The sequence below is a fragment of the Plectropomus leopardus genome, chromosome 13 (assembly GCF_008729295.1).
Source record: "Plectropomus leopardus isolate mb chromosome 13, YSFRI_Pleo_2.0, whole genome shotgun sequence".
Lineage (NCBI taxonomy): Eukaryota > Metazoa > Chordata > Actinopteri > Perciformes > Serranidae > Plectropomus > Plectropomus leopardus.
In genome coordinates this window covers 27597339-27741517 of record NC_056475.1, presented here as the reverse complement: position 1 = coordinate 27741517, position 144179 = coordinate 27597339, and the positions used below count along the sequence as shown (strand labels likewise).

At 39.5% G+C, this 144179-nt stretch overlaps 3 protein-coding genes across 3 annotated transcripts in view; 1 reads left to right on the top strand and 2 right to left on the bottom strand.

Moving 5' to 3' along the window:
• LOC121952575 (lysine-specific demethylase 6B-like) overlaps window positions 1–26617 on the bottom strand; it is a 33098-nt gene extending 6481 nt beyond the window's left edge. The window contains exons 1-17 of the mRNA XM_042499338.1: window positions 26589–26617; window positions 24399–24528; window positions 18072–18110; window positions 16414–16537; window positions 13050–13106; window positions 12569–12788; window positions 11186–11419; window positions 10898–11053; window positions 10516–10800; window positions 6485–9051; window positions 5578–5704; window positions 4230–4335; window positions 2826–3031; window positions 782–957; window positions 634–702; window positions 400–548; window positions 197–311 (exon numbers count right to left, since the gene is read on the bottom strand). Of these exons, the coding sequence (XP_042355272.1) occupies window positions 197–311; window positions 400–548; window positions 634–702; window positions 782–957; window positions 2826–3031; window positions 4230–4335; window positions 5578–5704; window positions 6485–9051; window positions 10516–10800; window positions 10898–11053; window positions 11186–11419; window positions 12569–12788; window positions 13050–13106; window positions 16414–16532 (4586 nt within the window). The 5' untranslated portion in view covers window positions 16533–16537; window positions 18072–18110; window positions 24399–24528; window positions 26589–26617. The remainder of the gene's footprint in view (window positions 1–196; window positions 312–399; window positions 549–633; window positions 703–781; window positions 958–2825; window positions 3032–4229; window positions 4336–5577; window positions 5705–6484; window positions 9052–10515; window positions 10801–10897; window positions 11054–11185; window positions 11420–12568; window positions 12789–13049; window positions 13107–16413; window positions 16538–18071; window positions 18111–24398; window positions 24529–26588) is intronic.
• A 5454-nt stretch (window positions 26618–32071) lies between these two features.
• Window positions 32072–33954, top strand: LOC121953055 (endonuclease domain-containing 1 protein). Its single transcript, XM_042499985.1, has 2 exons — window positions 32072–32391; window positions 32615–33954. The coding sequence occupies exons 1-2, from the start codon at window positions 32095–32097 to the stop codon at window positions 33221–33223; spliced, it is 906 nt and encodes a 301-aa protein (XP_042355919.1). The 5' UTR covers window positions 32072–32094; the 3' UTR covers window positions 33224–33954.
• Window positions 33955–41914: 7960 nt separating this feature from the next.
• nlgn2b (neuroligin 2b) lies at window positions 41915–125092 on the bottom strand. The gene is made up of 9 exons (XM_042499594.1): window positions 124543–125092; window positions 82938–83685; window positions 74408–74461; window positions 68277–68426; window positions 50968–51153; window positions 46498–46763; window positions 46196–46349; window positions 44574–44940; window positions 41915–43207 (listed from the first exon to the last, which is right to left on the bottom strand). The coding sequence occupies exons 2-9, from the start codon at window positions 83452–83454 to the stop codon at window positions 42277–42279; spliced, it is 2625 nt and encodes an 874-aa protein (XP_042355528.1). The 5' UTR covers window positions 83455–83685; window positions 124543–125092; the 3' UTR covers window positions 41915–42276.
• Window positions 125093–144179: the final 19087 nt, after the last annotated feature.

The window sequence follows — 144179 nt, the reverse complement described above, 5'->3', positions numbered from 1 at the left end:
TGTAATGTTAGTAACGCAACATACACAAACACTGCGTGCTGCACAAATAATGTGTCTTTAGTTGAAGACTTGCTTGATAATCTTGATCATTTTTTATGCTTTTTAATATGCATGTAAGACCCTAAATTACATATTAAGAAAGTTTTGGGGGCTTTGGGTTCCCAAAGGCTTTAAATCAAACAGGTACTTTACTCACTTCTCACAGAACCTGTTGATAGCCTCCCAATAGTGCTCGTGGACAGCGAACCACTCACAGTCACCAGGCCCGATGTTAATGTTGACTGAGCAGAAGTTGTTGTTCTCTTGATGACCTGATGAGACAGTTCATTCTGTCTTTTTAAACATAAGTCAGAGATTTACAAGTGTTGTCTGTACCTGTGTTATCAGACACACACTGACCTGGTGTGCGGCTGCCTGGCACCTTCATGTAGAGCTGGACGGTGTTCATGCCCAGGATGGTGTGACCGACGTGGCTGAGCATGTTGTTGCTGGACTCCACGCGCATGAAGGCTGGCAGCTTGAGCAGTTCCTGCAGCTGGGGCTTCCACCTTAGAAAAAAACACGGGTAATGAGAAACGACAAAGACCCTCTGTGGGTGCAGTTTAATGGGCAAATGAAACCACATACTCTCACCTTTTAGGGTCAGAGAGATCAATATTGGTCCCAAACTTTATGATCTTTCCAACTGTTTTCTGCTCTGAACTGTGGGAGAGAACAAAGTCTGAGTTAAGTAGTGTTGACAAAGGGACATATAAGATTTTGGGTTTTTTTTTTTGCTCACCCAGATGTGCTGTTAGCATGAACAGTTTGAGCTTTGCTGAGGATGCTTGCAGAACTGGATTTCATCCAGGCAGCACTGCCTTTGTTGGTTAATGTCAGAGCAGCTTTGGTGGCGGCTGATGTTTCTGAAGACTTTGTCCTCTCTCCTTCCTCTTCATTCTCGCTCTCTTTCTCCTCCTGCAACACATCTACATGAGCTTAGCTGAGAAGTTGGCCAAAAGTTAAAGATAAATACATCATAACATAGTTTCTGTCAAGTTTAATCCTGGACTAAGATTATGTGAAATGGATCATTATTTGCCTACCACAGGTGGATTTCATTAGTCGGTACAATTATAGCCTTTGGGAACCTAAATTACCAAAAATGTTCTTAATATGTAATTTAGGGTCTTACATGCATAATAAAAAAAACACCAAAAATGATCAGACATCAGCCTCAATACAAATTTTAAATATTGTCATTTTAATTGTTTCACAGTTTACTGAAGCTGGTTTGATTTGAATGTGTTGATCCCCAATCCATATCATGAAATATGGATAAAGCCAATCAAAAGCTCAAAGTCACGTGTCGGTTGATACTTATCTAGAATGCCAAATTAAAAGTCCTTAACACTCCTTTCAATAGGGTCTGTTTGGAAACACTGAGTGCTTTAACGTACTCTGGCACAAATTGGACTGTTGGTAAATTCAGAGCACTTTTGGAATGTACCATTCGGTTATCCAGAACGCTGCACTCTGGGAGGGTCATAGTGCCAGACAGAATGAATGTGTGATAAACTTAACCGTTTATTAATTTATGGAAAGATAGAACTCTCCGTGGCTTCAAACAACATTTTAGTGTAGAGCGTCAGACTGGATTAACGACCGCAGCCAGAGAGCTAGAACAGATAGGGCTGTACCACGTCGACTCTACTTTGCTCCATGGTTGTCATGGAGATAAGAGACAGTTGACAAAGATGGAATCCAAGGAGGTGTCAATCAAAACGTGATCTGCCATGCCTACACAGTCGAGACAAATGCTGTTATCCCCAAAACGAGCTCTTTGGAACTCAGTTTTCAAATAGTTGGAAACATTTATTTTCACTCTGATTTTTGCAGATAATTAATGAGACACTCAACTTTGATATAATATGTGCATTCTTACTAATTCAAGCCTTGTTTCCAGAAGCTTTAAAGGAATACTTTAACCACAAAATGACCATTTTAATGACTATTTCAGTTACTCGCATGTCAGCTTGATTCTTTCAAGATAACCTTGTTTTTCTCTCATACCTCTATAGTCTGTGGTGCAGTGTAACTAAGAACATTTTTCATTTTGAGGCACTATTACTTCACTTGAGCACTTTAATGTCAAACCACTTTATAATTCTACTCCATGTTAGAAGGAAATATGCACTTTTTAATCCTTAAGTATTATTTAATAACTTTTGCAAACAAACAATATAAAAATACACGAATGCAACTGAAACTATTAGTTGATAGATTAGACAATGAACCAGCAACTATTTTAATAATCATTTTTCATGCAAAAACATTTCACTCTTTCAACTTCTGAAATATGCAGACTTGCTGCTTTTTTCTCTAAACTGTTCTGATTGTTTAAATTTATTAAAATTATTTTAAATTTTCTGCATTGAATATTTTTACTTTTAATACTTAAATGCAATTTCCTAATTGTACTTACAGACTTTTACTTAAGTAACATTTTCAATACAGAAAAAATCCAAAAAATGGCAATATTTTTTTAAGAACTGAAGCAATCAAGTGCTGGAACTGACAATGGTTAAACTATAATAAAAACATCCATTTACAAACTCTAACGCAACCTGTGCAGTATAATCCAGATCTCATGTATCCAGTCATATGCTCAGTGCTTTCCAAACACATGGATTTTCAGCAAAACTTGACTACCTGGTTATGCAAAAATCAAATGCACACACCTGCCCTACGCTCGTGCCATTCTCTTCTCTTCTTCTCATCCACTTAACATGGAACAATCTGTGTGCACGTGTGTACATGTGTTTGCCATGCAGGAAAATGTCTACCTGCAGGCTCTCCTGGAAGCTGGAGGCCTGGTACTGGGCGTATTTGGCAATGGTGGTGTGCGAGCGGCTGCTCTCGCAGGGCCACGTCTGCGCCGAACCATTGTGGTCCCAGTTCTCATCTGCGGGCTGCTGAACCTGAGTCCTCACTTCCACCGCATGCTCTGCATTGGCCTCCACCAGAGATTTGGTGGAGAACAGACCAAGGTCTCACATGAGGAATGAAGAGCAGAGAGAAGATAAATAAATTTCACCAAAAAAATGAATGTCCAAACATGTCATTTTTATGTTTTTACAATTTTCATCCTATGCTGTATTAATTAATTTAATCCATGACTCTTAGCTCAAAACATTTCATAGGTATGACAGAAAAAAACATTTAGGAATACAAATTAAAGTAGTTCCTTTAGATCGGATAATTGTAAAAACACAGCTGAGCTAAGGCCGAACCGTCACATCATGGTGGAGCACATCAGGTCTGTACTCAAACATGGATCACAGACACTGCTGTAATGTGACTGTGAGAATGCAACACTGTAATTGCAGATTGTTCTCACAATGATTGTGAGATGCAGCATCCATAAAGAAAGTCCATTTTAAAAATTATTCAACATGTGAAAACATACATAAACATATAAAATAAACCCCACAGATTTATCATATATACATTTACATGTGAAAAATAATTGCCTCCTTCCTTTTTTATCTCTCGTTACCATCTCCTTGCATGACAATTTTTTCAAAACAATTAACAAAAGGTCCTAAATAATATGAAACAAATATGATCAGTTCTGTTGGCCCAAATAGAGTGATTAAAGTGGGGTCAGTGTTGCCTGATATGCGATAATTATCATATTTGTACGATAATTTTGCCCTCTGTACAATGTACGATCAATTATTCAAAAATTGCCGTAATGTACGATAATTTGACCACTGTGACACTTACAATAAGCACTTAGTTTAGGTTACACGTCTCATTTTAAGTAATTTCCTGGCTCCTACATCTGTGTATATGCATCACTTCTCACATGATCTCCTTACAGCCAATCATGTTCGTTGTAGGCCATGTTCGGGTCACATTTGCCGAGCACTGACCACCGTCGTTTGTTTTCATAAACACTTGGGCGCCAGCACCAGAATGAGAAGGCTGAGAATGTAGACTGAGAAATAGCTTGTCTCTGAGGCAGTGGGTATGGGAAGATTTGTAGATGTGTCAAAAAGTCGTTTAAATACGTGTTTACTAAAGTTCTAAACTTAACCTATTTGTTCACCAGATTGTGAATGGTGTACAATAATTTTTCTCAACATACGATAATTTTGAGCTTCTGGCACGATAGTTTGACACTATCAATCTGACAACACTGAGTGGGGTAAATGAACGGTACTTAGTGCGGTGTATAGACTTACTTAGGCGGAGGGAGCCAGCAAGGCCTCTGATGACAGTAACTGCATTTTTGGGATCAGTGCAGAACTGAAGCAGAACAGGAGAGAAGGCGTCTCTTTTGCTCTCCAACTGCAGGAGTAACGCAGAATTGTTGTGAATATTTGAACACAGTGAGGGAATTAATTAGTCTTGAAAACAAATGAAAAATACTGAAAGTAGGTTGGCAACATGATGCCTTGAAACAAGGTATAAAAGGACAGCTCACGCTGCTGCTATCCAGAAAACAATCCAAAGTATAATTCAAGAGATTTTAAATGATTTTAAAGACTTAAGGTACAATATACAGATGATTTGTTAATACGAGTCTAAGAGTCAATAGCCATACTAAGCTCATAAGCTGTACTAAGGCAAAACTAATGCTTACATCAGCATGCTAACATGTTCACAATGACAGTGCTAGCATGCTGACGATATATGTTTTTTTTAATGTTCACCATCTTAGTGTAGTGCATCAGTATGCTAACATTTGCTAATTGGCCTTAAAGGGACTATTCACCCCCAAATCAAAAATACAGAATTTTCCTCTTACCTGTTGTGCTATTTATCCATCTAGATAGTTTTTGCTTGAATTGCCAAATGTTGGAGATTTTGGCTACAGAGATGTCTGACTTCTCTCAAACATAACGAAATTAAATGACATTCAGCTTATGGTGGTCAAAGGGGGCAAAAAATATTAGGAAAAACTCAACAGCAATGCCTCTTTCCAGAAATCATGACCCACTTCATCAGTATAATCCACAGACCTTGTTGTAAGCGGTTTCATGTGTAAACTATTTTCTTTTTACCAAATTGTATAATCGTGCAAAAGGAAGAGTGAATCTACTGCTAGCTCACCTACAGACATTACTGTTTGACACTTGAGTTTTTCAAAAAAAAAAAAAAAAAAAAAATTGGTGTGCTTTTTGTAGCTTTTGAGCACCACAGACCGCTATAGGTAAGAGGAAAAAGGTGTGTTTTTGATTTGGGGATGAACTGTAACTTAAAACATTAAGTACAACAAAGGTTGATTAGGATGTCATAACTTTTGTGCATATTTGTGCATAAAAGACCACTGGACATTTTCGCAGGAGATGAAAAGTTAAAGGATCCCTGAGATTATTACAATTCATCCTAAAGAAAACATGACTGTCTGTTACGCCGATCTTTCAGACAGCTAATAAGATATTTGTTTGGAGGAAAGTGGTGGACTGACTCACCAGCTGACCGACAGGCCGAAATCGCCTTCCCTAGAACCATGCTGCTAGCATGGCTAAAAACATGTTTTAGGATTCTGTACTTCGTTGCTAGGCTGGATCATGTGTGTGGACTCACATAGATGCTTGGTGTAGGAGGGTTGAGCTTTTCTCGAGGAATGGGGATCTCTGTTGCAATGTTTGGTTTCACAGAGAGGGTGGAAAGCAGGAACGACTCCTTGAATTTTCCCTTCACCCTTGTCCCCCTGGAAAAGATTACACGGAAATAGGAAATCATCAACACGAACACTTTAGATATTAAACCAATACACACCAATCAGACCAAAACATAAAAACTAATGACAAGTGTGAATGACACAGATTAAATTATCAGTGTCATTCACAACACTGTTAAAATGCAAGGTTTTGCTGGGAAACCTTGGGTCCCGGAATAGACATGGATGCCCGTGGACAACTCCACCCCTCCAAACACTGTTGTTGACCAATTACACCCCCCCGTGGCAATGGCATGTCCCAATGTACCATGCAACACCATAAAAACTACTCAGAAATGGCTCGAAGAATGTGACCTCGATGCATTGACCTTGCCTCTAAAATCCCCTGATCCTGAACTGATCAACTGCTGCAGGACGTGTTGGCACCAGACACTAAAGGAAACTCCCCAGAGGTCTTGTAAGGTCAGCAATGGGGGTACGTGAGTGTGGAGGCCAGGTTGAGCTCTTTGTCACGTTTCTCGGGCCATTTCTGAACAGTTTTTGCTGTGTGACAGGGTGCATTTTATTGGGGGGGTCACTGCCACAGGGGAGTGCCATTGCAATGACGGTGGGTACTTTGTCTGCAACAGCGTTTGGACGGACATTGCATTTCAAGTGGCATCCAGGACCCAAGGTTTCCCATCAGAACATGGCATTATAACTTAATGATCAATGCTGTTCACTTCAAAAGCCAGTGGTTACAATATTTTGTCTTATCAGCGTAGACTAATGACATGCTTTGATTGGGAGCATATTTATCTGAGTACTCACTTGCAGGATCTGACCACTTGAGCCCCCGAGTTTTCGATGCTGATCTTGGACAGAGGGATTCTTTGCTCCTCCACCTCAGATATGTGGAATGTTTGTCTTCCAGCATTCTCCACTTTAATCAAGATGATCTTTAGCTCCTTAGATAAACCCATGGACAATGCTTTCAGCTTCAGCGGGTCAACTGGCGCTGATGAGCTGGGAGGTTTACTTGCTGGTGTGGACACACATGATTTGGGTGTGCTGATTGTTACAGTTGACGCTGAGACTGAGGTCTTGGTATTTGTGTTTCCCGCAGCAGAGGATATCTTATTTTCTGATTCATTGACATCTTCCTTCTTCTTTGTTACGGTCTTTACCTCAGCATTCCCTGGGTCTGCTTTGTCTGTATGGATTTGTTTGCCATGTGGGGTTTGATTTTCCTGAGGAATCTGGCTCTTCGCACTATCCTTGCGAGGTTTGGGTGACTTTCTGGAGATGACGAGCACTGAGGATGCCCTTTCTTCCAAATCCTCTTTATTTTTCGAACAGATGACACTGCTTTTTTCTGCCTTGATCTGAATTTTGATCTCTCCCTCTCGCCCTCCATCATCAGCCTTTCGTTTCCTCTTTCTGTCTGTCCCTATGCATGCTGTCTCTTCACTGTGTCCTCTCCCCTCCTTGGTGGAGACAGTAATGAGGCCAGTGAAAGAGCCTGTGTGTGTCGTGGTCACACTCAGCTTTGCGCTCAGTGACCCTTCCAAAAGAGACGACTCCGTTCTCTCAGAACAGTTCTCCATATCTTTATCCAGTTCTTTCTCTTTCATGTCGTTCTCAGAGTCTTCGTGCTTCTTCTGCACTGGGGTGTCCATGACAGACTGTGTGGGATTGTGGGATTTCAAAAGTGTGTCTGAGGTGGTGTGAGTTGATGACTGATTACCAAGTTTGGAATATGCTGTGGGATCTGATTTGGGTGAAAAATCCTGATGCTCATGAATCTCTGGCCCCAATTCGAGAGATGACGAGTACTTCACTCCTCTGGTGGTGCCAGCAGGAGGCCCCCCAAATGGACCGCCTCGACATGTGACCCTTTGGCCTCCGAGAAAGGTGGCCAAGCTCTTGAAGACATCGTCCAAACCTGTTTTATGGTGGCAAAGCTCACGGAGAAGAGAGCCAGAGGCTTCCACTCTGCCTTCCATCTCTTCTTCCTTTTCTTTCTCAGCAACTTGTTCTGTTTCACACGGCAGACTGCAGAGTTCAGACGCACCATCTTGGGAATAATCAGCCGGTGTATCTATACAAGGCTCCTTATTTATATCATCAATGCTCTCACCTTCAACAGGAGGAGGAGAAAAGCACTGGGTGGGGCTGGGCTGGAGGACAGGTCTACTCATCACTCCCTTTTCTAGCTCCTCTTCGTCATCTCCCAGAGTTGATACTGGAGAGCCCTGCCAGCTGAGAACAGGAGGAGTATTTGCAAGGTTTTCTCCCATTTCCCTCAAATTTCCAATCACTGCCACAGGCTGTAGGTCTGGAGCGTTGAGGACCCCTACTTGCCCTCCTTCTTTGCCATGGATGGACTGCTGTAAGCTTATGGAACCTGCTGTACTGAGAGGTGTTAAGGCTTTAAATAAAAGGGAGGGGAGTGTGTCGTCGGGCTTTGCCTTGGATTGTTCCTCTGACTGGAATGAGACGATGGCGGGCCTCTTGGTTGTCTGGTCGGCGCTGGTGGCCCTGGGGGGAGACTGTACTAGCTGTTCCCTGACAGGGAGTTTTGGGGATATGCTGTTCTTGGGCATTTTGCGACTTTCAGATTTTGAGGATGGCTGAGGTGAAGTGCAGCTGGGATTAGGAGTGTTTGTGGATGGCCAGTGTGTCCTCTCTGGTCGTTCGCTCCTCTCTCTGTGCTTGTGTTTGGGTGGTGACTGGCCTTGATTCTTGGGGGACAGACTCGCACTCATTCTGGCCTCGTCGGAAGAGTTAAAAGTAGAGATGGAAGTTTCATTTTCTGTGACTTTACTTTTCAAACTTAACTTCCTCTCCCTCTTAGCTGCCTTATCCCTCTTCTTTTTTCTCTCAGCCAACCTCTTTTCCTCTTTTTTCTTTCGCCTCTTTCTCTCTTCGCCCTTTCTGTTTGTCTTCTGAGTTTCTCCCTTTCTCACTCTCTCTTTTTTCATCACTTTATCAGGCTTTTTGTGTTCCTCCAACTCCTTCTCAGGCTTGTTTGCTCTTGACCTGCTGTGTGGGGACTGTCGAGAGCAGAGGGATTGTGAGGTCTTTCTATATTTGACATCCAAAAACCTGGATTTTAAACCAGTGTGAGATGTGAGTCTCAGGGTGTTATTAGGGCTTCCCTGGTGTTTCTGCTGTCCAATGAGGCCAGGGCTGCACTGATGAATGATTAATGGATCCTTTCTGCCACTGGCCGCTGTGTATGAAGAGGGACTGGATGGAGCACGTGGACTGCTGGCAGTAGAACCTCCATCTTTAGGACTGCAGAGATGGGACGGATAGGGAGGAGAGTCTGCACCAGATGACCTGGAGAGGATTCGATCTCTTGAAGTGCCTCTTTGATGAGTTCGCTGAGGTTCCTGCAGAGTTAGCATTACAACTGTTAGGCTGTTGTTCAGGGATAGGACACTTAATTACATGTACTGTTATAATGAAATTAATAATTATAGCAGCAACTTAGGCTTGGTGAAATGTTTGAAAAAAACTTCTGTAAAGAGCTTTCTAATTACATATATGCTGTAGGCAAATGCAATTTCCTCTGTTTTTGCTCCAATTTTCCAGGTTTAGTGTAAAGATCAAAGAATTTTTTATGCATTCAATGGAAATATTTCTCTCAAATTTTGTTCACAAATTTGTTCAAGTCAATGTTAGTGAACACTTCTCCTTTTCCAGGATAGTCCATCCACCTGACAGGTGTGCTGTAGCATATCAGAATGCTAACAAATAACAGGTGTGTTTTGGGTGTGCAGTTTGATCACAACACAATGCTACAGATGTCACAAGTTTTGAGGGGGCGTGCCATTGGCATGCTGACTGCAAGGATGCCCACCAAAGCTGTTGCTGGTGAATTTAAAGAGCTGGGAGGGGGTTACGACATGCCCAGTCATGCAACCGTGTTGCCTCTCAAACCACAGCCCCTTCCTGCCCCCCCACCTCGACAGCTGATCCAAGTGGTTTGCGGAAACAAAGGATTTCTTAACAAACTGTAAAAAATTCCTGGGCTGGTGTGGTTACATGTGTTTTGCCGTTGTGTGGCTGGTTGGATGTACTGCCAAATTCTCAGGGATGCCAACGAGATCTGTTGCCCATGAACACTACTACAAGCTGTCTCCAAGTGGCTTTTTAGAATTTGGCAGCACAGCCAACCAGCCACACAACGGCAAAACACATGTAACCACACCAGCCCAGGAATTCTAAATCTAGTGTTTTCACATGCAATATTGTCTGAGACTAGCCCCTGAGATGAGCTTCTCTGAGATTATTTCTGACAGTTTGTGCAGAAATTCTTCTGTTGTGCCAACCAATTGCTGTATCAGCTGTTTGGATGGCTGGTCTCACACAATCTCACAGGTGAAGACACTGGATGTGGAGGTCACAGGCTGGTTCACAAGACAGATTAGATGGACTGACAAATTTGCAGAAATGGCGTGAAGACAGATAATGGCACTGAAATGAACATTAAATTAACCTGAAAAAAACTCTGGTAGACACTTCTGCAGTCAGCATGCCAATGGCACATTCATTTAAAAATTGTGACATCTGTGGAATTGTGTTGTTTGATCAGACTTTGCATTTTAGAGTGGCCTCTTATTGTGACCATCCCAAGGTACATGATACCGTTTAATCTGCATCTCAATATGCCACGCTTGTCAGGTGGATGGATTATTTTATAGAGTGCTCACTAACAGATTTTAACACAGTTCTGACCAAAATGTGAGAGAGATTTATCTATTGAGTGCATGATAAAAGTCTTGGCTTTTTAACTTAAACCAGTGAAAAATGAGGGCAAAAACCCAAGTGTTATTTAAATGTATGATTCTCACTGTGCTTTGTTTGTGGTGGTGGCTCCGTGAGTCCTTTCCGTCCATAGTGTGTAGCGGTGGGTTGTGCTGTAGGGCCCTGGGGTGGCCTGTGTGCCGTTGATGGTGGTGATGATGGTTTTGGTGGCTGTAAGGCACACGGGTGTGGTCTGCTGGTGAAGACGAGATTTTCCGGTCGACCTTCCCCCTGCTTCCGTGATGTGGTGGTCTGCTGCCACAACTCTGGTTTGGAGCCGCTAGGTGACTATTACTGAAGCCATGCCCTCCAGCTCGCTGTTTAGAGGTCTCCTACAAAGTTTGGAAGCAATGGTAGAAATCAACGATGATCAAAATGTTGTTGTTTTTTTTTCTGTTTAATTTTTAAATACTGATTATAGAAGCTTACCTGTTGCTGTGTTGTTGAGGTCCTGTGGTCAGAGTGGTGGATATGACCCGCCCTGTCATTAAGAGGCTTCCAGTCGTCTTGGCTACAGCGATGGTGGCGAGGTGGGGATGGGGCGTGGGCAACTAAAGGTAAATGCCTTGATCCAGGATGAGATGACTGAACAGAGAAGTATAAATATCATGGCACAATTGATGGGGGTTTTACCAACGGGTGGTGCTATTGCACAGAAATGAACAGGCCAGATAAGCGACTGTATGTAACAAAGGAACAAAAGTCAACAAAGTTTACCTGTTCAGGGCCAGAGTCTCTTCTTCTCTTGGCTGGACACTCTTCCCTAGAGAGTGGAGGTGGACTTTGCTGGTGCAGTTGCTCTCGCCGCTGGTGGAGGACCGGCCTTTTCCATGCTCCTGCTTTGTTGTTCATCATTCTATCGGGGAAGCTCCTGCGGCAGTCTGAGGGGGCCCAGCGTTCCATTGGGGATTGGAGGTCTCTGCTGTTGCGATGCAGACGAGGACCCCCTCGCTTACAGTCAAAAAAGAAAAAAAGGACATAAAAGAGTCACACTTCTAGTTCCATCGACAATTTTATTTTCAAAAGCAAACATTTTAGTCTGTTTTACTAAATGGTATATCATTTTACTATTTTGTATTTTTTAAATCTATTATCATACTTTGTGCTGTTATCCTTTCATTTACCTTTTATCAACTATTTAGAGAGTTAAAATTATTGTTTTGTATCTATAATAGTAATAACAACTTTATCTATATAGCACCTTTAAAAACTGTTTGACAGACAAAACAAAGGCAGGAACTCAGGGACTAATACAATAAAATCAACAAACATACAAAACAGATAAAGGTCTAGAAAAGTCAAACAAAAAGGCAAAAACAAGATGCGTATACAAAAGGTCAACAAGAATAAAGCAAATAAAAGGAATAAAAGTAATTAAAACAGGCAGATATCAAAAAAGGCAGTTAAAGTACTAAATGAAAAAAGGTTTGGAAAATATAATAATAAATGAATAAAGGATGATAAAAATAATATAAGAAGTAATATAAAAAGACAACATCACATTGGTGGGGTTAAAACTGATATGAAAAACAGATGAATGAGAGATATGTAGATGAACAAGTAAATCAATTAAAACGTAAAAAGGTGGAAAGAACAGGACATAAGGAGGACAGGGTACAGATAAATAGAGTGAGAGCAGCAAAATGAATAAAGGCAAAGATAAAAAAAATTTAATTAAATTAAATAAGATTTAAAAATAGGTTTTAGCCTCTGGTGTTTCCTCACTTATGGTAGCGTTTCCTCAGTTCCCAGTAGTACTCTAGTACTCTTATTTTAGTGCTTTCATCAATTAGAAAGTCTTGCTTTTTTTTTTTTATCTGTATGTGTGTGTGTGTGTGTGTGTGTGTGTGTGTGTGTGTGTGTGCATGCACACACACACGTACGCACGCACGCAAGCACGTGCGTGCGTGCGTGCGTGCGTGCGTGCGTGCGTGCATGCGTGTGTGAGTGTGTAGGGGGGACTTCTGGTTTTCTTGTATGAAGCACTTTGTCTTGTAGTTTTGTTTGTATGAAAAGTGCTATACAAATACAGTCTGACTGATTGGTTGATGAATACAAACTCTTTTGAAAGTAAAACTAATCCAGATCTGCAGGGCTCACCACAGAGTTGCTGACATTGTTGTCCCAGTTTGTGTAGCGCTCCCCTGGTCCTGTCAGGTAGCCACTGTTGGTGTCAGCTCGGCTGTGGAATGAGCGTGTGGAGTTGTGGTGCCAGTTCTGGGCCTCAAACGGCTGCTCTTTGCTATCCCAGAGACGTAGAGGCTGTCTGTGCCCCTTAGAAATCCCCTTGTCCTGGACATGGCTGAGTGTCCTCTCCCCCCTGAGAAAAACAACTGAACTTACCAACATGTATCAAGATGTGGAAACTTATTCAAAATTAGGATATTTCAGCATGACGGGCACAAATATGACTTGATGCACGAGGTAAATATTCATATTCATGGTGGACTGTTAAGCTGCTTTAGTTGTGTAGCTCTATTAAACCGTTTTAAAAATCCATACTCTATTCATCCAAGTGGTTCAGTAGAATACACTGAATTTTTTTGCAAAATTGCTCATATATTCATTCTGTTTTACTCACCTATTATAAAGACGATTTGATGGTGGATGATGTGATTGATTGCGCCCTCCTTGGCATCTGTGGGAACAAATAACAGAAATATAGAGAAAATGTGCAGCGTCTCAAGGCAATAATTCAGCTGAGTTAAAAAAAAAAAAAATACAGAGCATAAATAAAAGTCAGGTTGAACCAGGTTAACCGGCCATCACTCTCTCTTTGCCAGTATTTGCTTTGTATATATGCTCGCTCTTTGAATGTCAAGTTGTTCCATCGATGACTGATAATTTTGCAACATGGTGCGCTTCTTTTTAAGTGACTTTTAGTGACGTCTTTTTAATATCACATGAGGAAAATATTTAAATATATCCACTTTTGTGACAAAAGACTTTTTTGACCTCACTTGTTAACTTGCTAATAAAGATCTTTTTTAACCTTTTAAGCCTGAGAAAATTGGCTTGATTTCTTACAAAAACATGTAAAGAGCAGCTTAAAAAGAAATGGCCTAAAATTGAAAAATAAAGAAAAGAAGGAGTAAAAAGCAAAAAAACAAAATAATGCAAAAAATTACCATCTGTATATCGATTACTCAAAACATATTAACTGGAATTCATGAAGGAAACTTTCTTTTTCTGGCGTGCTTCCACGATGAAAGAAGAATCCCAAAAATGCAAAAACTCTTTATGAATGGAAAAATGAAATGGGGTCCAAATAAAAACAACAACAAAAAAAACTACATCAAAAAATCTGTCTATAAACTTTCACACAACTTGTGCAGTATATTCTAAGCCTTCTTTATCGAGTAAAATGCTCAAACATGTGTGTTTAAAAAACAAAATATGAAACACTTCCAACTACGAGTAGAGTGCCCTGAGTTGCCCTGTTAGACGTGTATATTGTAATGTTTAAGCAAAGATGTATGTGTTATACTGAATACTGAACATACAACTGGATAAATGAAACCTGGGTTATTCTGCTTCAAAACGTTTTGAAAGTGTTTCTAAACGGATGGTTTGATACAGTTCCTTGTTGTTAAATTTGGACCCTGATTACTTCAATTCACGAAGAATGTTTACTTTTTTTGGATGCTTTGTTCACTGTGGAGGCATGCGAGAAAAACAATGTTTTACAAACAAATTCAAGGTAACGCGGTGAGTATGTGATATACAAATGGTCATTTTTTTCAGGTGAAGTATTCCTTTAAATCAAAACCATGCATAACTAAGTCTTTAGTTTGGCCTTGAAACGAAAATTGTGGTGCTGTTTCTCAACTGGATTTGATCCCATTTTTTTCTTTTAAAAACCAACCAACAGCACTGTATGTTGCTCAGTGGAAAACCTGTCTATGGTGGCTATACCTGGCTATGCTAAGAGCTGCTTTTTTTTCAAATATAATTTACTGTTTATATTTTACTGATATATTGTACATCCTCATCAGAGTCACAATTATCACTATTACAGTCACCACAACCACATGTCTACAAACACAATCATGTTAATCAGAGTGACGCTCAGCTGCTGCCGTTCAATAGTCAGACTGAGGCTTCTCTCGGCTGAACAACTTGTAGTTTCATTCAGCAGAGTCCGACTTGTTTCGACTGCAGATGGGCTCCAGCTCACAGCTGCAGCCAGAGTAAGAGCTGTTCATGAATATGCTCATCACAGCTTCAGTTAATCAGTCAGTCTCTTAAAGTGGTGCTTAGCTTGAATCAACCCAGACAACAAAGGCTGAAGTCCCACCTGCTGGAGTGACCCTTGCTGGGGGAAGGTCAAGCCTCGAGTAGTGCCACTATCCACTCCCACTGAGCTTAAATCATTGTCAGGGAGGCTCCGGACATTTTTTCCCCCAACACTGTAGGTGTTGAAGGCATTTCTATTGTATCTGCTTTCTAAACAGCCAACAATGTCCCCTTTGACTTCTGTGAAGCTTATACTGACTTCCAAACAACCCAGAAGTCACAATATTTCGACCTCCTACTAGAAAAAGTTAAATGGAACGCCACTGACAGTTGGAGTTCCTACTTGTGAACTTGGGGCAAATTATGAACCCTGACTAACACTGGGCGGTGTTGCCTTGAAATAATATCACGCTATTTGTGGGCCATATCACAGTACACGGTATATATCGCTATATTTTAAATCTCCTCAAAAGCTTCATTAATGCTGGACTGGGCAACAAAATCAAATGTCATGAGATGACGAAATATGTAGATACTGATACTGTGACAATATTTTAGGGATGACTATTTTTGCTTAAACAAAATATTTAGACAAAGAGATTTTTGATTATCATCAGTAATGTGGATTTAATGACTTAAGTGGGTGAAGGCAAGTATTAGAACAAGTAGAACAGTCTGATAAGTTTAGAAAATTACATCACTTTACTCTACTGCAGCCTTTAAAAATCAGGAAAAGACAACACATATCATGACGATATCCAAAATCTCAGACGGTATGTGGTCTCATATCACGGTAACGGTATGTATCGTGTACATTGCCAGACCCTACCCCGACTTCAGCGCTCTGACGTCAAACGACAATGGTAGCGTCAATGGAGGCCACGGAGGCACACATTGTAAATGGTAAGAAATCAACTAAAAGGCAATGTCAAGTATATTTGCACGTATTTTATTTATATGATACTGTACATCTACTATCATATAGTAAATCCTGTTCTGCATGTAAACTGATGTCAAAATATGTCACCAATGTTATTAGGTAGCTGGTTATGGTAAACAATCTCCAAGCCCGATTTTCTCTGTACAAAAGTTAATCTGGAAAGTGGTGACAAATTTAAAAATGCCAAAAACTAAAAGGAAAATGTGATAAAATTAGGAAATCTACATTTACTGACTTTTGCTGATTACCTACCCGTGTAGCTAGACTGGAGCACAGTTAACAAGTAGGCTAACGTAGGCTATATTTATGTCGCTGGATCGGTGAAGAGTGTGCGATTTGGAATATCAGTAATGACAGCCATTCAGTGTTATCATCACACAAACATTAGAGTCTTCACGTTTTACAAATAGACACGGGAACACCAGTTCATCACTGTCTGTCATGTTTTTTCTTTACGTTTGGTGTTGTGCACCTGGTTGTGCGCTTGGAAGTCAGAAGCCGAAAATTTCAAGTGGGAAATTCTATCCTCCGACTTTGAATGGCAAGCAGCATTACTGTGGTTTTATTGGAAGTCTTGGTTGACGTTGACATCTAAAGGTCATAAAGCATGACCAGTTAAAAAATAAAAAAGTACACAGTACAATTAATACATTAGATGCTATATCCACTGCACTAAGCACAATCCAGTGTATTGCACTACTATTCTTTTAGAATTTAAAGATAACACTACAGAAAGAATATGTGTGAGTGTTGTGATGGTGCTGTTGACCTTTCTGTGTGGCTCCAGGGGTGACCGTTTACAGGAGCCCATTGTCCTCTGTTAGGTCCTCCAGCCGGATAGGAGTCCCATGTGTTACGGCCAGAGTACAGCTCTGCTGGGTGATACATGCAGCCTGGAAACACAGATGATAATTAATAAATAAATAAGTTAAAAACTAAATCAATATGAAATCTCATTAAAAAAAAAAACCATCTGAATACATAAAACGCAGTATGGAAGTGCTACCAGTTTCAACCAAAAGAATCTAAGCAATGGCAACCAGCAGTCTGCACTGAAGCTTCAGTTCCTTGATGCTTTATCAGGAGACTGCTCTACTTCCTTGTTCATTTTTTGAAAAAGGCCTACAGAAAGACCCAGCTGGCAATTTTGGTTCTAAAAACATTCTGAGAATGCAACCGATGCAATGTTTTAGTAATGTTTTCAGCGGGCAATGATGGACATTCATTTCAGCATTTTCTTTTAGTTCCCAAAATGTTCTTAAAATTAAGCTACCAATCTGTATAAACATCCTTTTTTCTTTTTTGTGTTTGTTAACATATCACATTACATTAGTTTTTTTAAAAAGGGTCTTTAACCTCAGGCCTCTAACATCTTCTGAACGTTGCTTTGAAAATGTTTTTCCTTTGTTCTCATGTAACATTGTGGGAATGTTTTATCAAAGAACATCTACGATCTGTCACCTCTCAACATCACCAGAACATCCTCCGAAAGTTGCAGTTTTAACATTGTGTCTCAGTCAGCATTTAACCTTAAAGGGACATAATTTGAAATGATAAACATCCTTCTTTGAGCTTTAAATTAAAGTGTTTTTTTCAAAACATTATTGTAAATTGTAGGTAATGCTAGCCAATGTTGTGGGAACGTTCTCTGCTAGCTGGGGAGTCCTGTACTAACAGCCTCATCCCCAGAATAAAAAAGCAGCACTGTTCATTTCTGCAAACCACAGATTCATTACATTTCTATGTTTCATATGAATCATATCAACTTTTCTAAAGTGGTGTATATATAGGTGTATGTATAGTACATGAGCTGACTTTTTTCAGACTCATCAGTTTTTTCAACCAGGGATACAGCCGTGAAATGCAGTTGTTTTTTAACCAAGACATCGCAGTGTTTCCTACTGGGACAGCGTCATAGAAGCAGTTGTATTTTAGCGAGTCATTGCTGCATTTCAAGCAGCTTTTTGGCCACCAAATGCAGGTGTTTTTTTTTTTTAGACCTGTCGTTATGTTTACATTCGGGAGAGTGACATGGAAAGTGGTTGTTTTCTCTAGGCCATTGCTGCGTTTCCTAAAAGGATAGTATCGTAAAATTTATTTGTGCGAAAATTATAATAATAATTAATATTTTATGTTGGTATGAAGTTAAGAAATCTCAAACTATAGTAGCCGGTGAACACTACAAAACACTACACTCAGCAACTCACACATGGATATATTTAGGGGGTTTGATGACACATTCTGAACATCTGCAATAACTGCTGAGCTTTGTTTTCACACATAATACAGCTGATAACAATCTACATCTTCAAATGACTGCTTTAATGTACGACTGTGATACTAGAAAGTGCTACAGTGGTTATACATGTCTGCATTTAAACAGCCATTCACACACACACAAAGTACAGAGACAGAAATTGTAGTTACCAGTCTTGGTCTGTGTTTGGGAGGCCCTCCACTTCACACCTGAGATCACAGAAACATAAATGTGAATCATTGCTTTTGTTCTGGCTGACCCCTTTTGGTGTGTGATTTACATCCTCAATATAAATGTCATTATGTGTATCTTTAATACATTTTTTTTCAATTCATGCTGTGTTTTCTGCAAAACTGTATCTGTTCAGCGGTCCTATCATGAGTTAGCCAGAGCTGCATTGTGCATTCAGCTTCTCTCTAATCACCGCTGCACAGCAGACACCACAGCCAGTGGCTATCCAAGAAAAAAAAGCATGGCATTAAGACAAAAGGCCATGGCAACATCACTTTACGAACAAAGGAAAGCAGAAGAAAAAAACAAAACAGGCTGGGCTGCTGTAGTGTTTTTATCAGTTTACAGTAAAAGCTTGTGATTATTTTCTTCTCTGACAGAACTCAGATCACCAGCACCCATCTTCCACCCAGACTCACAGTTCATCCTCAGCTGCTGGTTCAGTGCGCTTCATTTGCATCAACTTCCAGAGGTGCTGCGAGCTCGATGGGTTAGGTGTTTGGCTGCTTGTGTCTCACCAGAATTTCAAGTTCTTCACTTACTGTCTAATCACAATCCCTAATCCTTAGCCTCCTCTGCCTACTCTGCATATTTTTCTACTAGAGCTGTTGAATATAGTCATTTTTTTACCATGGGGCAGAAAAGAAGTCTTCATGTTTCTGCAAACACTTCAACAATCAGTACTCTGTGTTGAAATGACCTTGTAAAAGATCAACTATGCATGCTGGACAGAGCATCACTGCACCTCTGACAGGCTGCACCTCTGTGTGCATTTCCCACAGCTATTTATAAATACGATGACGAACTGCTACTTTTTACTATTTCCTTTGCGGCACCTTTTACATGTATGTGCCATACAGGTTTGTTCGTGGTGTGTAATAACCTCTCAGTGAGCGCTGGGTGAGCAGCCTCTTCAAGGGTCCATTTCCTCCCAGTTGCTAGAGCAACTGGAGCCAGACTGCTGTGGCTCTAGGCTTTTTAGAGTCAATTTATTTTCAGAGTTGAAAGAGGACACAAAAGACCTTTATGTACACAAAACGCTCACTGCTAAGATAAATCAAGACTACATGCTTTTATCCTAACATGCGCTGTTTGTATACCACCAGTTGCTAAATAAAGCTGTACAATGGACACAGCACGTCTGGTTATCCACACTAATCCTCACATCACCTCCTGCTCTGCTAAAATCTGCTTTTTGGGAGACCAGCTTTGGGAGCTTCTCCACTGATGCTGAAATAACATCTTTATCATTTGCTTTACAGCTTAAGATCTTGGGTGTATGACTTTATTTTTTATTTTGTTTTTTATTGGCAGCCAGAAGATTTACAAAAAATACAGTTACAAAAGCTTTACTTCAAGCCTGTTCTGGCAATAATAAATCACAGCAAAATCAAGTGCTTCAAAGTAATAAGTAAAAGTATGAGCCAAAAGACTAGTTAGTAAGTAAACAAGCGAAAGCACACAAGGATAGATAAAATTTAAAGGTTATATTATTAAAATAAACAAATTAAATGAAAGATATTAACAAGAAGAAGCAGAGGAAGAAGAGAAGAAAAAAGAACAGAAAATGAAAATTTCCATTAGATTCCTAATCAAGACAGCCATCTCTATTATGTGAAGGACTTTGATCAGTTAGGTCTCACATAAAGAGAGAATAAATTAGTTAAATTAAAAGAAATAAAAATAGGAAAAGTGAACAAAAATAAATAAATAAATAGATGTACATTTACTTGAGGCTTATTTTGTTTGTACAGGAAGACATTAGAATTTCAAAATGAAAATTATCGAGTGCCCTCCCCAATGCCATTTTCATAGGCATTAACTGCTGGTACAAAAAAGAAAAAACAACCTATATACATTACAGAACAACTGGGAAGAATGTTAATATTCACATAATGTCCAGGTTTCTCATCTAAAGTCTTGTCTTTGGGGTTTTATAAAGTCAGTCCATCTTGACCATATATATGCTGAGTTTATCTTGCTGTAATCTGAGGGAATATGTGAGTTTCTGCATAATATATGACTTTAATCTAAGACTATTCATACCAACTACTGCTTTCATTGTTTGTGTCTCAATTTTTCATTCCTTAGACAGTTAAAAAAACCTTATTGTGCTTTTAACCCTGAGTTGCTGATATTTGAGCAACATTACAGAGATAGCGGACAGACCATCTGTTGTGGACCCTCCCTGTTGCACACTGCTGGGACACACTGTTGGTACAGTACAATGTTGTAGGGGGAGCTTTCAGTCAGCAGCAGCAGCGTAAATTTGACTCTACACAACAATAGTTCTGTGCTTCCTATATTAAACCCATCTGCGTAGGGTTAATTCAAGACATCTGGATTTCAGCTCTGAGGCCAAATGATGTCATGTGCAAAAGGGGTTAAGTTGCTGTTGGGTTTACTGCAGCCTCGGCTACACGGTGAGATAAGTTTAACAAAAGAACATGCAGTGCAAACAATACAGTGCAATTAAGTGTTGTGTTAAATATCACAATGTTTAAGCTCTGTCCCTGACTTTATATTTATGCATGATGCTTTACAAACGCATGATGCTTTACAAATAAAATCTTACAGACGACCTATTATGCTCATTTTCAGGTTCATAATTGTAGGCTATAAGGTTTCAACCAGAACATGCTTTAATGGCCAAAAAATACTTTATTTTCTCTCACTTACTGTCTGTGTTGAAACACCTGTATTTACCCTGTCTCTGAAACGCTCTGTTTCAGCATCTGTCTCCTTAACTCTTTGAAACCGGGATCTACATCAGTTTTCTTGTGTATGCCTCAGATGCCTTCATGCATTTTGGAAAGAAATTACAATTTATGTTGTAATTTCTTGCAAAGTTGCTCATTGCCTTCTTCTCATCGTCTTAAAATAAATCAGGCCAAATTGCTTAGGTCATAAAGGGTTAAGCCCTTGTCCCAAAAAAAGTCCATTCTGATTGGTCAGTGTTTGCAGGTCTTCCATATAGATAGTCCTGATGAATGACATTTTTTCCATACGCTCATGCAGAAGTTAGCATCGCCCTGGTTCCCTTGACAAAAAGCTAGTGGGATTTTCCTTTGAGTTTTGGATTATTTCAGAAAATAAGCCCTGTGGTAAATAGATCCTTACACATTTTGTTCAGCAAGAGAATTTTCACAAATGAACACCACTTTTATGAGTTTTGAGGCCTAAAGGCAATCACCCAAGAGTAAAAAGCTACAGCAAGGCTATGAGAAATTACACCATGGTTGCTAGACTTAACATTACTACCACAACGAGACTGTAAAGCCATATTCTGTACAATGATGATGTTCTGTGGTCTCATTTAGCCACTTGTTAGCAACCACCTGCAGCTGGGGAATGGTTGTCACAAAGAATAGCTGCACTTTCTACCACAAAAAATCATCAATAAAAACTTCTAAGTACAAACTGACATGCTCCAGCATGAATATGATCTGAAATCAATAAGAAATTTACAACATCAGAAACAAAGATTATTTTTCCCTGAAATTAGCGTGCAGCTAAATGCACTATAGCAGTGTCTTACAGCTGGGAAACTATGCAGAGATATGACTGTAATGGAGAATAGTACCACTTTCTAACATGGAAAATCACCAATAAACACACAACCACACATGTTCTTTGTAAAATCTGATTGGAAATCAGGGACAAATTTACAACACTGACAACCAAAATAACATGTTTCCCTAACTTTAGCATGTTGCTAAATGAATTAAACAGTGTACTTGCAGTTGGGGAATGACTGTAACAGAAAATAGCTGCACTTTTGACGGTGAAAAATTATTGGTAAAAGCTTCTAAACACAACCAGACATATTCCAGCAAGAATATGATCCGAAATCAAGGAGAAACTAACAACCTTAGCAACTAAAATTAGGCTACATGTTTCCTTGAGCTCAGCATGTAGCTAAATGTACATTAGCAGAGTACTTGCAGCCAGGGAAAAATCACCTATTAAAGCTTCTACACAAAACTGGACATATTCCACTGTGAATAAGGTGTGAAATTAACAACATCAACCAAAGTTAGGCACTGCATGATTCCCTGACATTAGCATTTAGCCTAGCTAAATGTATGTTAGTAGAGTATTTGCAACCAGGAAATAATTGTAACAGGAATAGCATCACTTTCTTATGTGAAAAATCACAAATAAACGCTTCTCAACACAATGATATATGTTCCAAATCTTCAAGAAACTTACAACATCGGAAACCAAAGATTTCCATGTGTCCCTGACGTCAGAATATAGTGAAATGTATTTGCAGGGGAGGCTAATTACAGCTGGAGACTGGCTGTTATGGAGAATAGCTGTACTTTCTTCTGTGACAAATCAACAATAATATCTTCTAAACTCAACCAGACATATTACAGCAGGAATGTTATCTAAAACATCTCCAACCAAGATTACACGTTTTCATGACCTTAGCATGTAGCTACATATAGCAGTGTAGGTAATAAGCAGTTGGTTTTGTCAACTATGGTCTTGTGTCCTGACTGCAAGCTGTAATAGCCGTCTATCTATTTAGTTCAGGAGCTAGTAGCTGTGGTTAGCTCGCAAGCTGCTAGCTAGCACCCCCTTTTTGGAAAAAGGGGGTGCTAGCTTGATGTTTACGTGAAGAAAATGGTTCCTGTTGTTGTTTTCCTGCTGCTAGCACAACTGCTGCTTCTCAGACACAGACAGAGGCGAAGACAAACTTGCCCTCGGCATCTCATGTTGATTTACCGCCGTGAACTGTTAAACAGACCAACTAACGTAGTAAACGTAGTAAACATGCTAGCTGATAACCGGCCAAACTTCTTCTTCGTCTCCAGAAATGCACGTTGCATTGTGGTAAAGGTGGGTAAAATGTAAATAGGTGCGTAGAAACGTTCTTACTTCGCACACGAAATAAGTGCGCCCGCAAAATTACCGTCGGTTTCGTGACACGTGAGTACCAGCTGATTTTATTCTTACCTCAGTGCGTACGTTGCTGAATTAGAATCATTCTTAACTGGCAGGCTCGTGCCCGCAGCCTGAAATTGGCATACTGCCACGCCCCGTTTTCTCCATATAAGGATATCTGTTAGTCCTAAGGTGTTTCACGGAGAAGCGACAAGTACAAGCGTACATATTAAGGCCACACACACCAGTGCCGGACTGTCAGTGAGGGTGTGCGAATGTAAGGACAGTCAGAGACAGCTGAACAGCTGTTCGTCTCTCTCAAACACATTATAATAATAATAGTAATAATAATAATCATAATAATAATTAATATATTATTATTTCATGGCACTAATATTGGTGGGAGTAGCCATCATTACAGGCAGATATGGGACACTTGGTTTTTGTTGTGGAATATGTTAATTATGACAATATTTGGATGAAAAGCTGAGAATAAATTATGTAAAATAAAAAGTGTTTTTACTGGTAAATTTCTAAATTAATGGTTTTAGATCTTGTTGTCTATTAAAGCCCTTTTTTAAATGAATGTGGCTTTAATATGCTCCACATTTAGTTGTGAGGTGTTCGTTTACATTGTCTAAGACAGCCAGATGTTCATCGTTTGTGCATATGCATGGTCTGAGGAAGTTCTAAATTTGTTTGCAGACTACAAACAAATTCAGGTAAGAAAATATTAATGAATCACAGATTTGCACGTAAAACGTGAGTACACACAGTTTAAGCACAGATTTGTGTGTACCCACTGTTTGTGAATGAGGCCCATTATATGTACACTCAAATTTGCTGTGTATTGTGGATATTTTATAGTACACAAAATAATGAATCGTCACTATTTCCGTGACAGGGAACGGTTTCGAACACAGCTAGAATGTTCGGCACAGTAAGAAACCTGTGGTTTTTGCTGATAGGAATTATTTTAAAATAAGTTTTCCTCATTATTTGAAACTTTTGGCACTTTTAATATGAGCATCCATCACTGTAACACTATATATATTCTAAATCAAAAATGCAGAAAAGCATAACAGGCCCCCTTTAAATGTATTTTGCTGGTGGGTGATCAGTTGACACCTGCTGGTGGGATGAACTTGCTGTCTGCACCCCTCAGTCTACTTCCTCCCTCCCCCTTGTTGTCACCAAGGAAACCCCGGTCATCTCTCTGTCACCACAGATGGATTGCCATGCATCCATTCACGTCTCTGCTGAAACCCCCCCATTAGGCTGTCTAACCTTTATAGAATCCCACCAATCCTCTCTGCTAAGTGTAGATTGGAGACATGTATTTGTGTGTCTTGCATCTCTGTCACCAGTCTTACCTTGCAACAAGAACCGAAAGAAAAGGGGGAGGCAGAGTGTGGTCCAAATTCAATGATGCTGTCAGTCAGGAATAGCAGAGCAGCAGACCCATGCGGTCTCCGTTCCGTTTAAATAGACATCCTCCGCTCGCTGGCAAACACAGACACACATAGTAGAGGCAGTGAGGAAATGCCACAATCAGTTGGTGCACAGATGTACAAGACAGGAAAGGTTTTCTTGTCTGAAATCGAGGGCAGCATCTCTCCTCCATTAGTGCCATTCTCTTTCTCTCCTATCTATTGTCTCTCATATCCTACAACACATGCTTTCACACACATTTGCACTGTTGCAAGGCTGACCCTCTCGAGACAAAGGAGGAGAATGAAATGAGATGGGAGGCAGAAAGGAGAGGAAGGATGGGCCAGTAACCTCTGACAGGCTGTCTTTTCTCCTGTCTTTCTTCTTCACGGCCCTTTTGCTACCTTCACTAGTTGTTTCAACAAGGCCTCTTTTCTTTCTTGATACCCAATATCCCAACCTCCTTCTTTCTCTTTCAGGGTATGTGTATGGCTCTGCCCATGCCTCACCCTCCCTTTTCTCTGCACGCTGTGTCCCTTGTATCCCTGGCAACCGATGATATCATTTAGTCCAGAGCTGAGAGCAAGGCCTCCAGCAAGGAGGAGGGTTTGCGTGTGAGTGTGATTTTGACATGGTGAGAGCAAGGAGTGGGTTGGGGGGTGGTGGGGGTGAAATGGAGAAGGTCTACAGGATTTAATGTATGCTTTCACATTTCTGTTCAGCTGCTGCAGCCTTCAGCTGCTCTGTCAGCTGACTGAAAAAAATATTTTCTGCAAATATGCTCCAAATTGTGTCCTCATTTGGACAAATTAACTGTGTCAAATTCCTGTAAACCTCACAATCTCTGGATCTGCTTTCTAGCTGCAGTGAACCACTGCAGATGTGCATCTCTTGACTTTCCGTGTGCACATATGTGTGTGTGTGTGTGTGTGTGTGTGTGTTAACAGTAAGGATCCTATACCATAAAAGGAAGGATGGGCTGCAGCAGACCAGGCCTGTCTCTGGTGGTTCCTAGCTAACACGAGGAGCAGAGACATGGAGAGAGGACAGATGGAGACAGCGTGCAGACAGACAGACTCCCACAGTGTACGCACATGTATGATTTTATCGGATTCCAGCCTGAAATAGCGTCACCATCACAGCGAACGTACAGTATGAGGCGAATATCAATCCCATTTCTAAAAATAACCCCGCAGCCCTGCTTCCTCTCGCCTCTATCCCCCTTCTCCCTCTCAGCTTCTCCTGGTGTATGCTCCATAAAGCACAGCCCCTCAGAGGGGTACTGGAATGTACCAAGGCAAGGTCAAGAACAAGAAAGAGGGGTGTCTTTTGCAAACACTGGAAAAAAATGTGCAGGTTTTTGGTGAACAAAGACAATGAGGCAGGTTAACAGGTTTGGGAAAAAAGGATGCACGTGCGCGAGTGTGTGTCACACAGCCGGCTGGTGCTAGGAACGGTAACCTAGAATTTGCACATCCGGGTGCTTACCTAAAGTGGCAATCACATCAAGTGGAAATTGGGTGCATGATGTACCCTAAACAGTAACCCTAGATATCTTGTGTTTATTCTGTTTTAAACACACACTAAAATGAGTCAAATATTTGAAGTAACTCTTTTTTTTAAACCCCAACAAAGCAAAAAGGTCTCAGCAGGTCTGAGGTGAACTTTCAGTGCAGCTGAGTTTATCTGTGACACAGTTTAGACTCTAAATAAAGAATAATCATCTCACTCGGTCACACTGTAGCCTATTTACTACTGTACACACACACACACACACACACATATTCAACAGTTAAACCTCCCAGAGAGCACAAGTGACCGCAACAGTTCCCCTTCACCACATTCATTTCACATTTCTCCCCCTGCACTCTCTGTCTGCACGTGAGCACTGTGCATGTGTGTGTGCTTCATGCATGAATGTGCAGCCCGGTCTGCAGACACACACACACACACACACACTGCAGTATGTTCTGCCAAGACAGATTGTCCAGAACAATGACACACACACAAATGCAAACACACACACAGAACAGCAACACTTCTCCACTCTTCACAATGCATGTATTGTATTTACATTCAGCGACAAGCAAACAGCACCCTGCTCCTCTTTTGGTTCTTTTTTTTTTTTTTACCTCTTTTCTTTTTTTTGTCTTCGCTCTCTTTGGTCCACACTCCCCCTCTCTGCTCCCCTTTTCCTCCCTTTCACTCCTCGCCACCTCGATCCTCTCTCCTCTGTCTTCTTTCTTCCCCTCTCCTCTTCCTGTTTCCACTCCTCTCTCTGATGCTCGGGCTCTCGTGCACACCGATCCATGGGCAAAGAGCGACGGGGCGGGACGAGAGCTGTCAATCATGAGGCGAGAGCCAATGAGAGAGGGGATCTTATCTCTCACATTTTGCAGCGAGCTGGGAGGAGGGGAGAAACAGCAGACAGAGGCATGGAGGGGCTCTTTATTTCCCTTTTCCTCTGTGTGTGTGTGTGTACCTTTACAATATGTGTGTGTGAGAGAGTTGGAACGCGGCCAGTACAGTAGAGGAGGTGTTTTAAATTTCTCCACAGCTGTAAAAATAATCTCTTGGAGCTCATGCAGACATGTTTTTCATATCTCTGCAAGTGCTCTTTGCAATGTTGGAAAAAATAGGATATTAAAGGGCTATATTAAAGGATCCATAGTGTCAAAAAAGATACCATTTTATATGTTAATATGGATAGTGCATATGCCATTTCTGTAGTGTGTAACACCAAGGTGTGTCTCTGGATAAATTTGAAAAGTGAAATGATGATAGAGGGGTTGCAGCGTTGACTGAGCTCAAATGTCAAGTGACAGGATGAGCAGGGGGAGGAGGGGCTACAGTTCCAGGTTCATGAGTGAGGGAGGGTCTATACTTTGTGCAAAAACCCCACTCACCCCTTATGTTTTTTTCCACCAGTCAGCGACCAATAAAAAGCCGGCAGAGCTGCCGGTGCCCGGGTGCACGCTGAGAGCTAGAGACGGAGGCAGAGCGGATGAGGAGCCAGACACAGAGTGTGAGAGTGAAATGGTGGAAGCAGCCGGCTGACAGGTTTTTTTTTTTACCTCTCAAGTACCTTAGCAACAGCCCCCCGATCAGCGCAAACTCTATTGGTCAATGCAAGAGACATGTGGGTATTTGGGCCAATCAGAAGGCTTTGGTGCAGAACTATGAGAGTCCAGATTCAGAGGATGGAGTATGTGCTAAATTGAGCCCCCTGGTGGTTCGGTGCAGGCCTGGAGACTGTCTTCTGGAGCTGACATGAAGCAGCATCTGGTCTGTCTCATCAGTTGCTATGAGAAACCCAAAAAAGCTGTCATGGAATGATGCAGCAAATGTTTTACAATATCACCCAGTACCACTTAAGACACTGTTCTTGATCTAATGTTCATGTGGATTTTAGCAAAAGTTACATTTTTTCATGTGTTTTGAAATTTGAAGTGACATCACTTTTCTTGTGCTGCTTTCAGACACCTTTATAATGATAATAATAACAATAATAATTACTTAATTTATATAGCACCTTTAAAAACAGATATTTAGAAAGTGCTTTAACAGACAAAGCAAAGGCAGGAACTAAGGGAATAATAAAATAAACATCGGCAAGCATGCAAAATAGAGAAAGGTCAAGAAAAGTCAAACAAAGAGGCAAAAACAGAATGCGCACAGAAATAAGTCAACAAAAAAAAAAGCAAATTAAGGAAAAAAGTAATATAACAGGCAGATCTCAAAAGGCAGTTAAACTACTAAATAAGTAAAGTTTTTTTTAAAAGAAAGAAAAAAAGCCAGAAAAGACGAAAACATATCCATCTTTATTAACTTAAAATCCTTCATTCATTAAAATGAAACAAAAACAACCAACCTCTAAAAACTGTATTGTAGAAATGGCTTTAAACTGGTTATAAAGTCATTTTATGACAGCTATTTTTATGCAGACAACCTCAACCCTGACACATGTGCATAGGGGGTATGATGCCACTGACAGCCAGCAAACAAATTACGTGGAACGTATCCTTGACTAAACTTACAGATTTCTCTGGGTTTGAACATCACTGGAAATGTTTTGGACAATGTAAGAACACAACTCAACAAAATAAGTAACACTGTGTAGTTGCTTTTAGATATTTTGATGTGAAAAAGTCCCTAATTATATCTTTATATAAAAATATAATAAAAAACACTGAATCATGCTGATTACTGAGAAACATACACCTACACATGAGTTTTCAAAACTGAAATACATTAATTTACAAATCTAAAACAACACAATATTTTTTTTTTCTCAACAGGCTACATTTATCACAGGAAGTGAGAACAAGCAACAAACAAGTCTACACTGCCTCCCAGTGGGCAACATGTATTATTGCATGATGGCATACTGGATTTTATGAACATGCAGAACATGTAGCACTCATGAGGCAGCTGGCAGCCACGTGGGTACTAAAATAAGTATATTTTTTAGAATTTTTATATTAGATTGTCATATTATCTATTTTATACTTATATTTTTTACACCCAATATATTAGTAAAATATTAATTTTAATTAATTTCTAATTAAATCTCCCAGCTTTCTTCACTAATGGGTTTATTCCAGGTCAGTCAGGTGTGTCTTTCCACTAACATATAATAAGATTTAATCACATTTCCAGTCTGAGAAACACAGAGCTATGGGATTTACTATAATGTCTGTTAAAGATTTTGCATGAGAATTACAGAGATAAGCCACCACAACAAACAAACAAATAAAAGAAAGACATCGGCTCAAATCTGTAACAACTGTTTGGAAAAAAACTAAAATCATGACCAGTACTTGCATTTAGTATGAAAGAACTGATCGGCCTCAGCTACATAAGTTATGATTGTCATAAGTCAGGATTAGATCAGAGAGGCAAGCTGGTCCCTAGATGAATAACCACACTCAGTCACTCAAATTGACTTATTAGGACAGTGAGGGATTGTTGCTCCAGCTAATCTGACAAACAGTCACTATTTGCATGAGAGCGACTTGAAAAGAGGGCAGTATACTGTGGAGCAGCACCAGACACTCAGTCCATTGATGCACGGCAAGTTTTATTTCCCTCACATTTCACACATTCACATCAGTGGTCCTCAGTCTGTTCTGACAGAGTCTACAGCTCTACTGCATGGGCTGCAGTGCCCCTTCATCACTACCATCGGTCCAAATGTATTCATTTACACTGGATGTTATTTAACACTATCGATTATATAAAAGTGGATGTTGTTATGATCTTTTGAATATATCGATTGTTTTTAGCAAATTATTTCCAACTCAATCGTCACAAATAAAATGCTGGCACAGTACATTTCTACAGACCATGGCTATATTATGTTTGCACATTATTTTGTAGCTAATGGGTCCTCAACAGGAGGGTCTGTGACCCCTTGGGGGTCTTACTGCAGGGGGCGCACCAAATTACCTTTTGAAAATTTGAATTCAGTTTAATTAATTTATCCATCTCCCAGTGACTAAGTAAATTCATATAGGCTACTTTTGAAAAATTGCTATGATACATGATACATATGAAATGTAATGTATCTATGGTGTGTAAACACATCCAATACCAACATTTCTTCGGATGTCTAAGGTTTTTGTTTCAACTATTTGATGAATTAATTTCAGTTGACTTTAAGTGAACACTCCAGGTACTCAATATGACTCAATATATAGCAACATTTTTTTCCTTCTTATTTTTAAGCTACTCCACAGTTTTACCTCATACCCAACAGCTAGTTAACAAGTGCCCCCTATAGGGCTTGAGAAACCCTGGTTGGGCATCACTGATTGAAATGATTATCCCCTTTCAGAGCATATAATAAGATCCAGGACAGAGGCAGGACACGGAGGGCCAATCAATCAGTGACCCTTTTTGTTAAAGGACAGTCAATGCAACCATTGAGCCACATGGCCTGTTGTCATCCACAGATACTTGCAAAGCCAAGAAAACATGCACATGTCCCCTGCATTGCTGGAAAGAGAATTTGTGAAATGTGTCCAAGCTGTCATGAAGGACTAAAGACAAGACAAACTTTGGAAACAGGAAGAGAGTTTCAGATGGATTAATTGCTCTGTACACAGTGAGCTGCCAGAATAAGTCAAGCACCCATTTTGGCAGAACATTGAGCCATTTGCTAGAAAATAACTCTACTAATTCATTCTACTTCATGGCAGATTAAGTATCTTCAGTTTCTATGGAGCATTGGGTCATTTTGTTATTTTGCGTCCTTATATACATTCTCTTCACAGTTAGTGTATATACAATTTTTGGTTTGGATCTTTGATTATATAATTGTAAACGTGTGTGTGCACTTGTGCATGGACGCTGTGTCTGTACGTCGTAGTTAAACTTTATTTCTTTATCTTAATTCATGCTGAGTAGCATAGTACCTCTGAAGCACACTGGTGACTGTAGGCCTTTTGTTCATCACTGGGACAGATTAGACAGTTTTGCATTTTACTATTACATTGATAGCACGTCTCTGAATGTCCCATTTCAATGCCCCTGTGTTACATCATCACACTCTTTGAGAGTGAATTGCTCTCATGTCTTCCTCCACAGAGGGAAGAAAAGGTATCTTTCAAAGCCAATGTGTTTTTGCAAGTTATTCGGGGCAGGTAGACTTTATGTTAGATTTTATATTTTGCACCAAATAGAGCCTTAACAGGTTGTTCAGGTTAGGTATATTGGTTTTGAATTCCTTGAGGTTCTATGTTTAAGATGCGATGCAATGACATGGTAAACATAGTGATTATATTCCTCCTCGAACCAGGCAACTTGCACTTACAGTTTACATTATGATGCCACAGATGAATTTACCTTTGACCTTTTAGATATAAAATGTCATTGTTGAATTATTCTGTTCTTTCAGACATCTGTGTGAAATTTGTCATAGTAAGTGAATGAATTTAGTTAAGACCAAAAACATGTTTTGTGAGGTCACAGTGACCTTAACCTTTGAAACTTCGACCACCAAATTCTAATCAGTTCATTCTTGAGTCTTAGAAGAACTTTAGTGCCAAATTTAAAGAAATCCCCACTAGGTGAGATATCCTGTTTGTGAGACTGTGACGGACATGGTCACAGTGACCTTTCAACACCAAAATCTAATCAGTTCATTACTGGGTCCAAGTGGACATTTGCTGAAAATTTGAATAAATTCCCTAAAGGTATCCTTGAGATATCGTACTCGCAAGAATGGGATAGACGCAAAACTTGAAAACATAACTTTTAAAACGTTGACATTTGACAGTACTGTCAGCACCGTTTGAGAAGTCAGTGGCCCAGTATCTTGTTGCTTCATCATTTAATGGCACCATTAATACAATATAATGATCCCTATCCAAAAGGCCAAACAATAACCTCATTAAGATCTGATGCGTACAAAGCAGTCAATGAAGGCCAGTGTGTTACAATTCTTAACAATTCTTAACAAGATTGTATTCACTAGTATTTTAGACTTCTTCCACAACCACGTGTCAGGAGGCCTCTCTTTTAGCCACACATTTATGCTTTGCATATCTGATTTCTCATAACCATAACTGCAAACAGTTCATGCCATTGCTTTCCAGAAGCTTCATCATAGCACACAGTGAAGAGACAGTTCTGAACATGTTACCACCTCCAGTTTTTGCTCTTTTGCTGGCCTGCTTTTTGCCTCTAATGTCAGCAACAGTTGTTCAAGATTTCAATCACATAGAGCGATGCAAGGACTCTCTGTACATGGGGACACCACCGCGCGGGTTCACCGACATCAGACTTAAGAAGATCTGCCAGCGATACGCGGACAGACCTCGCTATGTGACGCTGTACGACCCCCAGAAGCGGATTCCAGTTTATTCAGCTTATACCTTCAAGAAAACAGAAGGAGACAGACGTGTGGACTACCCTTGGATGTATGAGCCACAGGTAGGAGATTTGTCTTTGAGGTTTGTTTTTAAAATGCTTTCATTCATAAAGGGTTTAACCAGCTAGCTCACACTGAAACTCTCTTTCAAAGAGGATGCCAGCAGCTGAATTAGTCAATAGGTCTCCTCCAGAGACAAAGAGGCTTCACAGACATGACTGGCTTTTTATTATTTCCCAGCATATGAAAAAAAAACCAACTCTGAGTGCTCTTGTGTCTCCCCAGCTGGCAGAAATCGATGGGAACGGAAACATGCAGCCCTTCCCAACTGGCTACCTCCACATGAAGTTTGAGGACAGCCAGGCGGTCCTGGATGACTACTCTGATGTGGTCCTGTACGAGAGAGGTCACCTGAACCCGGACCAACACCAGTCTACGCCACACGACCGGGCTGCAACCTACACCCTAACCAACGTGGTCCCAGAGATACGCGAGTTCAATATTGGGCCTTGGCGTGAGTATGAGGAGCGAATCAGGGTCCGTCTCAACAATTTCTGCCGTGGCACAGCCTACATCGTGACTGGAGTGACAACCAGAGGTAACATGATCCGCCGGAACAACCAGGACCGTGTGGCCATCCCCGAAGATGTGTGGTCCGCTTACTGCTGCACCGACTATGACCGCAACGCACCACACGATGTTCGCATCCGCTTCCCGTCCTACGGAGTCTTGGCCAAAAATGCCAGAGAGGGCAACAGCGTGCATGAGATGCCGGTTCAGGAGCTTGAAATCTTTTTGAAAAATAATCTGGATGTTGACCAGAACCTTCAGATCTTCTATGACAACTGCATCTCTCCCTCACCCCTCCCTCTGTACCTCCAACATACCATCTGATAGCTTCTACCTACTCAAAGTGGTAGATGGTAATGGTAGAAACACATTTGTGCTTTTTTTGTGCTAAAGAGTAATGCAAATACCCAATTGCCAGGATAAATGTTGGTATTGTACATATCTGCAAACCATATAAAACTTGTACATTATTATGTAGCGGATTTGGTAAAACTTGACCTAAAATACCCACTCTTGGTGGCACAATCATGGCTGGACATGCTTCCAGTGTCTCGCCTAGGTGCTGTGACCACGCACTGAGGACAAATTTTTGTTGGAAGGAAAATCGGGTTGATGGCGATTTAAATGTCTGACAATGTAAGAAGTTCGCATAGTGCAGACTTTAACATGATGTTAAATGACGTTTTGCAGATGTTTGTTTTAGTTCTCCATACCTTATCATTAAATGTCATTATTTTACATCAAAATGACATTGACATGAGTGAGGATGTATGATTTTGGTTAGCCTACTTAACAGCACAACTTAAAACCAACAAAATATCAGCATCATCTGTGGTGGATTTTCTATGTGAAACTAACATTGGCATTAGGCGTTGTCTTGACATTGAAAGCCAAAACGTATATTCAACATAATGACTTCGGTGGCCAGCTGGGCTAGGTATGAAACATAAAAATGTAAGGTTTCTGTGGTTTTCAAGAACATACGATGCCAACACTTTCTTCTGCTGCCCGAGCTGAATAATCTGATAATAATTTTCTCTAATGTTTATTTAACATTTCACTTGTAGCTTAGTAAGTCTTTGGGGGAGGAAGGTGGAGTTGGTTGTACTCTTTTTGGTGATTTTTTTCTTTTATAATCTTTCCTTTTCACAAAAATAAAAGTATGATCTTCTCTCTTTTACAGGAGAGCTGTTCTGTAGATAGAGGGACAAGGGTGTAATATTGCTATGTTGAAGATTAAACAAAAATGTAATTCTATAAAATACCTGAATTTAACTAGTCTGTGTTGTGATTGTGTTATTCACTTGTTCTTGTACTTTAAATTCTTGCAGAAATTCAATATAGAGCTGTGGTAAGCTTAGAAAATGCTTCCTTTTATCATATTTTTAAGTGAGTTTGAATGCCGTGTCAGTTATGAAAATTGAATTTGACTTTTATGGCTGTCTGATGGGTTTTACAGTCTTTAATCATTTAGTAAATCGACTAGTTATAAAAGTCTTTTGAATATAATAAAAAATCCATGGACAGCTGCATCACTCGTTGCAGAGTTCTTTAAGTTTTTAGAAAACCAGCAAGATTTTAGAATTCACAAACTTTTAGCATTTTAAAGACAGTGAGAATAATATTTGGGTATCCAATAAAAAATTGAAAATGTTCAGATATTACCTCTGTGAATATCACATCATAAAGGCGCATTCAACTTTTCATCATTTAAAAAGTGTTTTTTTTTATTTCATGTGATGCTGAACATATCTTCTTTAAAGATTTTCAGAGTGATGTTTCTATTTGTAATTCTGAAGATGAAGATGCTTTTTGAACTGTTAACGCATCATCAGCCATCATCCCAAAAATGATGGGATTTTTTTTTAAACTAGAGCCTGGTTCATTCTCTGATGCAGCAGGCCTTTCTGATTTACTATCGTTGCATACTGCCATCTAGTGATGGAGGAAGAGCAGGCTGCCTTCTGTGTTCACTGCTCATGGGGAACCAGCAGATCATTATTATCTGCAAAGGTAACTGGATTGAGGGTAAAACATCAGTCTTTTAAAAAAATCTGCAATTTATTTATGATGAATCTGCTTAAGTTATAACAAAAGTGATTTTGATTAATACAGTGCACATTAAGTAGGAGAGTTATTAGACAAAAGTGGGTCTAATAACTTGCTTTTTATTGCAGCAATTATTTAAGCCAGGTATTCTAAACAAAATGCAAGTATCTAATATTTCAGATATGAAAAAGTATTAAAACTACAGTGATTAAAAAAAAGATGCATTGTAATCCAAAAATTGAAATGAAATAAAATAAAATAAAATTAGATCAAATAAAATAAAAACTCAAAACTTCTGGCATCACAGCTGCAGGCAGAGTTTGCATATATCATCATGATCAATCTTTGTTGTTTTGCCATTGTAATTAACTGGCGTCCACCTGTGATACTTATATTGCCCAACATGTTAAAAGATCAACTGATTAGAGTGCAAACTGTGACTTTGGAGGAGAGAGTGGTTCAGTGTGGTAGAACAGTGCTTATTCAGCAGAGATAACACATGAGTAAATGTATCCGTGGCCAAAAATAAATATTCAATTATTTCCACATCAGGGCTTGAATGAACGGAAAGCCGTGCATTAGCACAAATGCTTCATCCAACAGCACCAGTGCATCAGTCTGCTCCAGTGTATTTGCCATAATATTGATTTATTGTGTACAGCAGCTGAACAAACACAGATCAGAGGACAGTCCTCGCCATAGAACTGCTGCTGTTATTTTAGGCTTTGAGATTCAAATCCTCTCCTCTGGCGAACTGTAAGGCCTCGTGGAACAAAAGTCAGAACTCAGTTTTTGTTGATTCGGAAATGAAATCATGGGAAGCTGAGCATTAGGATGATACATTTCATGATAAATGCCATATGCTTAAAAGCAATAACCATATAAAAAACTGTTAATGATATCATTTTAAGCCTCAATTTTTAACTACAGCAATAAACACCCTGGTTCCCTCTGTCTTTGAGCTTGTACATCAGTTTTGTCTTTCTCAAAACATAAAAACAAAACACAATAAAACAAACAAACAAATAAACAAAAACATCTCTCGTGCTCCAATTATTAATGTTTTAATTATTGTCAAGTCAATCAAATAAATGCATCTAAGAAGAGTGGCTCACACTGACAGACCCAACCAACCAACCAACCAACCAACCCACCAACCGACCAACCGACCAGCCAAACCAACCAACCAACCAACCAACCAACCAACCCACCAACCGACCAACCGACCAGCCAAACCAACCAACCAACCAACCAACCAACCAACCAACCAACCGACCAACCGACCAGCCAAACCAACCATCCAACCAACCAACCAACCGACCAGCCAACCAACCAACCAACCAACCGACCGACCGACCAGCCAACCGACAAGCCAAACAACCGACCAACCAACCAACCGACCAACCCTAAATTCACACAGTAGAAGACTGAAAGGCCGATTGCACAGAAAAAACAGCTGGGAGTGCATATGGAGCAGGGTTGAATGCAGTTGGTGACCAAGCCACAGATGAAAAGTAAGTGTTCACTGGAGATTAAGCAGGTGGTCATAATCACATTAAAGTTGCTTCATATCTGCTGGTTGTTTTATGAAAAATTTGGAAAAGCTAACATGTTAGCCATAGCATCAGAAAGTGCTCTAAGCTGTGTGCACCTCCTCTCTGTGTGGTTCTTCTGCCCCCTAGTGGCAAGAAAATGTAACACAGCTTTAACACTGCATCTCTGACAACGCAACATCAATAATGGCAAAGCATTTGTTTAAGAATGTCTTTTTAATGTTTTCCAGTTCAGATACACAACATACAGTGTGTAATAGCCTCTATTTGAAATAGAAATATTAACTTTAATTCTTTCAACTCCTTCTGGTCATTATGCTCTCTCACAGTATCTCGAGCTTCAAGCAGGTTACTGAATCAGACTAAATGAAACAGACAAACAGGTGCAAGCCTTCACTTAACCATTCCAGCAATAAATGTAGTAATAAGAAGATATTTGGATCCTTGTAATGCTTTTTATTATTTTTATATGTATATATATATATATATATTTTTTTTTTCTCCTTACCTTAAGCCAACATCAAAACTGTAGTGTAAACATGTAAACTTGGTGAGTGTGCTTCCATTATCTGTTGGCTGTCCAAACGCTTAGTTCCAACAAAAATAAAAAATAAAATACTGTCTCTATAATGCTGTTTTTGGGAGCGTGGGTAACTCAAACTCACATCCAACAGCTGGGTCAATAATCTCATAAATGTGCAGACAAAGTTGCAAAAAAGTGATGATCAGTGTCTGAAATAAGACCAAAAGAGTACAAAGGATTTCACAAACTCCCTATTACGGGTTATATGACAATTCTCAAGACAATGTGAGACATTTACAGTTAAATCAACAGCATCACAAGTAAAATTCCTTGATGTGTGGTTTGTTTTGAGCACATTCGAAGCATCCATTTTCATTTTTCTGCCTTGTTTCCTTAAAAAAATCCCTATTTCCCCTTTCTTTCATCTTTTCTCCACAGGTGTTCTTTGGCTTTTTAACCAATGAAAGTACTCGTTCGCTCAAAAGCTGCCTTCACGATTGATGGGATAGTGCCAGTTGTGTATGCTTTAGACAGCCGTTTTTTCTACTTTATCTACTGTAGGCTAACCAGAGCCGTTAAGCATTCCTTTTTCGTGTTTATGTTAACCTAAACCATGCTGTGATATATATATTTTTTTAAGATTCACAAATGCTAACAGATGTATTCATGTGTCCACAATCTATTGGAATTCGCCCCTTGAGAATCAAGGAAATCAAAAAGGAAAAAGAAAGGAGAATCAAACAGAATGAACGCTAAAATCATGTCGAAACTTGCACCTGCTGTCACAAAGAAAAGATCCGGCCAATCACTCAAAAACCAAACGACAAACAGAATATTTACAAATTCCAGTTTTGTTCTCTTACACTTAAAAAATGTACAGTTTGTTTTCATGTGTTTGTTCTTTTTGTCCTCGCGGCTCGCTCCAGTCCAGTGTGAGGGGGATGGCAGTCTGGCTCCAGAGTGTTGTTATCCTAAGCAGACAGGATACAGAACATAACAAGGCGAGGGGCAAATGAATCCCGCTCGCCTTTTCTTTTTGTGGAATATGGTGTGTGAGTGATGTCTGTCATTTAAAGATTTTTTTGAAATCAGGTTTTTTAGAATGCATCCTCTGTGCATCGACAGCTGACGAGCTATTTCGTCACTGACTCGCTGCCAGCGTTTGTCCAGTGTTGTCCTAACGTCACTGGGATTTTTTTTTTCTCAGAATTGTCCAGAGTGTGACCCGTCTCTCAGTTGTGCGAAAGATGTGAAACAAGGCTTTCTCACCTTTTGACCGTCATAAATATATCTCCTCCGTCCTCCTGCCTCGCAGAAGGGAGAGTCATGAAACAACAAAACACGAAGAAAAGAGAACCGTCAGGCAGTCTTTGAAGCGTGTGGTTAATGTCAGTCACAGACAGAAACCTTATTTAGACTATTCATGTAAAGTTTCTTTTTTTCTTCTCCGTAACTTAAAAAAAGTGCTATCTTCAGGTGAGATTGAGAGACAGTGACTGCAAAGTTGACAGTTGCAAAAGATAAAGAGAAACAGAGCGCAAAAAGAGGGAGGAAAGAAAAAAGAAAAGGCTCTCGTCAGTTTTTCTGGTAGTTTTGCGGCACAGCCTCAGTGTTAGGAAATGAAAAAAATAAAGAGGAAATATTTACTCTCTTTGTTATAATCAGTTTTACACAATATTCATCTCTTAATACTTTAATACCTGTTTGAAGTACCACAAAGTGCAGCTAATAGTAAAATAGAAAATGAAAATGAATTTCAAAATAAAATCAAAGAAGAACAAGGCAAATCATTTTAAATGGCAAATAAACTTTTCGGTCCACACTCTTAATAAAAAAAAACAAAAACATGCAAATATCCCACACAGCAAAGTAGTTAATAAACTTTATGTTCTTTTTTTTTTTTTAAACGAGGATATATTGAATCTGATTTCCCTTTTGAAGAAGAGACCAGCCACAGTGCAACAGAGTGTAAAAAAAAAAGAAAAAAAGAAGTGTGTGGATTAAACAAATAAATAGTAATAAAAAAAAGATGAAGGGGTTGGCACTTTTTATGATGGTAATTCCTTTTGTAGGTTACAGTCAGGACGGACCTCTCGGGGCGCTCCACTGGACGCCAGTGAGAGAGGAACTTTTATCACAGTACTTGGCACCAAGAATGCTGGTAAAAACGAGATATCAGAATATCTTTTTTTTTTTCATTCATGTCCTTACAATTTATTAATAATACATCATTTACATTTGTGTTTTTGTATAAAAGACTCCAAAAGGAAAAAAAAGAGTCTAGAAGTGATTAAGGAGAGAAATAGGAGAGGAGATGGATGATGGATGATGGTTTAATAAAAAGAGCTACAAGGGCAGATGCAGAGAGAGGAAGAGAGAGAGAGTGAGGCAGTGGAGAGAGAGAAGCAGTTCAATGGGCTGAGATGGAGGAATACAGACAGACAGACAGACAGACAGACAGACAGACAGACAGACAGACACACTGTGAAAAGCAACTATTTAAAAAAAAAAAAAGTTAGTGTCCGGGCTGCCATAAATTCTTAAGTTGAGTAATTTTGAGAAGACAAGTTGATTTAAAAATTTACCTCAACTTGTCTTCTTGAATTCAGTCTACTTATGGGGGGGGGGGGGGCATAAGGCATTGGCTATGCGAACATTTGTTTTACATTTTGAACAGCATCTGATGTCAGAAAATCAATGAAAAAAGTAGGGCTGTCAGCGTTAATCGTGATGCAGTTCATGTCAGTGCGTAATGTGTAACTTTTTTTTAAATTATGTTAATCACTAGCCGATAATCAAAGTCTTTAAGAGGCTGGACTGGGCTGAGTTTTAAGGCTAGAGTGATGATACAAGATATAAGGGAGCTGACGTGACATGGCGATAGAAAAACGGCCATTACACGGGGGTCCCTCGACATCAAAATATCAGAATAAAAATGGGTTCTGTGGGTACCCATGAGTTGAGTTTTTTTCTGTCATCTGATTCCTAATTGAGACAATCTGGTAAGAAGCTTTACTTTGTCAATTAAGACTTTAAAACAGCTTTGAAATGCAAAATAATAGAATTGAAAACATGATTAAAAAATGTGATTAATCACAAGAAACTATTGAAATTCAGTTTTTGAAAAAAATTATCATTTCACAGCCCTAGGAAAAAAGACATTTAAAATGCGTGAATTTAATTAATTTCTTTGCTCTGACATGACAATGTCATCATGTCAGGACAAAGGACAAGGTCCGGCGCAGCTCATGGGACAGTTAACTATGCGATAAACTTACTGTTACTGTACTGTTGTAGAGCTGGTTTTTAGATCCATACAATAGCGTGAGGCTTTCATGATGAAAGCATATCCATCGGGAGAGAGTTTTATAGCAGCTAACAATGGAGCGGTACAGTGAATTTATTTCACATAGCTTTTATTTGCTGTTTTTGTTTCTTCTTGCAATATGTTTCATTTCATTGTGTGCTAGGCCAACTTGATTTTAACATTTTGTGAAATGAAATTGGATATGTGGTAATGGAATAATGTGTGGACCTTGAAAAAACGATTAGGAAGAAATCTGGACCCCAGTTCGGAACCACTGGTCCAGGGGACGTGAGTGGCTTTAGTGAACGGACAACTCGATGTCCGCCACCACAAAATATTGGAGATGTTGGCACATGCAGTCCAGAGACAAATGGTGTCTGAGGCGAGAGAGCGAACATTCTTTGGACTTACGGGATCTCTGATGTAAGCAGCCAACGTTTTCCTGCAGCTCTTCATCCCTACCCCAAGAATAAATGTTCAAATTATGTGTTTTTGTAAACTACGGTAACATTTTATCTTATTATGTTATTAGAGTGTTTATGTTTAGGAACAGAAAACAAACTTGGTTATGGTTAGAAAAGATGGGATAACCCTAACCCTAACCCTGACCCTGTTTTGGCTTACTATGCCTGTTTTTGTGGCACAATCACAGCTGAAAGTTCAGTTGATGTCTTCTTAAAAAACCCAGTTTTGGTGGGATAGTCGCTGCTCGTGGTAACACCAATACCTTCATAAAACACCCGATTTTGATGGCGCACTCCTTCATTCCCTGCGGGGAATTGCTGCGACTGTCTTGCCTAAAAACAAACTTGTTTGTTGGTCTTGCAAAGCAGCTGACAGTCGTCTTGCCTCAGTGCGTGCACAAACAGAGCACTGTGCACACATTTATACCTCACTGCACCCCTCCCCTGAGCATAGTCAATTTAAAATTTTAAGGCAACCAGGACACTAACTTTTTTAAATTTAAAACAGATAGTCTCTTTTAACAGTGTAATGAAACAAATAAAGTGACAAGCCTGCGTGGCAGAGATGCAGCAAGTTCTAATGGGCAGCCTGGATTCCAGGTTGCATCCCACAGACTGAGTATGATCCAGTTATTTCCTGTACCGCCCGGAAGTTGAAGCCCCAATCTGGAAATGTTTCAAGCTTTTGTGAGTATGCAGATTTTTTACAAAGCATTTCGGGTTGCTTTGGAACTGAAAACAGGTACGTAAATTTGCAAACATTAGTAATAAAGTTTGAAAATGTCTGAAAAACTCATGTTTAAATGTCAAATAGCTCATCCTTGTACTTCCGCAGCGCTGTCAACACATTTCACACTGAACAAAAAGTACAATAGAGATAACACAGAGACAGCTGTTGGGACATTGTGCTCAACACAGGGTGCCAAATTTCACTTCCAGATTGGGCCTTTAAAGCTGCAATTTGTAAGTTTCAAGAAATCACCGCTTCATGACAGACAGCTTGTCGGGGCATATGCTGCCTCGCACAGAGCTGCTTGCTGCCGTGTTATCTTTTCACCAAATTAATGAAAATGAATATATGTATTCAATGTCAAACATAGTTTTGCACTGACACAACAACACATGTGCAAAACAACCGAGCTACACAGAAGACTGATTGCGATCAGCTCCGTACCTCTTGGAGAGAGAGAGCTTAAAGCTGCGTTCAGTGGCTCACCTAAGCACGAAATATTCAAAGAGCTTAAACGGGGCGAAGCAGAATGGACCGGGCTTTTAAAATCAACTCCCCCTTGACTTATGATTACACTTTAGAGGTATTTCACTGCTTAAAATCTTCCAAACTGCAGCTTTATTTGAGGGCTTAATGAGAAAAGACAATAGTAAAGAAGGAAAGAGGGTGATGAGGGTGGAGTTTGGATGGAGCAGTTTGTGTGGTGCGTCTCTGTAAGCCCAGAGTCGGGTAGCAGAGGTTGTGCCTGGTCCTATACGCGGGTGGTGGAGTGTTGGTGTGGCAGGGCATTGTTGCTGTGGCTGGGGACGGGTGTGGTGGACGGGGCCGGGACAGGGGGGTAAGTGTTGAACGGGTGGAGGGGCTGCATGCTGCTGATGGTGCTGGGGATCATGGTGATGGTATTGGCTGTCATCAGTGGCACGTCCTCCGGCGCCCGTCGCAGGGCCAGCGTGTAGTCGGGTGGGCACACTGGAGGCCGCAGGGGTTCCAGGTCTCCGTGGACGCCGCGGGACGGTAGGGGCGTGCCATGTTCCAGCTCCACTCTCTGCTGCTTCATCTGCAGCGACATGAGCTCCTCCTCCTGACTCAGCGCCAGGTCATTGTGCGGTGGGGCCCCTACTACTCCCATGCCAACACCCATGCCCATCGTCGTGCCGCGCTGCGGGGACAGTCGGCGGTGGCGTCTCTGCATGAGTTCGTGGCGCTTATCCCGTTTGTAGTAAAGTGCGGCGAAGGCCAGCACGTTTAGGAAAAGAAGTGAGGCGCCCACAGCGACTGTCACACTCAGCTCGGTAGAGTAGTCCCTTGTCTCGTCAGGGAAGGGAGAATAGCGGGGCCTCTCTGAACCATCGGGCTCAGGATCAGGCGGGTAGGTGGAGATTGCGGGTCGTGTGGAGCGTGTGCCACCGCCACCGACGGGCTTCCAGCGGTTGGGGCCTCCGGGCGGCAGTCGAGTTGTGATGGAGCTGATGATTTCCTTGTGGAGGCTGTGGAGGTGTGGCACCAGCTCCAGCCAGAAGGCCACCTTGTTGGCCCGATAGTTGTCTCTGACGCGAGGCTTCAGGCCGATATGCAGGTACTGCTTGTCTTTGGAGCTGAACTTGGTCCAGATGACCTCCTCGAAGCGGTTGGGCTTAGTGTGGATAAACGTGGTGTCCTGAGGAACTGGGAGGTTGGGATCCCTGGGGGAGAGAAAAAACAGGATCTAGCATTTTTATATGTTAAAAATGTAATGTAATGATTAGGTTTTGAACATTGTGTTACCTGTGTTTCTAAAACTGCAATTCCATATATCATCTAGGCTTGAGTGGAATCATGATCTAATGGTACACCAGGGTATTTAGAAATCCTAGGGTTATGTTTTTTCAATATCCTCATAAATATATGGGCTCCTTATTCTAAATTCAATGTATGTAGTGCACAGCATGCACCACCAGGGATCAGTCTTCGGTCTCTACTGATGGACCAGGCAGCTGAGCTGAAACCTAGTGGTGGAGGGAGAAGTTACAGGACTGTAAAAAGCCGGCTGCTAACAATGTCAGAGAGAGACTGTGGGGAATACCGACAAGTTTTTTTTTTACATCTAACTCTGTAAATTAAGGATTCATTTTGATCAAACCAGAGCTGGTGCTTGTTGGAACAGTGGACTTATTGACTAGATTACTAGCAAGAGTAACCAATAACACTCTGGGTGAATTTTATTTTGTTTCTGTCAAGATTGGACGTCGTGTGTTTAAAGATTAGTCAATGTGGTAATTAATTGATATTTACTGATATTCTTACCGTAATCCTTACCAAACCCACTTCTCTTGCCTAAACTTTACCAATCCAACCAACGAAGACAACCAGTACTAGGGAGAGTAGGGCTAGTCATTCCTTTGCTATCCTAGGATTTGCCTATGTGCTTCCAGAACGTTAACATGCAGCCAATTGTCCTTGAAGCCTGGGAATGACTGTAATGTAGAATAGCCACTTTCTACTGTGAAAAGTCACCAATAACAGGTAATAAACATAACACGATCCAAAATCAGCAAGATATTTACAAAATGGACAACAATGTTTACATGTTTCCCTGACATGTAGCATGTAGTTATATGTAGCATGTAGCTGCTGCACTATAACAAGAGTAAAAAAAAAATCCACTGGATATGGTGTGTTTGGAATTGTAGGATCCTGAGGTTCTTGCTCATAGGAATTATTTCTACATACATTTACCTCAATATTTGAAACTTTGGCCATGTCTAATATGAAAATCCTTCATTATAATACAACATCAAAAACACAGTATACTCATGGACAGGTGTTGCAAATTAGCATTTTGCTATCAATACTCAGAGCAGTGCATCTGGGACTTGGGCATGTCTGACTGTTACAGCTCCAATGTTGCTGTATGTCCATGTCAAATAAACAAATAAATAAATAAAAAGATAACAGGTCCCCTTTAAAGACTGTATACCATACAAGCTTTGTATTTCCTGATATCTGAATGGGATAAATGCACCTACCATCAGAAAGTCATTCATAAATTTTAATTGGCATTATACTAACCCTGTCTTGGCAAAGTTGGTCCAGTATGTCATGACTACGGCACTGAGCATTACATCGTTCTTGGAGAAGTTACAGGGGAAAAGGTCAGTGGCTCCCACCATGGGAATCCCAAACACATAGGGGATCTCATCTCCGTGGGCTGCGTCTGCCCAGTCAGGCCTCGCCTCCGTCTGACAGTGGTGGTGAAAGGTATAGAAATAGACCGGCGACTGGAACTCAGCATGTAGTTTGGCAGTGGCGACAGCCGGGGCCACCCATTGATGGTCTGTGAACAGAGCCAGGAGGGTCTTCCTCCGCATGTCACTGTTGTCCCTGTCAGCCCAGTCTGTGTACATGAACTTTATGGTCTCCCTTAGGATGTCTTTACCTTGGAAGAAACAAAAAGGAATGTGAGTATGTGTCCAGCGCGTGGTTATCTGCAACAATAGGTGAAGACATTTAAGGCTGAAATCTGTAACTTGGTTAAAAGGTTGTAAATCTATGTCGGCTCCACAGTGGTGGTCAGCTGGTTAGTCTCACTGCTTGGACTGTGCCAATAATGTCAGAACACAGCCATTGCACAGAAATCATAAATAAGTGAATTACAACGCAAAATCTGTTATTCTATTCTACTTCAGTGCTTGGTTTCATTACAGCAAATATGTGACTGTAAAAAATACTTTTTCAAGTCGAACAGCTGAACAGCAGAGACTAGACAATGAACTGGAACCTTAACGGCAAGATCAGGTCTCATGACTGGCAAAGGTGTCAGCAGGCTAGCTTTTGGTAGCTTATAGCTTGTCTCCATCCAGCTAAGTTAGTCCATGAAGAAGTTCATAACATAACCAAAACAAGAAAGAGGGAGCATATTACCTCAGTTTTAGCTAAACTCCATTGGCTCCCAGTATCTTTTAGAATAGATTCTAAGATTCTTTTTATTGTTTTTAAAGCTCTTAATGATTTGGGACCAGCCAACATTGCAGACTCTGTATAGTTCTACAATCCTTCATGAGCGCTCAGATCTTCTATGGCTGCTGTGTTTTTAAACACAAACAATTATGTGCACAGGAAAATAAGCAGCACAGCTTTTGTTAACGATGCTCCAAAATTATGGAATACCTTTCCAAATAAGAGAAGCTGGCTCTTTTTCTAAATGACAGCTGAAAACCCATTTATTTAGTCTCACTTTTAATTAATATATTTATTGTATTTATTATTTTATATCAATTCTCTTATTTTTACTGTTCTTATTGTTCTCTGTACTTTAACTTTGACCCCTACATGTTGTTTATCACCATATGTCTTTTGATTATCTGATCTTTGTGTTGCTTTTTTTAATTGTGAATCACTTTGAACTGCATTCCTTGTATGAAAAGTTTATTATTATTATTGTTCATTTATTTATAGATGTCTGACAAATCAGTACGTTATAACTGTGATCCAAATGCAAAGTTTACTTATAACTGTGTACTTTTACACAGCTAAGAGAGCTACTTTTGCTAAGTAAAGTCCTTTGCTCTGCCATCTTTCTTGTAGTGTAAACATCACTGAAAGTGCTTCTTTATGTCATAAAGTCTTACAACATCTGCAAAGTTAAAGAATTGATCTTTAAAGTAATGAATAATTGTTAGAAAGGGTCTGACCATCAGGGTATCCATACAGATTGTCCACAAAGTTGGAGATGGTGTAGTCAAAAGAGGCTGCTGATATCCCGTCTTCTCCTTCACTGTCATCCACAAATTTGAGGCCCTCTCCCTGGTTGACACCCAGCAGTATGTCGTAGTTCAGGAACTCGCCCTGGTGCCATGACAAACACGCATTATGACATGATGGCACAGAGTGCAACAGTCATACTGGGCCAGAAATTTACACTCCAAATACAAAGAAATAATTGAGAAACAATGTGAGAATTCGCTAAATGACGTCTGCAGTCGTCAGCTCTAACCTGCTGCATGAGGATCTCAGGGTCATCGGGTACCACGTCCCCGTCTACCACGGGTCCGAAGGCGATGTGGTAGCGTGCAGGCTGGATGTCTTGGTCCACCAGCTCCCGGAAACTCTTCCTCCTCAAGCAGTCCACCAGCTCTGCCATGTCCCCCAGAGTGCAGCCCACCTTCCTCGCCAGGATCTTGGTGTACATCATCGGTCGGTAGTTGACCGCCCAGCTGGAGATGGCCGAGCCGCTCTGAGCGATGGCCCTCTGGAACAGGCCTGCACAAAGCACGACCACATAGAGCGGATATATATATAATACATAGCTTCAACAGAAAACACACAATCACGTATTCTCACTCACCGTTTTTTCCCTCTGACGGGCTTTTGCTTGCAGCTGATGGAGCTTTCAAGGCTTTATGGTGTGATTGCTTTTAATAATGTATATGTTGGAGGAGGAGCAATTGTGGAATATCACATAGGAGGCAAGATGAAGTAGATATTCTGCTCGTTTTCATAGCCGGGGAAAATCTTTACGTATATTAGGATAAAAAAATGAAGTGCTTCCATTACAAATGCCGAGAGACAGCAGCATGAAAGATGATGGCATCTCCGCACACAGTGGCGGGCTCGACGGTTGGTTGGATAAAACGCCAAAGAGAGACAGCGAGAGAAAGAAAACTGCGCGCACTGTTGCACCGCTGCACTGTTATGTAAAGTGTCTTGCTGTCCCTCTGTTTTATCTGCAGATTCTGTCATTAATAATTAAGCCCCCCCATATTCTGCATGTGCCCCACCCCCGCTCCTCTCCCTGTGAAATCAATTAAGAAGCCTCTCAGCTGCAGCTCCAGCTCTACCGCTCATCTCATCTCTCCTCTGCGCGCGTGCACACACACGCACCAAAGCACACACACGGTACCTTTAAAAAAAAAAGAACGTTCACCCACCAACTTCTTCCGCAGTTTGTAGTGTTACAGCCAAGACTTCAATATGGAGTAGAAGAGGATTTTTTTTTTAATATGTGCATAATATCCCATAATGGTAAGTGTTCATTCTTTATTTATTTAAGACATGATATCAAAACTTATCATATTTGTTGCCAAAATAGGTCAATATTTACCAAGCAAAAGATCCCAAAAAGTGGATTTTTAAGAGAAATTTGCTGCAACAACAAATAGTTGAATAAAAGTGTTGCAAATACATAATAAACCCTTTGAAACCTGGGCAACTTTGCTTGATTTCATTCAAAAACATGAGAGGAAGGCGACGAGTCACTTAAAAAAAAAGGTGACTCCAAAATTAGCAAGGAATTTGTAAAAAGTACAAAAAATTAGCTGAATGTTAGCACAAAACAAAAAGAAAAAAGGAGATGGAAAGTAAAAACAACACAAAAACAAGTCAGCCTATTAATTAACTAATTAAAAAAGAAGAAGACAAAAAGATGAAAAAAAGGGAAAAATAATTATTAAGCATTTTAGAGTAAGGAAATCAGTAGCAGTTGAGTTGTTGTTGCCTTTTCCAAACAGGTAAGGCCAAGGAAAGAGGTTTCACATCAGGTTAGTTTTATATAAAATAAAACAAAAAAGTAAAGCAACAACAATATAACAAGGAAGTGACCCCGACAGAGTGCTTAAAAATTATAATAATTCTGTAAAGAAATAAATATATATATATTTTTAATTTTTGATCATTTTCCCTAGCTTTAAAAACAAAAAAACAAATCGCTAATTTCTTGCAAATTTCGGGGCATTTCTTGCCATTTCCACGGTTTCAAAGGAAATCAAATCAATTTGCTCAGGGCTTAAAGGTTGAAATACTTGTGAAAGGTGCTTAAAAATTATGATGATCCATCTTTTAAAGGGTTAATATAATACATTTTAAATAAAGCACCATCCACCAACACCCACAGTATAATTTGAATACTTGTGTGAGTATTTGTCTTTGTTTATGGACAGCATGTGATACTGCCAACTGGCAACTTGACAGCAACTAACAACTTGGCGTATACAGTTACTGAAATGCCTGACTGTGTCCTCCTGAGTGTTTTCTGTCTTGAAAAAGACAAAAAGAGATGTGTGTGTTCCTGTATGCAAACTCAGAATCTCCTTTATACCTACATTTTTGTCCGTCCCAGGTCGGTTTGTCAGCGCAAAAGTAAACAGTTCAGTAATAACACAACCTGAATTCTTGGAAAAGTATAAAGTGCCGTTCACCTTCTGAGCTCAACTCACAGGAGGATTAGTGATCATACATCTGCTGCGGATTTTAGAGATCTGATTCAAAAACAAACACAGAAAGTACAGCACAGTGCTTAATAAGGAGGATACTGAAGTGGTGTCCCGAGGTGATGCCTTTAGGATGGGACAAGGGTGCCATAAGACATAAACTGGATTTTTTTTTGTTACTTTAAATTTTGGGCAAAACTTTATCACATAAAAAAATGAGGCGCAATTTTTTAACCATATCCGCTTATCCAGTTAAGGGTCATGGAGAGGCAGGTCGCCAGACTCTCACAGGGCTGACACACAGAGAAAGACAGACATTCACATTGACACCTAAGCACAGTTTTAGAGTCACTAATAAACCTGCATGTCTTTGGACTGTTAGAGGATGCTGTAGAAGCTGTGAAAATGCTCACTGACACGGGGAGAACATGCAAACTTCACACAGAGGGGCCACCCCAACCTAGGCTCAAACCTCCCACAAACCGAGGACACTCTGGCTATGAGGTGACAGTGCTAACCACTGTGCCGCAGAATTTCCATTTACTATTATGTTAATTATTGCTTCAAAGGACTCAAAACTGAAAACATGAAACTGAAACATGCAAACAGCCATACTAAAAACCCTGTTTAATATGTAGTTATGATACAACTGGTAACGCCATCTTACAGATGCTGGTTATCACAGTAAAGTGATACAGACGATGACACCAATTATTAGTACTTAATGAGAATTTCAATTAATTCATTGAAAATTTGAATTAAAGAATGAATACATGAAAAACGGCTCTCTGTAATACTTTGATTTTTTCATTGTGTAATTTTATCAGCAATCATTAAAATAAAACGCTGATAATCGGCAAAATGCCAATTATGGGCCCCGATAATCAGCCGGGCTTAAAACAAAATCAAAAAGGCAAGAAGCAACAAAAAAATGACCCCAAAATTAGTAAGAATTTTTTTTCAGAAGTACAAGAAAATGACCTAAAAAATAATAAATTTTTTAAAAAAAATCCCATAGAAATGACATTGAAAAAGTGCTAAAAATGTATAGTAATTCTGTAAATGTGTAATTACTATAATTATATTTAAATATAATAAGATTAATAATATAAATAATATATATTATATATATTATTATATATATATTTAATAAGATTAAATATAAATACAGCTTTTTTCTAGCTTTTGTCTCTTTTTGCTAGACATTTTTTTTCTACTTTACAAAAAAGACAAAAGTTCTAAATCTACTAAAATCTTTCAATTTTGGGAACATTTCTTACCAAGTTTCTCATTGCCTTTTTCTGTGTTTTGTTTTTTCTTAAAGGTTAAAAGGATTAAATACTTGTGAAAGGTGTCTGACACATGGAAAGTAATGCTGCTCCAGGTTTGAAAGGGTTAGATATATTTATGCCTGTTACAATAAATATCATGTTACATATCAAAAATATTTATTTTAACCCAAAATATGATCTTTTTATGTATATATATATATATATATATATATACACACACACACACACACACACACACACACACTCATTATATACATATATATGAACTTATATATAAATAGTTTTGTTGTCTAAACTTAGCGTCTGTTTAACAACATCAGTCATGTGTTACTGTGGGTTTTCAGAGTGTCACATACACATGCTAATGGGAGGCCTGTGCATCCTTATGAGATGCAGAGGGGGCGACAAAGCGTTGGTATTTGTCGATGTGGCAATGACAACGGGTGGACTTTATGCATATACTGTGGTCCAAATGCCCCATCCAGACAGGATTACTTTTATTGGAGAAGGATAAGTTTGTCAGTGCAGTTCAGCGATCTTAGTCCCACATTGAATGACATTATTTGGGATTCTTATAGGGCTTGTGTCCCAAGGTGAGTAATGTTTTTTTTTTTTTTTTTTTAACAGCAAATACCCTCCTGCTTTCATCCATCTGTCGACTCTAGAACTGCCCATGTTGACAATCTGGTTTTCTTTCAAATTGCTCATTTTTTGGAGTTTTTTCATATTTATTGAAAACAAAAAAAAAAAAACATCTAATATTGTTGCAAATAGTGATGATGACTCATTTCTGGATATTGCATCCCTTTACTTTGGGGAATAGTATTTCCTTATATATATTTTTTTGTTTTAGGCTGTTCATTACTAACCTGAAGACACACACTACCCACACTGTCCTGAAATGTTAATCCCCTCTGAGCAGGGTGTATGACTGCTAATGTGACAATGACAGTGAAAGAGCCTCACCCTCGGAGTGGTGGGAGAGGATAAGAAGGTTCACACAGGCGGCACCGGCTCCCGAGCCAAAGATGGTGATTCTCTCTGGGTCTCCTCCAAAGTGGCCAATGTTTTCATTGAGCCAGCGCAGGGCCTGGATCTGGTCCAACAAGCCATAGTTCCCCTTCGCAGACTGGTCCCCTGTGCTCAGGAAGCCTGCAGGGTAAATTAGAACAAACACAGAGAGGAAAAGAGAGAGAAAATACACTTTATGTGCAGGAAGGGCAGAAACTCAGGAGCGCAGGATAACATAATCCTGTCGTTTCATAGACTTCAAAAAAGTATTCCGCATCAACAGAAGATGGCATCCTGTCATTGTCAGGAACTTCTCGGCTTCCAACTCGCTGCAAGTCTGAGGAGATTTCAACAGAGAGAGCTTGCCAAATTACTAATTTTTAATACCCACGCTGCAAATACAACACAGTTAAGAGAATGTGTCAGCAGAGAGAGGAGGAGAGCAACAGAAGGCATGTTTCACCTACTTCCAGCACACACATTTACACAGTAGGTGCACACCCACAACAAGATAAAATAAACTGTACAAAATGTCTCTCTCTCTCTCTCTCTCTCTCTCTCTCACACACACACACACACAGAGAGAGAGACACACAATTCTTTGTCCTCATGATAGTGAATTACAGAACATTACATGTGTTTCAGACAGCAGATGGCTATTTCACACTGCAAGACGCAGAGCTTTTCAAATGTTTTGATGGTTTGGATGATTCCAATACCCAGAAAAACATGTAGAGTGACTTCAGTAAACTGCAAACTCCTCAGATTAGATGCTGTTGGTGCGAAGAACATGATGGAAAAAAAAGGGGGGGGCACATCTCTTTATTTTCTCATATTAACAGTGCTGCTTAGTACTAAATACTATTTCATTTATTTTATTATTATTATTATCATTATTTTTGTGTGTGTCAATAACAGACTTTCAGTGCCCATAGATACCACAACTCATTTCCCTCAGTTATACCTGCAAATATTTTTCCCTATTTTTTTTTTCTAAATCTACTAAATTCTTGCGATTTTTGCATCATCTCTTATCAGGTTGCTTGTTGCCTTTTTACCTAGGAGCCTGCACCACTTTTCTCTGGGTTCAAAGGTTTAATTACTTGCGAAAAGCGTCTAGAAAGCAACACGAAGAAAGTGATGTTGCTCCAGGTTACAAAAGGTTCAAGTTCCAAAAATGCCTGTTATGATAAACATGTTAGTTTGAAGGTATATTGTCCCAGAAATAATTGCAATAAACATTTTTTGTGCTATCAGGCAGGTGTTTAAGGCTGCCAATAAGCCTTTAAATGTGTTTAGTCATTTCTCTATACAGGCTAGTAGTTTATATTGTCAGTGGCGGAGTCCGCCATTCCCACCATTGATTTAAATGCCATTCAGTGGCAACTGTAGGCATTTTAAAGCTGAAACATATTTGTGCTGGTGTAAGTATATAGCTGGGGTGATTGCTTGTCTACATTTTTTATATTTCTGACAGAGTGACAGCTCAAAGTGATTTCCAATAAAGATGTCATGACCATGTCAACACAAACAGTAAAACCATGTCATGTGTCGGCTAAATCCGCATGGTTAAATCATAAATGTGTGCACTATAAGCTAGCAGACACAAGATATGCCACTATTCACAAGGTCCTGGTGTCACAGTCAGCGCGCCCACATTAAAGTTGTTAGTTATGAAGTGTCTCTTTGTGGAATAAGCCCACATTTGAGTATTTTTGGTGAAGGCTGTAAAAAAACAATTTAAATTCAGCAAGTTTTCTTGCGTGGGATTTAAAAAAAGACACAAGTGAGTGAAGTAAGCAGCAGAATTCTAAAAGGGCAGTTGGAGCGAGTTGGTCCGCCATAAAGTACAGTATAGGGAGTATGCAGAGACAGATGGTGAAAGAGGACAGTCAGCACGTTCTGAAGTGTGTTGAACAACAAATTAAGTTTTATTGTGGATTATCATAATTTAAGTGATGATCATGGTAGTGGCAGTAATGGTGATGATGATGATGGTGGTGATGATAACCTACCAAACTGACCTCTCCACAACAATCAGCGTGACACACACGTCTCACTTCACACTCGTCTCTGTACTTACACTATAGTTAACAACACTCAGCATGCCTGGAGTGTTTTTGGTGGCTTCTCCTGGATCCATTATGATTCATATTACATAGAGTGTCATCCAAGTTATTTGCTATTTGTTATTTGCTGTGGTTCAAGTTAGGACAATGCTTATGAATATGAGCCACTAAGAAAAAAATGTTATGCAGAGGTTGCTCTTATTTAAATGTATTTTATTTATTTATTTATGTTTTTCATAGGGAGGGTGCCTGGTGTAAATAGTAAATGGACTTGCACTCGTATAGAGCCTTTTTAGTCTTTCAGCCACTCAAAGCACTTCTAGACCACTTGTCAAATTCAGCCATTCACACACAGGAGGCCAGGGCCACTGTAGAAGGTCCTACCTGCGACTCAGTTTTATAAACATATAATAAAAAAATATTAAATAACATATAAACATTAAAAAAAAAACTCAAAACACACACACAAACACACACACAGACACACACACACACACACACACACACACACACACACACGGGAGCAAATTTGGGTTTCAGTATCTTGCCCAAGAATTCTTCAACATGCAGACTGGAGGAGCTGGGAATCAAACCCCCAATGGTAGAAACACAACAAGAATTTAGGACAGAACAGGTTCAAGAACCAGAGATAATATGTATTTTTCTGTAGAGACTGACTTCTGCCTGGGTTTTCTTGTTTCCTTTTTATGTTTTGTGTTTGGGAGGTTTTATGGTTGTGTACCCTCACAGCGCTCAGGTTAGGTCAAGGTTTTATAAAAACGTATTGACCAGGTGCCAGACCATAAGCAGCAGGCATCCAAGAGTCACAAGGCTGAAAAAACAAACAAACAAATATAGCAGGGAGAAACGCCAAACAAGAGTGAATCTGGCTTTTACTTTTGCTGGCAAGCGTGTTTACACACAGTAACCAACAATCCTTCACAATATATCTTTAAGTAGGTCTGATAGTTACCCAATAAACAACCACAAACAGCGAACCAGTCTGGAGGAAACAATAATGTTTCTTCTTATCTAAAGATAACGAGACAGTGATCATGAGAAACAACAGTTTGATTAAATTGTGATCTGGAGATAACAGGATTACTACATTTAGAAGAAACCACAGCTGCTCTCAGCTTCCAAAGTGCAGTGATTAGTGTTGGATGGATTATGAAAAACATAGAAATCTTGTTACTTTAAATTGTATCAATGTTGCAACTGCAATATTACCTTCAGAGGATTACTCCCAGTAATTGAGAGTTTGCATGTTATTGTGTAATTGTATTATCCTCGATCATCCCAGCAATTGACTGGCTCTTAGCCTGATGTGACTCTGACCTGGTAACGTATCAGCGCTGACCTGTGCCACTTATCAAAACCATAGGCATGTGGAAAGTGTCTGCTCCGTGGCTGCCCGGCCGAGCACGGAGCTGCCTGCCACAGTTGCCTGGCAACTGTCCAGAGCTTCAGGCGAAATGATATGGACAGACACTCACAGAAAGCACCCGCATGCACACATTCAAGCACTTCCACATTCAAGTGCACAAACAGCTGCATGCATGCGCACACAAAAACAAAGTTAGTGCACACGCGCAGTCAAGTGTATGAACTGCCGCGCTAGCCCGAGCTTAGCGCCTCCTGTCGCTCTCTCTGCAAGGGCAACATGAAGAGAGGAAATGTAGTTCATCTTCTACCATTGAAGATAAGTCAAACAAGTTCCTTCTTCTTCTCTTTCAGTAAGTTTTCTTTCTGATCCTACCCTCCCCCCATCTGCTGAGTTGGGCTTCCTACTGACTTTAGCGCTGAGAGCAGCAGTTTATGAGGCTGAACTCATGCATATTCAACACTTGCTTTAGGTAACGGCCAAGGAAGTGTGAGGAGAGTCATCAACCTCTGAGTAAAGACACAGGCTGGAGACAGGGAAATGAGTGGATGAAAGGAAACAGAGGAGTGGTGAACCGTTGATGGAGGGAAATTTAAAACAGAAATATTTACTGTATATTGTATCACGCACAGTGTTCTATCAAAAAGTCCCTCATCTGATGATAACAGCTGCTTTTGCTCAAACAGCTTTCCCGTCATAGTTAGAAAAATCTTTCGAAAAAGTGTATTTTATGAAATCATGGAAGCATAATACACTGAATGCAAACAGTGGTAGGAGCACTTAGCTTCTCTCTAATGTACACTGATGAGATGAGTCATGGCCAAAGCCATTATCCCATATTGATATTGTACTGCATCTGCAAACAGGAAGATGTATTAGTATACAGCAGTGATACTCAACTTACAGCCAACGGGCCAAATCTGCCCCCCGATAGGGTGCTGAGGTATAATAAGGTGATTCACTCTGGGAATTGTTTTTTGTTGTTTTTGTACTTTTAGTATACCGGAGGTGGCAAAGTGCATAAAACAGCATCAAAAAAGAACTTCTTCCTCAGAACAAAGTGCCAGTGGAGGATCACGCACATGCCCTGACAGAGGTTCTAGCCAAGACCCTAATGTCCTAAAATGCTGGAAAACTTACAAAATCCTCGTGATGTCCCCAAATTCCACACATGTCCCAATACTGAGAGATATCTGAGAAATGTCCTGATATCTGAGAAATGTCCTAAAATTCGAGAAATGCCCTAATGTACTACAAACTTCTTAAAATCCCTGAAATGTTCTATAATCCGAGAAGCATCCTAAAATTGAAGAAATGTCCTTCAATCATAGAAATTTCCTAAAATCCTAGAAATCTGCTAAAATCAGAGAAACGTCCTAAAATCCTAGAAACATGTATGGCAATGCTGCAACCGGCCCCTGGCCTCCTGTCATTTTGAAAAAGAGGCCTCCAGGCAAAGCAGGTTGGGCATCCCTGGTACAGAGAAACAGACATCTATAAGGAGGATATATTTTGAGACAAGAAAAGGGTCAAAAAAGGGCCAGCAGCTCCACATCAAAAGAATGTTTGCAGTATTTTGTGCAATATATTTAGTGGACTAGAATGAAAAGCTTTTTGTAAAAGTCTGCACCGCTCACAAATCCACAGTCCAGAACTGAAGTGCAGTCAGTCATATGACTGTTTGACTACTGAGACGGGAACATGCATCTGCAGAGTAATTTTCAGGCCTGAACAGAATGACTGCAGTGGGTCACTGAACATATTTCTGTGAACAGAGAACAAGAGGAGAGGGAGGGGGTGGAGGTGTGGGGGAGTCGGGAAGGAGAAAAGGGATAAAAAAAAAAATCCAGAGACACATGACAGGTATTAAACTGAATATTGCCCAAAGCTACTGTCAGATCCTAAATGACAGAGAGGTGAAAGGAATATATTGAAGGGCATATTATATAATTTCCCTGTGACGTCACACAGGAGATGATTAGAGATGTCAAAAATCAGAGGGAAGATATTGCCTTTTTATACACACAAAAGGTGATTGAAGAGTGGAAACAAAGCAATGTGACTATGAGTCACAGAATTAATCAAGCAAAAGTAGAGGCACTATGACAAAATAGGAAATAAAAACCTTAGCAGATGGTGAAAGTCTCTGGAACGCTGAAGACTAAAGAATCTGTTTTCATGATTGGAATAAAGTGGATTTGATTTTTTTTCAGTATTGTGTGGCAACCTTGGGGATTATCTGCTGTGTATGAATGTGAGAGTGGATAATTATGACAGGCAGATTTGACATGACCTTTCTCTGTACTGTAAGCAGTACTGCTAATATTGAAATTTCAAAGATTTTCAAAAGTTCTTCTATCAATAAAAGCACTAACTGACGTCAGAAAATAGTAACAGGCACTGTCACAAAACGAGCAGTGTAATGTCACACTCACAAGAGTCTATGTGAACCATAGACTGTGGCCTATAAAATAATGGACAAACCTGCTGTACCGTCACTCATTGGTTTCTGGACTTCCATTTTCAAGCCTTGAATTGAAGTGTCCATATTTGGACGAGGGAAGTGAATGACACCTAAAGCTAGATGCTTATTTCATTAGCATGGTGCTTTTTAGCCTACAGCTGTGGTTAAATGTGAAAGTGCTAATGCTAATTTTTGCTAGCGGTTTAAAACATAAGACTGTATTTGAAGATGGATGTGACCCCTTCATTGTAGTGAAGCTAAAACATCTCAGTCTCTGTGCAGAATCTGGCTCCAAATGAGTGCACCAATGCAAAATGGCAGCAGCCATATCTAAAATATTTTGGCTTCATTTTTGTATAGTGCCAGGAAGTTGAGACACATCGTCCATCTTAATATACGGTGTAAAACCATTTAAACTTAATTTAGCCTCACCGGAAAAACTGAACATCTTACTCCTTAGAGGGTCTTTTAATACAACCAAATGCTGAGAAAATACCTTTTTAAGAGACCAGAATGCTGCAATTAACATTCATCAACTGATATAGCAACAATACAGCGTTGTCTATACTGGGGTTGTATCTAGGGTTATGCCATGGTTACGCCCTTAATTATGCATAACTTTAAGCCTTAGTCAAATTTAAACTTGGGCTTAGGCCAAATTTTAAAAAAAATCAACCCCCCCTCCCTAATATAGTTGTCATGAATGTTGAAATTAGCTAAAGAGACATTTTTTTGTACCAGACTGTTGAAAGTTTTTCTCTGCTGTAAACTTGGGCATTTTAACATAGGCCTTTATGACATTAGCAGAACTGAAGAATTTGGTACTTTTGCACTAGCTTCATTTTTCAGCCCCAAAAGTTGCAGCTTGATGTGTTTGTGGTTTGAATGACTTTATGTATCTGAAAAAATAGGGTGATTTCTGATGAAAACCTTGTTTGGTCTTATGTGAGACTAAATCTAAAAGACTGCACCCCATTGAGGCTGCTTTTTCATTTCTTTTCACAAAAGCAATGTTTGATCCTTTCCATTCTTTGATTCAAAGATCTGCTGCCTTACGTGACTTCTTGTTGGATTATCAACAGTTTTACACAAACCTGTTAAGTCTCCTTGTTGGCACTGGAGGTTCCATCTGAAGACCTGCTGGCAGGTCAGTTTCAATAATAAATCACTCTGTATGTCAAGTATACCCAGAAATGAAATTATATTGTAATTGGGCTACCCCCTGCTAAACTAATGTGGTTTCAGCACACCGCCCATAGGCTTCCAATGTCACTGTATTTATTACCTGACTTATCTCACTCAATTTCTGCTCTCAAAGGTCCATTCAAATGGTGCCAAGCTGTGCAGTGAAACCAGGCTGTCGTGCAAATTTGAAAAGCAATGCTTTAAACATCACACAGACACAATGACGTTTCCAAGCTTTGCAAAGAAAGTTCCATTTCAGGAACTACTTACCGTCGATGAAAATCTTACTTGGAAAGAATTTCAAACAGATCGAATTAAATGAATAACAACCCTTGAAACAGAGCCTTGTTTGCAGACACAAAGCCCAAGGTGCAGACATTAAGCTCTTTTATTACTATTGATTATGTACTTATGTATCACATTTGCCATAACATGCATGCATTCAACTCCTCACGTGACAGTTAATGTTACATAAATCTTTGCCAAGTCTTTGTAATTGTCCTTTAAAAAAAGTATATTGATAATAGTAACCCATTTATCTGGATGCCATACCAGCATACTGAATAAACTAGGCGTTATCGGTGAGTCATATTAAGGATTTTCCAGTGTGCAGCTTAAAAACTTTATTCCCATTTTTTTTATCCATATTTGTTCAAAATTTGGGCAAGTTGGGACCATTAACAGTATGCAGAATTAGCTACTAGCAATTCATCTTTGCAATATACCCATAGCTGTGCAAATAGTTATCAGTGGATTACTTTGATACTGAATAAAACTTAAAAAAAAGATAACTTTTAGGAGAGTTTTTAAGTTATTGTCTTTTTTTGCCATAATTCCCAGATATTTTAGGTATAGTATTCTAGAGACCTTGACCTTTTGAGTCTGATTTTGACACATTCTGTGGTGCGTAAGATGTCGAGCATCGGGTATGACAAGCTGCATTAATTATCTTCCTTGTATTTGATTGGTCCAGCTGTGCAGCTGGCTGCCGGCCTGGGAGGCAGATTGGTGTCAGCTTCAGTCAACATACCTATAACTCATTAATGCTCAATGTGAACTTTGCCTATACGAGTGGAAGCAACTGTTCTTCGCTTCCAAACATACACAATTTCACCATCACATTTATCACTCCCCCTCATCACATGCAACACAATCGCGCTTGCAATACGGCCAAGATTGCTGATAAAGTATGAAACATATTGTAGCCATTTCTGCAAAGGAAATAAGCTGTTTCACATGTTTAAATTTAATTACCGAAATCTCGGTTTGCACTTGCTTGGCTTGCAACTTAAAAGAAAAACGATTGTTTTTACATGCTGACATGAGTTTTTTTTCAGTGTGACAGTGCAAACAAGTGACAAATTAGACAAAAGTGTCAAGAAATATACAGACAATAACATAAGATGTATGAAGCAAACATGATTTGACAGATTTCTATTTGTCTTTGTTAGTGGGAGTATTATATGTGTTGGTGTGCATGTATAAAACTGTGTTGTACAAGTGTGTCTGATATTTATTTATGAATAACAGGAACCAGAGGGCTATGTAGGTATATGCGACGTGGAGGAGGAAAAAGAAGAGAAAGAAGAGTTGAGGATTGCTTGCAGAGTGGGAAGACTGTGTCTCGGTGCAGGGAGTGGGAGGTGAGTGTTTCATTTGTATTTAGGGACAGCTGAGTTGTGAGAAGGCAGCAGGCTGAAATTAATTGACAGCAAAATCTATGCTGGCTAAAAATAGTGTTTATGCCATATTTTAAGGGATATTTTTGAGGTAACACGATTTGAACTGATTCCCAAGGCTCACTGGGCTAAGGAGTATTTGTGGATACTGTTTGACTTGACTTGTGCTAAAAATGTTTTCGTGTGCAGAGGCTTATAAAATATATATAAATTACATGAATTAACTAATGGATAACATTGTGTTTACTGGTATGTCACAAAAAGGGTACATAAGCATATTTTTGGATGCATCATTTATAATCAATTGATCGGTACTTAATGATCAAACCAACTCAATAGAGTGCAACAAGCTAAAGTCAATCAATCAGAGCTCCAGTATTGATCTATTTGCATGTTAGCATGGATAAAGCATGACTAATTTCCAGAACATTCACAGCACAATTACTAATTTATTTTGAACTCATTTTAAAACCCGTTTTAATCTCTCTGAGACAAAAGACATGAGTAACTGCGTTATGTTGAGTCACAAAATATCATCCAGCATAACTGTAAATATCAAAGTACATTTTGGCAGGATAATAACCAACTAAATGTTAAATTCATAACTCCTGTTACTCAGCGTAAGGGCTGTGGTTATTTAATGTGCTGGTATTTACAAAATAGTAGGGGTAGGGAAAAAAATCAATCAGCTTAAGTACTGCATTTTTTTTAACAACATAGACAACATATAAACTCTTCCGAAAGTAATCTCTTTAATCATCACTTATGACCCGCTCTCAGTGTGTAGCAGTGTATTTATCTGCTGCTTCCCTGTGCCTGTATATTTTCACTATCTTCTTTGTGTTCTGGAAATTCCTGGGCACAAACTCAGGTGAGGTTGGGACTTTATAAAAAGGCAAACACTGGGTGCCAGGTGACTGTAAGTAGCTCCCATACAAGAGAAAACACAGTGCTGAAAAAATGCAAATATGCCAAACAAGAGCTAATCTGGGTTTGGTTTTCACTTTTGCTGGTGATACTGTTTACAAAACGTAATTGACAATCCTGCACAGTATATCTTTAACTCCTCAACATCCAGATTTCATTCCTTTTCTTAAAATTATCTAATTCCATAATCTGTATTGTTTTTTTTTGTGCAGGTATGTTTACAATGATATGAATGAATATTCATACCTGAGACTTGTTTTTAATATATGCACCACATCCTTAAATGGAAAACATTTCAAAAGTTTTGTGCATAATTTTAAATGCATTTTCCAAAATTCTGTACATACATTACATATAATGCATACTCAAATACAGCCCAAGATGTTAGATATATTTAGAAATTCTGGGATCTCTGATAGGATTTTTAAAAAAAAGTTTTGTCAGTTTCAGAAATGTTTTGCTGCTTGGTTTGAAAGGTTAAGGCAATTAATTAATATAACTAATATCCAAAGCTGGAAAGAAGTTAAAGCCTTTACTGTTGTAATCTATGCATAAGGTGATGTCATTACTGTTAAAGAAAAACAAAGCCAAAGTGAGAAAATGGAAAATGAGCGAAAGTCCAAGGACATGGACGTTTACTTAGCGGCTTTAGGAACGTGAATTCAGCAAGCGCAATCTCAAGCAACTCATCCAAATCCATCCTGACTCAGTAAACTTTGTGTTTCTGCCTTTACACAGCCCACTGTGAGCCCCAGCCACTGAGGTTTGTGCTGGCTGAACTGAGTTGCTACAGCCTCTGTGTGAAGGCCCATTTTCGGCTCTGCGGCTCGCTCTTACCCCAGCACTCATTTGTGTTCTAATAAACATATGCAACTCTATAATAAAATATATATTTTAACCAATTTAAAAGGTTACAAAAAAAATCAAATCAATGTGGCAGTTATAATTCTTACGGCTGCCAAAAAAAATCAAGGTATGGGAATTCATTTTTTGTATATACACTCTTAAAATAAAACATTTTTATTCAGTATATGATGATGTGGAAATAAAAGTCAGACTGACTGACGTGTTTTTTGGAATTATGCCTCAAGAAATTAAGTCTTTAGAAGTGAATGACTCAACTTTTCGACATGGTGTACTGTAAATTGGGAATTTTAGGTGCTACACGGATTGACTTGCTCTTGGAGCAAGCCTCAAGGGGCCATTAGAGAAACTGCAGTTTGTGAAAATTCAGCATTGGCTTTATTTTTCAGCCTTGGAGGTTGCCACTTAATATGTACGTCATTGGAATAACAATGAGTTTATACAGTATATCTGCTAAAAGAAATTGGGTGATTTTTGATCATAGCATTTTTTTAGGCTTGCTTGAGTTTAATCTAAAGCATAGTATTTTGTAGTGTATGCACATTTTATTTACTATATTTCTATTCAGTGTATGATGCTGTTGAAATCACAGTCAGACAGACCGACTGACAGGTGTTTTTGGAAATATGCCTAATGAAATTAAGTCTCTAGAAGTGTATGGTTTAACTTTTCCGTGTTAAAAAAAACCCAAACAAAAACCGCTATGAATCATATAATCGAGCCAAATACTTGTAGAATTGCAATATCTAAAAATTTGCAACACATCACACAAACTTAAATCAGGAGATAAGCATATATTTCCAGCCCTACTAAATAGGTTGCTCTTCCTTAAAAGTAAAAAGCTGAAATGGGGTGGAAGGTGTAGAGAAACGTTTCCAGGAGAAGCGTTTCATCTCTCTTCCTGAGGTGAAAAATGTTCTCACTCTCCGAGTCCACGATGGTGGGCCTTTCCCCAGAGTTCATTAATTAGTTAATTAGTTAATTAGTCTGAACAGATGGCTATGCAACACAAATCAGAAGGCTCTGTGGGCCTGGAGCAGGAGGAAGGTAGGAGAAGGTGAGCCGAGGAGCATTCTGGATCCTCAACTGTCACCAAACCTCTGAACCGGGCTGTGTGCAGCAGACATTTTCTCCTCATTCACCCATTTTACTCCACGACGACAGACAGGGCGCATCATGAATTAATAAGAAAAGTAAATCATTTGCTGGAAAAAAAATGACGTGTATGTGTCGTTGCGGGGGGGAAAGCGCGAGGCGTGAAACCATGCGGACGCTGTGGTCACACTGCAGGAGCATTTATTTGAATGAATACTTTGCATCGCTGCAGATTTAAAAAAGCATTTCTGACGGTTTATTTTTAGACTGTTCCCATCTCCCCCCTTCTGTTTCCTTTTCCCTCACTGTCTCTCTACGATTCTCCCTCGCTCATCTGTCTCTATTCCCCCGCTCGCTCTTCTTCCCTTATTCCTGACTCCCTATCACTCTCTTAAAGGCGCAGGCATTGTATGAAACGGGGCTGGCATGTGTAAGCTCCCGTGTGTGTAAATACAGGATAATACATAAGATTTAGAACATAAAACTATTTAAAATACGGCATGCTTGTGTTTCTCACTTTGACTCAAATTCACAGTGTCGGAGAGGAGCACTATTAAAGATTCAGATGGATGGTGCATTATTCATATATATATTTTACGCACGGCACGCAACTGAGTAGTGCGCATACACACACACACACACACACACACACACACACAGGCATACACAAACACGCGCATACACACTTGCTGTTACATGCACAAGCAGATATGTAAGTGCACATGGGCAAACATGCATGCTCACGCTACACAAACATACACACATGCACACACACAAAAATAATCTCCTTAGTACAGTAACCCATTTAAAGCATATGAGAGAGAGAGAGAGAGAGAGAGAGAGAGAGAGAGAGCACACATTCGCCCACATACCAAAATTTTCAACAATGTTAAAGGAATCGAGGACACTGCGTCATCCCTCATAATCATACAGCAGGATCTCTCTCAGCCTCTATCTGTATGTATTTTGTATGAAATTTAATTACTGTGTGTGCAGCAAAGATTCTGTACAATTTCTTGAGAGCACTTCAAACGTCTCCAACATGAATCGCCGGTAACAATGTCAATGTGAAATTGACCGGGTCGTGATCGCTGCAAAGGAGGCAAACCACAGAGGAGCATTTCCATCAATTTAATACAACATTCAACAAACCTGATTTCAACTGGTGAACTGAATCTCACGCCCAATTTGTTAGCGGTCACGATTTGTCTGCCAGCTGTGAAAAAGAGCTCATAACAAACTGAAAAGGAGCAGGATAAAGCTGCAGGTCCGGCTCCTCGTTTCACTAACTCTCCGTTTGTCCTTGTCCCCTCTCTCTCACTCTCTCTCCACTGGCACTCTCAATAATGCTCTGGATCATGTTACCCTCTGTTAATACTCGCTGCAACTCTTGGACGCCATCCTAAACTACTCCCATTTCTCTGTTTATCATTATTCTGATATGTTGAAACAGGCGTGATGCAATAAACAAGATCTGATTACCCAACCTGGCAACCGCAATGCCAGCATTACATAGTCTGTGTGCAAACACCTCCGAAAGATGACGGCGAATGTAAATACTCAACTCCTCTGATATCCAACTACACGAGGGCTGGATACACACATGCGCACGCATGTGCACGCGTGCGCGCACACACACACACACACACACACACACACACACACACACACACACACACACACACACACAGAGTTCAGCACACAGTCACAGGCCATGTAAGCACTGCAAAGCTCTGACAGAATGGACAAACAGAATAAAAAAAATACACTGAAAGTAACAGGAAAGGCACCAAGTGGTCGGTGGTGTCTGATGTACAGCCAGGTACATCCTGCCCGTTTTTTTCTTTTTTCTACAGTAGTGTAGATTAACACAACAATTAATTCACTGAAAAAAAGAAAAAAAACTGTAAATAAACCTATTTGTGCTTTATTATGAAATCTCTTTTGCAAAGAAATTACTTACATTAATCAGAGCAAGGATCTGTTCACACAGTTATTAAGGGCTCCTGCAGCTTAAGCAGGGGAGATTTAAGACCTTTTTTAATACCACTTGGAATTGAGTTTAAAAGCAATTTTCTAATAAATAAAAATAGTTAATAAATAAATAAATACAAATTAAAATAAAAAATTATATTTATTTATTATTTAATATTATTTATTAAATATCTAGTGAAGCATGACACATGAGTTTTGATAAGGGAAAAGTTAGATGATCTATGTTAAATGCTGAAAAAACAATCCTTTTTTTGGAGGGGAACACATGGAAGACAATGAACATATATTATCATAAAAGTATCTATTCAGTTTAACAATAGAGGTGGGAAATATCTGGCATTTCTGGACAGTTTTCTGAGCGATTACATGTTTCTCAATATGCATGTGAGATTCCACTATTTGAATTCTTATCATGATGATGTTAAAAAAAGTAATTATTAAATAATTTAGCAATAAATATATATTGATAATCATTTTGAGATTTTACAATGCAACGTCAAAAAAAGATTTAAAAAAATCTTGCTTCTCATACCTGAGCAAGACTTCTTAAAAGATTAATTTAATCCCATATAATACCAACTAAGACCTTATTTTTAGATTTATAAATTTAAAGCCTTTTAAGACTTTTTAAGGATTCGTGGGAGCCCTGTTATTGTACATACACGTTCCAAAGTCTCACACCTGCAATGTAAGTAAAGTGTAGTGCAGTCTGCAAGATCAGGTGTGCATTAGTCTTCTGCTACCAGACTGTAGCCACTGTGTTGCATCAGTTTTGCGAGCTTACAGTCACAAATGGATGCAATAAAGCAAACACATGACTTTGAGTCACAGGTCGAGTTCAGCTTCTAAATTTAGCAGTACCAGTTGGGTTCAGTTGGGTCAGGTCTTAAAAACACCAGCATAAGCCAGGGCCTCATTTTCCCAAAAGCATCTTAAAGAGTAACTTCATTAAATAATTAAATAATTCCATGTAAAAACGCTTTATTACACCATCTATTGATCCTGGACCCATTTTGTAGTGTTCATTACAACGGTCTTTTTTTGTTTTCCTTTGGCAGAGAAAACACGGTAATTCTTCCCTCTAAAGACTGCAAAAATCTGTGAAAAATCTATAACGTTCCCTGGGAAACTACACTACTAAAGAGGAATTTAAAGATCACAAGAGATGGAATTACAGTTCTATGAATTCTGAATTACATTCGAATCACACATAAAGTTAAAGGGAAGGCAGACGGACGCTGGGGATCTGTTGTGTGTGAGTGTGTGGGGGGGGGGGGGGGATCTGGGGGGGGGGTATGCATGTGCTTTGTACCATAATCTGACGTCCCCATACACTGATCTACTTAATCATATTTGATATAAGAGTGCATTGAATTGATTGATTGACTGGCCAAAGTCATGATGGGCTCGATTTTCTTAACTGGAATTACAATCTGCCGGAAGTTTATTATGGGATCCTTGCTGGATGACGTCTCAATAAAACTGCCTACTGCTGCTTTATGTCTACCTTTATCATGACCACTGATGCTCTCTGTTCCGTGACACTCGGTGTAAAATGACTGATGATGTCTACATAATAAAATAAAACTAAATTTACATGCACATTGTGGAGCATGTTGAACAGCAGCACATTTGAACATTTGATTTGCACAACTTAGGTTTCCTTCACCATCGTTCTCTTTTTGAACACTATATTAATCTCTTCTGGCTGATTTGCCACTTGATGATGACAGAGTGACACTGACAGTAGATGACATGCATATTTATGGAATCATCAATGCTTCATTTTAGTTTTAATATGTGTTCTCGATAAATCGCAGTAAGTTTGTGCCTCAAAAAGAGGGAAATCTACCAAGGTTTACATTATTAAACCTGAAAAATCCAGTATGGCAGCGACATATTTTTTTAATCCTGAACAATTCCCAGTATAAAATACTCCTATTGTGTGTTTTACAACATTTATGCTTTGTGGTTTATGTATTTTTAATGCCTAGCATGATTTACAGTCAAATACATCACTTTTAAGCGTATAAAGAATTTCATGTAACACCATGGTCCGCCGATGTCAAGCGACTCTTACAGGAGTGTCAAATGCACATGCAAATGCATGTTATTAATTGATGCTTTGGGAAACCCATGTCAAAATTTAAGAGTATTCATAGAAACCCTTGTAGGAATGCCCATGTTTTGGTCAAAGATTTTGCCACACACAGAACTTGTGTCTCTGTCATTTACTGGCATATTTTTATTTTTTTAATTTTTTTTTTAACCATGTTAAGAGTGTTATTACTACATTATATGTTGCTGGAAAGAAAAGCTGTTTTTTTTCCAACTTGGTCATCAAAATTTGAAAGGTGATGTAAACTTTCTTTAGCAAATTCTCATTCCATCAGAAAAAATAGAGATAATATTAAACAGAAAAAGAAAATATACTTGTTAAAATAGTGTGAAATCAATATTTTTTTTTTTTATGTGACATTGTCTTATACAGAAGCTCTCTTGGAATAATCACAATATATACCTGTCTGTCATCTGTCCATACTATCTGCACTTCCCCTTACATGTTCTTTCTGCTGTAGTATGTCAACACTGCTGAAATAATTTAAGATGAGTAGCTGCTTTATGTCACACGCCCAAACAGCATCTTTACAGTGTTTGCTCTTACAGGTGTATACTGACACTTATATGCCTAGCTAGAGTGAGACAACATAAGATGTCATGTTTATAAAGCATCCTGTTACAACACTTGCATTACTGTATTATTGTTTACAATTTACAGCAACTGACTAACTATATCATATTTCACCTACTTGCATGTACACAATAGCTAAATGTTTATAATTACCTTTATTCAGCTTTGTTGTCCTAGGTTTTTAGCTGTATTTCTATGACCCCTTTCACACATGCAATGCAAACCTGACACTATCTCAGCATTACTCAGAGGAGCTGTATCTGAGTGTTGATTTGGACATTACACCTTCTTTACCCTGCCAGCTCCCTGTTACAAACTCTGTGTAATATCCCATTGAGCCTATGTATGAATAGAGCAGATAATTGTCCGGAGAATTCACAGCGAGCAAGTGGGCGTGCTGATGACGTCTCTACTATATAGATTGCACAAAAACGGAGGAAACAAACAGATGGTGATAGAAATGTCTAACTGGAAAGATGACGATATTTGGGAAATTCTGTTGGTACAGGCTGAAGCTGAAATCGTCACAGTAAGCCAAAGACTTTATTGTTTTTGACCAAATAAGGAACCGACAAAGTGACTGCGGTGTTATTAGCGTAATTTCCTGTCTTGTGCACGCTCTACCCCGGCATCACCCCTCACCTAAACCAAACAAAGTATTTCCAGTAGGTGAGAATGCTTCTGCTGTGTGCAACATGTGTGAAATGGAAACCCTGGACAATGTCTGGACCTGAATCTTCAGTATCACATAAAAAAAAGGCATATTTCGGTTAAAGTACATAGAGAGCAATAAAAACACTGGGTCACATTACGTTTATAGAAACCTAGCCGATAAAAGTGATTCTGATTCTGGTCTATTTGGACTACAGCAGCCTGCAAAAGGAGTTGTTTTTATGGGTGTTAAACTTACCGAGCACACCAAGCCGATAATTCATGGTCACCACGATGACGTTTCCATAGGCAGCGAGGACGCTGCCATCAAACATGTTCCCTGAGCCCTCCATGTAGGAGCCTCCGTGAATGAACAGCATCACAGGCTTCTTACGACGATCCCGGATATCTGCACAACACAGACCAACAATAGTGCTCATTACCCACACACTTTTAAGAGCTTCTATTGAGCCTTTTCACTTATTTTACAGTATTTTTCAACCTGGAGCCTATTTTCCCATGTTTTTGTATCAAAGCGATTAATGGAGACAACAATTTTTGAAAATGATCCTCTAGTGAAAATTACCTTAGGAGCATTATACATATCATCAAAAAACAATGGAAAAATGTCCATAAAAACTATAGTTGGGTGCCTGGTGGATCAGTGGGTGGAGCAGGCACCCCATGTACAGAGGCTGTGTCCTTGCTGCAGCCACTGCAGGTTCGATTCCAGCCTTGGCCCTGCTGCATACCTTCCCCTCTCTCTCCCCTTTTACACTTCAGCTTTCCTATCAATTAAAGGCATTAAGGCCTAAAACAAATCTTAAAAAAAAGAAATCTGTATTTTTAATTATCTTGATTATATATTTTAAATTCTGTTACAGAACAAAGAAATATATATTTTTTTTAATTATTTTCCTTAAGGTTGTTTTCTTGCTTCTTTTTTTTCTTATATTGAGGTAATTTTCATGTAACCTTTTTGTAGTTTTTTTTTTCAATTTTTTGGGCCATGTGTTGTTAAGTTAGCCCTGTCATGATTTTGGAAAAATTTGCTGAAATTTCAAAGAGTTAAATGTCCAAAGTTAACAGGTAGTTTCCCCACTTAAATGTGACAGCTCTAGATGTGTATATCTGCAGTAACATTGGAATTAAATAGATCCATAGGCAGCTTTTTCTAACCTCCTGTAGCCAGTGATTCACTTGATCACAGCATATAAAGGTACTAAGTATGACACATTTTCAGTGGACTGCCCTTAAGTTGGCAGCAAGTATTTCATGCCTGCCCCACTGGGCTTATCCTCTATATTTCATTCTATGTCATGTCTTTCCCCTGTCCCATGCATTAATGGTACCTTCCCAAACTCCCTCCAAGTGTGCAGCAAATGGTGCAGCCACTTCTGATGCCCTCTCTGTTATTGGTGTCTTTGTGCCCATCAGTGTGTTGCTATGGTTCGCTTTGTCAGCCCACCCCCCCTCCCTTCTGAAACCCCCCCTCTCAGAGCGTCTGTGGTACGGTCTGAGTGTCTGCGCGTGGATAAGGCTGAGAGAGCTGCCAGTGCAGCCCAGTTAGGCTGAGCGTCTGCACTGTGCAGGGCCTGTGGATAATTTGTATGAAAGCCAGACCAAGTGGAAACATAAATAACAGCCACAGCATCTGTTTACCCTGATGAGCCTCAGCACTCAGAGATGGGAGAGAGGGAGAGAGATAAAGAGGGGGGTAAGTCAGAAAGAGGAAGATGAAAATAGGGCAGTGTGAGAGACCTGACGGGGGTAGAGACATGGATGGGAGGTTCACACCAAGAAAACATGAGTGTGAGGATGAAAAAATATGAAAGCAAGTTATACATAGAGAGGTACGCTAATGAACACTCAGAATCACACAGGATTCACACAGTATTCATACACACTCACATACACACACACACTTGCATAGGCAGCTGCGATGTTGAGTCGCTATGGAAACTGCTTCTTGCTAATAGAACTGCACCAGCCATTCCATCGCACCGACTCACTGAATGCCTGTTGCCGTGGTAACAAATTCTACTCACGTATTTGCACACCCGCCTGCATCACCACCTGAATCTCAGGTTACACATGCACTTGGGTGCGTCACTCACATTGGCGCACACACACACCGACGGAGATGGAAGAAAACGGCACATATGGCTTCACACATGCAGAGATCTTTTATGGATCATACGTGTGACACAAGCAGAGCGGCTAAAAATAAAGATTTTCAGTCGTGCACTCTGACGCGCTGCTCTTTTTTTCCTTCTCTCCTCTGGTGTATTCTGGAGCCGGGCTGATTTCCCAGAGGATATGTAAACAAGTTCAATTATCCCGGCATTACCAGGACAGTATAGAGGAGTGACATATCAGCGGGCCCTCACAGTAACACTCACACTAGAAAATTGAAAGCCGGAGAGAAAGGAAACCTTGCAATGACATGCAGCTGACATTTTATAGGGCCAATCAGTATTTTTGAAAATCAAATTACGGTTTAACTGCTGTAATTACACACATTACAAATGTATGAATATCTGATGTTAACCAGTTAAACATCAAATGTCTATTTTTAAAGCACAAACTGTTGGAACTGATGGGGTTATATTTCACTGGAATTCCATCTTACCTGATTTCTCGTGAGAAATAAATTGATTTATTGAAACTAGTAAAGTGTATGAATGCAGATCTCTGCTAGGCGGCCTCGTCACAATGGTGGCCCCTATAAACAATGCACACAGTATAGCTGAGCCTGGTGAAATTGGTGCTCCCCGTTTCCTTACAGTGAAAATGCCAGCAAAGATAACCAAAACAGTTTATTTAATTTAATGCATCATAACCATAAACCGTAAAAAAATAATGGATGTGGCCACCAATCTCAGTACAGTTATCATCAATGTTTAAATTACCTCTAGAGGCCAAAGCTGTTTTATTGTTACGGGCTGCAAACATGTTTATTACTGCTATTATGTTGGGCATTTTAAAATGAGGATCGCCTGGCTTCTGTAGCCAGTCTCTAGTGGCCATTAGAGGAACTGCTTTTTTTGGCACTTCTGCTTTAGCTTCATTTTTCAGCTCAAAAGGTTGCCTCTTTATCATTACATATTGAGTATGAAATTACTCTGCAGATACTCCAGTTCAAAATGAGAATTTTCCATGGATGTCAGGTTTTGAGCCATAGATGTCCTGCAAGACATAAGGACTCTTGTTTTGAGCCCAGTTGATGTCCGGAAATGCCTGCGCTGTTGCTATTTGATTTGTATTGAAGACTCGCTGCCCCTATCGTCTGGTTAACAGGAATGAGAAGTCAGCAGTCAATGATGATATAAAACAGTTGATAAAGCAACTGTGAATCACTGCAACCACAAGAGGTCCTTGAACATACGGTCATAAATGTGTATCCAGGTTTTTTTCATTCCAAAACATCTTCAGGCCCAACAGACGCTGAATCGAGTGACGTCAATTGAGTCAATAAATTTGATTTTATGCAGCACCCTATGGAGCCCTCAAAAAGCAGGATTTTTATACACAACATCTGTAAACAGACTTTGATGAGTAACATCGGTGGGATACCTTTTTAAATTCAGTATTTTTTATGTGTCCTATGGATGTATTTGGCAGTAGAGGTTAACCGATACTGGTTTTTCAGGGCCAATACCGATACTGATTATTAGCAGCTAATGAGACCGATAACTGATATTTGGAACTGATATGCATTTACAATAAAAATGTCTTTCTGTCAATACTAAGAACTTGTAATATAACAAACTCCAACACAAAACTTTGTTTAATTTCATTAATGCATATTGGTTCATCATTATCTACAAATAATCAGTATTGGCCCTCAAAAACCAATATCTGTCAACCCCTAATCTCAACACATGTACACACTTTATTTCTCATAACATTTAGACTTTAATCAGGAAAGCTTGAAAAAAAATTATTATTGTAAAAATATAGCTCATGGTGCAGGTATTTTGCTGAGAAGGCATTTATTTGGCTATAGGCAACCTTTGGTGATAATAAAAACCTTAATATATGGCACAATTCGCACATTATAATCACTTTTTCCTGCAAAAATAAAAGGATGGAAACTGAGTTGGATGTGTATTGCAGTGAGGGACATGGCATGGTGATTAGAGGCCGCTCAGCACAAACAGAAGGGTGATTAGGGGTGCAGGGTCACGGGGTGAAAGTGTTTCACTCAGCCCCAAATCCAAGGCTTATAAGGCCAACAAGGAGCTCACTGTCTCAGCTGCCTGCCTCCAAAACACTGGCACATTATTCACTCCTCTCTTTTCTACCGAACTTGATACCATCCTCCTCAACATCCACCCCCGCCTCACTTTCATTCTCAAAGTAATGTCTTACCTCCCAATAGAAACTGCCTACTTTCTGCTTTTCCATTATTCTGTTCCTCTCTCATTCATTCTCTTATGGAAATCTCAATTGATTTGGGCGTGAAAGTTTCAGCCTGACTCAGCACTTGAATATTTTTTTTCGCATCGAAACCCACGCCTGAACAATGCAGTCTCTTGCAAAAACCTTAACAAAAAAAGATGCTAATAATAGTTTTTTTTCCCCAACAATTGTTTGGGAACCTGTGTCCGATCCACACCTGAGCAATTAAGTAAGGAATTCAGCCCTGCCCGTGCCCTCCTGATCCTGTCAAGATCCATCAGGTGTCCGCATAAATGTCAAGCTCCACCACTCTCCTGCTCATCTACCCTCTCCATCTCTCTCTCTCTCTACATCTCTCTCACTTTCAAAGCTTTGTAAATGTCATTTCATCATGCACTTGTCTTCATTATCACTACCCCCCCACCCTCCCCCATCGCCCTCCCCTGTGCTCTCGCGGTGCTCAGCTTTTTCCTTTCTCTTTCATCTCTATTCTATCATTCTGCTCCTCTCCTAAGCAATCCTGCATGAATCCTTCCTTCTGTTTTCACCGTTAAGAAACCACACAATTGGATTAGCTACATCTGTCTCTTTTTAAACCACAGCAATTAGAAATGCAAGGGAGAGAGAATTCAATACCCAAATAGCACAGAGCCCAAAATAAGGAAGGAAAAAAAAAAACAACAAAAAAAACCCCACACACTGGCACAAATTAGAGCACATGCACTCAAGCGTAGATTTGCACATGCACCGCACTCGAGTAGACACACAATGCACGGATGGGAATGTAATGCACGCTGTGTGCATAATGCTATGTAATGTACAGTATGTCTGGGCACGTGTGCAGAGACAGATGCAGGCACTGTCTGCATGGATTTTGGCTGCATCAGTGAAGAGTAGTGAGAAAGCGTCTCAGTTTGACTGCACTGAACATGAAAATGCACAGAAATATGCAAAACTCAGTCTTGAACCCTAACAAACCTGGTTCAACATTAGTTTTCTCATGCTGCTCTCAGGAACCTCTCACTAGGTATTTAACCATTTGAAACTTTGTTTGATTACTTTCAAAAACATGTGGGAAAAAAGTAAATGAGAAAATTGGCAAGAAATGTTCTGCAAATTGCAAAAAAGTAGTTGATTTACAGAATTACTTTAGCAATTACTAAGCAGGAAAAGATGTTAACAAAAAATTTGGAAAGAAATGCCAGAAAATTTGTAAAAGTTGATGTGGAAAATGACCTGAAAATTAGTTTGAAAGGGAAATTTGAATTTTTTTAAAAAAAATCCATAAAATACTATAATCATTATAATTATGTATTTAGAATTATGTTACAGAAAAAAATAATTTAAAAAAACTTCACTTTTTCCAGGTCAAATTCTTTTTTTTGTTGTTGCTTTTTTCAGTTAATTTTCTTGTCATTTTTCACTAATTTCTCAATATTCTTTGAGCTATGTGTTGTTAAGTTGCTCACCGCCTTCTCCCCACGTATTTGAGAGAACTCTTACCACTTTGCCAAGGTTCCAAAGGGTTAAAAATGAAAAGGCCCAGTAACATTATGAAGGACAATAATTCAGCAGAGCATTTCAGAAGGCGTTTAGAATAAAAACGCAGGTGAAAATAGGACCCAATATTGATTTTCAGTGATGCGTCGCACAGGATAGTCAGAGCATCAGCGTGTGGTTGATCAACCGCATCGCAGCCCAGAAAGGGAAGTAAATTAGCTGCCTGCGCAAGTGCTCAAAAAGCAGCGTTTGTGACTGCTTTGTATGAGGCTCTTTATGCATTTGAACTCAAAGTGTGCCTGTGAGAAGGAACGGCACATTTGTGTGGCCAATAAAAGCAGTTAACAATGGACAACATAATGTGCACATAGTGTGATGAGTCTGAGGTGATTATTTATACAGATACAAACACAACATTCCCCACAGAGCTGGAAAAATGGAGCATGAGGAAAAAAAAAACAAAACAACAACATGCAATTAAAATACCTTCATCCCTCGGTCTGTTCATTGAAGACTCATCATGTTTTTTTGTGAGCGGACCTAAGATTCAGAAAAAAGGGGTTGGGGAGGGGGGATTGGAGGACAAAAGACAAAATTCAAAAAGATTGCATTTGCAGAAGAAAAAGATTATAAGAGAAAAATAGCAAAAGATGTACGCTCTGTTACTTTTCAGTGCAGCAAAATGTTTACACGTATTACACACCGTTTCCTAACCCCAAATTCATCTGTTTTAACTGCTTAGGATCTAGTCACGCACTGCCTCGTAAATGACCCCAGAGGCCACTTCTCCTCAACCCCTCTCCCTATCAGTCCTGACACGCTGCTGCTTTGGAAAGAAAAATCAATGAGCAGAATCAAGCCATCACTCATTTCGGTCAGAAAAGGCAAAGGAACGCCAAGATTCTCAGCCTCCCACTCCGGCTCAGGACAGCGTTGCAGTCCTTAGGCAAAAAGTCCCCCGCACGATCCTGAGAGACTGTCAAAACATAACTCTGAAGACACGCAAGGGCGAGCACAGATCTGAATGAACTGAATACATGTGACCGCACACTGTGCACAGAGACATGTGTACGACTTCAGGCTTGAAATGTGAGTCGTTCCAACCAAATTAGCAAGTCGCTTTTGATATTTACGCCGCCCGCGAAGGCTTGTGACAGGATTCCCCTCGCCAAGGTCAAAGAGGAGCCCCACATTAAGCTTTAATGGTAACGCCAGTTAAATGCTCCATAGGGCACAGCCAATAACAGGCATTTATCACTGTGACCAACCAACGCCCCAGTGCGTCAACCTTTGTAAGTCTTAACTGATAAGGATCCCATTAATTTGTTTTTTTCTAGGTTTCTGTCAGCGGAGCTTTCTATCAGACCACAATTACCTCTGTGTTTTGTGGCGTTTTCAGACACTGTCTACATATACACACACTGACGTTCACACGCACCACACAAAGCATGTTAACGGCGTCCTTATCATCTGTTGCTGTCTTCCTCAGACCCACCCAGCAGCACATCCCCTTCTCTCCAGTTGGAGGGCTTCTCATTTTAAAGAACATTTTACGTTATGTTGCCAAGGGGTTTATCACTCTGCCAGAGTGCTGCTGACATGTCCGTTTCAACCATTTGTGCAGGAAACCTCACAAAAAAGTGACGGCATGTACCCTTTTCATGGTGCTTTGCGTCTATTGACAGGAGACACAGAGCATCGCTGCACTCCGCCACCCACCCTTCTATATGAATATGGTTTCCTGATATAAAATGTTTATCTTGTGTCTAAATGGAAAAGGGATCAATGCTGAATGGATTTACTGCATCCTCAGAGTACCACCAGGCGCCTCAACCAGAGAGCACTTCCTGCCATGGAGGGAGATGGTACAGTATTTGGTCCTAGGCTGCAGAGCAGACAGGTAGACAGACTGGTAATGGACAGAAAGGCACATAAGTCCTCCGTCTTGTCAGCACTTCCTCACTACTTAGCACCACTCTAAAACCACACCTCGCCACTTAATGGAGACTGCTCGGATTTCATTCGCTCTCTAATGCCCAATAAAGACCTAACCTATACATGAGGATAAGCTCTGCTCAAACACACATGCACTGTCAGACCTCACCAAAAGACCTCACCTAAACAGAAGTTTAAAAATACAAAAGAAACAGAAAAAAATGACAAAATGCTAACATCAGCACGCTCACATTGACAATAACAGCAAACTAATGTTTCGTAGATGTAATGTTTGCCATGTTCACATCTTAGTTTAGCACATTAGCTAATATGCTAAGTAGCACAAATGGATTGAAAACAATTAAGGCTGCATTCAAACCAAATCAGGTGTTCTGGCAGAAAAATATTTTCCCATTTACTTAAATGTTAGAAGTGCGTCTGGGTTGTGGTGGTTTAGACAACTGTGAATTCTGTAAGAAATGCAGCGGTCTGCGGCGAAACCTAACGTGATGAGCAACAAAATACCAACTACAGGTCTCTGATAGAGGGTCAAAGCTACCCAAGCTCCGGATGGGCTGGCCAAATATTGCACACTCTTCATTTTAAGAGGACCTGTCCGATACTCACAGTCCATTAATAATTATCATTACATTTTTTAAACTGAATTTGAAATTGTGTTTTTTAACAAAGTCTAAGTTTGCCAGTACTGTTGGAGCAGCCGAGAACTGCACAGGTTTTCCCCAGAATCCCAGACATTGTTTCCGAAAGTAACATTACAGAAAGTAAAGGTAAAGTAGAAAACTGTACACTTTTTCAGGTATGGGTAGCATTGCTAAATGCTAATGTGGCCAAGATCATATGGTTGTATTTGGGTGATTTGAATTGAAAGAATTGCTCATGGCTGTATCTAGGTCTTAACTTCTGACAACAAAGTTCGGACTTTTCAAGAAATACTCGAATGGATTAGACAGGACAAAAAGTAGGCTGTAGCCAACGGGAAACACACACACTTATTTTTGCAAAACCATCCATCCTTTCTGCCTCAGTAGAGAAGCCTGCCGGTAGGTTGACTGTCACATGATGTAATGGGCCACTGGTCGCTGAAATGCACTGGCCTACGCGGGAGCATTTGGCTTGGGCTGTCCCAGTGCTGTTTGACCTAATGCGGCTCCATCTCTCAGTCAACAGCATTTGTGTTCGGTTCAGTGAGCTAGTGGCCAGAGCGCAAGCTGTCTCCCGTCCCTCCCCATTTCCTCAGTGCAAAACGGGATGAAGCTGCAGTATGTCATGTCTATGGTGGCCTGTCTGCTTGACAAGGTGTCAGACACAGCTTCGGTTCAACCCCCCACCCCCCACCCCCCCCAAACTGCATCTAGGCAGCAGCTTCCAGCACATGCAGTCCTATCCCTCTGCTCTCCGTCTCCTCAACTGTTCCCCCAGCCTCCAGCTTCATCCTCGCCTCCACTGTCCTGCTTCCTGAAATATGGTTTTTAATAAAGACCACAGTAAATGGCTGCTCTAGCGGCAATAAAAATGAAGGATCTTAGGCCCATGGCTGAGGAGTGTCTTGAGGAAACAGGAATGCAGTGAGACAGTGCTCCTGCCTATAAGCAGCCTGGCCACACAGCAGAGTCAGGTCAGAACACTGTAAAAAAAGGTAGGAAGCAAGAGAGAGATAAAGGGAGCAAAACTCACTGTTCAATCCACAAGAACATTTCTGGTATTTACATTATTCTACAGAGTTATTTGAATTTCATTTGAGTTGAGGAAGTAGCAGGCTACATAGTGGCCTGGTGGGGAAGGGCAAGAAGCTCATTTGCATGCAGAACAGTGACCCCTTCTACCGCCATCTGCATAAAGATGGAGGAGAGGGGAGAGGAGAAGAGGCAGGGATGATTTCAGGGAGGAGAGAGCAGGAGGGGTGAAAAGATGCAGGAAGAAAAGAGAGCTGTGAATTTTCTTTTGTCCCAAGTATAACGCAGAGAACGTTTTCAGTGAGAGTACTTCCGGGTCTCAAACAGATCGAACAGATAGGTGCACGACTTAAGGTGGGAAAATAACACATAATGTTGTACTGTGGAGATTAAAAGTATCAAAAACAAGTTGTGCAGGACAGATCTGGAACATTTCGATTGAGACTAAGTATGATTCTGTGCTGCCAATTCATATCAGCCCACCTACATCCACCATGGTACTGCTTGCTGCCAAACACAGCAGCAACTTCTTCCCTCTAAACATGCTTGACCATCACTCACTGGGACCAAGTTAGCAAGCTAACGTATGACATAAAGCAGCTCAGACTAGCTAAAACACCAACACGAGTCTACAGCCACACTTGCAGCTCTTTGAGTCTGGGTACAGTCACCTAACGCTTTGAGCTAAAAGCTAGCTAAAGGGGTACAATTTTTACCATGTTCTCGATCTCATTTTAGCATTTTAGCGTGCTAACAGTTCCTACTACACACAAAGTACAACCGACACTGATGGGGATGTCATTACTTTTGCAGGTATCGGGCCATAAACCAAAATATGGGACAGTTAATTTTTTTGACAGTGTAAAATCAAAAGTCGGAGACCTATAAATTCATTAAAAAAAACACCTCCTTAGATGTTTCCCCCTAACCTTAACTTTAGTCATTAAAATCAAATGCTTATAAAAATAGGACTTTGAAAGCTGGACATAATCTCTAGTCTGGCACCATGTAAACTATCTTAGCTAGATTGTGACAGCAGTTCCATGTGAAACGTAGTGTGTTTGAATTCAGGAGCACTTCAGTCTCCTTCAGTCTCTATTTCTTGCTCGCACATAGGGCAAAACATATCCTCGGGGACAGCATCAGCCTTGTGTAAGCAGTGACCCCTGACAATAAGTGACAGATTCTGACAAGTAGACAGGGCTACATGTTAAATCAGTCTCACTCATTTGCACACCTTGTCCCCTGGGAATAACACAGGAGACTCTACATCATCCTCTTACGGAGTATGTGACATATGTATTGTACAGAATACACTCTGTAACCGCAGAGTTATCATTGTACTCATGTATGTACATGCTCCGTGAGAGTGATGATGAAAAGGATTTATTTTTCAGTCCCCATTTTTTAATTTCTTCTTCGGTGCTCTGGTCTCACTTTAGCACTTGATATTTCCCAAAAGCAGTTTATCTGTTTCCATCTTTTGTTGGGCCATGAAGCATTAAGCAACAAAATAAATAATCTGCAATACTCAATACCCAATCTAACTAAGTAGGTAAAATACAACAGTTCTGTGTGCACCACTGTAGACTTATTCTGTAATAAGACCTCATAGAGTATAAGAGCAGTAATGCATCCATATGTTTTCTTGCTCAACTCTCAGGTGAGCTCAGTAATCACAGACTTTTTATTTTATTTTTTACATTTTAGCATTAGCCCTTCTAACTATCATCAGTAGCATATGCTTTGCCACAAAAGTTAGACTTTGATCTTGTGTTCTTTTACCTGCAGATCTGCATTTTCAAAAGCTCTCCAATGGATTATTAAATTAAGAAGGACACCCAGGTAGCTCATGAAGAGGTGGATGTTTTTGCCTGACAGTAGGCGAGTTTCCATTGCAGATTTAAACAAAACTTAAGCGATATTTTTGAAATGTTGACAAAACACAATTGCAAGATGACTGCATTTCCATTGAGCAATGTCATGCTACTTCTCTTGAGATGTTATGCAAATTCTGCTCCCACGATTACCTTCCAAGCAGCATGGCAATGGATGTTCAAAACATTAGCAGGTTTATTTCTATTGCAGTGACCACTCTAGCTGTCATTATTTCCAATCGAAGGCGATGACAGTGTGTTCTGCGAGCGATAATGGAAAGGCAAGCCTCTAATACATGAGAGCGGCCACATATGAGGGACTTGTGGGAGGTGATAGTCCATGATTTCACAGAGGAATTTTGGATTCAAGACTTCTGGATGATCTGCTCAACTTTTGAAGAGTTACGAGATGCATTAACACCTCTTGCAGATACTGTTTAACTCTTTATTGTACTTTGTGTGACCTATAAAAGTGAAAGAAGTGTTTCCATTGCAGTTTTGTGAAATATGGCCTTTTTGGAATTCACTGAAATACCACCTCATGCGAGCACAAAAACTTTTTTGCGCTAAATGGGAGTTTTTTTTTTAAATCAACATGTTATAATCATTTTATATTCACAATTTCAATTTGGGCAATGTGAGGGTTAATCGAAACCCGCCTATTGACCTTCCATTTTTGGTTAATTTTTCAAACAAGGCTGCCTATGGCATTTTTTAAAATATATTTTTTTTTTTTTTTTTTTTTTTTTTTTTTTTTTTTTTTTTTACCAAAAATGGAAGGTCAGTTGTATATATATATATATATATATATATATATATATATATAATATTACAGCATCCCAAACCCAACCACAGTATCCACAGCAAGTAAATAGCCTCACTCCAGTCAGACAAAATGGCATGAGCATACCAACAACATGGTCATTGAGGTTAAAAAACACATGTTTTACATTACAGCCCCTTGTCGATAAGTTCAATAGAACCAGCGCACTGCAAATGGTAAGAGAGTTTGGCAATAGTTAAAATCCTTGGTGATGGCTGCTCAGTGTTTAACAGTAAGGCAATGTATGTCCATATGAGTGTTAGTCCTTCAGCTAACTGTAATTACAAACATATTTCAGCATCCTTGTTGACAACTGAAGGCAAACCATGGCTTTCACATATACTCTTAAAGGTTCTCTTACAACTAGCAAGCTGAGAGTCACATGACCTATAGAGTGGTGAAAGTCTTTTGTTTCACAGACTCACAGAATTCAAGGGAAAATTCTGCAATAATGTAACTGTGATTTAGTCATTTAAAGTATATTTAAGGGATTCTTGAATAGTTTTTTCAGTTTCTTTCACTTTTTTTTACAGCAGCAAAGTGTGGCTCACTACAATAATTACATTGTTCTTCAGCAGGGGGGCGTGCTCATGTGTTTGAGACAGAAAGACATTCTTTGTAACATGTCAACATGTCACAAGAATCACAAGACTATGATTGCTTACTTATCTTCCGGATGAAATTTTTCATTAAAAGTTACACTTTTACAAAGTTTTAGTTTGGCCAGATATTGACATAGACATTGCAAGCAGCTCACCACAGTCTGCACTTCACCTCTGCCCGGTGTGTTTGCAGCGTTAAGTTACTGCTTTGTCCAAATTAAATAGAGGTGAAAGAGGAAAGAAATGTGGTAGTTTGATAAACAATATTTTACATGTTTTTCTCTTCACAGTAGAAAGTTTCAGCAATTTTATGCAAATCTTATCTGATGTTATGCAATGATAGTTATGCAAATCTTATCTGATGTTTTAACACTTGCAGGGTAGAAACAGACAGCCTAGCAAGGCTGCTGGAGTAAAAAAAAAAAAAAAAAAAAAAAAAACGGCTAAAATGCAGTTAAGATAATATTTTGGTTTCTTCTGCTCACTCTTTGACCATCTTAATCAGTAAATTCACAGACCATTAAATGGCTGGCAGCTCTGTTGCAGTTATGCTAACATTGGCAATGCTAGCTTGTTATTGTAGGGGCTTTTTATGAGAAAACTACAATTAGCTTTCTGTTGTCTAGAGAGATTCTGTACAACACTGACTGTATTGCACTTTATTTTTTACACTATTCATTTTAAAAACAAGAAATTACCAAAGTTGTGACCTGACACCAAAACCTGTTTTCCTCGCCTAAACAGAGCCTGATGATGTTAGCGTTAATATACTAATGCTAGCTAGTTACTGAGGCTTGGGCTGTATTAAAACATAGTATCATGATGAATACTTTGACACAGAAAAACAAGAAGTTAACAGAAAATCAGAAGAATTAATGAAAAAAGTACTTTCAGAACTTTCTGAAAACTTTCTCAGTGTAGGGACTTGGAGACATTTCCCTTTTCTACTGGTTGTAATAAAATGTTAATGGTGTCATCAAGTCATGGTGTGATTTACTATATCAGTAGTTCACTGTTTTCAATCACTCAAAACGCATGCAACTTACTCTGCATTGCTCATGCAAAAGGTTAATGTAAGCGAGCTAACAGGATATAATGTTCATGCATGGTTTGCGCAAATTAGTGCAAGCTAAAAGCTGAAACATAACAAGTCACAATGTGGCTAACTGGTACAAAAAGCAGCTAGTGGGGCATGTTTGGTGGGAATTTTAGATTTGATAAAATGTTAAATTTAATATGAGGAAAAAAGCAAGTGTATCTAATTGCCTTGCAGAGTATTAGCATAAGGAAGATTGCATATGGGGCGCCAAATGCCAAAGTACGCACATTTAGAACACAATTAGACCAGTAACTGAGAAAGTAATACCAGTTGAGACTGACTTTAATGCAAGACCAGTAGATTATCAGTGAATTTACCGTTTTTGGTAATATCCGGGATGCAAGTTTCCCACACATTTTCATGGACAAAATTTTTTAACTTTTCCATGACTTTTCAAGGACCCATAATACTTTTTTTCTCTCCTTCTCTTTCTCAAACAGTTCAGATTTAAACTTTATACAAACATAATTTCAGCTAGAAATTATGTTATGAAGTGGGTAATTGAGGAAATGTATGCAGTGGTGAACAAAACATTGTTAAACATCTAGATTTTCAGCTACAGGAAATTGATTTACCACTGTGTTATCTGTGGAAGGTTACTAAAACAATATCATTAGACAAAAATCATGGAAAATGTGATTGTGAAATTTTAGGATTTTTTTCTGTTTTTTTTATGACAGTGGCAACCCTGTGGATGTTTTTTGGCTCTCTTTAAGAATTTTTTTTCCCTGAATATCATCCTGACTAACTGATCAGAATGACATTATTTCAGGGAGTCCTGGTGCGCAAATATAACATTTTTAAAGTTACAGAGTACCGGCTGTTCTAACACTTTGAAAAGTTGTGACACACACTAATCTTTTCAAGCAGACCTGGGATTTAACTCTCATGCTCATCTTTTTTTTACCCACTTTAAATGCACAGTTTGACAAGCTGAGACTAACTTCATTTCCTCTTATCTTATATAATGCTTTTGTCTCACTCACCGTCTTCAGTGGGTACATAGATGTTGAGGTAAAGGCAGTCCTCACTCTGGTTCTGAACATAGGTCGCTGCAGCATCCAGGTTATCTGTGAACCACACTGGTAGCATGATCTCCGGTAAAACCCCATGCACATTCTGGGGACACACTGGTGCGAAATGGGTGGCATTGCGGATCTCTTGCCAGGAGCCTGGAGCTTCAGGAGGCTGGAAGCGGCGCTCGCCGATCGGTGCAGTGGCATACGGCACACCTAAGTACTGTTCCACAGGGCCCAAGATCTCATTGTTGAGCTCCTTCCTGATGCCACGGACCTTTCCATAGCCTGTGGACACTATGGGGTGTTTCAGGTCAACCCGCTGGCATGAGGACAGGGTGAGGTGTAGCACGAGTCCCCAGAGCCACAGCAGACAGTGATTAGCAACCTGCTGAGAAGTATAATGCCGCTTCCCACCATAGCCATGGTGGCTGGCAGCATTGAGAGGAAAAAACAACATGTCCAAAATAAAGGCTCTTTTAGCCATATCACTAGGACTTCAGCTGGGTGTAGAGAGGGATCACAAACTCAGTGGGTTATGGGAGATAACAAAGGAAAAAAGAGGATTTGTGGACGGGGACAGGTCAGCAGTTTTCTTAGGGTGACATGGTGAGGCGGAGGGACAGGTAGCATTCTCAGGTAGACTCTGTGGTCTCATCCGTCTTCCTCCTTGGAACTCCTGATGGGTCCAGAGCTGCAGTCAGCACGCAAATTACACCTGAAAGACACAGACAGGTTGCAGGTTTGAGTCAGTGTGTGTGTGTGTTTATAGGTTCACTTTATAAGCCCCATCTGTGTGTTTAAAAAGGCCCGAGAGGACACTATGGGTGCGCTGATTTTACATAAGATGAAGTGACTGTTGGATTAAAAAAGAAGCAATAATGACACTTGACGGCAGATGACTCCTTTGTAGTACATTTATATTACCCTGCGGCTATAGTTTGCTTTTCTGTCTTCCACAACAGACACCATTATGTCATGTGATTTAGTGATCTTGAAGATAATTGGTTTAACCTGAAAATACTGATGTCAGTGTGAATTTAAGCACTTTAAAGTTGTCGGACTAAAATTAATTCCTTTGTGGCACTGCACGTCGGACTAACACCAGTGATGCATCTACAAAGAAGACTATACAGACTTCATCCACAGAACAGTTGTTAAAATGGACCAAACAATGAGCAACAATCACTGCAGCTGATAAAGAAGTGCAGCAGAAATGCTGTCTAAAATAGGAGGCATAAATCTTCATTAAATATGAAACCACCACAAAACAAGCCATGATGTTGCAATTTTCTGGGCTCAGAACAACAGCATTTACTGTATTCCTTTTGTCTCTCCACTTGACTGATCTGTTGTTTGCATTATTTTATATTTTTGGCCATGACTGCAATCCTGGAAAAACGACATCTAGGATCAGTGCCTTGTGTCAAGATTATGTCCACTGTGTATTTCACCACTGACATGTCTCAAATTTAACTTCTGTTAAATTTAACTTCCTTACTAAATTTGCAAATAGACATGTACATTACATACACAAAAGCAGTGTGTTCAATGCCTCCCAATGCATTTCTGGTGCAAACACACAGCTGCATTTAGAGTTGTAAACTTTTGGTCAGATAAGTCCAGCTGTGATCTCATCTTGACACGTCAAATTTTGATGCTTGGACAGAACTTCCCAGTGTTACTTATAATGACGCTAGTCATGTAAGTCAAGGGATCGGTGTTTAGTTTTAGGAAACAAAAGTACTTGGTTAGAGTCTGGAAAAGATGGTAGTTGGAGTTAGTCATGTCAGTCGAGTCACATGACTAACAGAATTGAATTGAATTTATTAGCACATAATATATGACAAAATAAAGTAGATGATAACAGACATAAGAATTGTGCAGAAGAGGTTACGAAAACCAAAGGGGCCTACAGTAAAAAGCTCTTGTCTAGAATTTATGTTATATTCAAATTTTTTCATGTTAGACTTAAATGAAAAAATGATGATGCGAAATGATGTTTAAATAAAGTGAGGACTGATATTCCAAGGTAATGGTCCACTCTATTTCAAAGCAAATTGTCTGAAAGTTGTGCAGAAATTATGGAATATAAATATCCTCAGCTGTCTTGTTGGGTATAAATGTATACCAGAGTTCATTAAAAAAAGTTATGAAATACATCTGGTAAGCTGTACTTTTGGAACATACATTTACATATATCAATGATGACTTTTAGTTTCACACTGAACACAAACTCCGGCCTCCTGGGTCAAGGCTTGCGCTTGTTGGACCCATCCACCTACCCTCCCACCTATTAGAAGACTTTCACACTCTTCACACTGCATCCATTGCTAGAAATATCTAATAATGATGCCACTGGGTTTACACTGAAGCCCAATGTGTCTCATACAGACCCTAAAAGGTGTCCCTTTAGCAGCATTCTAAGAACTATGATCGTTTCTAGTTCTTACAGTGCTGATACAACAGAATTCTGGGTTCTTAGAACTATGAAAAAGTTACTCCAGTCTGAAACACCAGGGATGCTGCTCAAACTGCATATTTAGACGCCCTGAAGTGATACCAGGCTGGCCCCAGGCACACATGGTTGTAAACTGTGGACAGACCCAAAGTTAGTATGGTAGGTTTGGAAAGTCAGCATGTTATGAATAATGCCTTGGTTACATTTTAATCTGCCTTAAAATGCTATTAAAAATATTGGAATACAGGTTGCCAAATTAGAAGTTATACATGAACTCCTAAAAAAAGTTTTTACTTGCAAACAGAAGCCATCGATAAGCATATGAAAGCAGGGTAAGTGTTAAAGAATATTTGGTCTGGTTGCAAGAACATAATTTGTAGTCCAAAGGGAAGCTTTCTTAGTAACCATGGCGTAAGGTGGCCTCTGGTTCACATTTTCATCTTGAAGATAATTACAGTACTTTCAAGTGTGAAACAACACATCTTGTAATCAAGCTGAATATACAAAATAAATAAAAGCGTGTTCACACGTCACTGAGTGAACAAGACGAACCCCTGGCCCTGCACCCTTTTCAGCCGTCCCCACTGTGTCAGAGTTAGCCATTCCCTCTCAACTCAGTTCAGTTGGTTCTTGCTTCCACATTATTACAGATGAATGGGCAGTGCTTATCTCACTCTGGCTTTGGGAGACGGAGCCATTTAGGTGTGATAAAGGCTTTATGTGGCGCAAACTGTTGGTTGAATTCCACCTCATCCCTTCACCTCAACTCTGCAACATCCACACTCCACTGGCAGCCGGTAGACACAGGGGATGACATACAAAAATACAGCTGAAAGATGGCGTGCAAACATTACAGGATACTCAAAGTTAGTGATGTGAGTGGCTCTCGGCTTCATAAGGACAAAACAGGAACAAGTTGTCTGGAAAAAGATTCACTTCATTAGAGCCCTCTGAGTGACTCCATCTTAAGACAAATCTTATGATACATTTGGACGAGGGAGTAAGATGTGTAAGGACACCCTGAATTCTCATCAAGAAATTTAGTGCGCATACATAGTCAAGCTGAAAATCCAACTTAGAAAAGATTAATGTGTATTATACACAGTACATGACCCTCTATGCTTTGTAGTAAAAGACTCATTGTGAGGGGGTAAGATTGCGTGAATTAGAGAACCAACTAGACTTTCTGGAGTAAGAGGCAAAGAAATAGGGAAAATGTGTTCATTTCTCCAAAATGTTCATCTCATTCTAGTTTTTATTTATCCTGCCAAGTACATTAAAAGGAATAATTTAACGTGAAAAATGCTCACTTGCATTGTTACCTTAAGTTAGATGATGATTGATACCACTTTCATATGTCCCTTAAAGATGAAGCTGCATTAAGGAGACAGTTAGCTTAGCTTGGCTTAAAAAGTGGAAACAGGGAAAATGATTGCCTTGCTGTTTTAAAAAGTTTAAAAAGTAACAAAACCTGTGTACCAGCCTCACATTATGTCTTGTTCAAAAACTGAAGTGGTTTAATGGAGTTATAATGAGGACTCAGGGAATGGGAATGTGTCATCATCAATAGCAAGTTGGCTATTTTCTTGGATGAGAGTGTGAGTGCCGTCTGCTGGCTGTTTACTGTAAGTGTCAAAATGAAGAGCTGAACTAACACAAAACACTCAACAGTAAACAAGAGTCACACACCATACGTAGTGTTAGGCATGGGTAGTATGTAATATTTCATAACTTCATACCTTCCTAAAATTTCACCTTAATTCTCCAAATTATATGTAAAAAACATGATGATATTCCCCAGGATTTCTCTCCAATAGCTGGTCGCTGGCTGTTTACAGTCCTGTAACTTCTCCTTCCATCACACAGTTTCTTAAGTCACACTTTCTTTCACCTCAGCTGCCTGTGCCACCAGTATAGACCAGAGACTGAGCTCTGGTGGTACGTGCTGTGCACAACATACAATGATTTTAATTAAAAGAGGAGCTTTTTATGTATTCATAAAGGTATTGAAAAAAATACATTTGAGATTTCTCAGTACCCTGCTATAGTGTAATACTGTGATATTCCCAAGCATAATAGTATATAGTTGGATAAAGATTAATTAAACACGATTAGCTGATGTTTTGTTAGCATTCAGTTATCTTATTATTACATCATTTTTGTTTTGATAATTGTGTAGATGGCATTTGGCTTGTTGACCTGTAGGTCCTGCACCCACAAATGATTATTTTTGCATTGCATGTAGCTTGAGGCCTGAACACCAAAACAGACATCAGGGATGGTAATGGTTGGCTCGCTCACAATGCCCTTTGACTATTCTTTATCCAGGGTTTCCCCACAAATTCATTTATTTGTGGCGGCTTGCCACAATAAAAGAATCACCACAAATAGCTTCTCTAATTTTGGAGCTAGGTAGTTCATTAGGAGCACTGTTGAAATATNTGAGGCCTGAACACCAAAACAGACATCAGGGATGGTAATGGTTGGCTCGCTCACAATGCCCTTTGACTATTCTTTATCCAGGGTTTCCCCACAAATTCATTTATTTGTGGCGGCTTGCCACAATAAAAGAATCACCACAAATAGCTTCTCTAATTTTGGAGCTAGGTAGTTCATTAGGAGCACTGTTGAGATATATATATATATATATATATATATATATACATATATATATAGTACAGTTACTCATTACACCACACTCTCGGAGCACCCTCCCCCCTCAATCGTCAGTTTTTGCGCATGCAATATATTTCTTATGATGAACAATTGGCAGATGACAGATGATTAGACCAGCATCTACTGTAGCTGCTTCAAGATGGCGGTGAATGCTCCGCAATTCCCATTCCATATTTCTTGGCTGGAGTTGTCATCACCACAAGGTGACAGAGAAACCTCAAGAAGTCACTGCTTTTGGCCAAGAAAATTTCCACACATAAACACCCATTAAACCAAGAACTTTACTTTTTTTAGACTTCTGTTTATTTACCGATTAAACTAATGACACATGTTACTCAGTGAGCTGTAGAAGTGCTACATAGAAAGTGTAGTTGACTAAACAGAGCTTTGTGCACTGTTTTCCTGTTTTCTAGTCTTTATGCTAAACTAAGCAAACAGGATGCTGGTTGTGGCTCCATATTTAACAGACAGATATGAGAGTTGTATTTATCTTCCAGCTACGAATTACAGACAATAGCAGGAGGAATGTATTGGAAATTGGTTTGTTCAAGAAGAAGACCAACAACAATGCAGACCCAAACTGTAAGTACAACCACACACACATCAACAACTATATAGTCTATGCAATACAGAATATTGCATGAAGCCTGTGGTTTAAATAGCATTAAATTACACAGAGTTGCTGTCATTGCTCACTGCTTATTTGCCATGGTTACACACCCATGTACATAGACTTTAATACAGGCATCTGTGCCCGTATCCTGTTGGTTAATGGGACTGAACATACAGCACAGGCCCAAGGTCAGAGCACCTTTAGTATGAACAGTAGTTCCGATGATGCACACAGTACTATGTCCTTCCTGACTGAGATAGCGTAGGTGAGGGTCAAGTGTTTGTAGCCTGTCAGTGTTCTCTGTAATGCTTGCACTAGCAATGACGTACACACACGTGTAAAATTCGATGAGGCATCAGATGTTGCATGTGAGTAGAGACTCAACGGTGAGCACAAATTGGTCTGTTCTCAACCTCTTACATGTGACTCGCAAATGGTAAACCCGAACATCCCTAACATCTGTTCATGTCAACCATCCGTGAGCTGAAATGGCATCGAGCGTGCATCTTCACGCATAAAACAGGCTAAATTGACACACAAATCACCAGGCTGTTTTAAGCTGTTGTTATATAATAGGTAGCCCTGTCAGCTGAAGCTGTCTGAGAAGGTAATGTCTCTGCCACTAGGACACTTTTATGGCTATGTTTAAAGTGGGATGGTCAGAGTGGTTTGTGAAAACTTTTGCAGAATTGCGGTGTTAGGGAAAATGCATGCCTTTGGATTTTATATTGCTTTGTTTCCACTTTGAGAGTTAAGACTACATGCATTACTTTGGCTGTCAAGCTGCTCCCCTCTGCTAGTCAACATCTGTGGATGACAAGGAGCTTAGCCAGACAGAAACAGAGTGCTGAGTTTTTGACTAAACTTGCTCGTCTGCAGTCTACTGTCACTTTGCTTAGAAAAAAATTAATTATTAAAGAAAACAAACCAAAGCTTGGATGGCTATATGTTGAATTCCCTTGCAAATATCTAGAAACAGTTTTCCACTGTCCCTATGCGCTGACATCTGATGGAAAGGTGACTCCCTTTGCAGAAACATCAATAGTTGCATCACCTTATTCCTAGCCCCTTGATACCCTGTGTGAGTTATGAGCATGGCCTCTGGGCACTTGTTTCACTTAACCTGCATCTGCGAGAGTTAGCGGTAGGTAGGTATTCTGGAGAAATAACCAATATGAGAACACAGCTTGTGGCACCGTTAACTGAATAATCTGATCATATCTCTACCCTCTACTGCCTGTGGATGGAAGAACAACCTAAATAAGTGGCCTTGGATAACAGAGTAGCATATTTGGCTGCTTTATTGATTTCTTTGTGATCAGCGGTGAACTGATGAAAATCCTAGAAATCCAATTCCAAAGGCTCTGATGATTATCAGGACTTCCATACTAACAAAGTTGGAAGCCTCCCATTGAAATAACTTTTAAAAGAGAAAATGCCATATTCTTCCTCTTATAAATGCAAAGTTGAATTTATAAGAACAAAAACATAGTTCATCCACCACATGAGCACATATTGACTACTCACTGTGTTACCTTGAATTCTTGACAAAAATCTTGCTTTGCATGCATGTCTTTGCAGTGAACTTAGAATAAAAAAAAAGGCAAAAGATTTTTACAAACTTAAGCAATCAGGGTCCGCTAACATGTTACAGTATAAAAAACTTGCTCCAGGTAGTATGCCCTAAATGTGCCAGGGCATGCACGTGCGTTTGAACTCTGTAGTTCAAAGATTGTTTGTACCAGTGTGTTTTATATTGTAAAGATATAGTCAAAATTATTGTGTTTGGGAGGTACTGAGTAAAAGACTGAATAAATGAGACTTGGATAATACTGCACGATTTGTAGGAGAGTGTGTAAACTGATAATTTGATATAGTTTTGCTGTTGTTCAACAAAGTCCTCGTTTACTTTAATTAACAGAAAATTTCAACTTTTTGGATTCTCTGTTCACCATGAAGGCACGTGAGAAGTTTTCTGCATGGATTCAAGGTAAGTGAGTAAATAAATAAATAGATGATACATGGTAATTCTGTGGGTGAAAAATTCCTTTAAAGGAGGTGGAACAGAAACTTGGGTACATCAAAGAAGACAGAACCAAATCACCACATCACAGACATTTTTTTGTTGTTGTTTTTTTTTTTTTTTTAAATATTTTGATTAATACGTTTATTTGCTTTCAGATCAGAAAACCGATATCATTGTCTGGCATGGTGGTGGAATCCAACTCTATTAACTCTTGCAGATGCCAGTTAAGTAAAGGACTAACCAGAAGTTATCATGGGGGTATCATGGGGCTAGGAATACAACAGGCATGTACAAAACTATTTGCTATGACTTCACTAGCTTAACAGAGTAGCAGAATTTGTTTAATATTCAAGTAGTTGGACTGAGCAAACACAGCAGACATGGCCATGCCACTCTGCAAAATGTAAGACACAGCTGCCTATGGGCACTGTGAAAATAAGCTCGTCACATCTGCTTTAGGAAAGTGTGAAGAAGATTGAGGGAATGTTCCATTTCACAGGTATGGTGAAGACAACAATGCAATTTTGATTGAAAAGAGATGTTTACAGGCCCTAATGTTCCCTTAAATCTCTAATGGACCGGACAAGATGAATAAGTCGTCTTCAGAGCCAAGATTAGACTTGTCAGGCTGCATATGTAGGCACAGCCAAAGGGCCTCATCCTCTTTTCACACTAGACACTGAAGCTATCCATAATCCGCCCCAACGTAAAGAGTGCCAGGGAACTGGGTGAAACAGGAAAAGGACTTGAAGGAAGAAATTGCCTCCACTCCTGGAGAGTACGGCATTATGTCAAAATTCATTGACTCAGGAGCTACCACTGGAAATGTCCTTTCCTCTATATTGTTATTTGTAACAACTATATGATGCAGTGGTGACAGCACAATTGTGAAAGGTCTGACAGTCCTATTCCATTGTGTAAATTCAGTACTGAAAGGGCATAGATTTCTTTGATTTGAGACCAAAATAGTTGACTCAACTAGTACAGTCATTGCTTAATTTTAGGGCACGAGTTCTAATTGTGTTGAACAAATATGACATCACTTACTGCCCAACTCATTTTTAAAAAGTGTCTTTTACTTAGAGACAACAGTTGAGCCCCTGAAAGATTATTGTCTTTAATGTGACATGCCACATAATGTTGACTGAAGCTCCTGAAGACAAGGGGAGGGCTGCCGAGGGTAATAGGCAGAGATTGTGCGGACTTAAAGTCAATCGAGCTTCAAACCATTTGAGGATTATTGTAATAGGATCACTGCTGAACCTTATGGAAAGATACATATTTATGTCATATGCTCTTTCAAGTTGTGGAGATGAAAAATAACAGCCGGTTTCACCAGCTTAATGAAAGCTGTATCATTATGTAGATGGTAAGAATGAAATGTATTAAACAGGCAGGTTAATAAGGAATTTTAGGTCAACCAAGTCACAGTAAAGTAAATGCCCAACACTGCAAACATATATATTTGTTTTGTTCTTTATTGCAAGACAAAGTTTAATGAATTTCTTTTCTTGTCCTTATTAGGAAATAATAACGTAATGGCAGAACCTTAAACAGCTGGTCAGTCAGTTGATTTAAACATCCTTCTGGGCTGGGAGGCCATGTGGCCAAAATAAAAAAAAGATTTCAAGTTATGTTCCCATCACAATATACATTTAATAACTGATTTTTTATAATCATTAGCAAAAAATGTTAAAAAAAAATAAACTGTTTTTCCTAATAGACGGAGAATCTAAACAGATGTACTGTAATGTCGAAATTCAGTAAGTCTAAGTCTAGGACTTCATGTGCAGGACAGTTGAGCAAGAATAATGAAATACCTGCACCATCTGCAGGGCTGTCAATGTTGTGCATATTCAAAAATGATCCAATACAGCTATAGACTGTCAGTGCCAGATGCTTCAGACATCCACTTTAATAATCATTTCCAGCACAGAGTACAACAGTCTGATTCACCTGCTCCTGCTATTTGTGTTTCTTGACGAGACATCAGACTGGTTTCTTCAGACAGCTGGCTAGCTTGCGTTAGTTAGCCAGCAGGTCAGAACATACCAAACAAAGTAAAATCATACACTGTTTGGTCAGCCGATGTGACTGTTTTCCCTGGGTGATGCCAGAACTAGCTATCTGGACTCAGGAGACATTTGGAGTCAGGACAGTCCCATAACATTTACATCAGTTTGCAGGACTGTCATGACTCAAGGCTGCTAATGTAGCCAAATATCATCTGCTACTTTGTGCGTGATTATTACCTTTTTGTTCTCATCATAATGCTTCATTTGAACAAAAAATTTAAGTTAATTATACATATTTCCCAGCAATACCTTGAGTGCCAAAGAGAGATATTTCAGGATCTAGTTCCCAGGCCACCATGAAATCAGAACTGGATGATTTCTAAAGATCTTCATGACCCCCTGACCTTTTATCTTGCACCACCACCAGGCGAACTTTTTTTATTTGATCAGCACTTAAGAGCACAACAAATTATCTAAAAAACTTTTGGCAGACTATCCACTAAATTTGGAATGAATATTTATTGGTCCACAACACTTATGGCACTTTCACCAGAGTATTAACTCTTTCCATTTTGGACACTAATTGAGGTTTGATTTGGCTTCACCTTCAGGCCAGATCACAACTTTGCAACCCTGCAACATTGAGCACTTTCATGTAGCAAAGTAGATGAATAGGGATGCACCGATTTTGAAATTTCTGAGCCAATACCAACACCAATCAGAATATCTCAGACTAGGCTGCCTCTTTTTTATTAAAGATCAACTTATGGGGATAGCCATGAGATAGACTCCAGCCTCCCTGCAACCCTGAATACGACAGTTACAGATTAGGAATGTTGAATGAATTTGTTTGCAACGTGTTGTTTCTTCACATTTTTTAAAAATTTGTTTCATACATTCTCCTTATTACGGGTCATTCTTCAACAAAGGGGAACACCTGGAGCAAAGTAAATCAGCGCCCCAGCTGACAGCTGCTCCAGACCTCCTTACCAAACAGCGAAAAATGGACCACACGTCAGGGGACTCAGACACCCAAAGAAACAAGCGTAAATAATTAAATGCATTACTAAAACCTTAAATACAAATTCATTTATTGACATTACCTTAACTAATGTCTTATCTCACAATTCACTGATGTTCAAAGAAAATCCTATTTATTTTCATTTTCACTTTGCTCAGTGAATGCAGCCTGCTCAGATGTCATCACGTGACCTACATGTGAACAGTTGACAGCTCTAAACACTAATAAGTGGACCATGGTTGTTAAGAATTTAATTGAACATGTGAAATTTAATCAATTAATCGATAGGCCATAAAATGCTGTTAGGGTATATGCAATATGTTGTTGTGAGCTATGACTGAGGATAAAATGCTTTCGGTATTGTTTGAAATAAGCAGAGTATTAATGTTTTTTTCAAAAAGCGATTAATCATTAATTATACAGATTAATCGATTAAGAAATGTGCCTACAATTTGCAACCCTAGCTTATACCATATACTAAAGGGTATGAATGAATTTGAAAGCTCAGAAATAACAAACAAAATCAATATTTCTAATCTTCAAAAACTGTTTATACTGTTCAAAGGCTGCTGTTTGAAGGGAGATTTGTGTAGTCAAGTTCATGCTGGTGTTTATTTCAGTCAGAAAGCTCTGCAGTCAATTTCACTGATGAGCATACTTTGAACTGGAGACAGCGATGTCTTCCAACAGACAACATTACAGATTAACAAGACAAAATGATGGTAACATTTAAATATACACTCTCAAAGCAGAATTTTCCCAAGGTATCATATTCAAAGACAAGGAATGTGGTCATTCGCACCTTCTAGTTACAGAAACAAAGCCACTTTACAGTTTAAGGTAAGACGCTTTCAAGTGCTCATCACAGGGAGTACTATTCAGTCCTTAAAAATAGAACTATAATGTCTTGTGTGGTTTTGGAGGGGGCTATCAAAAGTCTCTGAAAATATAACTGATGATGTATTCTGGGATTTTCAGCTTCAGCTTGGAGACTACACATTTATAGCAGAGAGGATGCATTACAAACTGGGGTGTAAGGTTTGAAACACGAGCTTTTAGCAGGCAGGATAGGTCATTTGAAAGACGCTATTGAAATGCGATTGTTTGGGGGTTTGACCTTTCCTAAAAAGTACGGCTCAGAATATCTCAGACTCAACTGCCTCTTATCTAAAGCTCCAGTGTATAAGATTTAGGAGATAGATTGCCAGATCTCTACAGATAGTGACGGCACAGTTAGTGTGCCGTCAGTTAGTATATATATAATATATATATATATATATATATATATATATATATATATATATATATATATATATATATATATATATATATATATATATATATATATATAATATATTAAATATAATAACTGGTGATGCCCCGATTTTGAAATTCTGGGCTGATATCGATACAGATGTTTAAAATAACAGTTTTGAAATCTAAAAATACAAACAAGTGTTTCAAAAATCAAGAGACATGATTACAGGATCCGATAAAGTCGTGATTGTACAAAAAATATGTACAATATACAGTATCTGAATTAAGGCTCAGATAGTTTTTATCAGTGTCTGACAACATTACCGAAAGGAAGCTACAGAGTTTTTTTTACCTTTTGCTGATTGGTTTGTTCTGAAATAACACAAGAGGTGGACACGCTAGTATAAGTCGGAGAACGGAATACTAGAAAGAGTTTTTTGTGTCGGAGTAAGGGTAGCTAAGTGTTCAAAATGGCTGAATATTAAACTTATTTTGACAATGTGGAAAGGTCTGCAAGATTTCAGAATTAAACTTTTACTTTAGTTATTAGGTCTGTAGCCAACTCAGAATTATGCCAGTTGAATCCCATTTGGCTGCTAGATATGAATATGATTCTGCTTTTTTTTCCCATATGAAGTTTTAAAGTTTGAACAGGGCTAAGCACGACATTCAGCGGCATTCATGTAAACAAGCCATGGTGCTAACGACGGATCAGCAGTATGCAACATTTTTTGCTGACATTAGATACCAAACAAAAGCCAGAGACTGTGTCGTCTCAAGCTGCTGTGAGCTGTAAATTCACTACCTCTAAGTAGAAGAGAGAAGATAATGTTTTCTCAGAGCCTCACAGAGCAGAGTGTCTCTTCCTCTATGATGCTGTATCAAGCCAGCTGCAGCCTCTGCTAAAGAGTAACGTGAAAGTCAGGAGTGTTTACTCCACAGCAAAGTCTGGGGACCAAAACGTCCTCAGAAGTACACTGCACAGCACACTGACAAGTAAATAAATCTAAACAACAAACAAACGACTCCAAATTTCAGGGTGTAGCCTGAAACATCACCAAACAGACGGGATCAGCAAAAGGTAAACAAAAGAACATTTAATTTCTCTAAAATATCCTTTCCGTAAACAGATAATAACAATCTGAGCCTGTCAGTGGCAAAAACAAACACTTTCACAATTACCGGTGCACAATTACTTGAAGATAAAACACTGCAGCCCGTTTTTCCACTGCAGCTGCAGGCGTCACTCTCAATAAAGCACCAATTTAAAAAAAGAATCATTAGTAACTTACACTGTAGACACAAAAACATAGGAAAAAGGATTCCTACATTCAAAAATACCAACGTTTCCTTTTAATCCGTCAGAGAAAATGAAGATTTTAGGTTGTAAATTCTTGCCGCTGAGTTAATTTCATGGCAACCTCATAATTGCGGAGAAACACTGTGTCGTTAGGGCTGATGAAGGCCGTGAGCCTCATCCCACAATTTATTCTATTTGCCATAAGCCCTCCAGACTCAAAGAGCAGCTCAATCAGATAGCATGGCCGCTCCATCTGTCACTGCTCTCCCATCCTCATCACACTTGCAGCCAGAAAAGAATATGTGGGGAATATCCACAAGGAAATATCACTTTACACTTATTATAACTCCAATTAACCCAAGAAATGACAGCAAACATTTCGTTCCAAGGGGATAAAGGCTCTTTGGATGGATCCTCGCTGAGCAGAGGAGGCCTCTTACACAGGTCAAAACAAATTAAATGCCATAAAATTTCTTTACAACACTGCTGCATGGATTCACCCTGATAATTAACAACATGGAAACACAAGTCGGGATAAAAAAAGTTCACAAATGATCAGGTAGATGTCAATTAAACAGGTCTTAATGAAGCATCAATGCAGGTTACTGAAGCAGCAGCAGTGGGAGCAGATAGGAGATGTTAGACAAAAGGCTTTCTGCCACTGCTGGACCAGAAAATCAATATGTTGCTGTTGGTCACCACTGTTCTTTGTGTTTAACACCTGTAGATCACATGGAAAACCCTTTATCTACCACCTCTCCTCGCCAGCACACGGACAGAGATCTCTATTTAAAAAATTTGGTATAGATGAACATTGCTGCCTCTGGGGGGCTGTTACTTTTATTTATCTGTTTTCTTAAGTGTGTTTGGTGGTTGTGAGTGGGAGAGTGTGTCACGCCGAAGCCAAGTAGTGTGCACAATCTGGCGGTGCACTAATTAGCGATGATCTAGGTGAAACGCTAGCTGTGTTAGCGTGTGTATAGGTGTCTGTGGGCGATACACACAGTTTGAGGGAGCAGTTTGACAGCTGCTTCGCCTCGAGCTTTAAGCTAATTTAAGAATAAAATGGCCCACTAAGTTAAATAGAGAAGGCAGCTTAGCCGTGTTAACATGATCGCCCTGTCACACTGATGCACATGTTAAAAAAAAAAAATGCAAATAATAATAATGATTTTAATACAATCTGGAAAAGAATAGAGGGAATAGAAAAGGTGGTTGCAAAGATGAAGACAATACATAAAAGCATGTCTAGAGGGGAGCAATTTCAAAGGAGATTTACTGGATAACATTGAATTAACTAGCTTTCGTTCCTCAGGCGGGCACGTTCAACACTAAACCCCCCACAGCCAAACTGCAATCAGCTTTATTCTTGACTCAAGACTGAGAAAGAGTCAAAAGAGCCTGAGGATCGCTGGATGACAGGAAACCCAAAAGTCTGACTGTAGCCACGGGCCAGATGCTGCTTTAGCCTACTTTAAATTTGATCATTGAAGAGTGATGACAGCAAGCCGAAGCCTCACAATATATCTCGCAAGTTTACATCATGTTTTAGCCTCTGGTTTTAAGGAGACGCGCTGGTGCTTTGGTTGACAACACCCTGCTCGGTGTTTTCAAAAGTATCACATTTGTCTCAGGATTCCCGAGTAATGCACTGTCAGTGTGACTGCGTCTCATGTTCTTGATGTGCATGTGTGATGAACATTTTGCTGGCAATGTGCAAGTCTGACTAATTCATTACAAGCTGTGACAGCCACATCCAACTGACAGGCCAATCCCTCTCTCTTTTTGCTGAGAACCTCTTGATAGGACTTGTAATAAGATGGTGAAATAAAACGCCATAAAAGCCATCTGGATAAGCTACTCTACACAACAAAAATAACATAATAATGGTACAATAATGCCCGAGGACAAATGTCCGGAGCTCACTGTTGAGCCAAGGACTGCACTATAAAGCATTTGCTACAAGATGCCCTGTGACTCTGAAAAAACGCTAAGGGAATATTTTACAGGACTGAAATATTAAGGATAAGCTAAGTTATTTAAGGATAAGGAGTATTTAAGGATATGCTTAAAGGGGAACTCCGGTACTTTTCAACCTGGACCATTTTTTCCCATGTTTTTATGTCAAGTGACTGGGTATGACATTTTTTACAGTGCGATAACGATCTCAGAAAATATAGCTTCATCACGATATTATATAAATATTATTATGATAATCAGTCTGAATGACTCTTAAAGGAATGACAACAGAAGGGTTAGCTTTGGTTGACCTAATGTTTTATTTCTATAATTAAGACTTGAAACCATTTTTTTAGTATAAGTAAAAAAGTCTCCCTTTTGAAAATAACTAAAGTACAGGAGGGATTCTCTGTCCGGTTGCATTTTGTTTTTTTTAAATTATCATAGATAAGCTAATGTATACAGAATAATAATTATCAACTTTTATATCCCCCATACCTTAAACCTGGTATATCGCTTAAAACCCCTCTCCTGGGAACGACTATTTTTGAAGAGAAGAAGAGAGAGGTTCATCTGCCAGCAGCTGTAAAACAGGCTGCAATGTAACCACTCTGGGCAGGTGCTTCCCCTCAATTTATGTCCATAACTAGTGCTTAACTAGTGTCTAACAACATTATAGAAGGGATCCGTCAGAGAAACAAAATGGTTTTCTTTGCCTTTTGCTGATCCAGTCTGTTTGCTGGTGTGTGTAACCAAGATTCTCCAAAGGAGAAGTCTCATTCTGAAATCTCGCAGCCTTTTCCATGTTGTCAAAATTAGCTTAGTATTTAGCCATGGCATTAAGAATCAGAATTCAAACACTAAGCTACGTTTACTCTGACACAACAAACTCTCCTTGCTCCAACTTTCACTAACGTGTCCACTACAGTTTTTTCTTCAGCAAGCCACCTCTTATGATATTTCTTAACAAGACAGATCAGCGAAAGGTAAAGAAAAACTCTGTTGTCAGACACTCATAACTACCTGAGTAAAAACAAGCATTTTTAGAGGATGCAGTTTAAATCAATGGTGCAAAATTATTATTATTATTATTATTTTGTTTCCAAGTGTTGCTTGATGAAAAGTCTTGTTCTGAAATCTTGCAGACTTTTACACATTGTTGAAAAAAGCTAAATATTCAGCCATGACACTGAAAATCTTCTTGAAAAGAAAAGTTCTCATATAATATGTAATCACAGTAAACTACTACCGGCACTCCTTTCTCCCAGTCACATTTCTATCATTTTCTTTCTGCAGCATTTCACATCACGTGAGATGTCAGGATGAGGCTTCTCCTTAAGTGAGACTTGGACACAAAAAGACCAGAAAAAGAAATCTCTGTGGGGTCCTTTTCATAATGTTGTAAGACACTTGAAACTTACAATAACAATCTTAGCGTGTTAGTGGCAAAAAAAAGCATTTTATATGGAGGTAATTTGACGGGGTGCACCTGACCAGAGTGGTTACACTGCAGCTTGTTTTCTCCTCTCAATACTGCACCTCTTTCAAAAATTACTGCTTTCCTGAAAACTCAGTTTGACATTAAAACATAGGAAAATAGGGTCCATTTTAAAAAAATATTAGAGTTCCACAATATAATGTACCATTATGGCTTCATACTCAAAAAAATCTAGGTTTTCCAAAGTTATTATAGCTGATAATTTTCAGTCATCAACAATTCAGTTTTCTATTTCTTATAGCTTTGTCCAAACATATAGTTTGTATTTAATTTAAAAACCCCATTTTCTGTATTGATGGCATCAAATACAATCATAACAGGGCACCAGAGTGTGATTGACTTTTAAATAGTTTGTTCAAATGTTGACATATGTTTAAGTTTTTTTTTCAACAGCTTTTGCCAGTTGCCACAGGCAAGACAATTCTAATACAATTTCTGCATTTGTCTTTATTGTGACTGTAAACTCAACCCACTCACAGCAAGCTGAAGTTTCTGATCAGGATGAGTCTTGAGAGTGTATGAAAAGAGTAAAAGGTGTAAAGGAGGAAGGAGAAGAGGACGGCTTTAAAAAAGCACAAAGTGGAGACCGATGGCAGAAGAGACGGAGGGAAAGGCTGTCATGGCCAGAGCAGAGTCAGGTACAGGCAGCGGGGTTGACACGTGTGGTTAAGTGGTTTGCGGAATGTCAAGTTACTGCTTGTCCTGTAATCCCTTCTCTTAAAGCGCCACCATAGTTGGTGAAGATGAAACCTGCTGTGAACTCAAGAAATGTATGTATTATATATGTAGACCATAGCATGTTGGATTGCATATAAATTAAGACTCATTCTAATGCTGCCTGCGCCAAAATCTGAGAAATAGTCCTGCTTAGACCACATGCAAGGGACTTGGCAATATTTAGGACTTTTTCATTAATTACTGTAGGCACAATAGCATGACAGCAAAATGTAATTAAATATGTAAAAAATAAAATAAAATTTAAAAAAACAACAGAAAAAAGGAAAAAAGAAGAAATAAATTGGCACTTTCACAGCCAACTTCACATGATGCTCGTTTCAGCAGCTTTCGCCTGTCAAAGTCTGACCAATGTTTGGCACAAAAACCTCCTTGGTTACTCTGTCTCTATGTTCAGGATCAATGTCCTGCTGCACTGTTTTACAATTGGTATGTTCTGTATAAAAATGGGCCACGAGGAGCTCCCGTCCCCAAAGCTGAAAGTCAGCACTCAGCCATTGTTTCATTTCCCCATCAAATGTGCTGGAGTCGAATCAAAAAATGTCACTGTCCCAATACTTTTTTATTGCGCTGTACATATTTCCAAACAGCAATTCCGAGTTCCGAGTTTACCTCGCAACTCATTCCAAACAAATTCAATTTCAGCTGTGTCAAAAGAGAGAAGTACCCTGGCTGTTTGCTTTGGTTTTATAAGCCACAGATGGAAAAGAAAAGATCTGTTTCAAGACGGTAATAATCTTGACTTATCTAAACGAGAACAGTATGTTCTGCTACATTTTTTATATGTTGTAATATTTCCTAATATACTGCATGGCTTTATTGGATTAAATGAAGTAGTTTTAAACTTAAGTTCATAGTTTGATAGAGCAGATAAACTACCAGATTTTAGTATTAATATAAAAACAGGAAAAATTATAACAATTTTGATCAAAAAAGGAAACTTTGCATCTCCTGCCAACATTGTGTCAGGCAAATTAAGCTATTTTAAGTTAATTAATCATCAGCATTGATTACAGGTGCAAATGACGGCCCTACATGATAGTGGGTACATTTATATCTGCTCTAATAGCCCTGCATACTAATTAAGACATTAATCCAGAGGTTGCAATTTTTTCATATTTACACTTGTCTGTCTATGTCAGCAGGAGCATTGATAGAATAACTGTCTTAAATGTTCTGATTTCACCTCTTGATTTTATTTTCTTAAAGGGATGGTTTGGATTTTTTCAGGCGGGGTTGTATGAGGTACTTCTCCATACACAGTATATTACAATTAGTAGATGGTGTTTTGCACACTATTATTTTGGAGAAGCAGGCAGGAGACGCAGAAGCTGAGCAGTTTACTGCTGTGGAAGGGTATTTTTTTGCCACATAAATAAAACAATTTCAGAATAGTGTACCTTATACTGGGAGTATTTTCACTGTTTTACCTTCCTGTCAGACTGCAGTATGCGATGGGGAACTGAAGCTGTTATACTGCTCTCTCCAAAACCAAACTCCATTGAGAAGAACAGTGATATAACATTGCTGAACACAGAAGCTGCTGGTTTACCACTGCCTCCATCAGTTATTTTTTGTTACTCTATGACTTGGGTGTTTAACCCTTAAGCCCTGCTTTAATGTTAATACACAATCTTGCCAAAATGTATGCCATATATATGAACACAGCCAAAATTATTAAAAGATGAAGAATGAAAAGCAAAAGTTTGTGAGATTATCACAAACAAGATCAGACTGAAAAGTAAAATGCGCCAAACAGTCCCTAAGGGTCCCTAAAGTGGTTTGTCCAGATTCACCAAAGGCAGCAAATAATGCAAATAGTAGAGGGAACAGTACCTCTTGTGTTCAGCGAGCTAAAACAACTGTTTTTGTCAATGGAGTCTGGTGGCTTTGATTAGTGTACAGATGTGAAACTTGGGATCCTAATGGCTTCACTGTTGGAACAGACTGTACGATATGTAAGTAAAGCAGTGAAAATACTCTCAATATAGCATAAACTTAATGTGATATAGTTTTTTTGGGGTGGGATTTTCTTTAGGTGACTAAGATAAGTTTTATTTCTGACCTCTCCACAGCATTACATTACTTAACTTCAGTTTCAACATTCCTGCTGCTTCTCCAAAGTTGGAGTTGGTATTTGGAGTGTTTGTTTACAGGAATGACAAAAAAAGGTACGAATACCCAACTTTTGTGCTTTTAGCTAACAATAATGATGCTTTTATCAAGATGTTCTGTGAAGAAATAACCTTAAAAAAAAACAACAACATTTTTTCAGTATTCCTCTCTATGTATAACTGCCCCCAGTCTAATCCACCACACCCCTGCTGGGTGAAATCATTTTAATTGGAACTGTGTGTATCCCTAATTGAACTATTATTGCAATCTCTGCTGTCACACCAACAAGCATGCCGCTGCATTGTTCCTATCATGTAATCAAAACAAGTCCAGCCATTCAAGTTTTGAAAATTAATCTAAAATGTGATAGTTTGGGGATGTTTTCATTTCATCTTGTGCATCAAAAAAAGTATCCACTTACAAACACACGTCACCATTAGGTATTCTGTTACCAGTTATCCCCCTGATTCCCAGTGGACAGTACCATACGCTTTAAAAAGCATCCTGGGAGTGAGTGACTGAGAGACACATGTCAGCCACACCTGTTCCAGTCTTATGTAACATCACGTGAGCACAAAGAGATACTGGGCTGGAAGAAAAAGCCCACATGGTTGACACCATACAGCACATTTACACAATAATAGTCATACAAGAGTGTGCAGTCAGTGGGGGGACAAGGAAGAGCAGCTGCAGTCTGGATGCTGCACCAGTGTGGGCAGATAAGGGCTGTGCTGGAGAAGTGGTGTGAGATTTAAGATGAAGTGGCGTGAATTGCAACAGAAATGTGGGAACATGGAGTGGTGATATTGAGGGATATGTAGATGAAATGAGACAAAAACACTGCAGTGCACCTTTGAATGTATCTGTCAAGTCTGAGAAAGATTTCAAGCTACGCATTGGGCAATAAGACCACATGATTTACCCCCATTGTGTACCCAAGGTATGCATATTTCATAAATAAATCAGTTATGGAGAGATTCGTTTAACCTGTTCTATGATTATATTGTAATAGTAAATTAACACTACAGCCCCTTTTTAATGCAAGAAAATCAATTTGACTTTCAAGGAAGTTGTGCAGCAGTTTAGGGGTTTTGAACTTGTCTTGTGCTGCCTAATTCTACTTGTCTTGTTTAAAACATGGGTCGCAACACATGGGAGCTGGAGGATCACTATTTTAAAAGAACAGGTTACCCCCAAATCAAAAATACATAATTTTTTCTCTCACCTGTTGCAATATTTAGAATCAAGATTGTTTTGGTGTGAGTTGCCAAGTGTTGGAAATACTGGCTGTAGTAATGTTTTCCTTTTTTCCACTATAATGGAACTAGATGGCACTCAGCTTGTGGTGCTCAAAGCGACAAAGAAGTACATTTGAAAAACTCAACAAAAATGTCTCAACATTGCTGCTGAGTTTTTTAAACTATTTTTTTTGCTTTCTTTGAGCAACACAAGCCGAGTGCCATCTAGTTCCATTATATTGAGAGTAGGGCTGAAACGATTCCTCGAATAATTCGAGTAACTCGATTACAAAAAATGATCGAGGAATTTTCTCTGCCTCGAGGAATCGTTTAATTTTGCCAGCTCAAAGCATGGTATTTCGCCCGGACTACTTTTAATGCGGCACAACGTGCTGACGTCACGCACGTAAAGGAAGAAGAAAGAGGCGGCGGATATGTTTGGTTTTAACCATGGATGTAGAGGTAATGACGAAGAAGGCGACGAAAGCGAAGAGAAAGGCACAAAGAAAAGGCAGAAAATGTCAAAAGTGTGGGAGCATTTCAAGCTGGACACCAAGGCGAACACTGGTGCGTGTATTCACTGTAAGACAGCGCTTGCATACCACAACAGTACGTCTTCAATGCTGCAGCACCTCCACCGAAGGCCCCCTGTTTACTCCGAGAGCGGAGGACCGTCACCCGAGACAAGGCAAAATGAAGTTTAGGCTTTACACGATCACGATTTTTGGGCCGATCGCCGATCACCGATCAGTGAGTTTAAATAAACCGATAACCGATCACTGATCCGATCACGTGAGGAGCAATGTTTAAGTTACTTGTTTATGTACTTATATACTTATGTGCTGTTTCCTGAGTATCAATCTTGCCATGCCCCAGTCTGACTGAGATACAAGGGTTAAACATCAATGACCTCTGGAGGGCATTAAAGGACTGACAGGTTCAGTTAAGTTCAGTCTGGACAATCAAAAATATAACCCAAGACAAAAATAATTAGCACAACTTAGCAGTACGACGTGGACTCTCTCTCTGGGAATCTGCCACGTCTGGAGCATGTTCTCGTATTTTGTCACCAACGCTGCAGCAGAATGTGACTCGCGGAATTCCTGTGCGTGTAGGACCGCAGCTCGGAGTTTAAAGTTTGAGTCAATCCACTGGGCCGTTAAACTCAGTAGTGACATTGGGCTGACGTCTGAGGACCAAATGTCTGTAGTGAAACTGATAGAAGGATTGCCCTCCATCAGAAGGCTCTCTACACGTGAATGGACATCCCGGTGTAGCTCACTCAGACCTGTCTCACCGCAATACGTGTGCCCTGGGAGGCGGTAGCGTGGATCAAAGTAAGTTAGCAGCCGTTGAAATGCAGGGTTCTCCACAATATTAAACGGCAGGTCAGACAGCACAATAAACTCCATCAGCCTCCTTGTGCCACCCCTTGCCTTCTCACTGCCCCGACTATACGGACGAGCAGCACTGTCCAAAGTTGTTTGCTTTAGCATCTGTTTCGGAGTTTGCTTTTCTTTTTCTTTCTCTGCGCTGCGTTTCTTGAACTCGACATGCTCCTCCGGATGTATCTTTTCCAAGTGCCTGATTAAATTTGTCGTGTTGAAAGTTTTTGCCGATGTTCCCCCGCGAGGTACTGTAGCGTTGCATATATTGCAGATAGCTTGTGCTATGTCTGTTTCTCTCACTTTGAAAAACTTCCACACCTCCGACGTTGCTGTCGTGAAGATTCAAAGAAACTTTATTGTCCGTCACATAGCGACAGTACTCAAAACAGGAAGAGGCACGAAGACGAAAATGAAGTTTTTTTTAATCATGAATCATTAGCTCTCGGATACAAACAAATAAACATGTCGATGCTGTGAAAGTAGTTTGGAGTAAATGAGACAGATTTAAAAAATTTCAACATGACCATGACGTCATTGATCGGATCGGTGATTTATGACATGACGCCCAATCCCGATCATTTCAAAAAATAAAATATATATAAAAAAAATCGGCCGATCCGATATAGCCGATATGATCTGTGTAAAGCCTAATTAAGTTAACGTAGCGCTAATTAATGAGATTAACGTTACTGTAACTTGCTAACATAACGTTAGCCCTGCGGAGGGCTAGGTTTCTATTAATTATGACTACTGTCGATGCGTGGCTGACGTGCCTTTCATACAGGCTTTATTTAATCTGTAAAAACACAGCGCTGTAGAGTGATGAGGGTGGAAAATAAAAACATAATAAAGCTAACTGGGTAGTTAAAAAAGGAAACCGATGGTTCATTATTAGGTGAAATGTCTTATTGTCTCATGTATATTTATAATTGCTCTTTAACTAAACAAAAATATGTTTTATCCGATTACTCGATTAATCAATGGAATTTTCAGTAGAATACTCGATTACTAAAATATTCGATAGCTGCAGCCCTAATTGAGAGATGGCAAACATTTCTACAGCTGATATCTCAGACACTCAACAACTCACAACAAAACAGGCTTGATTGATATACAGCACTACAGGTAAGAGGTAAAATATGTGCTTTTGATTTTGGGGTTAACTGTCCCTTTAAGTCAAAGCATTATTTTGTCATTGTATGTTGAATCATGTATAGGGCTGCACCTAACGATTATTTTCTTTATTGATTAATCTATCAATTATTTTTTCGATTAATCTATTGATTATTTTTTCAATTGAATTTTTATTAATCTAACAATACAACAACAAATTTACCGAAAACAACATTTTAAAACGCTGCAGGGCATTATTCCCCAACAAAAAACAGCCGAATCTTAACAGGTAATCTGTGTTTTACAGTCTGATATAAAGTCTCTCCAAAATAAAATTAATGCAAGAGCTTGTTCTACTCAAGTAAAAGGAATGTATTGCAATCTACATTTAGCAATCCAACAGCAAATAATTAAAACAATGTAAAAATTCAAGTCACTTTTAGGAGGAGTAACAAATCAGTTACTCTTTGTTACAGTAACAAACCTGAAATCTAGCAGTCCAACAAAACATCTTAAAATTAGTGCAATTTGAAAAACATGATAACTTTTCTCTAAAAGAAATAATTGTAACTAGTACATTCTTTCTGCGTCAAAATAGACCAGCCTTAACTGGGCCTTAAGGCATATCACTGCCTGCTGATATGAGTGCTGTATTTTCACATTTATGAGCACATATTCCACTCATTTATGATATACAAGCTCCTGCACAGCTGACAACCCCATCCTGTAAATGTTTCAAAATAAAATGCATTGTATCAGCAACTGATGACATTCTGTCTACAGAGACACAGTCATATAGCTTTTGTTTTGAAAGGTAAGCAAGGAAGTTGAGGTAAAACAAACATCTTTGTATTTCCTCATCCCTGTGACAGAGAGAGACTTTAAACTGCAGTACAAAGTGGTATAAAATCAATATAATCATTCAGTTTGTCAGCAGTCTATTCATGCTGACAAACATGAGCGTCACGCGTAAAAAAATGGTGAGCCACCGTTTCTCTAGATGTGCTGCAGCTGACAAGCAGCTGGGAAGCACCTGATAAGCGCTGCTCAAGCGAGCAGTGTGCACGCTAACAAACAACATGATCGTCGCTGCTCATGCTCACATGGTGCGTGCTGTGTGAAACAGTATGACGCATCGATGCACGTTACATGAATTGACGTATTTACATAATTGATTATGTCGATTACGTCGATGCGTCACCCCAGCCCTAATTATGTATATTTAATTTATTTCTCAAAAAGTTATTTTACCTAAGTTTGCTGCAATAATAGACAATACAAGTAGTTTAAAAACACTATATGGAAAATAGTGCACTTTGTAATTTAATGGTTAGTGACTATAGATTGTTGACATGTCCATTAACAGGAATGGAAACTGCTTTAAACCTGCTTTTCTAATAAGCAGATCTTATTCATTTAGATATAGTATTATAAAATAATGGTAATTGTGTGTAGAACTGGTGTTTAATCACTCTATTACGGGTGTTCAGTACATTATTGACAAAAATGTTACTACTTTGGTTTATTACACTTAGCTCAGAATAGTCATTTGATTTCAGTGAACTTCAACATTAATAATCATCTGGCATTGTCGCCCAACCCACACAAACAACCCTTTTTTTGCTATTTGACAACCATCACCTTGGCAACAGAAATGATTATCGCAGCCATCACCTTGGCTCCTATAACCATCACCCTATTCAAACCATTATCAACAAAGCCTTTCATAATGCAGGGCAGGTTTGTGCTGTACAGTATTGCTTATCACACAACACTTAATAATGAGTCCTTCCATCAGAGATGATGCTTGTTATGTTTGTTTAGAACGAATGTCTAGATAAACAACTTCAGTTTTATATTGTATAGTATATAATATTGAATACTGTATTAGGGATGGGCAATGTGAAGATATCCAATATACTCAAATATCACTTCATGTGTGATATGGCAGATTACCGTAACATCATTTAGAGATACTCCTTGCAAATTTTAGTAATGTGGAACAAACAACTATCCTCTGCAAAATACACCACAAAACTATTCATATTAAAGGAAGTGGTACCATGTATCTGTTCAGTCATTTAAACCACTAAGCGGAGCAGATGATTACAGTCAAGCCAGGCTCCACTTTGAAAAAGACGGTCAGCCCATGTTTTTTGGGGTGTGTATATAGGTATTACGGTAAGAGTGTATAAGATCTGCCTTTAAAATAAAAGCTACCTTCTTGAGAACGTGACAGACAATTTCACATTAGTGAAAGTTAGGCTTAATAATAAACAAATTCATTTCCAAAGTTCAATCTGACTTAAAAGTAATAGAACACCACCTCAGGGAATCACCCAGACAATTATCAGCACATTCTGACATGGAATTTCAAAATTAAAGCCCTCTAAAATGTCATAAACAAGCTGTGTTTTCTTTAAATTCACATTACTAGAACAATCACACTGGTAGTATCATACGCATCCTAAGACAGTATATATATGACAGCTCCCCAAAAGTGCAGCCAAAACCCTAACAGTGGATAAGAAGGAACTCCCTCCCAAAAAACCCTTTAATGGGACAAAAAAAAATTTATTTGCAAAATGATGAATATATTAGGAAAATTCTATTTATATTACTACATCTATTTCAGGGGGCTGGTCCCATTGCAGATTTGGAATGATATAGTATGTTGTGTTTTGCACTGATGTGGAGACAGATTTTCAGAGCTTAAAGGCATTTTATGCTGAAAGTTCTGAAAATAAGAGTCCATTCTTGCAAGGCCACCTGGCAGTCTACAGCACTGACATAACTTCCCCAAGTATCATCAAACTATTGACGTATTTGGTTAGAAATAGTTTTTTCTTGTTTACCAGTCGATTTCTGTGGCAAAACTCCACACCAGCAAATTGAGAATATCACAAACAAGATCAGACTGTGAATCCCTCAATGTAAAGTCTGTGTGACCGCTGTTTTATAGAGAGAGCTAAGAGGAACAATGACTGAGCACTGAGGGGAAGTCGAAAGTTCAACGTGATTAATTCTTGCCAGTTATATCTGATATGATTACACAAACATCTTGCTTATTGTCCTTAAGGTGTCCAGGATCCGTTTGGTTTCCATGTTTGTGTTTGTTTAGTTTCTGTCCTTCACTGCTAAAACCCAGCTCCCTAACTGCTGTGGTAATGCACTGTAGTCCAGCTGCGTTCTGAGTATCCAAACAAATTAATAATTTAAATGTTTTCAGAAAGGCTGGGATAACCTGCATAGTGTTTCTGCTCTTTGGCAACGCAGCACCCTTTTTCTCTCTGCATGTGTACATGCAGCTACTCCCGCAATATCAACAAGGGATCCCAAGAATAACAAATTAATGTTTTTGTTTTGTTGTTTTTTCGAAAAAGGGGGGGGAGGCCGTGGGCTGACATCCCTGACATTTTGATGAACTTTAAAAAAAAAAGGGAAACCAAGAAATTTAAACACAACTGTTTACGGGCTTAGGATTCATAGGGGTACACAGATTTGGCTCAAAATGCCTAATCTCACGGAACCTTTTAAAAACATTGCGATGCATGTTGCAATGATTTTAGGTGTTTGCGAAAATAGTTGCGATACTGTCTTGGATTTCTCGGATTAGAGTCTATTTTTGGTGGTAGGTGGGATGGGTTGGCATAGCAACAGCTGATTGCCTGCAGTTCAATGCAACACCGACAGACCCTCTCCATGATCTGCTTTCCTCCTACTCTCTGCCCGGTTAGCACCAGCTAACAAAGTAGCAGCAGCTAACATCCAATACTGAACCTTTAAACGGTAATATCTGTTAAGTAATTTTAGCTGTGTGATGTTAACAGTTAGCCCTGTCACTGTACGTGTAACTCTGTCCTTATCACAAATGTAGCATCCTTCTGCTACTGCTTCAAATTAAAATTGTTCAACTATTGAATCAAATTGTAGCTTTTAATGTGAAGAAACGGGAAACACCATGGTGAGCACTAAGAGCAATTGTTCACCAGAAATGCATCAACAAAATTAAATTTTCAGTGTTTTCTGACAGCAGATCAGTTTCAGATGTTGCAGGGAGTGAGGGAGCATGAATGTCGACAAATGAACTAGAACTGAAATCCAAAAGAGGCCCCATGAGAAATTATATGAGATGTCTGTATATGGTTCTCAACATGGAGGTGACAGGCTAGCAGCTAACGGTGCAAGCTCCACAAACAGTGCTAAACAACAGCAGCAGCACTTCGAGTAAACGATGTTAACCAGCAGGGAACCACTTTCATCCTGCAATTCTGCGATGATGCTGATCTGATATCAGCAGTAACCGCTGTCTGAGCGCAGTGCAAAGTGGCAGTGCTGACTAACCCATGGTAAACACACATGCACTAACATGTACGCACTGCAGGACCAATTGTAAACAACAAACCACAGAGAAGCTCAGATCACAACACACACAGGCAGTGTGACTTCATTCTTTGCTCAGGATGCAATTATTCCACTATATCTTTACAGCAAATATTGATGTGTGGCTATACTAATGCTCTGAATGTGGTACACAGCACTTATAAGCAATGCATTTGAAATGTTTTAGGTACATAATCCTAACTGTATTTTCACCTAATTGCACAGTATTAACCCAAACTCAAACACAGTGTACTATTTTAGAGCGCTGAACTTTTTTTTTTTTATACTGACACTGGATCAAAAGAAAAGAAAACATCCCTGCAGGTAATCAAGAGTTTTACAGAATCCTCCAATATTGACGTTCCTGATCTAGGTCCCCATTTGCAATGTACTTTCCTTTACAGTTTCCGGAAAGCATTATCATACTGTTTGTTCTGCATCTATAATTTCTGAAAACATTTAAGTATTGAAGGCAAAACAGGCAGAGGCATCTGCAGTACTATTTTGTATGCAACACATAGTGTATGTCACGTGTTATTACACTCTGGCATAAATCAATGAATGCACAGGTCAAATCAATATTATAATGGTTTGTCTACAGCTATAATAAAAGCTCTTTTGACCTCATATAGCTGAAGACACTGAACACATGGGATAAGGAAGGAGCTGTCGCTGTTACTTGGGAATCTAGATGCAGTGGCACCAACAAGGGGGGGGCAAGGGGGCCAATGCCACGCTGATATTATTGCTGGCCCAACTGGGCCCTGAGGGAGAAATAATTGGAGGCTGGCAGTATTGTCCTCAATAGGCTGTGGCGTACTCATTTTTTCAGCTAGTGCAAAGGTATTTTGTGAAACTAGACAACCTAAGGTATTCACTGGTACCAACCATGCCGACATAGCATGTAAGGAAGGGGGCTAAATACCCCTTTACATTTAGGCTACATTTTGGCAACTGGCATAACCATTTTTTAAGGGGTCCCTTGAACTCTTGTCTCAAGATATTTGAATAAAAATGGGTTCTATGGGTACCTACAAGTCTACATTTGAGAAGGTTTTGATTGTGTTTTGTCTCTTACAATCAATAGTCTTCCTCAAATTAAAGCTATATATTTGTCTTTTTAAGGAAAAGGACAACCAGCCTATTTGAGGAACTCGGAATCTCCTAAGGGCTCATTTATACTCCCTTTACATATGGAAATAGATTTATCCATTTCAAATATTGTAAATGTCACTGCCTTCATATTTCCATGCGTCCTTTATGATAGCAGAGATACAGCCAATAGATGGCACTGGAGTCAAAAGCTGCTAATGACAAACAAACAAGGCAACTTTGGAGGAGTTCATAACAATGTACCTTTTAATGGAGGCAGCACTGTGGATGGCAATGGTCTGTGAGGCCATGACATACACAGCTACATGCAGACAGACAGTTATTTTACTTTCACAAAATTACAAATTTGTTGAGTCCCGCCATTTTTTAAAATGTATGTTGTCTCTTCTGGCTGTATCTTGCTTGAACTGCACTCCATTGCGCCAGTGATTTCCGTTGGTACTGCTCTGTTTCTTTCATATTGGTAAGCTTTCAGAAAACATGCACGAATGAAATTCCCAAACTTTAGTTACGATTATTGGTTTTGATGTGCCACCGAGAGTCTGAGTGACCCCATGTGGCCACCCCAGATAAAAAACTTTGTAGTGGCTCCACTGTCTAGATGCATAGCATAGGGGAAACCTTGCCGAATTTTTAAATAGAGCATCAATCACAAATGGAAACAGAAAAAATGTATGCATGTGTGGGAGAATTAGGTGCATTATGACTACAGACACTTAACATAATGGGTAATACAGTCATCTACAAGTCATGCAGCGGGTCCTACAGCTACATACTGATCATCTGCTCCAGGAGGGGATACCAGAAGAGTTCAGCAACACGTCCTGAAACACAAGCCGGCTTCACTGTCTCACATTGGTGGAATTTCGACACAGGATCATCTCTCATTTGAGTAAATGCATACATTTTGCTTTGCCATGCTATTCAAGCTGCTGCAATGCAAAACAGCTGCTGAAATTTAAACGCAGCCTTAAGAGGACTGTCACGTTCGTTGGAAAGTGTACCTTGACAGATGAGCTGGCTGCAGTGATGATGCGTAAGTTAGCTTAAGTAGAGCACTGAGACTCAGTGTATGTGATGTATTCTGCAGAAATGATTTGTATGCCGAAAGTGTTGAGAGGTTTCCTGTACTCCAAGGTACCGCTCTGAGGTCAGCTGAATAGGCGGGGGGGGGGGGGGGGGGGGTTCAGCGCATGTACTGACTTTTAAAACGGACAAGTCGTTCCAAAACATGCAAGACTTTGTAGCTTGCTAAATTCTGATTACATGTGTGATTTCTCCTGTGCAGTGTTTGCATGATATTGGATCGTTTTTTTCTTCTGTTCTTTAATTCAGTAGGCTGTAAATTGTCAATTTGGCAGAATAAAAGAGTGGATGCTGAGTAAAACATTTCAACAAAAAGTCGATGGCAGCATGTTATCAGCTCCAATTCTCTGTATAAGCTGACACTGAAACCTCAAAGTAAAATTAGAAATCATGCAGCCTCATTGGGCCTGACGAGTGAATAAAAAGAGTCCGAAATACAATAGAGCATCATGTTGGTTCACATCGGGCACTTGGTTTCTGCATGCCATCAGATGATCAGAATCGCACTCTTACAATCACTTATCACATTAAAACAAGATAATTAGCTGGTGTTGATAATCTGACAAGCTCACACTTTCACTCCGAGTCCTCTGAGCTGCTCTGTTGAACGCCCTTAAATGCAGAGTGTTTTCCACCAAGTGCATCTGGACATCTATTTGCAACAAATGATCCTGAATGCTTTGATCTAAGTGTCTGACTGAACTTCCTGACATTTTGTAAGAGCACTGACTGCACACGCTGGCGGTTTTAGAAGTCCACAGTGCAACCCCTTGGTTACATACTCGACTTTATAGCAGCTGATGCTGATGTTCACTAAATTCAAGTGATCTGATGGATAGTTGGTTATAATTCAAAAATACAGTTTGAGGACACTATGACGTCATATTTAACACTATACCATTTATGAATATGACATCTATTGCACGTGTGTCCGTCCTGGAAGAGGCATCCTTCCTCAGTCGCTTTTACTGAGGTTTCTACCATATGTTTTTCCTTAGTCGATATGAGCGTCTAAGGACAGAGGGATGTCGTGCTGTAAAGCCCTCTGAGGCAAATTGTGGTTTGTGATAATGGGCTTTATAAATAAAATTGAGTTGAAAAACGGTGCTACGATCAATCTGCCATCTATCAGCTGATATTGGTTCTAAATAGTTTGATTGGTGATTTCTTTAAAGGCCAATCAGAAGAACCGATAAGATGACACAAAACAAAAACTATTTCTTTACTTGCCACTAAAATGCAGAGAAAAAATGTCATAAATTGGTCAGCGAAGACATGTGTGTTTGTGTGTATATGTGAGAATGAAAGAGCATTGTATTGGTAAATAAAAGTGCTGGTTATAAGTTATATGTGGTGCGTGTGTGTGTGTACATATAACCGACATTGTAATTGTAGCAAGTACGAGTGGGGAAATTGGGAAATTTCGATAATACCTGAGCTGCCCAGTTATGACATTTCAGTGCAGCAGAAATGGCCAAAAGCAAGGAAACGGTGTCAAAAATTGACAGTAAAAAATTATTAGATATTTTGTTATTTTCTTCCTAGTAGCTATCATTTACTTTAGTAGTTGCACATTTTAGTATGTACATATATTAGTTGTTGCAAACTTTGAACTATAAAGCATACCAGGTGAGTATACTAACATTAATAACATTATTTTATGCCATGAGCTGCCGACTTGACGTCATAAATGCATAAATATAACGGGCAAAAGTCAATGCTTAGTCAATGGTAGAAACTCTTTTCTTAATTCACATATTAAATTTTCATTTTTGATCACATGTAATGTTTAATACCGTATTAATGTTAACTGCTATCTATGTGGAGAGACCTAGATTTAATATACAAATATACAAAAATATAAAACAGAATATATAAAATATATCAAAATCAAAATAATATTCAAAAATATAAATAGAAGAAACAGCTATCAACTTCTTGTTTAAACGCTCTCAACATTAAAATGCCACCTATCTTTTTCTTTTTGTAGCTTCCATGTTTTTTTTCCAACTTTATGACCTCAGAGCGAACATACCAAAAAAGACTTCTTGTCCCTTTATTTACACAACAGTTATGACAATTGTCGCAATTAAATGTGAAAATCACTTTTTTTTCACTAAGTTGAATTATTTTTTACATATATTCATTTTCTTATTCTGCCCTTGTAACCTGCCAGACAAGTTCTGTTTTTCATGGAATCCCACTACAGCCCAAATCTCATGCTGCCTCCCTAATACGATAACCCAATAACACATTTCATGCTAATTTCTAATGCAAAAGGAAATCTGTTGTGTTAAATATGCCATTTGAATATGAACCAGTTTAAAGGTGGTGGAAGAACATTTCTTTATTGTCCAGGTAAATGAGTTTTAATCTGCATCTGCACCAAAATTTGATTTAGCTCCACTGTTTTCCTCCAGTTGCAGCAACAGTATGATTCTGCAACTGTATGTGAAACTTTCAGACGAAACTCTCGCACTGCTGATTAACATTAATGTTTACTGCCTTCAAACTAGAGGTCTTGGCTTTTAGACAGCATAGTACCCCTGATATTTCCACATTTTGGGAGTGGGAAAGAGTGGAGCCCAGTTTATTTGAGCATGCACAGGGGCCAGCAATGATGACTACTGCAGAGACCCTGAATCATCCGAACTTTTGACATCTACACGATGAGACATGAACCGCTGACCTTCAGACTTGAAACTGCTGGAAGACCAACAATCCTTCATACACTAACAAAAAACGGCTAAATGTCTTGGTACAAAAGGACCAGATCAGCAGTTCAGAGGCCGCAGGGTGTAACAATAACTCAACAGAAATTACAGGATTAACCCTTTAAAACCTGGACAAATTGGTTTTAATTCTTTCGTAAAAATGGGGAGAAGGTGACAAGCATTGGCAAGTTTTTTTTTTTTTTTTTGTGTTTTGTCATATTCTACCAATTTCTTACAATTTTTTTTTTTTTTTAAATCAAATTCATTTGCACAGAAGGGTGAAATGCAGCACAAGAAAACTGATGTCGGTCCAGGTTTCAAAGGGTTATGCCATCTGATGGAATCTAGCACACCACAGGACACCCAAACATTAGCCTCTACCTATAAAGTGTCTGCTGCTCACCGTTTAAGTGAGGAGCTTTGCGGGATGCCTGATTTTTGCACAGGGCTTCAACAGAGCAGCTACTCTCACAATTAGTTAATTAAAGGTCAGGTACAGTATACAGTTTTATCTGGAAGGCTGAATATTTTAAATCAAAACAACAACAAAAAGGTTGTGATTTTCATATTTAAATGTGTTTTGGACTGAAGATTGGTGGTGTTGCCTTTTGCAGTGATGAGTCAAACCTCGCTGTCGATAGTTTTTCCGGCTAAACTGTTTGATTTTTGACAAAATGATTTGCCTTTTTTACCATGTGCTAACCAACCAAAATTAAAACCTACTGGTGCACCGTTTCCAAGACAAAAAAAAGAAAAAGTTCTATCAAGAGCTGCCTGTGGTTCTGAGGTGTATTACTCTACTCTAATTTGGACACCAGGGTGTTATTCTGTCATTAGTTGTGTTGAGACGAGTACTCGGATGAAATGAGTATCTTGCACAGATCTTGTGATAAAAAAAAAAATGATCTGAAGCTCAATCCTGTGGCTGTTCTGTAAATAGTTTCCTTTTTAAACTATATCAATATCAGGTATAAAATAACAGCTTCTGGTTCCGTCCCACCCATTTCCAATTGAAGACACACCCATAGTTTAGTTGATTGAACAGACATTTGAATGTATTCATCTGAGGCACATTTACGATGGTGTGACATAAAAATAAAACAAAATCTTCAATTAAGACAAAATATCCATCGTGTTCATTGTCAGGTAGAATTTGAAAGCCTTTTTGGGGGTCATACCACTATCCAAAAACAAAATTTGTCATTGTACGTGTGTGCAAACCACTGATTACATTACATTTGCACATTAGATACATTGAAACTTAACAACGCTGTACTTAACCCTCTGGAACCAGAGTAAATTGCCTCTTTTTTTAAACATGGGAAGAAGTTCAAAGTAAGAAAAAGTAAGTTGGAACAAGGTACAAGATATTGTAAAAAAAAAAAAAAGTTTTTAAAAATAATAATTCTGTAAAATTATTTTAATATACAATTATGAGTCTAAAATAGTATTTAGTATTAGTAGTAGTATTAGTATTTAGCTAAAAATCCAGATCTAGTAATTTCCTGCAAGCTGCTTAACATTTCTTGCAAAGTTGCTCATTCTTTTTTTTCCAGTGTTTTCCAAAGAAAGAAAACCAGTTTGCTTATTGTTAGAAAGTTTAAATACTTATTAAAGTGCACAAAAAATGATGCCAATCCAGGTTTCAAAGGGTTAATGTATGGTTATGTTAAGGCACAAAAAAAACCCTCATGGTAGGAAAAGATTGTGTTTTGGCATAAAATACTTTATTGGGGTGCCACTATCACACAGAGCACAATGTCTTGGTAAAAAGGCTGCTTTCTGTGCCTAAAAATCCACTAGAAAAACAGTGACCGGCAGCTACAAAACACTCATGTTTGGTGGCTAAAAAGCCGCAGGGAACACAGTGATGACTCGCTAAAACGTAACCAGTTTTGCTGTGTGTTGGTTCCAAACAGGGTGCAGCCTAAGATACACGTCATCCACCCTCCCCTCCACCTCCACAGCTCCAATATTATGTCACTTTAAAAACATTGATAAATGAATGAAACGCTAAAAAGTAATGTGGTTTGCAGAAAAGTACAATGCCGACACTTTTTTCTGGCGACTGGGCTGCAGGCCCCAGTGTTATTCAGAGTATTATTCATTTCGTCTTAAAAAATGTCTGACTGTGTTGCCTAACATCTTACTTGTAGTCAAATTGCCTTCTGATTCATAATGATTCAGTTAATTTACAGAGTTAGTGACAACACTACACACACTGTCTCATTTTGCTTTCATTCAATGTATGTCACTCTTCTCTCACTTGTTGTCTCTAATTATGTCTTCAGCTCTATATTACAGCAGCCACATTGGGTTTCCACGAGAAACTGAGTGCATTTGAAAGCAGCAGACAGGAGGGAAGGACATACTCTGGTGTTTTTTTTCCACTGAGCAACACTTCACTTCTGCACCGGGGTAGAGAGCAGGTGATGGCATGGTTATTAACATTTCTTTTAGCACCACATCTCATTAGGTATTAGACTTCTTCACTGTATCCAGAGCCAATGAAACCAGCATTAGCTAACTTCATACTGCAGCATTAACCGGCTATTATGCTCCCATCTCTACGTGTAGAAACTATGACATTTAATTATTAATAAATGGGCTGCCTCTCCAATACATCATATAGGCTACACTTCAAACTGCACATCTGTCCAATTCACGTCAACACTGCCCACACCTTTCTAAAGAGCACCAGCTGCTTAATGTGCGCGCCGTGTCATAAGCGAGGTGAATTATGATCAGTGCGGTTCACTGACAAACTACCACTGCTTTTTTTTTTTTAGAGAGTGGATGTGATATTTGAATGCCAGCTCGAGCTTGTGTATCACCACCCAAAATATATCAGAGCACTAAGTGTCGCCGCTGCTTAATGGATCATGTCTGATGAATTTAAGGCTGGAACTTTGCAATTCAGGAAAGGTCACGTGTATCGTTTTTAATGGGCTTATGTCTCTGCCGCTGATAACAGACATCAAATTAGCAGATATTTTGACGGGGTTTGGTATGATGTTCTTCCCAGACCTTGAGAGACAAGACGGCACTTATCCTGGCTTATTTTAAGGATGACTGTTATGTGATATTGTTCGAAGGAGGTTACACAAGATGGTTACCATGGCATTTGCACAGGTGTTTTCTCCAGCTTACTTTGCTCATAGATAATGGGTCAGGTCAAGCAATTCTCCTGCTTTTCTCTTCTTGGCCGTGACGTGGCTGAAAGCTGGGTCACTGTAACCTGCATTTTCTCTGACTTGACATCTTCACACAGAAATTAACATCTCAGAGCCTCCCTTAAAGCTGCTACACCATTAACCCCAATTACAGTAAATGTTTCATTTAAAGATGCTGTAGTTTACAATGCTTAGGTAAAAACTAGGCTGGTCATATGACAAGTGGATATCATATATATTAATAGCTGCCAAACCTCCAGAAAGGAAATGTTGACATTGTAAATTCCTGCAAAGCACCAATATGTTACATTTGAACCTTTTTATACATTTCACGTAAACATTTCTGAAGTCACACAGTGTATGAGAGGAAGGTGGAGAGGATGGTGGATGGTGTAACAACAACGAAACCATGTGTTTTTTAGCAAGTCATCACTGTGTTTCCGAAGGCTTTGAGCTGCCAAATGTGGGTATTTTTTATTGACCTGTTGCTGTATTTCCACTAGGATAGAGGCACAAAAAAACAGTTTTTAACAGAGAAATCACTGCATTTCCCACAGGAATTGTTCTACGAAAAGCAGTTGTCTTTTATGGAGACATTGCTGCATTTCTGGGATGGCGACACAAAACGCGGTTGTCTTTTATCAAGACCTCACTGCGTTTTCAATCAGGATAGTGCCACTAATAGCAGGTGTTTTTTTTAGCAAGACATTGCTGCATGTCCAATTGGGAGAGTGCCCCTCAAACCAGGTATTGTAGCCCCAACAGGAGCTTTTCTAAACCATAACCAAGCGGTTATTGTGCCCAAACATATCCACTGTTAACTACATACAACATACAACTATACTGAAATGGTATGTACCCGTGGTTTGCAGAAATGTGCAATGCCAACATCTAATCAGGCGATTAGGCTTAAGCTGGTTAAATATCAAGCAATATGTGCTGACTTGTCATGCTGTTCAGGGATTCTGCTTAGCTTGTCTTGCCCCACAAGAACTGTATGAATTCAAAAAACACAAAACAGCAGTGCACAAAAACCTAAAAAAAAGACACATGCTGTCTCATGTTAATGTGTTTTTGTTGTCTGGTTTTTTGTTACAAATGTGCAGCCTTCTGGACAGCCGGTCAACAGTGACACTATAGATAACGTACAATGTCAGACTTCTCAATCCAACAGACATAACAGATTTTTAAAAATGCTATTGTTATTTATCTGAGGACTCAGGGTAGTCCCACACTAAAAAAAACAACTGGCGAGCACAGGAGGGCTCTCCTGTGGACTTCTTGAGCACTTGAAACACACTTCTTTTTTTTTTTAGTGCACAATCTTGCAGAGTCTCCTTAAGGGACTGACCCTCAGTTCATAGTGTTTTGACATGGAAAACAGAAACTAGAGGGGGAACCTCAGAAGAAACCCCAGAGAAAGAAAACAACAGCAAAAGACAGAAATCGTGGAAGATGCTGTTATGGAGGCATGGTGACAATTTGAACAGATTGACTACTTTACAAACAGCAATCATTTTAAATTACTTGCGGGCCCTTGCTTTATTTACCTGACCCCTGGTTCCATGCCCATCTGTTATAACTTAAATTTCCATTCTAATGTTTCAGCCATTGAGTGGACATTGGATCACTTTTACGCCAAATGATGTACTGGTCTGAAATACCGCACTGACTTTAGCAGAGAAAAATCTCTCCAGCCTCCTCTGTGATTCACAGCCGGGATCTGCTGTCCTTACATTAGAATCATATGGCAAAGGGCGCTTTGAGTGCATGTGTGTTTTATGAGAATATATAATTATATGCGGATATATAATATTTTTGCACTTTTCAAAGTGTGAATGCGTCATTGCTGGGAGACCACTTGTGTCTGAACACTTTGTGCGGTCTGTTGATGTGATGGCGGCATAACGATGCTGTACAGCTGGCAATATGAGGAGTTTATGGGGACATATACTTGGACACAGCCTTGTTTAACAGTAGAAGAAATCAAACACAATGTGCTCACTTGCAGTTAAACTTTCTGAGACTGGGTGCTAAATCCTCAAAGTGGATATCAATGCAGACAAATCTGGACAGCACTCCAATAATAGCACTTTTTATCATTGCTACACGGACGTTTCGGGCCAGACGACCTTCTTCTGCATGTATATTTGGCAGTAACAGTCTGTTAATGCCATATATACATACTGAAAAAGAAGATGCATAATATGTACTAAGGAGACTGACCCACTGGAATCTACAAGTATTAAAGCATTGTATTTAAGATGGAGAACGAAAAAACAAAAACAAACAAACACAAAAACAAAACAGGGACCAAATCAGAAAGTTAAACTTCAATGGAGACATAAACAAACTGAGGTCAAATGTGTAGGCATGACTGGAATGAAATACAATAAAACTGCAGCCAGCTGCCTTTAATAAATCAGTTTTTCATGCATCTTTTCTTTGCAGATTATATAACTTAAGTCCAATAAAAAAAACATGAATAATACTTTTGTTCCTCCTCAGAGGGCCACACTGAAATGAAAGAAACAAATGACACTTCAGTTTACTGCCACTTACCAACTATATTTTGAAAAAGCACATCTTATGGCTGCAGTGGCCTGCTAACATACAGTGAGTCTTTATTTTGGTGTAACAAGACTTATTGACAAGTAGAACAGCAAATGTTTTTTTAATGGAAAAACTGAATTAATCCACATGGCATTGCAGCATCAGAGAGCTGACTAATGGGCCATTTCACCAACTGCCGAATTCATGTTGTATTACCCGTGTATTGTTTTGAGTGCACTTCAATCCACAGCCATGCAACCAGCCGTCGGTGCACAGCTGAAAGAAATGATGCAGAAGAAGAATGTACAAATAAAAGTCTTAAGGAGGACTTCAGGTTTTTCGTTTGTTTTATACCCTGTTTATAAAGATGGAATAAAGATGGACCACAAGACAGCTCCTCAAAAGTCAAGCCAAAACATGTCGATGGCCGCCTGCTGATTGGCTGCAGTTCTGACCATAAACCCCGCCCCCTCCACGTTAGCAAATGGGACATGGGTCAAACTGAAAATTAAAAAAAAAAAATCCAATAAATGTTTCGCAAACACGGTTTCTGTCATTTTAGATAGTTCCTATGACGCTGATGTCAGCACAGTCTACAAAAGACATATGTTGGCACTGTATGTTTCTGAAAACCACAAATTCCACATTTGTATGTTTCATACATACAGTATATCAACGTTTCTCAAGTGATGTAGTGTTTGAGGTGACTTTGTGAACTGGAGTTGGAGGGAATGGTGTGAAATCTAGGCAAGATGCCTGTCAAGCTGCAGACCACTGTTTGAGACCGAAAACAACAGAACTGATTCATTTTTAGCGAGTCATTGCTGAGTTTCAAGCAGCTTTTTATCTAACAAATAATTTTAGCAAGAGACACTGCTGCATTTCCTGCTGGGATAGAACCACAAAAAACTTATTTTCACAGAGACACAGACAGCCTCTCCAGCCATAATGTGCCACCAAAACTGTCTTTAAAAAAAAAAAAAAAAAAAAAAACTCAAACATGATCTTTATCTAAACAAGTGGTTTGGAGGCCTATATCTACCCACACTTTAACCACAATGTCGTTGAAAAGATTTAACATATCCACGAATTAAATACAAATGAGATATAGCCAAGGTTTGCAGAAATTTGCAATACCAACATTGTGTCTGGCAGTGGGGTTGGGCATGTTCAAGAGTTCATTTTTCAATTCAGTTTTGTTTGGATTTTTTTATTTGGTTTGGTGAGATAATCAGTTCAAAAGCTTTCGTCTAAATTAAATTAACGAAGAATGACAATAACCTAAAAGTTAAACCAATGCAATAGCAAGGTAGAATTATCTGACCATTCTTTTTAAATGCTTAGCCGTGGTGATGGAAATAAGCACTGATGTTTGACGAGGCTTCTCACTCAATAACAGCATGTAACAACTGTATGCAAAACAACTTTAGCCCTCATCCTTCAAGAAAGCTCGATTTTAGATCCTGTTTCGTAAGAAGCAACATCACATTGAACGCCTCAGCAACACTTCAGCTACACACACACACACACACACACACACACACACACACACACAAAATTTACCTGAGGACCAAACACTTCATTTTGTTGTTCAATCCATTAAGCCGCCATTCTTCCTTTTTATTTTCCATTTAATCTTTTGTATTTCTCTCTGGAAACAAACATTGTGCTCACCATTACATTTGCTCTATTGGCCCTTTGCTGTAGTTTATTGGATACAGTAAAAATCGTACAGTTGGCATTGCAGTATCTGTTTTTGGAGATTAAAAGAAACTCATGCTGGCAGGTTTAAAAGTGTATAAACTGTTGTATGGATGATTACAGTAAGTGGATGATGTCACTGCGCTACATCCTTCAATATGACAAAGGTTCATCCTTGGATATTATTTGCCACCAAATCTTCCAGGCCCACTTGCTGAGTGAATAACTAGAGACAAAATGGATCCATTTCAGAAATAGATAATCAAAGCTTAGAAGAAATACAGCTTTTAAATGTTCCACAGAGATGTTTCAAATTTGTACTTATGGGTACATTTCTGCCAAATCTTTGCTCCATTCACCATGTGCTTTCGTCTCAAATGCAATGACAACATTTGGATTAAAAATGCACAGAATCAGGCAAAAGTACAGCATATATGAAGCCCATGCAAGTCTTCAGCCATAAGTGCCCAAATGCCAGTAACCAGGTTGACATGACGCAGGCTTAAGAAAGCAATCACAGCTATTCCAACAGTGCATGAACAAGAGTAATACCAAATTCAGCCAAAAAAGCCACAAAATCCCTTTATTGCTTTTCTGATGGATTTTAAATGTCACTCCTCCGTAGCTACAGGCGCCGAATCATTGGCAAAAAAACACATTTATTCCCTAAAAATGAAAATATACCATTTCTCATCCACGACCTGTCAGAACAGAGGTCCTGTTGTCTGCCATTAACTGAGCGCTGCCCAACCAGCACTGAATATTAATGGAGCCTTTCCCTGGATCATCAGAGTGTGTGCATTTAATTCACAATCCTATCTGCATCTTCTAGGGCACAGTGTGTGTCTGTGTCCGTGTGTGTGTGTGTGTGTGTGTGTGTGTGTGTGTGTGTCTGTCTCTGAGTGTGTTCATGAGAGAGGACATCTTCTGAGTTCAAGGCCTGTCACACACATTGGTTGAGATGATTGCAGCACAGCAGCATGTGTGTCTAATTAAGCCCTAACACAGACATCAATAAAAGGAATAAAAGCATTATGAGGAGAATCTATAGCACATTGTTGGAGCCGGTGTGATTGGCAGCCTACATGATGAGTTGATTCCAATTAAATCACACGGATATCTTGTTAGCAGCGGGGTTAAAACGACAGAATGCTGATGCCGGAGTGATCATGTTAAGATGTGACAGCTTATCAACAGGCAAGGCCAATCGAAGGCTCCCGCTGAAAAAGGAAGAAAATATGTGCTATGGCAACACGAGTGGCACGAGGATTTACATTGATATCTCATTCCCCCAATTGTGACAGTGCGTCAAGATGGATAACGTGCGCAATGTGCGAAGTCACCAAAGCGTACAGATTGCGCACACATGAAAAGCCCATGATGGACAGAAAAAAGCCCCAGTCACGTTTAGGAGGTAGCGGTGGACATATGGCTTACCTAAAAAGACTCGATGCGAGAATTATGATGATGACGATGATGACGGCCCGTCCATCTAAAGCACGATTCTTCTTTTCTATCCTCAGCCGGCGCGTCGATGAGCTTTTTTAACTAGGCCATTTCTTCCCTGATCGCGATTATTTCTCAGGAGGGTAACGCGTCGCAGGCACATCAGTGCACCTTCTCGGTGTCCGTCTTTCTCCGGCTTTTCCAAAAAAAGCACACCTCATACTGCCCCCCTCCTCCTCTCATCCCTCTCTGACAACACCCTGCTCTGTTCCTTATCCACAGATATTTGACTTTTTTGCAATGTTGAGATGCAGCAGCGAGTGATTCAAACAGGAGAGAGAGAGGGAGGGAGGGGGGAGAAAAAGGCGCTCACAGTAAAATAAATGCGTAACGCTAGAGCATCAGGACTGTGCGCCGCGCTTCAAAAGTCCTCTTTCCCCCATTTGTCCATGCTGATTATAATCCACCGGATCTGCCCCCGCGGCACTGCCAGGGCCTTCAAAACACCGATTGTTTTGCCTTAAAAATGTGAAATAGCGCTCTAAAGACACCCCACTAAAAAAAAAAAAAAAAAAAAAAAAAAAATCAGGTGTCCAATCTCTTCTTTGCGCGCTTGCGTGCTGCTCTCTCTTGGTTTCACTTGGTATTAGATGCTCTTCACAGAAAACACAGACTGAGACGCAGCGCGGGGGTCTTCCATTTAGCCTGCATGCTTTCAGAAAGGCACCATAAGTGCTTTAAATACATGCAGTGATATGATTTTGCAGCCCGATGCCTGCACTGTGAGGATCCCACGGCTCGTGCTCCAACAGTCTCTCTCTCTCTCTCTCTCTCTCTCTCTCTCTCTCTCAGTGCGGTTCCGTCGCCTCTCTCTCGCGCTCACAGGACACCACTTGCAATATTTCAATCTCGCTGCCAGTTGTCATGACGAGGAGGTGCGACGCATAATTCAGTGAGCAGGCGCTCGCTCTGCTGAAGTCGTCATGTGAAAGAAAAACATCCATTTGAAACCCTGGGAAGGGATTTGCTTTGGTTGATGTTAGATGGGGATCTGCACCAGGCTGACGTCAGATTTTTTTTTTTAGCCTATAGTAAAATAATGTCAAAATGTACAAGTACTGCTACTAAGAATAATATGTATACTTATACTATATTTTTTCATGTGATGCATGTAAAATAGATTTATATTGGTGCAGCTTTGTTTTACAGCTCCATAGCTCCCAGCGATTTCCTTCAAAGTGTCAGATAATAAACTGTAAAGATAAAAACAAAGGTTCCTGGAAAGTAATTCGGTGATCATTTTAGTGAGAAATAAATGTATGCAGTGTTCAAAAGGTAGCTACACTTTCACCTAAACCTGCATCAATTTGCCCACATGGGGGCAGCAAAAACAAGCTGTAAACACAGGTTTTACATACAACAGCTGTCTATTATTTATAAATAGCAGTTATGAAGAAACATTAACATCACTGTAATTCTGTACATCTAATCATAATGATAGTATATGAGGGGGTACAAATCCTCCCTCCACAAATTAAAGTGAACTGAAATTGCTATATATATATATATATCGTATATATATATATATATATATATATATATATATATATATATATCGTGGAATGAGAGCGATGTGGGGTTGTGATGCTCAAAAGAATTTATTCACTGATTTATCACCATGATATCATATTGCAGTCATCAAATACTGCCACTTTTATGTGTGAGATCCAGACACCAAAAGCCACTTTGCGTGTGGCCAAACACGGCCAAACAGAACTATTTGAGATGTTGTTAGATGCCACCGGACAGCACCTGCACTGGGAGTGCCATATGTGGATGGTCTACGTCACTTGAGACCAGGCAGAACCTGTAGTGTCCACGATATCTCACTGCTGGATCCAACAAACCCCAGACTTTCAGGCCAGAGTGCGGTGTTTGCTTCCCGTCTGAACATGATGGGTTTTTTTCTACACCTTACCATGTCCCTCTTTTTTCCTAATCCTAACCATTTGTGCCAGCATGTGCTTTTGTTGACATCCCAATATTGGTTGCCATGTGCTTTTGTTGCCTAAACATAACCACGTGCAGCATCATCCCACCTTGTAATTGTGTTGACATCACGATACCCAGAATGTCAAAAGCAGATGCAGAGGGATACGTAGATAGTAATACGTAGAAACGGAAGTCCACTGCAAAGCTTTTATATATACTGACTTGGGGGTAAGAACAGTTGGATTTACAGGTGTCTTTTTCCCAATGTAAGTCTATGGGAAATATTCTTTCTGGGCCCAATGACACCATATGATGGCATTGGGATATGTAATTCCACTGTTTGCCCACTACGAAAAATTGGTTTCAAAGCGTGGCTTACTTCCTCAGGGCCTGTTGTGGGCAGGTACAATTAATGTCAAGCACTGTGCTCTCTTTCTAACATTAAAATGTAATAAAAAGTGGAAAACTAGAATGTAATAAGAATGGTATCGTAGGGTATATCTGTAAAGTGTCATGAAAATAACAATTTTATTAAAGCTTATCTCCTTGCAATGTTTTGCTAAATTTTGGTAGAACATTAGCTAGCTAGATTTTGTGCATTGGCATTTGGTCCTCCCAGTGTTAGTTGCTACGGTCTTGCACCTATAGCGATTATGTAAGTCAATTGTTGCTGTTTTCAGATCTGTTTTGCTCTCCAACTCCTGAAAGAAATATTTGGCTCTTTAGGGGCAAAATGCTCCAAAGTTGTCATCAGCTAGTGGCTAACTTTTTCTGCTCTTAAGTGCTGCGCAGGTAGCATGCAGTTAAGTTTTAAAGCTATTTCATTGAGCCGCCTGCTGCCTGGGATACACACTGTTGAGAGCAATGAGGGTCAACCACAAGGTAAGGGCCGTGAAGACTAAACAATGAGCAGAAAGACAAAATACTCTGTAGAGCTTAAGAATTCTGCAGGCATGTGATAACGAGTTCATATGAGTGACAACTTTAATATACAGGAAGTCATTTAATCCATTGTTAATACCCTGATTTTAGCAGCATTAATTCCAATTGCTAGCAAAACCCAATTTTTTTGTTAATGGTTTAAAGAGTGAGCCTTTTCCTATGCTCTATGGAGATCTGCAACTAAACTGAACAAACTGAAGTCAACTAAATGTTGCCTTGTGCTAGTTTTATTGTGCTGTGACCATGGTAACTCTGCTGGTAAATGGTCGATTGCTCCCTTTGGGTTGGGAGTTTAAGGGTCTCACTCACAAGGGAGGCAACATAGAGCCTGAGATCCACAGACAGATTGGCGTGACGTCAACAGTGATGCAGGCATTATTGAGCTGTGATTGTGAAGGGGGGGAGCTGAGTCTGAAGGTGACACTCTCAATTTACCAGTCATCGATCCACTTTCCATCACTGCAACTCTCACCTATGGTCATGAGTGAGGTGATGAAACGGACGATACGTGTGGCTAAAACAGGCTCCGTTCACAGTGTGACTGACTCATGGGAACAGTGTGAAGAGCTCAGGCACACAGGAAGAGCTCAGAGCCAGTGTGGCTTTGTGCCGAATGGAGCCAGAGGAGGTGGTTTAGCCATCTGATGGGGCTGCCCCCGGGACACCTCCCTGGATGTCCTCTGGGCATGTCCGACTGGGAGGTGAGCCGGGACAGACCGAGGGCACACTGGAGGGATGAAATATCCCATTTGGTGTGGGAATGCCTCAGGATGTCCCAGGAAGTAGAGGATATGGCTGGGGAGCAAGGGCGCCTGCTTCTCACACAGCGCAAACCGTAATATGCGGCAGAAAATTATTAAATGGATGGAGAAAAGAATACCAGAGTCTACTTTGATTTTCACAGTCATTAGTTTGATTGGACCTTAAGTGCAAAGCATTGATTTTTGTACTCCGTTATGCTGTAATTACACAGCAAATTCCCTACATGCATGATCTCAAAAGTTCAAATAATGTTCATGTTTTTATCACATAAACCCCATTCCTTTTCTATGTATAGTGATGCTACGTGCAACTTTTTCACATTTGTATTTGTTTGGTTTTGTATGTTGTTTAGTTTTGTTTACTATGTAAAGTGTCCTTGGTTCTTGTGAAATATGCTATAGAAATCCAAGCAATTATCGTTATCAAGTATTATTATTATGTGTTAATTAAGTGTGCAAATACGGTGCAGTTGTGGAATGAACCAAGGCAATATATTTATCTGAATTAGCTCTTAAAATATAAATGCTCACAAGACAATTTTATTTAACTGGGAAAACATGATAAGGCAGTAATTTTTCTGTAAAAACTAAATGACCATTTACCCGCTTAAGCAAAATGGTTAATTTATTGGTATTGTTTTATTTAGATGTAAAATTAAAAAAAAAAAAAAAAAAAGACACACAATGTTAATGAGTTGTCATGGAATAAGAATATATGAATAACTCGATTTTGACAAGAATGTCAAATAATTCTAAGTTCTATGTTCAACATAGACCAATTACCATGAATAACTGACCATACTGATATAAGGATAGCCTTGTTTTGACAGAGCAGAACTTCACTCAAAAGACAAAGGCTGGTAACCACAACTTGTTTTGACAGGTCACTAAAGATGGAGAGCATTTCTCAATAGTGCTTTTGCAAAGGGCAAATTTCAGGTGTGTTGTTAAAATGAGAAAGGTGCTAAAGTCCCCAGAGCTCTGACCACTTATCACAGGTTAGGGAGAAGATTAAAGAGCCAACAGCTGTACGAGTATCATCTGCTTACTGAATTTTTTTTTTTTCGATTGCATCACAGATCAAGCTTTTCATCATCATCCGAGTGGATGGGAGAATAGTGAAACTTTGCACAGCTGAATTAAACCGTGGGCTGGGTTGGCTTGCATTCAGCAGGGTGATATAAGCGTATTGTTTCCTAAATCAAGGTCGCGCATGTTGCTCCTGTGCCCTTCGGTCAGAAGAGTTGAAATGCAGGAGGAGGCAGTATGTCATTGGAAGAATGAATGAGTCAGAGGAGCTAGTTGAATGTTTTTGATGTGCATTTAATAGAGCATGGTGCGCTCAAGTTTGTAATGTTGTTCTGAAAAGCTAATATCAAAGGTCAATTTTACATCCAGGGTGAGTGCTGCTAATCTTTCCATATTTCTAATGACTTGTCAATGGCAAGGACGGTAAAATGTATTCAGTTGTTAGTATTCATCTTAAAATGTTAATCTTAGCTCACTAAGAACTTCAGAAAAACATAAAATGAAGAAAACGTTTCCTCTGGCATGGAAACTCAATGGAAGCAGGGAGCTGAAGGCATAGTGTTGACAAAATCAATGTACTTTCTGCTAAAATTTACATTTGCACCCCTTAAACCAGTATAAATAAAGACTGTCATCGACAGCCCGAGAAACAAGCTTGCTGCTGTAACTGAAGGTAACTGTGCATGAGGGCAACACACAAGTGACTAAGCTCAGCCACAGGCTCCAGCTCAGAGATGTATTTATGCAGAGATGACGCATTCTCACTGTTCAGTTGTTGGAGAAGAGCTCTCTCTGCTGGATACAAGTTAATATTGCACCTCTGAGCATTCACAGCAGCACTGAGGTTTCAGATTATAGTTGCTGCGTGTTTTGTTTTTGTTTACGGACACAACTAAAGTTTTTTTTTTGGTAACAAAAGACTATACCATTTAAAGGTCATAAGTGTGACTTGAATACAAAGTTCAAGCTAGCAGGGAACCGTCCCACAACATTGGTTAACATAACATAAACGTTGCAATGATGTTTTAAAGAAAACATGTTGATCTACTGTTCAAAGATCGTTTTAAGAATGTTAATCATTTCAAATAATGTCTTTATAAGGTTAAATGCCAGCTAAGATGTTACATGCAACATTGTGAGGATGTTTTGGTGATGTTTAAGGGTGACAGATCATATACTGTTCTTTCATAAAACATTCCCACAATGTTACATGTGAACAAAGGAAGAACATTCTTGAAGCAACGTTCAGAACACTGTTTTATTCATTTATTTATTTATTTATTTAAATTTTAATGAAAATGTAATGTGATGTGATATGTTAAAAAAGAAAGATGTTTATAGAGAATGTTTGCCAAACTTTAAGAAGAACATTCTGGTAACCAAAAGAAAACTTGCAGCTAAAAGATTACTAAAAGACTGCGTTGGTTGCAATGTACTATACTCAGAAAGTTTTAAGAACCAAACACTGCTTGCTGGGGTGTCACCGTAATGCTTTATAAGGTTTAGAGCACAACACAGAGAGACGTTTTTTGCAAAGTCTGCAGGGCTCTAAACTACGCAGACGAAACTAATGTGTTTTCATAAACAGATGCTAAACAAGCAATTGATGCTTACCTAACACCTGATATTTCCTACAAGGTAGCAGACATGGTCACAGCAAAGAAGCATAAAGTTGACAACGAGGGCTTCCGCTTTCAGGAGCGGTAGAAAGTTTCATACTTTTTCACTTAAAGATGAAACAGCTGCATTTGTCTCATTTGGATGAGATTTTTTTTAAAACCTGTATGATGTAAGAATCAGCTGGTCCACTGCTATTTTCACATCATCTAATCTGGCCCCCATTAAAAAAAAAGTTTGGACACTCATCACAAATGACCACAAGACTTCAAGCTGCCTTGATAATGTAGTGTGTTCAGCAAACAAACTTAAAGTTACAGCAAAGTTAGAGCTAAAGCAAACCACAGTCCAACATCGTAGCAAGCTTAAGAATCGCAGATATTTTGGCAGTGACAGACTAAACATGGGATAAAAACACATCATCAACAGAAACATATGTATGAGTGTTTTAAATTTCTGTGATTTTCTGCTTTTTAGATGTTTTTTAACCATGACTAATGATTAATCAGTGAATGGCAGCTTAGTGTGACCCCAGAAATCACAAAAAGCTGGCAAGATATGTTTTTATAAAACTAAACCTAAAAATCAAGTCTCTGGTTTTTAAAAACCCCGGCCTGAAAATGGACAAAAAACACAGCCCTGATTTTTTATAATTTTATAATTTTCTTTATGAAATTTTAGACTGCAAAATAGAGCAAAAAATTTTAAAACTGATGAATATATTTACTCACCCCATAGTTGGTCTTTTTGTTATGCTTGGTTCCACAAACTCAGCAAGGAGCACTGAAGCTGTCCTGGAGGTTCATGATGGCCTGATTACATACAAAGACAGCGCATGTTGGTTTTATTTTTTATCACCTGTGTGTAACACAGCCTCTCATACATTATTGCTTTATTTTATAACTTAGAAATCACTCACCTCTCCACTTTCTACCTGCAGTCCCTGCTGCCTGCGCATCACCTGTTGTTGCAGCTGTTCCTGCAGAGATACAAACACAATAAGTGATTTCCAAAAAATAAAAACACCTTTATGAATGTGGTGACGAAGACGAAGCCCAGTGGTGAACTAAATGTGCTAGTTTGAAATAACGTAAAAGATAACAAAACTTAAAAACACTATTGTCTGTGCTAGCTAACTTGAAGATGGTTACAATATTGATATTCCAACATGATCTCACTGTATCTATTCATAATGTTTTGTAAGCTAAGTTAACATAGATCCTGTCTGAAGACACACTTTTTTTTTTTTAATTGTAACTTGGGGGCTCTGGACATTGCAACCAAAAAAGTGAATATCATTGCTTCAAGACCAGTAAAAGAAAAAAAAACTTTGCAAAGGCACAGCATGTTAATAAAGGCTAAATACTACAAATAAATAAAACATGGCAAAAAATAGTTGCTGCACTTCAAAATAAAAGGTCTGTGCTAGAAATTCACTGTACTTTAAACTAAAGTGTGTTTTTTTACAACCTTGACATGTTCGCCAGTCACTTGCTGTCCATTCAGAATGGACCTGTGACCTACTTTTGAAATGTGGCCCACCAGTTGGGAACCATTAATCTACAAAACACACTCTCCCAATTTGGCTATGTATTTAAGATGCAAAAATCAGCCGGCTTTACCTTCGCCTTATCAATGCTGCTGCCTCCCTGCTGCCTGCTCTTTCAGCCCCACCTCCATTCCAGCATTTACCTGCAGGCACCAGCTGGAGGGAGGGGGGGGGGTCACTCCCCAATATCTCATGTAAGCACATCAGCAGGGAGTGATGAGGCCGGAGTGTAGATGCCAAAATCTATGTTCTAAAGTTTAAATAAACAAAACATTTTGATACCTGAAACAGGTGGTGCTGCACTAAAAGTGTTAATTTTTAACAATATTTTCATTAAGTTTGGCACAACTCTGAGCTATGTGCCTTTCTTATCCAAAGCAATATGTCAATATGCTGTCATGAACAAAAACATGCTCCATACATCCACTGTAGAGGAGTCTTTGCATCCAAAAAGGGTGCCCTTTGCTCCTGTATTTCTCCTGTTTTGGTGGTTTGCAGTAAAGAAATCCATCATCCGCTGCCTTTAAAAAATGCTAAAGATAAATTTTGACTTAAGACAAACCAAAGGCAGATGTCCAAAGGACTGATGTTGGAAGAGAGCAAATATTGAAAGGTCATCCAGCCCAATTTACACGAGATGACAGCGAGAACATTTAGCAGGCTGATTGCAGATAGAAATGGGACTGGAATGATGATTTGTTCCCTATATTTAACACCCGTTTAATCTCTCTCCCTCTCGCCTTCCCTTTCTCTCCTTCTCACTCGGTCCCCCTCCCTCCTGTACGTAACACTTTACAGTCTCCCTATCCATAGCTATGTCTTTAATAGGATGAGGGAAATCATGTTAAAGGATTTAAAACCTCTGCAGTAAAACGCTGTGGCTTTGCCAGGCTCACTCTCTGTCGTTCAGCTCCTCATTCTCTGTCTCCCCTCGAACACTCTCCTCTCTCTGAATTACTTAGCACCGGCTCATACTGTTCACTCCCACAGAGCCCCGACTAATAACAGAGGTCCGACAAGGACGCTGTGATACAAAAAAAAAAAGAAAAAAAAGGGCGCATTAGTAAATGTTTGACCATGTTTGTCAGTATGTTTCCACACTTGACATACAGCACATGAAAAGTTTAACAGTTCAACAGTGCAGAAAGCTCAATGGCTGCATCAATTGAAGGATCTCAAAGAGCATTAAATATTGGAGAGACTGTGCTGTCTCAATCTTTGCGTGCAAAAAAAAAACAAAAAAAAAACACTGTCTAACTGTGTTGTTTCGAGGACTTGAGGCTGCTGCTGGAATCAGAATTGTGAAACACAGAGGGTACTGCATGTACTGCCGTGTCCCAGTTTTCTTCATTGTATCCAAATTTGCCAAAGACCTCTTAAATCAGACGAAATCCATTCTGACTGGATTAAATACGGATGCTGAAATTACGCTACAATGTGATGATCTGGGAGGAGCGATGTGTTATTTTTAATAGCTGTATTAGTATAACACAGATGGGACAGGGCATGTGGGTCAGCCATTGATTTAGTAAAGTAGATGACACATTTAAATTAAACATTTTGCTTTCCTTCCCTCAGTTAATATGGTTTCCACACAGAGGGGAATAAGTGGTGTTATGTCACTGTCACTATTTGTCCTTTACTATTCATTCACAGGAGAAAACTGCCCAAATGGCCACCAACATTGTTAGACATTGATATTTGGATGAATTTAGTTGTGATGGTGGGTGACCAAAATGTAGTGACAGGTCAATGTCTACTGAAAACGTCAGTTTGATATGGATTACTGACAACAGATGACGTTGATACTTTGTTGGTTTTAAGTTGTGTTGTTAGGTAACCAAAATCCAACATCTTCCAAACATCTCATATCAGCGTCATCTTGACCTAGAATTACAACATTTAGGTGTAAGGTGTAGAAAATAAAACCCAACATCTGCAAAATGTAACATCTACATCATTCTAAATCTAAATCTAACATCATTAGAAAGTTAAAATATTGCAGAACCAGTTTTCATTCCAATCAAAATTTAACATCTGTCTCACATGAGAGTCCAATGTCTTTCTGACTTCCAGCTGGGTGGCAATTACTTTCATTACTGATTAATAATTTTGTCTGTAAATGTAAACCTGTAACAAAAAAAGAAAGAAAGAAAATAAAAAATATATATATCAGAAGTTCACAGAGCTCAAGATGATAAAAAAATCAGAATTCTCATTTTGTCCAACAAAGAGTCCAAAACCTACAGACATCCAAATAAGAACAACATGGAAAAAAAAAAAAAAAAACTTGGGTGGTCTCTGCAATTTGAAATTGGTGCTACATGACCAGAGAAAACAAAAAAAGGACACTTTTGCCGAATAGGTGGGAAACTACAACCAGAATGCAGGGCACCACAACAGACCAATAAATGCTCCCGCTTGTGGGTGACATCACGCAGGGACAGGTCTGTGTAAAACAGCAGCAGCCATATTACAGTTAAACGGTAAGCTAAAAGATGTTTCTGAAAACATTTGAGGCGAGAAAATAGGCGACGCAGTGACAGAATCTTGGTTTGTATTTGAGCAGCGCTGCTTAGCTTTACTGTTTGATCAGATTTCGGTCTGAGTTTAAGAGAGAGAGAGAGAGGCGGGTTAGTCTCTTGAGCCGCTTTTATACTCTGTGTCTGCGGCGGCTGCACAGGGGCTGGGCAATACTAAAATGTGAAAGTACAAACTGTAGTTCAAGCAACAGTTCAACAGCCAGCAAAGCACAGCCAAATGACATAATTTACGTTATTTGGTGGTGTTTTTGGAGGGGCGGGTTAGTTAGGCACTGGTTAGATGGAGGGAAGTTTACCACAGTTTATCTACACATACCACCCACATTGTTTTAAAACATAGACTGTATATAAAGATGGACAACATGAAAGTTCCCCCAAAACATTTCAAACTGGATCACCCCCTGGTGTCTGTCTGCAGTATAGGTCATAAAGCCCACCCCTCCATGTTATTGAATGGGACATAGGCCAAACTAAAAACTCAAAGTACACGGCAAATAAATTATTCCCAAAGATGGTTTCTGTCACTGAAGGTAGTTCTCATTAGCCTTATCACCCTTTATGATAAGTTTAGTTTAAACGAGTTATTCAATTCTACAAAAGGGGATTTTTCACCATGATTGACAGCTGTGATAGCCAACAGAGTGAGGCAATGAATCCTAAAACGCAGTTTGTTAGCCTTTTAGCACATCCAGTTCCCTCGTCTTAAAGTCTATGGGTTTTTTGTATGGGTTTTCGGTAAAATGCCCTAAATAAGATCTGTGATTAACACAGGCTAAAGATATTTAGACGTTTTGTTCTGCAACATAAAATACGTTTGCTTAAACCCAATTTTTGAACTTTTAAGGTTTTACTCATCTTAAAAAAGGCCGTTGCTAACAAGTGGCTAAATGGGACTACAGTGTTTGTCGGGGATGTTAGACGTCGTCACACCGGACACAGTAACTCATTAAACCCACTCGCCTGTCTTTGCAGCTTTACAGAGTCGCACACGAACTTGAAGATTTATCTGTTTATGATATTTTTTGATTGTGTTTTAACATGTTTTTATAGTGTTTGTAGTTGTGACGTTTAAGTCGTGTGACCGTGTTGTAGTTTGTGTATAGCCTAACAATAGCTTTTTGCTTCTGGCGATTTCATTTGTTCTTCAAAACACACAAAAGTGGTGTTCATCTTTGAAAATTATCGTGCTGAACATAATGTGTAAGTCTCATAATCGTGTGTTCTTCAGAGAGTTTATTTTTGGCGATAACTGTAAATCCCATTAAAAAAATCCATAAGGTTTTTGACGAGGAAACCACTGCCATGCTTACTTCCTGGTTGGCCTACAAAAATACGTCATCCCTTCACCACTCTATCCGTTCAATGAAGCTGCTCAAGATTAGTCATAACTCCCCCAATGCGGATACCGCTAATACGCAGACTCCTGGTCCGAATGACTTCACCAGTGCAAAATGGCAGCGCCCCTACTACGGATATTTTAGCATCACTTAAGCATAGCGACGGTAAGTGGGGGCACGTCGTCCGTCCTTATATACAGTCCATGTTTTGAAACAACACTGGTTGAAATTCACCGAAGTATCCCTTTAAAAAAGGCAGACGAAGAAAAAAATAGTTACCATTTAATTTTCTGCTGATCGACTAATTGATTAATCGACTAATCAGAAGCTTTGAGGTGTTAAATTCTTCAGAAATAATGTCACATTTAAAGTGATCATACCACAGATAATCTCATAGGATATCAGTAGATAAGACAGAAAAGCTTCAGGGCTCATCAATCAGACATGAGCATTTCCTGAGAGAGAATAATATTTTGAGGCTCGTCACAATGCAGGTGATAAATACAGTTTGTTATACATAGTTATCTCTCTTATTGTCCTATTCATATTTTTTCAGTCTGAAACCAACATGCACTGAATGTATTTTCCCATATTCTATAAACCATAGGTGAACAGAAGACTGAGTCTGAATCTAGAAATGCCCTTGCTGTGGTTTTCAAGGATGCAGCAGACCTGTGAGTCAGTTGCATCCCGTGTACAGCAGGAGGTGCTGGCTGACTGCGCTCAGCTCTCGCCATCCTCCCCTAATCCTGTAGCGGCTCTGTCAGTGGGAGATAGTCACGGTCTTCACGCTCTGTGAGTAAGACTATCAAGGAGGAGAGGGAAACCAGGATCGAAACGGAAGATGGGAGGATACACGGGGAACCGGCAAGGCAAATGGTGCTTTAGTAAGGTGTTAAGATGAAAAGTGGGGTGGAGGGGGGGTAGGTGGGTAAAAAGTGTGTATGTGTGTGCTAGTGTGTGTGCGTGTGTTCTAAAGCTGGATGGGTGATCCTTAGGGACATGGTTTTGGTTTAGCAGAACCACTTCTCTTCTCAGTGGCTGCCTCTCTCTTCCTCTCTGTCCTCTGCTCTTTCTGTCTTCCCTGACTGGCTGCAGACCAAACCTTGTTCTAGAGTTACATCCTCTCCCATGCCCCCTATGTCCATCTTCTCTCCCTCTTTCATCCCTCTCTCTCTCTGTTTTCATCTTATCACTCTGTGAAATACTTCCTTATCCTATTCTCTCCCTGAGGCCTTTGTCTCTTGGAGGTGCAGGTGAAATTAGAGGATATAATTTCCTACAATCAGCAGAATCTGGTCCACAGAACCCCCTCCCACCCCCTCTCCACCCCCCCGCTTCTCACACGAATCCCCACCGTGGCCAGGGGGCAGAGGAACACCAGCAGTCTCCCTTCGCTCTGCCTTTCCACATTGGGTCACTTTCATCTTGTGATCGCGGGGAAAGAACAAACCAACACAGAGGAAAAAGAGGCACTAATGAGGACGAAAAGCTCTCTATCCGGTGTGATGAAACGAGAGTGTGCGGGGAAGGGCGGAGAAGGTTGGGGTCAAATACACGGAAAGAAAGGAAGCATGCGAAGGTGACGTGAAGGAGGACAAACAAACATATAAGCAAACATGCATGCACGCACGAGCACGCGCCACACACTGAACCAATCTGCCATGGATAAGAAGATTATGCCTCTGAGTTTCCTGGAATGTTCTCTGCTGTACCCCCTCATCTACCCATCCCCCCACCATCACTGTCTGTCTGTCTGTGTGTGTCTCCTCTCCAGGCGGTGGTGTGTGGACTGGATGCCCCGATCTTGCGAGTTATATAAGCACAGCCCCCATCCTCTCTCGTGTCCCCGAAGCTGCCCATTGAGAGCACCATCCCAGGCCCCGTCACTCAAACGCTGCTTCCCCTGGTGTGATGCTGGCCGGCCTGCAGGAGAGCCTGTTTGTCAATTAGCTTCACATAGCATCTTAGCCATATGACACTGTCTGAGATGCTTCAACAGCCTCAAACAAACAGCTTTTGTTAACTGTGAACAATGCAGTTTCTCTGGAAATGCTTTGCCTTCTGATTACTTATGTTCTTTTCTTTTTTTTATAATGATCATATTTTACTAGCATTTTAAGAGTGACTTTAAGTTGTTCCAACAAAGAACCCACACGACCCCCCCCACCCCCCATCCGAAGTTGAAAATAATAACATTGACAATCACATATCAGTTAATCAGTGAGTGAGGTACAGTAGTGTAAAACAGAGGGAAAAGAACAAAAAAGAAAATATGGGCTAAATACATTTATAATAAAATAAATAAGTAAAAATCAATAATTACATAAATCAAAATAAAGTTTCACGCAGCCATGAAGTAGGTGATGGAGGAAATAAGATTGCATTTGCTTGCTTTTTCGATATATTCTTGCCAACTTCAGGTATACCAAATCTGCAGGAAAGGTTCTATTACTTGTTCTAATATTATTGAAATAATTCTGTAATAAGACTTCCAGTGCCCCCCCAAGACTCAAACATGACCAAAAACATATGACTGAGATTGCAAGAAGACTGGAACCATCTGTCACGAGTGTCAGCCAGATTGGGGTTTATCTTGTCTAGCTTGTAATCTATTTCTGTTCTTTTTTGTTTCATTTCATGTAAGAAAGACTATTTGTATCCAAACTGTGCTTCACTCCACTACATGACGATCAAACTCTAACTCTGAGAAGAGACAATAAAGTGTAATTACTTGGAGAACACCTTGCTCTGAGGGGGGGAGGTATTTTTCACCGCAGAAGTTACCGTTTCCTTTCCCCCACCTAATGAAATCTATCCATCTTTCACTACGTCCTTGTTTCTACTCACTCGCAGGGTGCTGCAACCCCCCTCAGCCAACACTCATGATGGTTTCTCTTTTGCTCGACCATGTCTGTTTGTTGCCCGGACCCATTAATCTCCATTAACACAGTGAGAGTATTAATAGTTTCTGGGGAGAAATTTAAAAGAGAGGGAGAGCTGCCTGTGTTTTAAGGGCAGATTATTTGGTCAGTGAATGGCTGATTTGCATTTAGCCTCTTTTTTACTTTAAGTGTTTAAATACACACATGGTTGTCCTTTCCATTACTGCCTTGTATTCATACTGTGTGTGCATTGGTAGAAATGTTTAGTTACTGCTGCCTCACATGCTGTCAATATAGAGACGAATGTCCTCATACTAGCAGCGTGACATATTTAATAATAGATTCAATTTGTTGTTTGTGTGTTGTGTATGTTTCTGTTAAACTGGTGTTTATTTCAAACACAATAAATAAAAAAAATACTTGTTAATGACCCTCTTTATATGAAACAATTTTATCTTATCTTGACTAAATTAGCATAACTATAACAACATGTGCATTTTTCATCAATACTTTGAAGGACAAAATTAATAATTAAAGCTGAAGCTACAACTTTGAACATACTGTCATTAAAGTTGACTGAGAGAACACTAGACCTCTGATTCAAAGGCAAAGAATCCTGCAGAGAAAGTTGCTGCTCTAGCATTGGCAAGAACTACTTCCAGGCTTTGGTAGTATCACAGTATTTTGGTATACCAGAGTATTTACAAATCCTGAATGCATGTTTTTCAATACCATCATAAATAGAGGCACTCCTCTTTCTATTAAACTCAATGTATGTAGTGCACAGCGCACACCACCAGAGCTCAATCAGTGGTCCCTACTAATAGTACAGGTTGCTGAGCTGAAATACACTGCAACACCTTCTGTTGGGATAAGTTACAGGACTGTAAACAGCCAGCAGTCAGCTTGCAAAGAGAGACTTTGGGAAAAACAGCATGTTTTTTACATCTAACTTGGTGAATTACGGACTTATTTAGACTAAACAGGAGCTGTGTTCGTTGGAACAGTGGACTTATTCACTAGACTACTAGCAAGAGTAACCAAGATGTTTTAGTTGAGTTTTATTTGTTTCTGTTGAGATTGAATTTAGTGTGTTTTATGATGAGTTAACGAGGAAATTAAGCCTTGTCAGTCTTCAGTGGCTGAGAGAAAGTAGAATTCAAAAGGTGTACACTTGTATTTCTTTGAAAATTTTGTGGATTTTTATTGTGTTTTAAAAATTCTGAAAAGCTGAAGGGGGGCTGTTAGCACCGCACGCAGGTAAAATACTATATGCCGCCCAAAAAAGGAAAAAGGACTTCAAGTTCAGATTTATGTAGCTACTGTCAGCTAAGTCTTGAATCAGTTTGTCCTTCACCTGCAGACCACTGCCGCGGATCATCTCATAGCCCTCAGCTATCTTAAATGGGAATAAAAATAAAAAATAAAAAAAAGTCCAGGTCTTCTAGACTGTTACAGGATCAAATGGATCCATTTCTGATTCTTCTTTCTGTCATTTTGCTGGACTTGGAATGTTTTTTCACTATGTAATATCTATGGGAAAAAGTGTTTTTGGCCCATGGCATCACATTACAGACCTAGAAGTTGTAATTGAGCATTTGTCCACTATGTAAAATTGGCTCTGCGCTGTTCCTGGGAGCATGGATCAGACAGCCTTGACTCAGCCTAATCAGCAAACTTCCTGTTGCTTCCGTTACACACATCAGATCTGGCACTGGCGTTGGCCACCAGCTCATTGCAAAACCCATGGTTTTACAATCTCATTTGTAAAGAGAGAGACAGCATATTTTCAAATTCTGCCGTTTTTTTATCTTTTTCAGACTTCCCACCCAAGCTTTAACTACCGCTTTAATTCAAGACCTGCATGCATGTGTGGGATCACACACTGTAGCTACAGATAGAGTAAGTAAAATAGTACTGTCCTAAAATATTTCTTGCTCAGAAGTTAATTTAGCCAATGGATTAGGAGTCAAGGGGGTAATAAGTAATCAGTTTTCATTCTCCAATAACTTTTTTACTCTCCTGCTCTTCTCAGACTTCCACTCTCTGCGTCTCTGCTTGCGTCATCTCCCTCACTCTCCTCCGTCACCAAGTCTTCTTTTCTGTATTATTCCCATTTGATCAGCTCTAGCAGGAGACTATCACAGCCTATGGTGCAACATTTTCTCCCCACTACACTGTGAACTACAGTGCACAACCAGCATTAGACACATTGTTGCATTTATTTGACATTTTCTGTGGTCAGGTCATAGTTTCATGCACTTTACTGCCAAACGCTTGGGAACAAATTAAGGATAAACTAATGGTGTAATTGGAAATGTTCATTAGCTCTAAACTAGTGGCGTCTCTGACTTGAACGTCAACACACAGAGATAATAAAATGAGACACAGTGGATGACGCATACAGTAGACAAAAGGAGAGAATAAGACTGAGACTGAAAGCTTGGGGGAGAAGAAAACAGACTCCTAGTGGGGTGTGACAAATTATTCCTTAAGCCATGACGCACTAGATGGGCTGCCGTCCGAAAACAAGGGCAGTAATTATATGAAGAAGCCCTCTAAGACCAGAATGTTCCTACATTATCCAATAAAAGCATTGTAGTATTAAATGAGAATAATAAAAACAGCTACCAGTAGTTAAGAAAAGAAAAAAACTGAGGCTGTATCCAAGAGCACCTTATTGCGCTGTATGTTTATACTCATTTGTAAGACACAAACCAGGTTTTAATTCACTGTCGATGTTAATGGAGCTCGGACTTCCCCTCTTTAGGTGCATAAAGTCTACTGTACAGTCTTGAGTGCTATGCATTTTATGACTCCTCTTTCCAGCAATTTGTGGCTTGAGATTCATCTCGATGTATTCTGCATATTGCCAAAAGCTTATGAGGTCTACTTCATAGGCAGATTCAGAGGGCTATTAAACCCCCGTATTACCAGGATGTAAATTTTTAGTGCTCAACACAGTATGTGCTGCTCCTAAAATAAAGATTCTATTCCAGAGATGGGAGTGACAAACAGAGACCTTACACACGATAAAAACAACAGCATGAGCTGTTTGAGCAAATACCCGACAGCGACAAGTTTACGTTCAAGTCCACTTGCAATTGAGGTAGTTGTAACACAAGCAAAGGAAGAAGTCAGGTGACATTGTTATTAAGCAAACAGCAACCTCCGAGGCTGAAAAATGAAGCCATTGAAAGTGCTAAAAACTGCAGTTCCTTAAATGGCCGCTTGAGGCCGGCTTCAAAAGTGAGTAAATCCCAATAATCCCCCATGTTCAAATACCCAACTTTACAGCAGAAATTACATGTTTACAGCATGGTACTATATAATACTAATAATACTATATAACTAACATAAATGTTTTTAAAGATGCCAACATTCAAAATGCCAAACTCAATCCAATATCTCTTCTACCATACTATATAATATGGCTCAAAAAGATGAAGTATGTCCCAGTACATAGTATATCAGATGCAGTATGCCAAAGATAGCGGACTGTTCTACTACATCCAGTTGGATCTTGCAGCAAGCAAGCAAGCCAGCATGCTTTTCTGGCTATTCTTACCCACAATCCTCTGCACAGTGGCAGATACCTCACATGTTGATAACTGGTTGACAGTTGACTGACAGCTGACAGAAGCCACAATAACAGATAACAGCACATTCAAGTGACTGGTGACCAGTCGAATGTTAACATAAACTAATGTATGCATATATAACATATATAAACACACACACATGCACACACGCACACACACACACACAATGATGATAAGAGTATGAATAATTTGATGCTAATCCCACTACAGAAGAGGCTTGATGATCACTAAAATTAGATGGGTAAAAAGCTGGATATATTAATATTGGTATCCGTTATCGGTCAAATGAGTTGCTATACATGAGCATATCGGAAAAAAATCCAATATCCTGCATCCCTATATATTTCCACTCCTGTTATCTTTTTGGTTGGCTGTCAACTTCTGCCCTGTTTCTCTAGGATGCAGGTGTATGTCTCCGGCAAGTTACAATACATTGTTTTCACTTTTTTTTTTTTTTTAAAGATTTTTTTTTTTTAGGGCTTTTTATGCCCTTAATGTATAGGAAAGGGGGAAAGGGGAAAAGGGGAGGGAGAGAGGGGGCGAAATGCAGCAAAGGGCTGAGGCCAGAATCAAACCCGCGGCCGCTGCAGCAGGGACATAGACTCTGCACATGGGGCACCTGTTCTAGCCACTGAGCCACTGGACGCCCCAGATCCTGAAAATTTAATAAGGGATTAAAGTTTTGGAGTCGATGTGTAAATGTGACGGACAAAAAGTGAGGACAAATTCATTTTTAAACGTGCAACAATTTGGGGCAAATATTATGGACTTAGACTGCAAAGTTCTGTAGTCTTATTCAAAATTTGTCCCATTCCCTTCTTTGTATTCTCTTTGTATTATGTGCGGCAATTGCTTTGCTGACTGTGCGATATGTAAATGATGCTCACCTTAAAATATAATCTTAAAAAGATAAAAGAACATGCAAAAGCACAGAGGGCTGACACATCAGCTTTACACAAAGAGAATTCAAGTGTCAATGAGAGACAATCAGGGGACTCACACCCATCCTTTGGTCTCATCTGATAAGCTGACATAAATATCCACTTGGTCTGCATGCGGGGGTGTGTGTGTGTGTGTGTGTGTGTGTGTGTGTGTGTGTGTGTGTGTGTGTGCGTGCGTGTGTGTGTGTGTGTGTGAAAACGTACACAAAAGCACATCTGCACTCTATGCACTCGGCACACATCCACTTGTGCCAGTGTGAGAGAGAAGCATCTGTGGGGATATTTCCACATATCAAATGGTGGGAGTAAAAGGTATCATATTAATATTTTAATTGCAGGCAGTGTCGGGGCTTCTGTTGAGAGACGGGCATAATGTGGTGATGAGGACAGATGAGGGTTAGGGGTAAACAAGGATTTGGCTGTCCTCCAC

Excerpts from the sequence above, each read along its gene's own strand:
- LOC121953055 (XM_042499985.1), top strand. The coding sequence starts at position 32,095 with ATGTTACCACCTCCAGTTTTTGCTCTTTTGCTGGCCTGCTTTTTGCCT. Across the intron at positions 32,392-32,614 it reads CTTGGATGTATGAGCCACAG|CTGGCAGAAATCGATGGGAA; the intron begins GTAGGAGATTTG and ends GTGTCTCCCCAG.
- nlgn2b (XM_042499594.1), bottom strand. The coding sequence starts at position 83,454 with ATGGCTAAAAGAGCCTTTATTTTGGACATGTTGTTTTTTCCTCTCAAT. Across the intron at positions 46,764-50,967 it reads CCTCTCCCACCACTCCGAGG|GCCTGTTCCAGAGGGCCATC; the intron begins GTGAGGCTCTTT and ends TGCTTTGTGCAG. Across the intron at positions 44,941-46,195 it reads TCTGTATGGATACCCTGATG|GTAAAGACATCCTAAGGGAG; the intron begins GTCAGACCCTTT and ends GTTTCTTCCAAG.